A 144,179-nucleotide genomic window follows, 5' to 3' on the forward strand; every position below is an offset into this window, starting at 1 on the left:
ACCTTACCTAGCTATTTGAAATTTGAAGAGCTAGCTAGGTACCTACCTATATCTAAACTGCTATACATGATACTCAGATTTATCATTTCCTTCTTATTGCATTTCTTCCCAAGTAAGGCTTGCTGCTTGCCGTGCTTGGATTCATCACATAAAAGGTGTACATAATAAATAAATAACTGTACAATGTCTACTGGGGATTTTTTTCTTGTGACCCCATGGTCAGGAAGATGTGCCAGGTGCGCGGGAATTTATTTTGTCATTTTAACGACCTGTGCGGTGTGCCGTACTATGCTGGTAAAAAAATGAGCCGTGCGCTGTACTTTAGAAAGCTAAAATAGTTTTACTATTTTAGTCGACAATATATGCGAGTATATTGACTACGCGAGTCGAACTGACAATAATAAAATGTAAGACATGCCCGAGAACTCCGGGTTACTTCTGACTCTTCCGCTTGTCCGCCTTGTTGGATACGGAACGTACGGTAATTGTAAACTGCGGCTATTATACATACAAAATGTAAACAGACGGTGTTCAGTGTTGCCATATGTCTTTGGAGAAAATTTCTTCTAAAATAATGTTCTAGATTTCTCATTCACCAAATTTCCGTATCAAGAAAAATCATATACTATTATTGAAAGATAATTAAAGGCATACTGTACTGAGTAATGTGAGTATTACGTCTGTTCCTCCACAAACTGCTCGTGCGCGGCAGCGCGACCTAGAATTGATGGCCGGGATTGCGCGAAGAGAATCAATTTTCATTACATTGCGCCAACTGTGCACAGCAATAGCTTAAAAAAAATGAAAATGCGCGGGAAAATTCACCGAAAACATACATCATCCTGAGTGTGGTTGTTACCAACATAGTGCCTTCTTTTTATGTTACCTACTTAACTGTCTTTCATAGTGCCTGTCTTCAAAGTTCAAAATATTTTGTACATTTTACAATAATTGCCTGTTAGCCAAAATTTATTCAAATACTGAAATAGTAATAATATATAATATAGGCCAGTAGTTTTGTGTCCAGATTTTACTGTCTGATAGTCTGACTCTGATTTAGCCTATTATATAGTTGATAACTTTTTAGTTCTTGCAAATGATTCTCTTAGGTCCCTGTGTTGCCTGTGATTCATCAAAAATGTGTCTTTGTTATCTTGGACCTGGAGTACCATAAGGTTGAAGGTTTGAACATAAAATGGGCATTGAACATAGAAGTATCATATGTTACTCTCAGAGTAGAGTAGTGCATTTTGTCGACTCAGCATCATTAATTCATCAGAGTGAGAGTAGTGCCAACTTAACATCATCAGTCTCTCACAGTCTCACTCACCTAGTGAGTTGGAGAAATACTGGACTTGAGGAACACTTCCTTGTTCCAGCACAATCCTAAAACTTGTGTCATTCAATATAATCATCTTTCAGTTTGGATTTACATTGTTAAAAAAAAACAATTGTTCCAAAATGCTTCATGATCATTCAAAAGTGTTTTATTAAAAATCCTAATATATCCTGCAATATATTCTACTATTTGATGGCTGCTAGTCTTGCTGCAACTTAAATTTAGTGTCTTGTCTTCTTGAATTCTCAAGAGACTCAAAAAATAATTCTCAAAAATTTTTACAAAATTATCACTGATGATTGAGGATTGTTTCATAGTTGGATTTATTCCCATGGTTTGAAATTTAAATGTGATTTACCTTAATTTTATTGCAAATTCATCTATTTTTAATGTGTGTTTTGTTTGTTATTTTTTTCCTCCTCTAAGTCAAACTCAATTTATTGATTAGTTATCAGATCTCACCTTATTACTGCTCTCAAAATGCCTAAGAACAAAAAAGTTGAATCTGGCTCTGATTCAGATTCTGGACCTGAGGATGTAAGTATATTATCTTTTACACAACTCTATGTTTTTATTTAAAATATTTTTCTAATAACTTAAATTGTATATTTATTTTTGAGAAATAAATTGTAATGCATATATAAAATGGATGTTGGAAAATTTGCCTTTGAATTAAGCTGATTTCAATAGGGAAAGAGCTTGGCTAGAGGCCAGTAGAGGGAGATCAGTAACAAAATGTAAATAAACATATTGAATATAGATTTTAGAATATCCAACAAGCTAAATTATCATCACAATTCTTTGAAAGCTCATTTATTAGCACTTTAAACTTAATGATGCTTATTAGGAGGAAATTTTTGAGTTTTTGTTGCTGGATATGCTTATGTTAGATCCAAAGAATTATTTTTGTCATGTAGATTTCCTCATCAAAATTTCATTCACAAGCACATCTTTTTGACAATCAGATGTTTTATTGCTCAGCTTATTTCTTCAGATAAAATTTTCTGTTAATATATTCTTATTCTCACAGCGCAATCCTGCAAAGAAGTCCAAATCTGAGGCTGATGGAGGTAGCAAGAAAGGTGGGCGCAGCAATTCCCCCAAGCGCAATGAAAGCGGTGACCCCTACTGGGACCTAGGAATGCGCAAGCGTGTCACAGTCAGAGAGTTCAAAGGCAGCACCTTTGTAGACATCAGGGAGTACTATGAGAAGGATGGCAAAAATCTTCCTGGCAAGAAAGGTTAGTAGCTGATTCTGCTCAATGATCCCAAATTGGTTTTATTCATGATGGTTAAAATATCTTGTATTTTTTTTAAGAAATAAAACATTAAATTGTTAAGGATTCTTTGTAATCATAATATTATTTAAAATTTATCCTTAAAGAAGTTCCTAAACTTGATGTTGTCAGCTGAAGAATTTACTAAACTAAATCAGAAGAATTTAAGATAAAATAAAGAACAAAATGGAACACAATTTTCCATACTTTTCCATTGAGAATGTGTTAATAAAATGTACTTTACAAACCTTAGGTCTCAATGTGCCAGGATTAGTGTGTTGATGTGATTAATATTCGCAGGCATCTCATTGAAGGCTGGAGACTGGGGGCTCCTCAAGGATCTCATCGAGGATATTGATGACGCTCTCCGTCAGCACTGAGTCAACTATATCTTTCATTTCTTTTCATCTGTGATGTATTACATTGAAAATTGGCTTTATTTTCATATATGACAAAGGATTTTTTTGATGTCTTGGACTACGAATTGTGTAGATCTACAAATTTGTTGTTTGTAACTGTACTTGTAGGTAGCTTGGGGTTATTCTTTCCCTTAGGTTTTTGCTACACGTAATTCGTAGATGCGGGAGAGTCATCTGGTACTACCAAATTTTCTTGTTGTGATTTGTTCGATGGAAAGTTTGGGTGAAAATTGTTGGAGTGTTTATTTTTATCTTTAGTTAAAGTATGAATGTCAGTTGCTGGCATTAGTATTTAGTATTCACATCTGCTGCCACTTGATGATTTAGAATAAATCTAATAATCTAATAAAGGTTGAAGTCATCTGAAGTCATTTTATTATGGTCTTTGAAGGAAAATGTATGCAGCCTGTCAGAAGGGTACGTCTCTGATCGCACTCGAGGCTATCTATGTATGCTCGATATCGAATGGTTCAAGCTCTATGTCGTTGTAACGAGAACATTTAAAATTAGGGTTCAATTAAATTTGAAGAGGAATATTTTGGTGAACCGCTTTTGCATGAACTACGTATTATTATTGTTACTTCTTTGTGGTTGTTTGCTGTTTTGCCTCGGTTTTGGTTCAGGTTCAGCAACACAACTTTATACGTAGTACAATCAATAGTATGTCACTAAAACTGGAAAGCCGAGGCTCGACATTAGTCATTTATGTAGTTGAGTATCTCTTTTTATATTGTGAAGCCTCGAAAAAGTATTACACAATGAACAACAATGGGACTGATTTAATCGTGTTAGCCCTTTGGATGCACTTTGTTAATGTAAAGTTAAATTTCATTGATTGTACAAGTTAATAATCAATAAATTTGTGGAAAGATAAAGGGTCCTCCTGCTGCCAAGATTATTTTAAATTGCTTCGCTAAAATTGCAGAGACTATTTTTGGCGTTAATTTGGTTCTAATTGCTGTGTAAATAAATATTAAAGTGTGAACGGACTAATTTGGGTAAAAAATGACTTGGACGCCACGAGTTCTCTCTGAAGGAAAAGGATTACGGTGTACAATATTTTTTAGCTGCCTTGAGTATATTTGGAGACTTAGTTCTTCGGCCTTTGAAATAATTGAGGATCTGCACTTGAAAGAAAGTGAAGTCTATATAGCGATTAATTACCATTTCGAAGGGGGAAAAAATTATGCATTATTGGCATTGGCTATTTAAATGGGCGTAATGAACTACGTCGAGATCGGCTTATTCGTTATTAAGTTTGGCTCATGAGAGTAAGAAGATGATCGGAATGGTTGAGATGTGTTAATTAGTTTCACATTATTCTCTCTGTTAAGAAGGGAAGACGGAGCGCTCTACACTACGTAACAATCATTAGCAATAATTTGACGAATGAAGATGGAGAAAAATGAAGACAAGTTGTGTTGCGACTTTGGTGTCTGCGAAGCACTAATGGAAGTAATTGAGCAGCCTCAGGATCTGTGTGGAGCAAACACAAATTATGCTGAAGGTGCTAAGAAATTAGAGATCGTGCAGAATACGTGATATATGTCAAAGTGGAGCTAATAATTTATGCTGGCTTTCACTGAGGCCGTTCGTATTGACGTGATAAAGAAACTGAGAAGGTACTGACTTTGTAAAGTATTATTGGTTAGTTTCGATGTCATTTGTATGAATTATCAATAAGTTATTGGTTCGGCATTTATTGCCGACTTTGTGTAGCCTGCTGAAGTTCAGCGTGACCGTGGACTAAGAAGTCCTAAACAACTCGACATGAGGTCATAAGGTAAGGTACCAGCTCTTGGAATCGGAGGAAAAAGTTCCGTTGTATAAAAGAATCTTGACAGAAGGAAGCAGGTTTTCGGTGCCTAAAAAGTAAAGCCATGTGAGGCAACGCGAACGTCGGGTTTCGGATTGGGAGCTATCCTTTTTTGTCCTGTTTATTATTAATTTGGCTACATGAGGTACAACAAACGTTTACATGTTTGAGAACTACGCAAAGTGTTTGTCAGAATCTATATTCTTGTGGGAATCGAAAGCATGTAAGTTGACTTAGTTTGTCTTCAGAGCAGGTCTTACAAATGCCCTTCAACATTTCGTACACAAACCTGGAGCAAAAGGAGGGAATTATATAGAGGTAACATACAGGAAGAAGCATTACGAGCTCAGATACTCTGATAGAATTGCCGTATCTACCCTTAGCGGCTGCATATACTGAAATGGCCATGTATGAAGCATCGCCGCTGGTGATGAGATGTGTTGGAAATATACGTCTATAAGTATAACTACTATGTAGACAAACATCAAATGTTTTGAATGGTGACAATCAAGTTGGGGGGGGGGTAGCTCCTTTTGCAACCGAAAGATTAATGAAGGCTGGGGTAGTATGCTACCTGGGAGAAGTTTTTTTTCGTGAATTGGCCTGCATGACGCTGTTATAAGTGTCATGTGTAATCCAATATTATTTCAAGATCACATTCAACTTTCAAGATTACTGTTGTCTGCCATCCACTATTCAAAAGCGACGTAAGGCTTTTTTTTTGGCATAATTACATTTTGGTTTATTCCTCTTATAGTTCATTATCTTCAGCTTTCCTATGAACATTTCTTGAAAGGGGGTCAAAGTGAAAACTCATCTCCCTTGTCTACTGAAAGTTACTTGGTTAAGATGAGGCGCGTACCCACTGAAAAAGCAGGCGGGTCCGCCAAATTGTCGATTCAGTTCAACGAGCCTTGCATCTGGCAAGGACCAGTCCAATCCAAATTTGTTGTCTGTTCGCATTAAAAATTGAAAAAAATAGCTTTACAAATTTTAAATTTATATACGAACACAAAATTAGTTTACTAAAAAAAGCAGAAGTTAATATGACGGAACAGTACCAAAATATTAAAAGTGTTCGATCCTTCAAACGAATTGCCTATCATTGTTCTTATGCAAGGGTGTTTATTGACAGTCGCCTGTTTCGCATTGACAGATTTTGATGTGAAATTATTCTTCACCTTGGCACAGGCATGATGTTTTAATTATGTCGGGGAACAACTTGACACCGGAGGAAGAGCTGGTACGTTTATAATTGCTCATTGCAAGTTTTAAATCATGATGGACCGACGGAGATTTCTTTCTCATTTGATGGTTGTATAGTCAGGTCTCTTCAAAATTATTAGGTTGGTAGGTAGTTCAAACTTCAATCTTATCACATTTTGATGCATTATCATATGTATATTATAAGGAAGACTGAATTTGATTGTGTTCAATTTGGCTCTAATACTCGTTTGCAAAGAAACATTATTTTGAAGTTTATGTATGAGTTTATGAAGTCATTAGCCTATTATGTTATTGAAGTTTGATTGATCAAGCTGTTGACTCAACACTCAAGAGTCAAGACTCCTAGACGTGAATGAATGCAAGTTATGCAACATTGCTTGAACTCGGCACAAAAAATGCATGTATAAGAAAATTAATGATTGTTAATGCTTTAGTTCATGTTAATTGTCAATTAAGAACCTAAGTCCAAAACTGGAAAATTGTGCAAAAGCATTTGTACCTAGGTATTCAAACTTTCAGTGAATGAAACATGAATGCATTTGATTTGATGCCTGATTGATGGGGGACAATTTTGAATTTTACCCATTCTTATTGCCCTTTGGGCCTTTTCCAAATTCTTCAGGAAAAACTAGGGGAAGTACCTAGAACATATTAATGATGATATTTGCCCACACTTTTGAGAAGTGCTCATGAAAGAATTATTTTAGCTATGATTTTTAAAAAATTCTGTTAAGTATTCCTAATGGAATACGGTACCTAATTCTTTGATGCAAATTTATACAATTTTTTATTTATATCCATAAATTTAATTTTTCAAACTATTAATATAGTATATACTAGGCTTAATATAGTAACTCTTTTTTGCCATAAAGGCCAAAAATTTATAGTTAGAATCAATAGTAGTAAAATATAATGAAGACAAAAAATCCATCTAAATTTTTATTACTTTTGTAGCTAGCCAAAACAATCTGAAATATAAGGCATAATTTTCTAAAACTAAAAGTCACAGGTGAAAGAGAGCTTTTCATGGGTGAATCTTGAAATTGTGGATAAAATATTATTTTATCTCATTTCTAAAACCCTAGTCATGGCAGCAGGGTAAGAATTTTCCTACTTATGAATGAAATTTTTCACCTTGAAAGTGACAAACTTTTCATACATTTAGAATCTTGCAGCCATATGCTTGGTAGTATAGTTCATTTATTTTTGCATCCAGTTTTTAAGTACAAACTAGTTAGAGTATATGACTGTATGCAATTTGTCCATGTTTCTAACCCATGTCTGATAATGTTACCAATCCTGTCTGGCTATTGACTGACTTCTATAAACATTTATGTATATATATACACAGTATACTACCTAATCCATATTTTAATGATTTAATGTCCACAAAAACAGAGCCAAAAGATGCTCTGTGATTTTTCTCTTTTGTATGTCCATAAAGTGTTACACTTATAGTGTGGGAGTGCGTGATGTTGCATATGCGGCCTTGGGCAGAATAGAAATAATATACTCATATACTGAGCTTACATTCAAACATGACGTGTATCAACTTTCATCCATGTTAACTTTGCTGATTGTTTGAAAATGCTCTTTATATAAGTTATAGGGGTATATAAATGTATATAATGTACATATGATATAGCCATTAGGGATTAATTATCCTGGAACTTGTTCATATTTTTGATCATTCTTATTATTATTTAGCAATTGATTTTATTGAAGTTTGAGTTGAGATTTGGGCCATTTGGCACATAAGAACATGTATGTTGCATGAAGTAGATATTCAGTCAGTTCATGTTTTTTCAATTAAAGTAAATAATGTACATACCTATCATAAATCCTGGTTTGCTGCTGAGTAGCAGTGAATTTTTTTTACTCATTGAGACTACAAATCTATTTCATTTGGTTGAGCCTTGAAGCATATTTGCTTTGTATCTGTTAGATGTAGATTCAATAAATATTATTGTTACCTGAATATCAATTTTTTATTTTGACAGGTGAGTACGAGATTGTCATGGCCCTAATGAGATATCTTTTTATGGCTGGGGTAAGTTGACTTAACATTAATTATGATAAGCTTTCATATTAACTAAGGATTAGATGGCAATTTATTCGTTCCATGTTTTTAATTTAGTTTGAAATTGCCCTACAAAGTACAAGCTCCATGAAAGTTTAAATAAGAATAAATGGTTTAACCCATGTTGGATGACATAAATACAACTTTCTCTACATTTGAAACGGAAAAACATTTTATGCAATTTTAAAGCTGCTACAATTTGAAGTCGTGTTGCTGCCAATGAAGAAATGCATAGCATATAAAATATATATATGGTATACTTTATAGCTACGCTTTGCTGCTGCAGTAAGGAATTGCTAAGAGACAAACTGAAGCTGTGCACCTCTTGCTGCTGTGCACCTCTTGCTGCTGTGCACCACTTGTTGCTGTGCACCTCTTGCTGCTGTGCACCTCTTGCTGCTGTGCACCATCGTTGATGAGCTCTTGCATCGAGTCAAGCTGCGCACAACATTGCATGGCACTCAGTAAATTGAGTGTATCGTTATTTACTCAATAAATTGTCCAAATAACGATGCACTTTTTCCCCCTTACGTGGGTCATCCTGACTTGGTTTGGCCTATCATAAGGACGTATTAATCTTATCACGCTGAAAGTGTTACTATTTGGATCACACGCCCCATTCATTTTTAACGCATTTTCTCATTTATGGAAAAAATGCACTATTGTGCTCGCCATGTCTGTCCGTCCGTCTGTCTGTCTGTCCGTGACTTCAGTTTTCGTCGACGAGAAAATGCGCTCTCTGTCACTCACTGCGGTGAGTACTGAGTTATATTTTTTTAGTTTTGGCTCAATGCGACGTATTCGTACCCTGAAGACTGCCACGAAAGACATTGATTAATATGGGCATGAAAGGCATTGATTACTTCCGCTAATATTAAAAATGAGTGCACTTAATTACATCGGTGCAGTGCAATCAGTTTTGCAGTGATTACTTTACAAGAAAAGATTGGGCGTTACTACGATATTCACGCCAGCGCGGTACACTTTCCCTCGCTGTCTGAACTCGATTGCTCTCTATATTGTAGAAAGTTCGTGATTTATTGCGTGCGTGACGCTAGCGTTACACGAAATTTAATTCATTCTTTAGCTTAACCAGGTTATAGTAATTAAAGCTCAGGAGTGTGAATAGTTTGCGTAGAATTTCTCTTCTTCGTCGTCGTTAAAACTGAAATAAAATGGCGTTTTCTACATATTTTCTCTCGCAATAATATTGATTCGCTCTACGCTACTGTTTTCTTTGTTTGCGTGGTAGTTTGGAGCTTTTTAACTATCAAACTATTATTTATAGGTATTGAATGGTACGCGACGTAAATTCAGCTATGATGTTTACTTCTCTTTGTCCAACTCAATTTGTGTTTTAAAATTACGTGCGGTTATTCATAAACATCATTGTTCTACTGAACGCGCCGCCAATCCAGTTTCAATTTTATAGCTTCCAAAGTCAAATGGGCTTTTGGTTCTTCAATAAATAATTTATTCATTTTTATTAAAATTGCGCCAAATTCATCTTTATCCCCAACAAACTGAATAACTTCACAAAATAATTCATTCATCGCCTTAGTAATGGTCGTTGTATTGTTCTTTTACGTCATTTGACAGCCAGAGAAATGAGTGAGATTTTCTGCAAATTGCGAAGCACATTTACCCTAGCGTGGGTCACCCTGACCCAGTTTGGCCGGACAAAATAGCCTTTCAGGGCTACGCACAAGTGTCGTTATTTGAACCATATGATACATTAATTTTCTGTACCATGCTGACGGAAAAAGTGTCACTATTTGAACCATAAGATACGTTAATTTTTTTAGTGTTTTCTGCACCATGCTGACGGAACAAGTGTCACTATTTGAACCATAAGATACGTTAATTTTTTTAGTGTTTTCTGCAGCATGCTGACAGCTGGCGATGCCTACAAGCTTGACCCGCACATAGACNGAGTACTGAGTTATATTTTTTTAGTGTTTTCTGCACCATGCTGACCGAACAAGTGTCACTATTTGAACCATAAGATACGTTAATTTTTTTAGTGTTTTCTGCACCATGCTGACGGAACAAGTGTCACTATTTGAACCATAAGATACGTTAATTTTTTTAGTGTTTTCTGCAGCATGCTGACAGCTGGCGATGCCTACAAGCTTGACCCGCACATAGACGTAGCATTCGTACGTTACGATGAAGTGAATACATAGCGTGGCCATTGTCTGGCATCCGTTAGTGGCGTGAGAGACGGCGCTTATATGTTGTGAGACCTGTTCTCATGTGTAACGCATTCTGGTGCCGCATACATGGTGGTGGTGGTGGTGGCTTTTTGGTGAGTGGATGTTGGTGATGGTGAGGGGTGTTGGTAATGGTGAATGAATGTTGGTGGGAAAGGGTGTTGGGGGTTTTTGTGGTGTGAGGTGTTGGGTTTTTTTTTGGTGTGAGGTGTTGGGGGTTTTTGTGGTGTGAGGTGTTGAGGCTTTTGTGGTGTGAGGTGTTGGTGGTGATGTGTGGGTGTTGGTGGTGGTGTGTGAGTGTTGTTGGTGGTGAATGGGTGTTGGTGGTGAATGGGGGTGTTGGCGGTGATGTGTTGGTGATTGTGGGGTGTGTGAGGTGTTGATGGTTGTGTGTGGGATGTTGGTGGTGGTGGTGTATGGGGTATTGATGAGTGGTGTGGGTGTGGGGTGTTGGTGGTGGTTTGTGGGGTGTTGGTGAGTGAGTTGGTAGTTGTTCATATGTTAACTCAGAATATCACAGATAAACTGTTCCAGGCACAGTATTAGCGTTGTTCCTAAATATTAGTTTCTAATGTGCCAGTAAGTGTTAAAAATTGGCACGCCGTACGTTGTCGCTAATATTATATGACCTTTATATATAATACTGGTAGCGTGGATCATTTATAATTGCATACTAAAGAAAACGTGTATTTGATTTGCATCCATGCTACCATGAACTTGTCGTAGGCTGTTCATTAGCTTTTGTCTCCCAGCATTGCTTCATAAATTTGCTACAGTTATCAAAAAGACTGAAGAATAGAATAAGAGTTGAAATTTGCTTCATCGGAAGTTACAATGATTAGTCTTTTTAATTAGTGATTTAAATCTGCATCTGCCTATCCTTGAGGAATGCATGCAACTCAGCGTATGGATCGTACTCCTATAAGAAACGGTGTCTAACTGCAGGTCTCAGTTGTGGGAGTAAGTTATTGTGCAGGTAGGATTCCTTACTTTAAGTTATTATGTAGGTAGGATTCCTTACATTAATTTATTATGTAGGTAGGATTCCTTACGTTAAGTTATTATGTAGGTAGGATTCCTAACATTTATTTATTATGCAAGTAGGATTCCTTACATTAAGTTATTATGCAGGTAGGATTCCTTACATTAAGTTATTATGTAGGTAGAATTCCTTACGCTAAGTTATTATGTAGGTAGGATTCCTTACATTTCCCTTCTCTGTCTCTCTCGTGCGGGCGGCCGACGTCCCGTGTAAGCGACCTCTTGTTCGAGTGTCTTCGTTTCTGTTGCTTTTCACCTGTCCCTCCTTGTCACTTCGTCTCTTTGAGATGCTAACGCTGCTTCTTTCGAGCCAGCTTCAGCGCGCTGGACAATTGAGACCTTCCGCCCCTTGTGGGTGATGAATGATTTTTGATTTAAGAAACTTGCTATAATTGAGACCTTCTACCTCTGGTGATGTTCATTTTGACTTTCGGTACCAGATAACTAATTAGCTGAAGCGCTAGTAAACATGTATCGACTAAACTAACTAACTCCTATTAGAAAACGTTAAAAGAACATGGGGTTACTTAAAGAACATGGGGGTCCTTGATGTTTGACTGCGTTGGCTGACGCCCATACTTATATCTAGGCACTGTTAGGATGGTGGAAGTTGATAGCAATATTGTTTGTAGATGTCGTGTTGTGATCACGATTCTCTGAATAAATACAAAACAACTAATTTTGTACAGAAATACTTCATATATCATCTGAAGTTTATTCCAAAAATATATAAATAACGTATTAATTCAGCGATCATTCAATTTAAATTTCTTTTAGGTAAATTATGTCTACTTGCACGCGGTCATCTTTAGTTCATTTAATTCTACGTTCAGCTTGACAAAAATCGTATGGAGGCGTGAAAACAAATTAATTACGAATTAATAATTCGTGGCTCGAATGGCTGTTGTGCGACCAGATTAGTTGCTTCAATATTAGTACAATAACTAAGCTACATTTTTATCATTTTTTTATTATTGAAATTATGAATACCAGATTAGATGCGTTCCATTGTAGCGTTGTAAGAATTATCTGGAGTAAAAGAGTTCCGTTATAGCTTTTGAATATTAGTTATTGGGGAAAGAAGTTCCGTTATTTGTCCCAGTGCTTGTGTAAGTTCTTGCGTCTGAGTTTTTGGACATGCTGACGAAAAGGTTGCAATTTGTTACGAAATTTGCGTGAAGTAAGCCAGGGTTGAGGTCAGCACATGACAACAGCTGTCAGTGTAGCGGCACATTACTGGTGGTAAGTTAACCACGTTGTTAGCGGTGTTTAGTTAACCACGTTATTAGCGGTGGTTAGTTTAACCACACCAGACAGCGCTCCCGCTCTCAGCCTCATGCTCGTCCAGTTCAGTTAACGACGCGAGGCGGTCACTTGGTTTGAAAAAGACACGCGTTTTACGTCATCTGTAATGAACTCTTGACTTATAGTGTGCGTTGGCCGAGTGATCATCGTCTGCGTGTTGTGTAATGAGGGAAATTCATGTCATCATGAACATTTTCATCTTCATACGCAGGCATGTTAGGTTAGTGAATTACCACGCGGACATAATTTTGAAGAATTTTTACCCTGTTCCGATGTTTGTAATAATGATATATTATAGTTATTAACCTTCTTCAAATTTGAATATAAGTATTATCCTTCATATTGTAAAATTAACCTTCGCTTAGTTGTATCTAAAGTGATCTTTTTCCAACACCGGCTATATTCTATATAGGTTCGAAATATTTTGTATGTCTCTTTTTCCTTCAGGTAATTTTTCGACAGTATCTGAGCTTACGTACCGTGTGTTGAGGTATATTGACACCCGTATATATTAGTTATGCATAAATACCCGTCGAGATAAATATAATAAACAACTGAACTACATTTCTACACGCGTTGTTGACGGGGTTAGGAAAAGTACGCTCTGAATCATTGACTACAAAAATTGTTAACGTGTTCATCAAGCTGTATTGGCAGTCGAGTCAACATTTACCACCTATTAAACAGTCGAGTTTACTCCCTGCAGGCTCGAGTGCACCTGCCGAGAATCGCGCTCTATAAATCACAGGTGTAATCTTAACGGATGTTCATAGAACGCTGCATGCCGGCATCATTAATTTTTGTATTGAGATAAATATGCCCTCTACAGGACTGTTGTGTCTTGAGCAGCGCGCTCCTATTGTAGGCTGTTGTGTCTAGAGCACCGCCTACTATTGTAGGGCTGTTGTGTCTAGAGCACCGCCTACTATTGTAGGGCTGTTGTGTCTAGAGCACCGCCTACTATTGTAGGGCTGTTGTGTCTAGAGCACCGCCTACTATTGTAGGGCTGTTGTGTCTAGAGCACCGCCTACTATTGTAGGGCTGTTGTGTCTAGAGCACCGCCTGCTATTGTAGGCTGTTGTGTCTAGAGCACCGCCTGCTATTGTAGGCTGTTGTGTCTAGAGCACCGCCTGCTATTGTAGGCTGTTGTGTCTAGAGCACCGCCTGCTATTGCAGGCTGTTGTGTCTAGAGCACCGCGTATCATGATTTTATTTCTGCAAACACGCTTTTTGTTCAATGTTTTACTGTCAGTATCCAATAAAATGTATTGTATTGATTATTGCTTCTATGTTTTATTATGTGATCGCTTCACCCATCAAGTGATTTTTTGCGAAGAAACGTCGGTTCCGATGTTTATGCTCTCAACTGAAGATATAGAATAGACGCTATTTAATGATATTGCATTTATAAAGCAAAAGAGACACAATTAGTTATTTTTTCTCCTCATTTTGAAAGTTGAGAAATACCTATTTAGTACCTGAATTGAAAGATATCATTCACTTCCCTACCCATGGAAACCGTATAAAATTTTCAATTATTTTCTTGCGGTTATCCAGGCCGTCTGTTGTTTGAGTATTTCTCATGAACAGTTACATTGCTATGCTATTATTCCCAGACAATTAAGTTGTTTCTTCTCAATCGTGCATCACCGGTGAGCAGATGTGCGTTCGACTCTCTGATAATGCACAAGACGATCTGGCTTGAAAGACATGACGTTAACCGTTCGACTCTCAGGTAATGCACAAGACGATCTGGCTTGAAAGACGCGACGTTAACGTGAGAACTCACGTCACAGACCATGGCCTTTGTAACGTTCTCCGCACTCTTGGATATCTTAACTTATATGCTTCTAATCACCTTCATAAGGGGTTTTCAGTTTGAAAGTCAATATTTGGTTTCACTTGAAAATGATGTTCGACGTTTAAGAAAATTTGTATTGTGCATAATTCTCTTCAAATAGGCGTCAATTCGATAAAAAAATTCAGTAATTGATATTTGTTTTTCCGCTAGTTTCTATTTAATCATTTGTATAGTCTTTTTGTGCGCTTCCCTGTGCATCAAATGCAAATTTTAAAGAGGTCCGCCCTGTTAAATTGTTTCTAGTTACCTGACGCGAGCGGCAACGACCTTTTGGCTGCGTGCAGCTGTTATCTCTGCCCTCTCATTGCCGTGTGCGGCGTCGTGGCGGTAGGTTGTTGCTGGTCCTGCTCCGCACTCTTGCTCTCAAACCCGGCTACGTTAATCCTTTGAAGTGTTGGTCGTTGAAGAAATACGTGTTTTTTCCGCGGCCTCGAGAGTCTTGCAAGATTGTCCATGTAAACAAAGAAGGAACGATGTTTGCTATTAGTTCTTGCGACTAAAGAAGATGGTCCAGAAAACGTGTATTCTTTAAAATGTTAACTGGAATTAACAGTTCGCATTGTCTCGGTTGCCCTATTGGATGATAGTGTGTTCGTCAGCGCTGTATTATGAGATTAATTTATGATACATGCCGACACTTGATAGGCTTTTCACAGAATTTAAATACTGTCATTTGCATGGTCTTGTTATAGAAAATATTTCTTTACTTGTCCTCTGGGTATTTGGTTTCAAGGCTCCTGATACCGAGCTGATCTCGAAATTTGGTTGATCTGGTATCGGGCTTAAAGAGTGTACAATTTTCCTACAATTTTGTTTTAGTTGTGAGTATCTTAGGATTATGTGTTTTATTTATTTTTAACTAAATAAGTGAACTGAGTTAGAGCCTTGTTTTTGTTATATCTCGGCTTTCATTTAATTTATTCATCCATGCGAGGGCGTCGGTAACAATTTATCGTGCGACGATACCGTTTATGTGCCGATTGTGTACCGTATAAAGAACCCGACGAATTACCGTGTTATGGTACCGACTGTTCACTGCACCACGGTACCGAGTTTAGATCGCACGTTTATAACGTTAGTGTCCCTAACATTTTTACCGATTGCTTACTACGCGATGACGTTCTCAACGATCCGCTGAATTATAATACCTGATCGTGTACCGTGCGAAGCCTGTACCTGTACCAGTAGAGAACCGCAGTTTGTTGGTGCCAAAAACACGTACACGCTGCATGCTCGATCATCTTACAATCATCGTCTTTAAATGATCGTTAATTCTCGCTACACGTCTACATATCGTTTCTTTGTGTAATTCGGTGGAAGATTTTCTCTAATGCAAATTTGATTGAAGACCAGAGCATGCTTTTGATTAATAATCTTTTTATATTTTTTTAACCAAATTTATTACTGGCGCCGGGAGTAATAAATTATTATTAAATTTTATTGCTTTATTAAAAATTTATTGCTGGCGCCGGGAGATAAAAAAGCAGGTTAGCAAATTAAATTTTAATGAAATGCGACGTTCCATATATACAATATTTTATTAACGAACAGGTGAAGGGTTTGCAACACTTGAAATTGAACTTTTGGAAATGAGAGTAGTACAAATCAAGGGTATTTCGGATAGAGTTTGAAATAAAAGCTTACAATTAATTTGAAAATAATTTCAGCATCTGGGCGAATCCTGTAGTTTGGAGGTTGATAGCTGGAGACTCGGTCTTCATAATGAGAGCCTCAGCTATCATCAGTCTCGATGGGTCGGGGCACCGCATAACTATGCTGGTGCAGGCCTCCAATGTCGCTCGGGTGATGGTCTCATTGTGAGCCTCCCGCATGTGGTTCTTAGGTCCTCCATATTGTAGGTGGCATGTGAGTCGATTAAGTCTACAATGTTATATGTTACATGAAAATTTATAACCATTAGTTTCTTGAAGCAGACCAGATTTTTTACAGGGATTATTATTCATGACAAGGTTTTAATTTTCATATTTTTGTAGTTTATTTTTTATTAATTTTTTTTTTATTATCAGAAGTCTTATTTTCTTTATTCGCTTTCGTTTCTCAACAACATTTCGTTCTCGAGCTAATTTCTTTCGTTGACACCAGTCATTCGGTTTGTTAGTATGCACATTATGTGTATTGACACTCTATGCATATTTGTGGTTGTTCATTTATAATATGGATATAATAAAAGGCGTAAAACGTTTAAAAATGGATTCTTATAAGAGGAATACCGTGTCTTCAGTGCCGAAGAATAGCTATAAGTCGTTATTAGGCCTTCTAGGCCGACTATAATAAAGCCTCTACTACCGAGATTTTTTGCCTGACTCGCATGATTGCCTAGGAGGAAGAGCCTCAGGTTCGCTTCCGACGCGCATTAGTCTCGTGAGCGACTTATGAACGTGCTTTATTTTCCGCTTCTGCTGGAACGGAGTTCGTGTTCAGTGTGTACAAGCGTAACATTAACATCCCTGCAGCCACAGCAACTACTCTTTAAAGCTTTTTCTGTGATGCCAGTCACCGTTACCATACAGAGTGCGCGGTCAGAGGAGAGCAGCGTCTGAGTGCCTCGAAGTGTTTCTTCTTCTCTTACCTCGAGCTTTAGTAATGACTTGTATAGTTCTTGTGATATCCATCCCCGTTACTATTCAGAGAAGAGCGTGTATGAGCAGGATGGCTTTGGTAGCTTGGTCGCGTACGGTATGCGTGTGTGTAATGCGCGGTGACACTGAACTTCGACATGCAATGCGACTACTATATATGTCGCATGTTTTTTACGCCATGCCGGAAATTATAGTATCCTTTTTTACGAAAAAACTGTAGAGAAAGATATATTTTATAAAGTTAGACTACATGAGCTTTTTTTCCTCTACGGATTGGCATGTTATAAATCACTTCGATGATATTTTCAAAGCAGTGTTATTCTTCGTGACATTCACACTAAGAATCCCGTGGTGCTTAACCATCTTGCCATTTATTACTTCATGTTAGAAAGCCAGAGTACATAATTTTTTAAGCTACTAGTATATAATCGTTCCTGTCGTCCTTCCCTCTCAGATCATTTTAACTCACTGAACTTGCCTACGGGTCGATGAATATCACTGCTTTTGTTCCGTTTGTTCATTCGGTGGACAGTTGTTGAAATTATAGTGTTGTTCCAGCCGTGTAAACGCAACCCGTTGTTGGCTGTAACAGTGTCGACCAGAAGTGTTGGGGGGCGAACGCTCAGTGCAGGCGTAATGCGGCAAACGGTATCCTTAATACGGAGCCTAGCTATGTGATCACTCTTCTATGTGTACTGACACTCTAGTGTGACATACAACGATATCAATTATTGTCTTGGATGAATAATTATTTGCTTGTTGTATTCGTTGTGTTAAGTCTGTGCAAGTATTTGCTGTTATTATTCAATATCTTGACAACTTTTATCGCTGCCTGATTCGTTAGTTAGCAGTTGAAGGCTGAGTCGTTATCGGTTAAAGCTAGTCAAGTCAAGACCTCCGGTGTATCCAACAGTTATCCTTCAGTTTATCCTACAGTTTATCCTCAAGACTCGTGTGGATTTAAGATTTTCTCCTTCAGTATATTTCCCGTGAATCTTCGACAGCTTAAGATTGTTGAGATATTTTCCGTTAGTGGTATTCACTAGAAAAATTTTCTGTATTTTTGACTTAGCTTCATGTTCATTGGTTTGTCAATCCTATCACCGACCAGTTGATTACACTCAACACTTGTTTGATGAATCCATTACACTGAATACAAATTTTCTACAATGATGTCGTAAAGATGTACCTAATTTTATTTATAGTTGTTCAGAATAGAAATGAATTTTTGAGCTTTCAGTTCTTGATGGATTTCGATAGGGTTGTAAGTCTTGGCAAGCTCGACCACGCACAAAATTTTAACTGCCATTTTTCTGAATTGCACATTACAAGTCTGTTGATATTTTTTACAGTGCAGCGACTCGCATAAAGTCTCGCGTCATCGTTATGCTCAGATTGTGAATTTCTGCTTATAATGCAGCGGCTACATTTCGGCATCGTTGGTGATGTCAAATAAGTGGATGTGTGGCGAGAGCGGCAATAGTTAACGTATGACCGCTGTCTCGGGCAGATCTGTTGGGTTATACTAAGTGATATTTGCACCAGTCTTTCCACGCGGTGTGCACATTTTTAGCAATAATATATTTGCTTTTATGCACGTCAATATGTTTTTTACTTCGAATGATGGTGGTTTGGTTTTGGGGTAGAATTATTGCTTGGAATTTTTTTATTTAAAAGGTCTCGTGAACTTTGCTTCATTAATTTCTTCTCGATTTTGAAATTTGACTGTTTTCTGTTGTTGGATTGCAAGATACACGAGGTAATAAACATTGCATTTTCTGCTTGATAATTCGTCTCCTGATCAGAACAAATAATTATAGGCATTGCATCTCACATTTGATGCCTTGTTGAACAAATCTTGAATTATTCTTTGTATTAGTACTTAAGCTTGTGCTCTGCACTAGCTAAGGTCTCGACACGCGTGAAAGTTTTTTTTTATTTGTGTGTGTGTGAGTATTTGTGTGTTTGTGTGTAGAGAACGTGGCTGCTGCTAAACAATCCTCGAGAAAATCAATCAATATAATTGAGATTTTATTAGTTCCCCCATGCAATGCCCAGTCATAATTGGCAGGAGTTTGCGATATGGTTGATTTGGCGCTCGTGACGCAGATAGATCCGCTAGATGCGGTCACGCCGAAGGTCGCATGGGTATTGCAGATCTCAGGATTACTATTGCTTAAGCCCCGGCTACCAAAAACACTTTCCCTTGACACCGTCTCGCCCTCGCTGTATCACCGGGCCATTTATTGGTGTTGGTTATGTTTATATCCACAGTTGTTGGTAAATCGTGACGTCTTGGTTTCTACCATCGCATGAGTTTTGCCTTTTTTAATCGGGCAATTAATGATTTTTAGCAGCGCCCTCTCTCAAAAAAAAGAACGGTAGAGTGCATTCGTATCACATTTGAAAATCTGCGCCCATTTTTTAGTACGAACTATTTACGCCGCCATGTTGTTCTGATGTGCGACTGATTTGCGCATTATAGCTCGGCCTTAGGAAAGCGTTGATTTATTCTTTTTAGATGAAGGCGAGGCTAGGGAATCGTATCGTGATGACTTCACACACCTAAGATTGCATCCAAAAATTTAAATAGCTTCATAATCCTTAATTTCCTCGCGACTTTGATCGAAATCGCTAAAATTTTTAAAATAAGAAATTCCTTTGAATTTGTAAAATTTCAAAAGTCTTTTTTGGACGGTGACTTTTGTACTGGTCATTACGGGTTGAATGAGGCTTCATGTTAACTAATTATTAAAAGCATTTTTCCAGGAAATGCCTGAAATTGCGTAATTTATAGAAGCAGAGTTGATTTATGTAGTAAGTGATTGTTGATGTAATTATAATATCTGCTTAACACGCATATCTGCATCGACTGGCCTCAGTCTATTTGTCATGTTGTGACTTACGGTAAATGCTTCTAAAACTGAATTTTTTTCTTCCTCTTCTCAAGGGCCTAACACGAATAGAAATTGTTAGATAGGAGCATAATTTCGCAAGTATTTTTGATCATATTTCACCCGATCACTGTCTTTGTGAAGCATCGTTGGTGAAAGTTGGTGTTACGTCACCAAGAAATGATCGCTATTGTTCCTTTGACTGCGTTGTGCGCACCAAACACAAGGGGGGGGCGAGCGCCCCCACACTGCGCGCTGCACTCCTCTAACAAAATTTAGAGCCGAGAGCGGCTCTGGATTAAGTAACGCCTAGGACTCAGGGAGCATAGTCCAACAGCTTCCCTATATATATATGTCCGCTTTTCGGTCTACATTCCGGTCCCCGAATCAGACAGCTACCAGGGCCTGGTACTTATTCTGCCAACTCTTGCCCTACTCTCAGGAGACTGTAAAGTCGATCGGACAGATCGAAGGTTCTTCGACTAGTCGTATGTCCGCTTTTCGGTCTACATTCCGGTCCCAGAATCAGACAGCTACAAGCGTCTGGTCCTTATTCTGCCAACTCTTGCCCTTCTCTCAGGAGACTATAAGTCGGCCAGGAGGTTAATTCTGACTAGTCGCTGACTGCGATCAGTTGGCCAACTGAGCCAGAATAACTCTTAAGCGAACATATAGCAACTCTGGGGCGGAGGCTGAAGCATACTCCGAATTTTGTTAGGGTCGAGAAATAGTTGAGATTTGTCCAAATAGCGATGCACTTATTCTAGCTCTTAAGTGGGTCATCCTGATCCAGTTTGGCAGTGCAAAAAGGCGTATCGTTGCTACGTGCGGAAAGTGTGTTGGAAAACGCGACCCATTCATTTTTCTGTGTGAATTTGAACAATGTGATCCATTCATTTTTAATTCATCAGTGTGAATTTGGACGATGTGACCCATTCATTTTTAATTCATTAGTTTGAATGTGGACAACGTTACCCGTTTATTTTTAATTCATCCGTGTGAATTTGGTCAACGTGACCCATTCATTTTTAATTCATCAGTGTGAATTTGGACAACGTGACCCATTCATTTTTAATTCATTAGTGTGAATTTGGACAACGTGACCCATTCATTTTTAATTCATTAGTGTGAATTTGGACAACGTGACCCATTAATTTTTGAGAGTGTGCTGCGCCGTATGTCTGGGACCACGCTATTGGTATCAGCAATGATGAGTTTTTGATGAAAATCGCATATTTTTGGTTTAAAATTTCGATCAATAACACTAGGTAATGCATGTCTCGATCGTTTGAAAATGGAGTGCAATGAATCGAATGCGAGTGGAATGAAGGTAAAAATTAGATACAATTAAACAAAGAGCCATAAGTATGATCTTAAAGGAGGATGCAATAACGTGTGTTGCCAAGTGAAATTTTTGAGTAATAATTTCAATTAGTTATTTGAAAAGATTCAGTGAAGCTACAAACCGGCGATCAAATAATGAATTACCGAAAAATTCGTTAGATATTTGTACAAATATTCCACATTACATTCTGAGTGTCTCTGTTAATTGGTTATTAGCATTGGGTATAGAAATATTGGTGAGATGTTTCTGTATCGCTGAGACTTGTTGCAGTTGTCGCGTGATGTGTCATTGCGGGCATTAGAGAGTTCGCTATCGGGAAGGTTCAGTTCGCTCTACTTTTGTGGGACGCAAGCGCCGCGAGTCAAATAATAACATTACGGTGCTGGTGCCTCCGGGTCTGACGCTGGTGCCATCGAGACTGTGACTAGTGAGCGTATATGATTTCGTGGTTATTTATCTATTTCAGTATCAGCAAGTCGGTAATAATTATGGAAATAATTTGTACATTTCGTGACTATTTATCTATTTCAATATCAGCAATACCAGGTAATTATAGAAATAATTTGTACATGCTGCTATTTCATATTGCAATTGAAAGTAACTATCCTTATTTTTTTATTTATTGCACTTCTCGTAGATTGTTTTAGTATGCATCACGCAGAAAATTCAAAAGTGAGTAGGAGATAAAGCTGTATCGAGCTGTTCACTGCTTTTCTGATACTTCTTTCCCTCGTGAAATTATACAATGAGTTGCAATTACAATGCCTCCTTCATAAAACCATTACGAATTCTCCGTATACTCACGAATCTCCAGGAATGTGCTTCAAGGGATGACTTGATTTGCCAGCAAGAGTGTATATATTTTATTTTCTATTCACTTATTTGGGAGAATTTAATTTGCGATGAGAAATCCTGTTAAATGTATTAACTATTAACCAATCGCAACGAACTTACAGAATGAAATAGTATCTTTGACATTATCTTCACCGTTATACGTACTGAATTTAGTGAATTTCACTGCACACTACAAGTGAATTTCACCATATTTACTATCTTAATCATAAAATTCGCTTGATTTCAAAGCAAATGAATTATGGTGCAAGTCACCGCTTTCATCTGTAGCCGACACACCTCTCATTCTTCTCATTAAAAGTCTCTTGTAGTCGATGCTGTTCCGGAACCCATCACTCAATTGTGTCTAATCATCCTTAAAGACAAGAGCTATTACCTCGGATGACGATTGTGCTCCCAAGATATCCTTCTGGTCCTTCAACTTAATCCGGTATTGCAGCGGTGATTGTCGCTTTCAAACTTGGGTTCGTTTAAATATTGAAAGCTTTGAATTCGTTACAGGTTCCAATGTTTTAAAAATCTTGGGGAAATTCTTCGTGGAATAAATTCACACTTGTTATGTTGTTGGTTATTCGCTTGAGTTTAATTCGGCATTGACAGCTTTGTATTGTAAGCTTTCATTTTTAATCTCAATTTACGAGTGCCGTATTGTTTCGGTTGTAAATTATTGAAATTCCTCGCCTTAGAAAATTAAATTCACCGCAGCTAAAGCCTTTAACTGTCGATTTCTCTCCTTTAATTCACAGCCACTTTTAAAGTTCTTGCCTTAGATGCGCACCGTAAAATTTAAAGTGCATTTTTTATGTACAGCTACTCTGATTCACCGCGAAATTTCTCATTTAACAAGAGAAAGGCTGTGTGAATTATCATCAACACTATAATTCATGGCCAATTTTGTTTGGTGGTGCGCTCGCTGTAATTTATTCTGGTCTAGCTGCGTCACGTGTGGAACGTTGCCGTCTTAGTTAGGTTATATGTGATTGCTTTTTTTTTGCGACGTTAGAATCAGTTTATTTATTATGTTGATATTCCTACCTGGCTTATTATTATGTTAGTTATTTTATTTATTATATTCCTTCCTCTACTTCCTCCTTCCTAGTTCGGTTGTATGTAATTGCTATTTTTTTGGGGACGTTAGAATCAGTTTATTTATTATGTTGATATTCCTCCCTGGCTTATTATTATGTTAGTTAGTTTATTTATTATGTTCATTCCTCTACTTCCTCCTTCCTAGTTCGGTTATATGTAATTGCTATTTTTTTTGGGACGCGAGAAGCAGTTTATTATTATGTTGATATTTCTACCTGGCTTATTATTATGTTAGTTAGTTTGTTTATTATGTTCCTTCCTATACTTTAATTTAGTCGTTGACGATGTGACCACACTATTCGGTTACATTGACTTTATCGCAATTCGTCAGGTAAACTATATTTCCCGATCTTTCCTCCTTTAAAGTTCTTAAACAGACGTATCATTAATCGAAATGTTTTATCACTGGTTGTTTATCTATGGCGAGTTACCGCAATTCTTCGTATGTCGTTGCAGCTGGAGACATGCTTTGGTTTTTAGCCTCTATGGAGCGTGGGAAAACAATCTGTTCAAGATACCTTCTCTTTCTGTGAGTGTTGTTTTTAGACAAGCTTGTTCTCTTTTTTTCTTTCTTGCCTTCTCCCCTTCTTTTTCTGTTCTTACATGAAATGTGTTGGAAAATAATAACTCTACACATGAAATGTGTTGTTGGAAAATAATAACTTTACTGAAATATTTGAAATTTTCAGAGTTATTTGGTGAAATCACCAGGAGGTGTTTTCAGTAATTCTGCTTGTGTGGCTCCAATCTGAGTGATGTGATTATGAATAGAAATTTATTAATTTATTGTCATGGTAAATGAGTTGTTTACTGCTTGACTATTCATCAAAATTATTTTGCGATACGGTGAAACAACCGACGGAAAATGTCATCTGAACTGCCTTCTAGGAAAGCTTGTTCAGTGGTTGCTGCGAGTGTAGCGGTTGATACCTCAGTAGTTGGCAGTAACAAAGTGACATATGAAAATCTCGACTGGCATTCTGGCTCTCAGTTCAATCATTTTCAGGTGTCCAATGATTGTAACCACCGAAGTTCTGTACAGTTTTGTGATAAAGACGAGGCTCGGCAACAAAGATGCGGCTACGAGAACAACCGTGTATCACTGTTATCCGATATGGACGTCTCTAAATGTTTTCATGATTGTGTCATTATGAAGAATACTATCTGCGCTCATCAAAATCTCTATAGTGCTGAAACAGGATCAGACACAGGCTACCGTAATCTCCGAGCCCGTAGAACGTTATTTAGGGATTCGCTTGAAAATGTCGAAAATCGTGTAAAATCTACTGAAGTGTTCTCGTCCTGCTGCCCTGAGATCGAAATCACAATTCCAAACAACGTCGCTAGTACGCCTCAGATGCGTGGGGATTCCCGATTCGGGAACCTAATCAGTATCAATTCGATAAAAGATAGTAATACTGAATTCGGAGGTGGATTTTTTGAACCATCATCATACGGATCGCATAAATCGATCGGCGAAAAGCCGCTAGCGTGTTGCTGCTCAAGATTTAGTGGATTTCCGAAATCTAGAACACCTCAAACAGGTTTTCGTGAGGAAAAAATCGCGGCTTATGCGTCGATGCTTGTAGTAGCAAACGGCACCAAAGCTGAAAAAATTCGGCACCATTGCACCTCGCCCTGTTCTGAACCGTGCAATCAAGATTTTAATAACCTTGCTAAACTCCATCTTACGCTCCAAAACAATCAAGCGCCCGACGCTAAAATAAAAGTTGTTCAAGTTGTGTTAAAGAAAGAGAACGACGAATCTCGTGTCACTCACATGGGTATTGCTCCCCAGACCAATCATGAAACTTATAACACTACCAGTATTTCATCAACGCAAACAAAAGACAGAGTAGATTACCTCAACAAAACTAGTAGATTGGATAAGAGCCTCGGTATTTGCAAAGCTCACGGTAACTTGTGCGGTTTTGTGACTTCTTCCTACGTCAGTAACAATGCTTGCATCAGCTCGTCAGATGAATCTGATTCATCATCATCAATGGACGTCGGCGAGACTTCGTCCTCCTTGATGAACAAGCCTTCGATAAACTTGGACTGCGGAGGAAACCAAGGCTTCTTTCATAGCAAAAACCCCTGTTGGTCGCCCACTCAGTCAGCTTCTTCAGGCTTCACTATTTCGTTGCCAAGTCGATGCGATAGCGGAGTTTCGCTCGTGTCGACCTCGGACTCTAATAACGCTGCTTCCCTGGACGAGTCTAGCGACGCTAGTAGCAGTAGCAGCAGCTCCAACTTCGAAGAACAGTCCATGGTGAGCATGGCAGTTGATGACTTGATATACTCGGCCTTTGAGAAGAGCAACAGAAGCCGAAAAGAACGACCCCCATCGGCTGGGAACAACTTCGTGGTGACCATTAATGGTCGATCCACTGACACGGCCGTGACATCTCCACACCATTTGCGAAATCGGATGCGTGATTCCGCAAAATGTTCCGGCGGAAGAAATTACCCAATGGTGGATGATGATTCTGTTATGGTTGAAAATGTCCGCCAAACAATGCAAGTGCAGTCGCCTACGAAAATTTCGTGTAGCACTTCTAGAAAACATGACAATGTGAACTGCCGTATTAATTATCGCGTGAGTAAAAACGGGAGTTTTAGAAAGACCGATGGAGTAAACCGAACCTCCGGAACTTCTTGCACTTTAAGACGCAAGTCGGCCATAAAAAGATCAATTCGACCTATCAATGTTAACTATCGAAACTCTTCTCTAAAGGATACAACTAAGAACACAGCCACTACCAGCCGCCACAATAGCCGCGGTGAAGCCCCGCAGTTGTTGTCTCTACCTCAAATGAATAGACAAGAAAATCACAGTCATTTATGTGAAGATAGAAATTGCTTCGTTGAGCCTGAAGGTCCTGCAATGGTTCAAGTTAATATTCTTGTCGACCAAGGGCCCGGAATTAGTTCTTCGACCGTGAGACCATCTGATTCATGTCACAATCAAAACGATTTTTCGAACCCTTCATCTGCTGTCACTTGTCAAACTTCTCACGTTCGCTCATCTCAATCTCCGTCCAGATATGGCTGCCCAAAATACGTTCAACCTCCTCAAAATTTTCTCAATTTCATGACCGATGACCAGAAAGAAATTTCTGCTTTTAGACCGAATATCCGGACTGCTAAGGTCACGCGAGTATTCCTTAATGAAGATCACAAGCCTGTAAATACCGAGGAGAAATTATCTGTCAATCACGTTCCAGAGCCTAATATTGACGAAATAAGTAAATTAGTAACTCCTGTCGACGAAATTAAATCTACAGAAACCGGTGAAGTTCCAATAAAAACCTTAAATGTTAACAAATCGCTTGCTGTTAGGCCTCCTTGTGGCCGGAGGAAAAAGATAAACCGTCGACCCACGTGTTGCGTTTCAAACTCTACTCTTGAAGAAGCTAAAGCTCTCGTTAGTGACGACCGTTGGACACCGAGCGAAATTTTAGCCGAAACAAGTGTTGGAGGAACCTGCGATGTGATCGACGAGGTCGACTCTTCTGAAGAACTAATAGTGCAAAATGAATCTTTGCCTGTGAATCAGTTGTATCCTATGCAAGAGGTAATGCTTGAAAATGACTCGGGCATTAAGTTGCACGCAGAGAAATCTCTTTCTGATCCAATTACAGAATTTTGGTATGAAAGTTCTTGCGGCTTACCTTCATCGATTGATAACGTTGATGATGGCCCAGTGTGCTCAGTTGGTACTACATCAAGTTTACTAGAAAAATCAGACTGTAATTCTGCCCGTATCCAAAACATAGATGCCCGGCAAATGCTAGTGGAGTCACAGGACAAAATAGGAACGTCGAGAAAAATTGACGCAATAGTTGCGCGAGTTAGTGAGTGCAGTGAAATTCAAAATAAAGACAAAGAAAGTAGCAGAGACATGAGCAGTTACGGAGACGAAGAGAGTAACAGAGAGGAAGAAAATAAAGAAGAGTGTAACAGAGACGAAAAAAGTAACAAAAATGAAGCAAACAACAAAAATGAACTTAGTAACAAAGATGAAGCAAACTGCAAAAATGAGCCAAATAACAAAGATGAAGCAAATATCAAAGATGAAGCAAGTAACAGAGATGAAGCAAGTAACAAAGATGAAGCAAGTAACAAAGATGAAGCAAGCAACAAAGATGAAGCAGGTAACAAGGATGAAGAAAGTAACAAAGATGAAGCAAGCAACAAAGATGAAGCAGGTAACAAGGATGAAGCAAGTAACACAGATGAAGTAAGTAACCCAGATAAAGCAAGCAACAAAGATGAAGCAAGCAAAAAAGATGAAGCAAGCAACAAAGATGAAGCAAACGACAAAGATGAAGCAAGCAACAAAGATGAAGCAAGCAACAAAGTTGAAGCAAGCAACAAAGTTGAAGCAAGCAACAAAGATGAAGCAAGCAACAAAGATGAAGCAAACGACAAAGATGAAGCAAGTAACAAAGATGAAGCAAGTAACAAAGATGAAACAAGCAATAAAGACGAATTAAGTAATAAAGACGAAGAAAGTATGAAATTTGAAGATAGTATCAAAGACTTAAAAATTAACGCAATCGAAGAAATTGACGCAGCCAGCAAAATTTACGAAAACCATGGACGTGAAAAAGGCAATGAAAGTAATGAAAGAACCGAACTTGAATTAATCGAATGCTTGAACAAAAACGATTGCAGCAGAAAATCAGATGTGTTAGGTGAACATGTTACGCGTCGGGAGGATAGTGAATATGAACCCGTTTCGTGCGTGCAAAAACCACTCGAAAACATCAAACCAGGAATCCATGGAGAAAGCAACAAACGTCTTCAAAAGGATATGAAAATTGTTGACATTAAATGCATAAATCTTTTTCCTGCACGGCCATCAGTTTTGGTTGCCATCGATGACGTTCGTGACAGACGTGTTACCCTCAAGAGGAGCGACCATGTCAAGGGATATCGTCTCGCACGGGGCAGCTGGATCATTGCGGTGAGTACAACGGATTTGGTTTAATATTCTGGTATTTATACACGTGCCGTTAATGATAATGAATTCGATTAAAAATTTTTCGCTATTGCGGCGAATACAACGGCTTAGGTTTGATATTCTGGTATGTATACACGTGCCATTAATGATAATGCATTCGATTAAAAAATTTTCGTTATTGCGGTGAGTACAACGGCTTTGGTTTAATATTCTGGTATGTATACACGTGAAATTACTGATATGAGAATGTATTCGATAAAAATTTTTTAGTGGAATCGAACAATTTTTGGGCTGATGTTGGTAGATCAAGAGCCAGGTTTCAGGAAATAATTTTTATATATTAACTTCTACGTTTCGAATGCAACAACCTTCTTTTTAGCGCATTTTCTCTTTTATGGAAGAAGGCGCTATTATGCTCGTCATGTCCGTCTGTCTGTCTGTCTGTCTGTCCGTCTGTCTGTCCGTGACTTCACGTTTTCGTGTCCGCGTCGTGACTTCTCGTGTCCGTGTCAATCACTGCAGTGAGTACTGATCTCGAGTTATATTTTTTCTGCTATTGCACACATCGGATACAAGTGCACTGGATACAAATATCATGCATACTGATATCCTAAGTACTAATATCGTAGGTGTTAGTATCAAATTTAATAATTTCATACTTCGGATACTATTGCACAAAGATAACACAATTATGAAGGAAGTTAACGGAGTAAATTGATAACATCAGGTTGTTCCTTTCGACATAGATTTTAAGAATAATAAAATATTAATTTGCTAAGTTTTTAGTCATTTAGTTGCCACTTTATGCTGAGGTTTTGGCAGGTCCCTGGATCCTGAACTTATTCATTGAAGTTCATAAGACGGCACTATTCTGTAAATTCTGTAAACAATCAAACTGCGATGTGTCACAAATCCTCTTACTCTGTTAATTAAAATGAAACATCTTTACACCTAAAGTGAATCTATATTGAATAATTTTTTATTACAATGATTTAGTGTTTCAGTTTCAAATTATACTAATACAGGGACATCTAATTCTGTTGAAGTATAAACTAAAGCTAGACTAATAATGCCTAAGTTCAGCGTCGTTGGTATCACACAGTTTAAAGTAATTATGCCTCAAACAATTTTCTCTGGGATCCGTTGAGTCCTGTTTTCTTTCTCAGTCCATCCGTTGATCCCCAACTGAACTATTTCAGCGACCTTATTCGTTAACTCACGATTTGGCTCATGGATTCATATGAAAACTATTGGGCAATTAGGATAATGGCGAATAATATAATTTTATTTCAAGTGTTTATTTATATACAAGATATTTATATATATATATATATATGTGCGATTGATGACCAGAGAATTCGTTGGTTTATATTATCAGGGAGTGGAACTTTTCTTCAGATGACGGTAGATAAAAAGGCAAGTTTCAGAAAGTAGTTTTTCTTTATTAACGACGTTTCGAATCTGTCTCTTATACACATCTAGATGTGTATAAGAGACAGACTCATGATAGCTGAGGCCCTCATCATTAAGGATAGGACCCCAGCCATCAACCTTCAAACTACTGGATTTGTCAGAACCTTGAGACTGTTTTCGGAGTAATTTTCGGTGCTTTGATTCTAAATTATTTTGTGATTTTGTAATTATTCCTAACAATTTTGATTTTTGAGTAGTATCCTATTTACTTGACTTTGTACTTATGTCGACGCTAATTTCATCACTCAATGCGCCTTTTAACTTGATAATGAATGATAGAAACATTCGAAACGTCGTTAACGAAATAAAAATGTCCATCGGTAACCTGATTTTCGATTTGCCAGTTCAAACTAAAAATATTGTTCGATATATTGAAAAAACTAATAAGAAAATTGCAAATAAAACAAATTCTCTGGTCTTCAATATATATATATATATATATATGATGTAGTTTGTGTTTACGGCCACTGATGGCAATAATGGAGGAGAATTGTAACAGTTCCATAATTATGACATTTTTTTGACTGAAGGACAATTTGTAGAATTTTGTAATCTTCATGAATATTGTTGGAATGAATGCTGATCATTCCTTAACATGTTGCATACTTAGCACAGTGGCGTCTCTTTAATCGATTATCTCAACATTTGCAAATATATCCATCAGTAAAGTATGGAAAATGTGAGTATTCTCAATAGTTATTCAATTTTTACCAATAGGTTGTTTCAAACAACTGCTGTATTATCTGATGAAATGGGAATTTATCAAAGACCAACATCTTTCTAAAATAATCGGATTTCTTTATTGATGTTCAGTCCTTTCTTCATGTTTGCACAACTGCGTGCTCATTGAAAATCTTCACAATTGAACAATACCAACATTCAAAGTCCCGACTTAGCTTCTATCATACATTTTATTAAGCATCTTGTAATATAAAACCCTTGCCATATTTTCATCGAGGATCTGCCTTCGATTGCATCAGAACATGACAAGCTTTTTTGCCACTTTAGGGCTCTTAGAAATTCGATGACTAGTTCGGTTCGTGGCTCCGTTCACTAAATTATTGTTATTGCGCCCACAAGTATCCCGTTGTATTTAATTGATGACTTCATAAATCTGCATATCGCCAAAGCTATTACCGTTTCATTGCTCTACGACTACGTGGTCTACAATAAATAATGTTGTGCTGGGCCCATACTTTCAAAAAAGTTAAGAGATCGTAAGTTCATCAGCCAATCATTGACGGCCTTTCAAGCAAAATCCACCAACCATAGACAAGAAAATAGAGCGTAAGTACTTACGTTCACTTAGCGAGTTTTGAAAGTATGGCCCCTGGTCTAAATTTTGACGAGGATAATGATTAAGATGATTAGCTTGTGCCTGACAAGATGATAATTAGCTTGTTCTTGACATTAAGAAATTAAGCTTATGGCTGACATAATGATGATCAGCTTGTGCCTAACACTAGAAAAATGTGCTTATTCCTGACATTACAAAATTAAGCTTGTGGCTGACATTAAGATGATCAAATTATTCCTGGCATTAAGCTGATCAAAGTATGCCTGGCATTAAGATAATAAAGTTGTGCTGGAGGCGCAAGATCTCGTCAGGGCTCTAAGTGTTGGCTAAGGCAAGTAATGAAAGCTTATAGTAACGGAGATCGCGCAGGAAGGCTGGACGTCTTTTGCCTCGGGTGAAACAGAGCTTCGTTTCCTGCTTTATTATCAGCTTTATTATGTCAGTCGATTAGCGGTAAGTTAATTTATTTGAAATAAAGATGTCTTATTACGTCATGTTTTCGAAGATAAATTGAATCAAAAATATTTTCTGCTTTTTTTCAGCTTTATTATCTCAGTCGATTAGCGGTAAGTTCATTTATTTGGAATAAAAATGTCTTATTACCGCATGATTTTCAAAGATAAATTGAATCAAAAATGTTTCTTTATCATCAGCTTTATTATGTCAGTCGAAATAAGCGGTACGTTTATTTATTTGAAATGAAGATGTCTTATTACGTCATGATTTTCGAAGATAAATTTAATCAAAAATGTTTTTTGCTTTATTTTCAGCTTTATTATGTCAGTCGATTAGCGGTAAGTTTATTTATTTGGAATAAAGATGTCGTATTACCGCATAGTTTTCAAAGATAAATTGAATAAAAAATATTTCTAACGACGATTTATACTGGATTTTTCTTTTCAATTGAAGATGCATTATTGCCGCATGATTTTTCGAAAATAGATTTAATTCAAGATTTTTTAAAACGAGGGCATTCCCAACCGTTTTCTCGAAAATTTAAAAAACTTATGGCAGTTTTGAATTAATTCGCTTTATTTGTAAAAAATCAATTCTTAGGGTTGTACGAAAAATATACGTATGATATTGCGTAATGATTTGTAGGCTCTCTGAAAAATACCTCGTTGAGAAGTACCAGACTACAGGAAAATGTAAAAAAATATAACTCAGTACTCACTGCAGTGAGTGACAGAGAGCGCATTTTCTCGTCGACGAAAACTTGAAGTCACGGACGGACAGACGGACGGACAGACGGACGGACAGACAGACGGACATGACGAGCACAATAGGGCATTTTTTACGTAAATGACTCAGTACTCACTGCAGTGAGTGACAGAGAGCGCATTTTCTCGTCGACGAAAACTTGAAGTCACGGACGGACAGACGGACGGACGGACAGACAGACGGACGGACGAACAGACAGACAGACAGACGGACGGACGGACATGGCGAGCACAATAGTGCATTTTTTCCATAAATGAGAACATGCGCTAAAAAGGTTTCTATTTTTTTCTGGTACGAGAACCGGCTTCACTTCTTACGCCACGTTATGCGTATATTTGATGTCCTACTTTAACCTGTTTACACATCGTGGCCTACTTGCTGCTAGTTATGCTCTCGCATTGCCTGTTAAGCTCTCGCATTGCCATGTTACGGTGTGGCAGGATTATATGTACTTACTGTCACTCAGGATACTATATAAGGCATCAGCCCGCTGGGTGTTAGCGACCACTAATCGCCTCGACAAACCTTCTAAAAAGTATTTTTCTCATAAATAATTTACGTTGTTCTCATAATTCGCTTTCATCTTTGGTTGCTTCTGTTGTTCTCACCGCAATGTCATTAGACCCCGTTTGCTTTCTGGTCGTAGGTGAGAATGGCTAGTCGCTGGCTCAATATGTAGTGCCATAGACAAAAAAATCCGCGGTGTTCTAGATTTTTATCAAACAACTAGGAACGCTCAATTGTGATCTTTCGTTACTATATAAACAGGTTTTTCTATTAGAGCCATCGGCGGTATAGCTGCTTCTTGGTCATGGAGTAAATGCGCCGTTTTTTTACCTCTAACTTGACTGACAAGTCAGATCTGATGATTTAGCCAGTTCTGAAAATCGGTCAAGTTTCTATAGTGCCGCCACTGAGCGTAAGGTGATTGTTGTTGCAGCGTTCGTCTGAACAAAAAAACTACAACTTGAAAACTGCTCTATTCTTGCTTGGTCGATCACTGAGCTCTCTCTTGATCTCGATGTTCTTTGGAATCAGATTAGTTTTGTTCTTCTTACTAAAATCAAGAGAGCTTGAAATGCTGCTTCCGTTTGTGCATTCTATTTCTGTATGAATGGAGGTCGTCTTGAATTGCGGTAGAAACTTCATCTTTGTTTACTTCCCACACTAATGTTTTTCACATGAATTTGTCTAAGAAATTTAGACTCCCGCGTGTTTATTTTTTTTCATATTGCATTGGTTATAGTCTTCGAATTTCCTGTATAATTTCAGTTGGATTTGGAAACTAGACGTGACTGCTCTACCTGTTCTTTGAGCGTGTGCAGTGCAAAGTGGATCCACATTATTAATTATTATAATTATTTAAACTATTATTTTAAACTCAGCCAGCATACCGAGCCTGCACCGAAATTCTTGCGATGAAAGTAGCGGTTAAACTTTCCAGGCGTCGCTCGCAATGAAAAGATTCCATGCACGCTCATGAAAGTTTTTTTCTGATGGATTTTCAGGTTCACCTTGTCGCCAGTTGCAAACACAACATTTATTGAGGCTATCCAATCATCCCAGGCGTTGCCTCAGAATGATGATGTAAATTGACAAGTCTTTAGTGTTCTCAAAATGCTGAACAGGAATGAATCCATATCGTCGGGAATGAAAAGGAGTCTACGGTATTTTTCGTAATAATACAAAATTCATGATACTGTATTGAAAAATTCATTATACAAAATTCTTTATGATACTGTATTTGTCACGCATTCCTGCGTGTTAACCTAATTTGCAAGATACTGAAAAATTTTGATTACACTGAGGTTGACGTTTTCGTAGTGGAAAATTTAGGTAATTGAAATTTGTTGGTCTTTATCCCGGTATGTTGCATCGTTTTATACCATGTGCTACCTTACTTTTTTTATCTTGTTGTCGTGTTTATGGTCTATTGTTTTGCGGCTAATTGCTATTTTTTGTGTTCACGCGTTTTTTTTTGTGATCAAAAGAAATTTTGTTCACTTGCATATTGTCCCTAATTATACTTAATCTTAATTAATTATATTGCGCTCACTCACGTATTGCGCTCACTCACATATAGCGCTCACTCACATATAGCGCACGCTCACATATTGCGCTCACTAACATATTGCGCTCACTCACATATTGCGCTCACTCATATATTGCGCTCACTAACATATTCCGCTCACTCACATATTGCGCTCACTAACATATTGCGCTCACTATCATATTGCGCTCACTATCATATTGCGCTCACTATCATATTGCGCTCACTATCATATTAATATTGCGCTCACTAACATATTGTGCTCACTCAAATATTGCGCTCATTCTCATATCGCGCCCACTATCATATTGCGCTCACTAGCACATTGCGCTCACTAGCACATTGCGCTCACTATCATATTGCGCTCACTCACACATTGCGCCCACTATCATATTGCGCTCACTATCATATTGCGCTCACTATCATATTGCGCTCACTAGCACATTGCGCTCACTAGCACATTGCGCTCACTATCATATTGCGCTCACTAACATATTGCGCTCACTAACGTATTGCGCTCACTATCATATTGCGCTCACTAACATATTGCGCCCACTAACACATTGCTCTCACTAACGCATTGCGCTCACTAACATATTGCGCTCACTATCATATTGCGCTCACTCACATTGCGCTCACACACTCGATGGTGAGCGGAAAGACGGCCTGTCATCCATCGCTGGGTCAACAAATAACTTCGCCCTTGCCTGTTGCGTAGCCGCGCTGTCCTGGCCTGTGAGTTCACGCGTGCACACTCTTGTATTGCCGCGTATATAATGCAGTTAATGCTGCAATTTACATACTATATCTTCAAATGTATGGGCAAATTGGTGGTTTTATTAATGCGTACATTAATTAACTATAACGTGTTTTCATTATTCCTCCTTCAAATATATGGGTAAATTGGTGGTCTTAGTATTAATTAACTATACATTAATTAACTATAACGCGGTTTCATTATTCCATGTCATTAATATTTTATTTTAGCATCAAGTGATTGTTTTAGTATTTCATATGTTAATTAACTATAACGTGTTTTTATTATTTCATTTCATTATTGAGTGATGGTGGTGGAAGATGATGGCAACGGGTGCGCTAGCATAGTCACAGTTAGAGAAATAGTTGAGACTTGGTCCGAATAACTATGCATTGTTGGTCTTTTTGTGGGTAATTCTGAGTCAGTTTGGCCCGGCAAAAGAGCGTAGCAGTGCTACGTCCGCTCCCTGCTCTCGCTGTGGATAAGAAAGTATGTCGCATATTTGGACAATATGAACCGTTAATTTTCAGGAGTACATAAAAGATGCGAGCGTGAAAGCGCGTGTCGTGACCGCCGCGTGTATGCCGCTGGGGGGCGACATGCCAGTTTCGCCTCCAGGGAAACCTTGTTGCTCTTCAAATGTGCTTTCATTCACAACTTTCCGCATGTATACCGAGAATTAGTTCGACTTTTATATTTCTCGCGCCGGACAAATTTCAGTAAATGCTCATGACATTGCTATATAATATTGGTACGCCGAACGGAACAGACTACTTTTGAATGTGTTTTAATTATTTAATATGATTCATTTCAAGTATTTTAGTTTAATTTCATTTAATTTCATTTAGTCAAGTTGTAAATATTGATAGGACTTTGCCCTGCAATGTGAAATATTCTCTATTCGTATTTGCATTTATTCATCGATAATTGCTTCTTACATCATGAGAATCAACAGATACTTTCGAAAATACAAGGAAATGATAAACTTTCGGTAGTTAATCCATTCCAAATTTCCAGTATAATGCTAGAGATCGCCTCAGTGTTCGCCAGGCTCTCGTTGGGTGCGGTGCGCGTAGCTCCGGCGTGACCGTCATCACTGGCGATCGACGTGCGTGCGAGTGAGACGAACGTTCGATAACTTTCCTCCATTGATCGATCGTGATTCATTTCTGTTAATTTGATGGCTTATCTATATTTTAAATTGGATTTTTGAATAGAGTTTATTATCTAGCAATTTTTGTGATCTCCAGGAGTAATTTAATCGTGGTCTGAGTTATTTAAATTATAAATAACAATAAATGAATAAAAATTTTCGTAAATTTTGATGTAAGAAGCTAACAATAAAAACAGGCTCTACGGAAGACTTATTTGCGATTTTGTTGATAGCTAAAACAGAACTTCCATTTTTTTCGCTGGAAATTTCAGAAAATTTGTGGCTCAACTATTGCTTATCCGTCTTTGCTAATCCCATACCATCGTCTTGCGGCCCTGCAATAAGACCCCATAATTCCGCTCCATTTCTCTTGGTGAATGCGGTCACGATGAGCTGGAGCTGTCCTCCATTATTGACATGCCCTTCTTTATTATACAGGGTGAACCAGAATTAACTGACCCTTTTAATTTGTTAATAAATAAAAAACTAAGAACGTTATGAAGTTGAAACTTGTTTCATTTAAAAGATAAAAGAAGAACATTTTTATGGTAATATTGTATCCTAGTTAAAATATTGTATCCTATTACAATATTTTATTATTGTATTAGTTAAAATATTGTATGTAATATTGTATCCTAGTTAGTTATTGTATCCTAAAAACTAGGATACGATATTACCATAAAAATGTTCTTTTAAATAAAACAAGTTTCAACTTCGTAACATTCTTAGTTTTTTATTTATTAACAAATTAAATGGGTCAGTTAATTGTGGTTCACCCTGTATTACCGCCGCGTCATCCAATCTTCCTTGAATAGCTCGATCCAGTATTGAGTTCGTCTCTCAATCGGTCATGAAATACGCAATTTAGACCTCAGTCTTGTATAGCTTCATACAGTTTACACACATCCAACATTAAAGTCCCGTTCTGTATTTCACAATCCAAATGAATAGCTCGATCCAGTATTGAGTTCGTCTCTCGATCGGTCATGAAGTACGCAATTTAGACGTCAGTCTTGTATAGCTTCATACACAGTTTACACACATCCAACATTAAAGTCCCGTACTGTATTTCACAATCGGAAATTTCTTAGGTTTGTTGTAGTGATAATTTAACCCTATCGTGATTGACGGGATTTCTCGGTCCCAAGCCATTAGGTACGAATAGCATTGACGACGGTGAATGATTCCGAGACGAAAGGGTTAACTTGTTCGGCAACACTTCAGTTCATAATGATTTAATGTTTGAACTTTTAGAATAATCACTCAGCCACATTCTGGCCCGCGAAGAACTTTCGTTCTTACACAGGATATTTAAAGTGTGTGGCATTTGCTACGTAATTCGTAAGGTAAAATAGCAGGACTAATAAAGTCTCAAAATATAGGCTCGTATAGACAAACCCTAACTTTCTTCAGCTATTTGTTTTCTCGGTGCTCCTGTGACGAGCGCCTGACACGCTCTTGCCATCACGCTATGTCATTCAACTAGATTCGATGTCTGTGAAGAATTAAGGACCTGTTCCCTTTGGGGTCGTAAAAAACTCATTTATACCTTATGAATATGACAGGATCTGTAGATTTTGGTCTTCCAAAAATTGATGTCATAACTCTCTACCAACTTTATAATTTTTTGCATAGGCTCATTTCTTTCATTTCTACTTCTTTTTGTATGGGCCCTCGTTTTTCTAAGCTCACAAATTAGTGGACTCATCGTCCATCATTGTAATTTAATAACGCACTGAAGCGTCTTCACTAAATTAAATTAAACCGCCCACTAATTGCTCAATTTATACAAATTTAATAATTCAATGTAATTTCATGAATACAGATAAGTTTGTTTTGTATTGGAAGCCTGTCAGTACACTAATCAAAGACCACAATGAATTATAATTATTTACAGCCACAATTTATTGTTTAAACTGTCAAATTCAAGGCGTGGACAATGCTTCATCTGTCTTTACATTTTCTTTTAATTAAATTCTTTTGAATTCGTACATTCATTCGACAGTCCGTATACTTTTTAATTTGTATTCCTATAAAGATTCCTATATTGTCAGATATGTGAACCGGTGACAAATTATCACTCTTTCTCAACCTCAGGACCAACGATTTTCAGGTTATAATTACGAGAAAGTTTTCAGTGCTCAATGTTAATTTTGTGATGCTTGGTGCATCGTAAGTGTTTATGAGTGTTGTGTACGCCGGTCGATGCGTATAAGTAGGCGTCGTACTCTTGAGGCTATAACAATTCATTGATTTCATCATCATAAAGTGCATGATAACATAGAGGCAGCTAAAGGCTGCCATGCTCTGGTGTGGTTGCATCGAAAGGATCGCACAGGTGAGAGAACTAGCGGTAATTTACGAAGAGTTTAGTGTCGAAAATAAAGGTGCTTTATTTGTGGTGAAATCTGATGTGTATTCAAGTTCGCTTCTTCTGAAATGAAATGTGATTAGCACGAAATCATAATCAATTCACTTTATTCACGATTTTATTTTTTGTGTTTCTAACATAAAGCCTGTTTTCGTTCTGATATTGTTAGGACAAATATGTTTGAATTGAATAATAATCATTTAATATCTAACAATATGTTACATGTTGAATAATTACGAAATTTTTACGATACACGTAGTTGACAAGTGACTCTGGATGTCTTGAAGACATGATGCTTGATAATAGGCACGAAAGATTGTAACGAGGCCAAGCGATATAAGGCCAAGAGAAGAAAAGAAGTTAATATGTACCAGTTCAGTGATTAGGCGGCGGGACTGGTTTTTTGATTTTAGAAAACCTGCGCGGATGATGTCTGACCGAGAACCACTTTGTCGTGGCGTAAAGAACGGCGTTTGCATGGCTGAACGAAAACTTGGTTGTGCCGAACAAGACGACCGGCGTAAAACTAACGTCTTGAAAGCCCCGTCTGACTTATTTTTGGCGCCGTGTTATATGACAGTAACAATACAGTGTAAATTTGCTGCGTTACTCGTATTGATTTTCAGGGTCTTGCTCCTAGAGGTTTATGGTCGAGATTGTAAGTGGAATGATGATGAAGTTGGGAACACATCTAACTTCTTTGATATTTTGACCGGTTCTTCGTTAAACAAATGGACGGGACTGATGTATTTTCTGTATGGGTGTCTCGTGCTGTGAATTGCATGGACTGTCTAGGCGATCAACTTAATTTCAATCTATTGAGTCGGTTATAATCTTACAATATTACATTAGTCCTTCTCATTGCTTATTTAGTCAGATGCGTGTTACGATCTATCGGCCGATAAATGGCAGCTATCAATCGTGCACTATTATTTCTAAGCAGTAAATTAATTTCTGAAGAAATACCAAATGTGAAAGTTGGAACAATCTCTTGCCAGAATTGATTTGTCAGTTATTCGCATATGTGGCTTCTTGTGAGGTACCTGGCGTGGCTGGCCGAGCGGATGGCCGACAAAGGGTCGGAAGTGCGGCAGGTGGCGGACGGATAATCGTGTCCGCAGTAGCGGATTATTTGCGTCCGTCCATCGTGGGGCTCCGGAAGCCGCCCCCGACACGCGGGTCTGGCTCGGCGTCGTGAGAAAACATCGAGGGTTCTTCCTCTGCTCGAGTAAAAATATTTTCAGTACTTATTGTTCATGTGGATAAATCGTTCGACTGCTTACAATCAAGGAAAATTTACCTTACAATGCCAGGAAAATTTACCTTATTTTCATTAAAAATGCTACGAAGACCATTTTCATCATCAGTTAAGAAATTTAATAATATAATTATAATCGAGAGAGTATAATTATAAAATCGTGATCTTTACAACTTTGACTGGCCAGTGAAAATGAGGCGACGTAATTACCTATCAATTAACAATTCATGATAATAATAATTTTAGGTTGCGTCGTAGAATTTACTTGTCTAAAAATTTTCCAGCGGCCTTAGGTGAAGGCTGCGAGACATATGAGATGCATTTGCGAAAGGATGGGTCTTGGAATTTCTGTTCCCTATTCTGACAGTTAAAATCATATTGTGGATGAGAGCATCGTGCGCTTCGTCTCTGAGGCATACATTGGTAACGGCTTCAAGTGGCAAAATACTTTTGCCGGGGCTATCTCCAGATAGACACCAAATTACTACTTCCGACTATTTATTTCAAAAATTCGCGAAAAATGAGATTTGGGAGATTTGTAGAGAAATGATTAATTTAGCATTGGTTGATACCTTTCATTTCGTTTTTATTAACGCCCTACCAAAGGTAGCTTCTCTTTCTTCCCCTGTAGAAACGAGCATTATTCAAACCATACGACCGTTTCCGGTGAAATTTTATAATCGCTTGTGGGTACAGGATTTTAGCACTGACCTGTGTGAAGGAACTGCTGGATGAGGTGGGTGCGCAAGTAGATTCCTATAAAACGGGGTTTCCCGTCCCGGTGTTTCGTTGATCCGATGAAGAAGTTACGCAGCGTTATAAGGTCGTACACTAACGTGCAATACGCAAAAGCCGTCGTAAACCAGAGATGACCGCATCTGCGAGCATCCGAATTTCCTCATGTCACGCATGTTAATTACGATGAACAAAAGACGGGAGGGTGAAGCGCAATAGTCTCTCATTTTTCAGTATTTGAGAAACAAACAGTTTACTAGTCATTTGTCCTTGCATCTAATGACACACATACGTACTTTCTATGCCATTTAAGAGCCACTAATTCTGGTCAGGATTTCTGGTACTAATTGGGTAATAGATAATTGGAATAATCTCCGATAACGGCTGTAGCCGCTCGTCGCAGCACCAATTTGAATATGAACACGAGCGTGACCAGAAAGCAGCTCGACAACAGCTGCTCCGGCTCAAGCCTCTACAAAGACTTCCCGTTTTGTGTATAATTTGTGTATTCCGTTAATGCGGCTCCGTTGTAGCACGTATCAACAGCTGCTACATCTCATGACATGCACTCTATAGCACCGTTGGCCCGATACGTCGTATATAAGTCGTTATGGTGTGTAATGTTTGTCCGGTACTTTACTTGAGCATGTGCATGTATGTTTATGATCGTGCTTAAGATTATTATTATATCATGATTCATATCAGCGCATGATATCATGCACTCTAAAGCACCGTTGGCCCGATACGTCGTATACAAGTCGTTATGGTGTGTAATGTTTGTCCGGTACTTTACTCGAGCGTGTGCATGTATGTTTATGATCGTGCTTAAGATTATTATTATATCATGATTCATATCAGTGCATGATATCATGCACTCTAAAGCACCGTTGGCCCGATACTTCGTATAAGTCGTTATGTTGTGTAATGTTAATCCAGTACTCTACTCGAGCGTGTGCATGTAGTATGTTTATGATCGTGTTTGAGATTATTATTATATCATGATTATATAACGTATCGAATTATTATTATACGGCAATGCTGTGCAAGATTAGTGCGTTGTTAGTGTCTAAGTGTGGCTCTAATTGAAGGGCTATCACTCGTACAATTGTATATCACTCATACAATTCAGTATTGTCCACATACAGTCTTTATGTTAGGGTTAGCATCAGTGTTCGTTATTTGTGATGAAAGTTTTCAGACGAGCAGATGAATGACGTTTCAAATAATGGTATTGGAACAAATCACACCGATTAAGAATTTAAAAGCAAAGAAAACAGTCATAATATTAATTTTTTCATTCTTAAGACATGGTGAATATTTTGGCTGTTTTCTTTGCTTTTAAATTCCTGATAAACTTGCGATTTAAGCAATCAAGTAATTTTAATACTCACTCAGATTAATTTCGTATAGATAAAAACATACGCCATTATATTCTTCTTACTGAAATCTTTGATTTCCATGAACTCTTCTTCGCTGTATAGTTGCCATCCGAACTGCTGTGCGTCGACACCGCTTTCTGGGAAGTTCTATTTTTACGTCGCGTGTTTACTGCTAACGAAGCCTACCTTCATTCACCACCTCAACACACTTCAGAGGCTATCGCCATTCATCGCTTCTCGGTACCGTGTTGCTTTTGCTCGAAATTGAACGATGTTATTCTAATTGGTTATCGTGACATGTGGTTTCATTGATAAATTGCCTTCAAATATGTTGTCTGCACTAGACATCGTATTTTCTGGCCTCTGGAGAATTTGAGTGCATATTTATTCACTAATTTAGGTTAGGTACGTTTTTTTACATTTTACTGTACTGTGCGAGAGCTAATGCCATCCAATCTAGTGAGTGAGTTGAGTGGCTACACCAACTGAATATTCCAGAATTTTCAACTATTCATCGCAGAGTTTACCTCAATATGTTTTGCGGAACACTTAGTCTTACGTCGCTAAGTTACTTCAATATGTTTTGCGGAACACTTAGTCTTACGTCGCTAAGTTACCTCAGTATGTTTTGCGGAACACTTAGTCTTACGTCGCTAAGTTACTTCAATATGTTTTGCGGAACATTTAGTCTTACGTCGCTAAGTTACTTCAATATGTTTTGCGGAACACTTAGTCTTACGTCGCTGGTCCTCGCACGCAAACGACGAGTGTGAGAGCAACATACGGTCTTTCGTAACGTTCGGATGACGTATGTTCGGCTCGGTTATCGCAACGCTCATAACAGATGGCGGCGGCTCGTCTCTCCGCTGGGAAATCTCGCTCTTCTCTCTTGAGGCTTGCGCTGTTAATATATACTGTCACAGCAACTGTTATTTTTGCTTAATTTGTTACTTTACCTAACAGCAACTGTTACTTTTATTAGAAACAGACAACTACTGTTACTTTTATTAAAAAGGACAACAACGTTACCGCGAGCAGCTTTCGTCGTAAGTTATCTTTGTAGGTACGTGTTTGAAGTTCTACAAAATATCTTTACATTGCACCCGAGTCATCGGTAAATATATCTAACGCAACGCGTTGAATTTGTCCTGTGTCGCTATTCCTATCATAATTAACAACTTTCCAATTACTTCAAAACTATGTTAGCTTTTGCGTGGAAGCAATCATTGTTCCTTCAGTCGCAATGAGACGCCGGGGTTGCGGCATGCTTGAAGCGATAGCTCTCAACCACGATACGCGGAAGGGAACTCGAACCGGTTCAATTATCCCGACTTGCAGCACCACTTTCATATTTAGTTCAGCCGATCACCTTATAGGGTTTTATGAGCACCGATTGGCGATGTGCACATGTTGGCTGCTGAAATTACTGATGCCTATACTTGAACGAATCACTTATACGCGTCCATGCTCGAATGAATCACTTATACGCGTCCATTCTCGAACGACTCACTTATCCGCGTCCATGCTCGAGCGAATCATTTATCTGCGTCCATGCTCGAGCGAATCACTTATATATACGCGTCCATGCTCGAGCGGATCACTTATCTGCGTCCATGCTCAAGCGAATCACTTATCCGCGTCCATGCTAAAGCGAATCACTTATACGCGTCCATGCTCAAACGAATCACTTATCCGCGTCCATGCTCGAATGAATCACTTATACGCGTCCAGCATGAACAAATCACTTATCTGCGTGACGCTCAAGCGAATCACTTATCCACGCCCATGCTCGAATGAATCACTTATACGCTTCCATGCTCGAATGAATCACTTATACGCGTCCATGCTCGAGCGAATTACTTATCTGCGTCCATGCTGGAGCGAATCACTTATCCGCGTCCATGCTGGAGCGAATCACTTATACGCGTCCATGCTCGAGCGAATTACTTATCTGCGTCCATGCTGGAGCGAATCACTTATCCGCGTCCATGCTGGAGCGAATCACTTATACGCGTCCATGCTGGAGCGAATCACTTATCCGCGTCCATGCTCGAGCGAATCACTTATCCGCGTCCATGCTCGAGCGAATCACTTATCCGCGTCCATGCTCGAGCGAATCATTTATCCGCGTCCATGCTCGAATGAATCACTTATCCGCGTCCATGCTCGAGCGAATCACTTATACGCGTCCATGCTCGAGCGAATCACTTATACGCGTCCATGCTCAAGCGAATCACTCATCCGTGTTTTTGCTTAAGCGAATCACTCATCCGCGAATCACTTATCCACACCCATGCTCAAGCCAATCACTTATCTGTTCAAATTGCGGAAGCGTTCAGCTTAGTTTGCTTGAAACATGTTAAAGCTGGAAAACCATTCGTCTTCAAGTTATGGTTTATTTCTAGCCTTATTTCAAATTAATTCAACTGCGTATTTTACTGCGCATACCCAACGAAAAATATTGTGAAAAAGATCGTTGACGGACCGCAGTGAATAGATTAACCTACTTTGTAACCAACTTGTGATCAAGCGTGATAACGTTTAAAACTAAACAATGTCGTGATGGTATATGATTGTATTTGCTGCGCCGTGAGTGTTATTTTTCGAATGTTCGTGCGCATAACAAAGGCGGTACCCAGTGAAATTTTACAGACGCGGCAGCTTCTGATTTAGATTACCGGAAGCTGGGGCGACTCTAAATTTTGTTAGGGTATAAGGGGTAGGGGCAGTAACGGCAACCGCCAAACAGCATCCTGATCTGCGGAAGCGAATGTCGAAGGCCTAATCCCATAGGGATTAACCATCACTAATTATTTATTTCCATGTAATCGTTGGTATAAGTATCTTATTTTGGTTAATAATTCACTCTACAGATTTTCGTGGATGCAAGGAAATTGTGTTTTTCAATTCGTGTAGAATTGAATGACGCAACATCATTAAATAATTAGTAACAATAATAACAATAATTAACAAACAATAATTAGTAAGTAATAACATTTCTTGCGCTGGAAATGTTGATCAATTGTCTTTACTTTGAATTCTACCTACAAAAATATCGGAAATTGATTATCTACATAGTATATACTTTTCATAATCGAAATCATTTCTTTATTGTTGTTTAGCGAAAGTTATGAATTATCATGACCGTAGATATTTGTGATCTTCTTACATTAATATCGAGATCAATGTTAGTGAAAATTATTGTTAGTGTTTATATTTAACTTGGTCATGTGTTGATGTAAAGTTTTCTTTGCAGGTGAGTGGGCGTGGCGAAGACCTGTACAAGACTGAGGTAAATCTCTTGATTATGTGTGGCTCAACTATGGTACTTAGCAAGTAATTTGAACCATATTTTAAGACGCTATTTTATGAATATTTCTTAAATAAGATTTATCTTTATCACTTTTCTAGATAAACCAGTTTTATGCATTTCTTTTTAAACGAGCTTTATTACTTTTTTAGATGAACTCCCTTTGTTTTACTATAATTACAAATGTAAAATATGATCTTCATAGCCTATAATTTAAAGTTCCGGATTAGTTTAATTAGTCATCGTTATTAGATTAGCTTAATTTGAATTAGCCCTCAATTACTCGTAATTAATTTTGAAGGCAGGACGTTTGGGTGTAAATAAAATTATTTATTAAAAGAAATTATTTATTCTTCCATGGTGCCGAAGCGAATAAATAAATGCTCTTCATAAATCCATCAGCTAATTACAATGCGAGATTTAAACTAAACTCACCAATCACAGAATCAGAACACGGATTTAATAATTGTTATGTTCATTAATACATAATATATAAATAAATCAACTAATTACAATGCGGGATTTAAACTAAACTCGCCAATAACAGAATCAGAACACGGATTTAATAATTATTAATCATGTTCATTATTATATAATATATAAATAAATCAGCTAATTGCAATTAATGCGGGATTTAAACTAAAATTCACCGTTTAAACTAAAACTCACCGTAAAACTCAAAACACTGATCTAATAATTGATTATTATGTTCATAAATATATAATATATAAATAAATCAGCCTATTGCAATGCCGGATTTAAACTAAACTTACCAATCACAGAATCAGAACAGGGATTTAATAATTATTTATTATGTTAATTATTATTATTAATTATTAACCCGGCGGAGAATGTATTGCGTCATGCCACATCAGCCTGTGAGTCACGCTGCCTAAAGGGAGAGCTGCTGGTCGCTGTCCACTGCACGCGTTCACTCAGAAATATTGAGACATTTTGTCCAAATAGCGATGCAGTTCTTGCCATTGTGTGCGCCTGCCTGACCCAGTTTTGTCTGGGAAAAGGACGTATCAGTGTGTTACAGGCAGAGTGTGTGACTATTTGGATAATGAGACTCCTTAATTTTTGTCAGTGGTACAAAGGCCCCTCTTCCGGTACCCCACATAACCCCCCCCCCTCGAACTGCATATCTATAGGTACATTGTTTATTTTCCTATTATTACGTGGTTTCAATGTAAAAAAAAAGTAACTAATGTCAAACGACTCTGATCTTCATGCAGTAATGCCGTTTGAGCATTTTACTTCACTTGTACAGGTGACATCCCAAATGAAATTCGAAAAATGTGAGGCTATACTTGCTACTACAATGAAGTAGTGATATTTCACAATCAAAGCGGTCAATAGGTATCTCAATAATATTTGTCTCTAATTAAAGGAAAATGAAGGCATATCTCTAAAAATATTTGTCTCTATTAACCAGAATTCTATGATGTTCAGTTTCCGATATCATGTATACGAACCACAGACACGGGATTTACCGTTAAAAATGACATCCATTTACGTTTTTTACTTTGGGGTTATTTTGAGCTTTCACTTCACCTTTGAAGTTATTTTATTAATTGCATATACTGTAAATGTTCATTAAAATCAAAGTACAAATATTACCATTTGTGAACCAGCAACGATCCAGCCTTTTTATGTTTGTATCTGTCTTTGACAAGGTACCGTAAGTTAGAACAAAAGCCTCACAAAGCTCTGCTTGCAAATTAGGTCCATTCTCTGCGTAAGAATTTGTTTATGCAGTCGATTGCTTGCATTTCGTAACTGTATATTATTAACCGTATATTTACCGTATACGCCACGAGCGCGGATCTAAACCGCATATTATTAACCGTATTTATATTTCGTAACCGTATATTATTAACCGAATTTGTTTATGCGGTCGATTGCTTGCATTTCGTAACTGTATAGCCAACATTATTCGTCTCCTATAAGAGACGGTCTGCACGAATAGATACGAGTGCGCACAAATGATGTACATTTTTATTTGCCTTTTTTATTTTATTTTTATTTAAAGCATTTTTTATTCTCCTTGCCCGCAAATAAGCTTTACGTCACTGCTTAACAGCATATAATTATATGCAAATAAGTGCTGTTGCACTTGCATCCCAGGCTCGTCACGTGCTGCCATGTAACAATGTAACAAACAGATAATTTGTTGTCCATGTGCAACTGTAGCGTCTTGGTGAACTGAGATGCTGTCTCTATTATGCGTTATATGCTATCCTTATTAAGATAGTTTGCTAGCAATTTTATGTAATTTTGAGTAATTCAGTTGCTCGTGAGTTTATTAGAACTTGAAATTTTGTTATCCGAAATCAACCATAATTCAAAGCCTTACAATGCTTTCATATATTTATCCGATATTGAAATCTATTCGCCAGGTTCAAGGCTGGATTTCGAATACTTTATATTGTCTGGTGAAATGTACATAGCTTGATGCCTTCTATACAGTACCAGTAAACCGCTCAGCTAATTTCATACTTTGAACTAAACAATATTTATTTCATCTTCGTGAAAGGCGGATGTCAACTTGTTGATCTATCATCTATGAGCTTCTTTAAATGGTCAAAACTTCAGATCGGCATAATCTTATCATTTGCAATCGTGTCTTCATTGCAAAACCACACGAGTGTTATATGTATGCCCGACTTGATCTTGTGTAAGTTTCATTATACTTGTTATTGCTCATCTGGGTTAGGGTTATGTTTAGTATGTTCATGTCCATTGATCAGCGTGTTGACTTGAGACTGATTATTGTACGTCATTAAATTGTGATGATCAATCATTAAACTGTGATGATCAAGAATGTTTTCGCTGTATCTGGAGTGTGCGATCTTGCTGCTCACTTTGCTACACACTCCTTTGTTGTAGCTGAAGTATATTTTTTTTACTTTCGTGCCCAATTAATTTTAGAAAATAAGACATTATAAATAGACCAAATTCATCCGCTTTAGCACCAAGTGGTATAAGGTTCTCAGTTGTCATAATCGTGGTGTGTTTGTTGTTGCTGATGAAATTTGTAGAAATCATTGTTGCTGATGAAATTTGTAGAAATCATTGTTGCTGATGAAATTTGTAGAAATCATTGTTGCTGATGAAATTCGTAGAAATCATTGTTGCTGATGAAATTTGTAGAAATCATTGTTGCTGATGAAATTCGTTGAAATCATTGTTGCTGATGAAATTCGTTGAAATCATTGTTGCTGATGAAATTTGTACAAATCATTGTTGCTGATGAAATTTGTAGAAATCATTGTTGCTGCGAGCCCTCACGAGTGTCCCTTTGTTCCCCATGCTGCCCTCTGGACCGCCCTCACCAAATGCTCGTCTGCATCGTGAGCATCACTAAACTGCTACCACATGTTCACGTCCCACTAAACATGTTCATTTTTTATCATTTTCCATGTACGTTTTGACGTGTTTCGAATATATTATCCATCCGATCACCTCATATTTACATATCTTCTTTTTAATTTTCTTTGCTCATTGCATAATAATTACATATCTTCTTTCAAATTTTGTTATATTTGCTCATTGCGTAATTTTCTGGATCGGTGCATCTCTCCATGACATGACTGTTTACTGGCATGTTAAATTCTGTTAATTATTTCATTTGACATATTAACTGTCTACTTCCATTCTCTGAATTTGGTACTAGTTTTTCATGCGCTTCTCACTAATGTTCACGAATTTTTTTTTATCGACAATTCTTTCTCTGGTTGTTGAATTCAATGTTTTCTTGCTCATCTATCTGCTTTTTTTTCTTGATTCTAAATTTTCTAAATTTTGTTTGTAAATTTATCACCTCTGGTTGATGAAACAATCATCTGATCGTGCTGATTTCCATCCCTTCGGTACGCTATAAAACTCCGTAATTGTTATTTACTCAATTATATCCCCCTCGCTTTTTATCTTATCTTTCTTATTTTTTCCGCTTTATTTGCAAATTATCTCCTTCATTGCCTTGATTATTTCTACTTCTTTCATCCGATTGTTTACTTTTCTATGGTTTCTATCGTTGTTGATTTACCCTAAACACTGGTTCCTATCGTTTTGATTTACCCTAATCACTGGTTTCTCTCGTTGATTTCCCCTAAACACTAATTTCTGTCGTTGTTGATTTACCCTAAACACTTGTTGCTGTCGTTGTTGATTTACCCTAAACACTTGTTTCTATCGTTGTTGATTTACCCTAAACACTGGTTCGTATAATTTTTTATTTACCCTAAACACTTGTTGCTGTCGTTGTTGATTTACCCTAAACTCGTTGTTGATTTACCCTAAACACTGGTTCGTATAATTTTTTATTTACCCTAAACACTTGTTGCTGTCGTTGTTGATTTACCCTAAACACTTGTTCCTATCGTTTTGAATTACCCTAAACACTTGTTTCTGTCGTGGTTGATTTACCCTAAACACTTGTTTCTGTCGTTGTGCATTTACCCTAAACACTGGTTTCTGTCGTTGATTTACCCTAAACACACGCCGGTGGCGTCACTCTCACCCTCATCGTGGCGCTCGCTAAGCAGGCTCAAGAGACGTCCCGCGCGCGGCGACATCGAGTAAGTGTCAGCCTTTAGTTACTCGTAGCCCTCGTACCATCGAGTGTCAGCCTTTAGTTACTCGTAGCCCTCGTACCATCGAGTGTCAGCCTTTAGTTACTCGTAGCTCTCGTACCATCGAGTATCAGCCTTTAGTTACTCGTAGCTCTCGTACCATCGAGTATCAGCCTTTAGTTACTCGTAGCCCTCGTACCATCGAGTGTCAGCCTTTAATTACTCGTAGCTCTCCTACCATCGAGTGTCATCCTTTAATTACTCGTAGCCCTCGTACCATCGAGTGTCAGTCTTAAGTTACTCGTAGTCTGCAGCTACGTATTTCCATGCATATCACTGCTTCTGTGTGCAAGTTTTTAAGAAATACGCATAAAAGATTTCGCCTTTGTAGATTCCACAAAAGATTTACTAGCACCTGCTCCTATTGGACGTTGAATGCTGGATATTCGTAGAATGTATTTTTTTCCGTTGTTAGGTAGCCGTCTCGATGTATACTTTCTATTTGTATGTGATCGCCTTGCTTTGATCCATTTAAAGATATTTTCTTTTTTAACGCACACTCGTGTACCGTTTGACGTAGACATTCCTTGAACTATATTACTTCTTGAAGAGTTATCACTATATTATCTCTTCTGATTGCTGATACTTGTGTGTTGCCCTGAAATTATTGTCTTCTGTTATAATAAGAATCGATTATGATATTGGAGTGGCTTAAGAGCCACTCCATTTCCATTTGGTGACAAAAAAATTTTAATTCTCTTTACTTCTGTTTTATAATGTACAGTAGAAGACTAGATGTTTATTCATAAATTTTTTAATATTAAGTATTCTTGTGCGCGTTAATTGGACGAATAAAAATCTTTCGCAAGAAAAAATCTTAATGAAATATAGAAAACTTTGTGATGTTGATTCATTTTCAAGAACTATCAATGGACACTTAATATATATAACTAAAGCATATATTGTCATGGCACTAGACGACAATCCATGATAATGGAGACGGCTTGGTAATATTGAGAGGCCTTTCCTGCACAGATGCTACTTGTATGGCCGATATTGAGTTGGTATGAGAAGTGTAAGCCTAACTTGCGACCCTTGCTCTCTGGGAAGGAGGGTGAGAACGCGACTGCTGTATAGCTATAGCCTTCCTGAAGTCGAGTTGTGACGATAGCTGACGATTTCTAGACTTAACCTTACATACTCTTACATTCCCATCCATTTCATCCACATCCGTCTTCTTATTTAATCTATTGTGAGAGTAACTGTCTCAGAAGCTAATCTTCTAATGAAATTACGACTCAAAAATTCTTTCTCTAGATTTTTTCTCATATACGCCTATTTATTAAATTTGTACGAGCATTGCTCCGCAGTAATGCTCAATGTATTTCTTAGCATTTTTTATAGAAAAACCTATCATACCTAAAACTTATCGTACCTAAAACCTATCGTATCTAAAACCTATCATACCTTAAACCTATCATACCTAAAACTTGTACCTAAAACCTACCATACCTAAAACTTATCAAACCTAAAACTTATCATACCTAAAACTTATACCTAAAACTTATCATACCTAAAACTTATCATACCTAAAACCTATCATTCCAAAAACCTATCGTACCTGATAAGAATGGCAAGAGTCGGCAAGTCAGCTCAATTTATCCCGCTATTGTCGATGTCATGTATCGATCGCGCTGTAGAAACCATCGGTCGCCAGGGCTGCCGGACGACCGTTTGTGCTCTGCGACTCACTGAGCATTAAGATTGTTATACCCCTGATATTTATACAAATATTATACACCCGCGATTGATGATATACGAAAATAATGAACTATTAGAAATAATGAACTCGTTAACGAGAAAATAATGAACTCGTTAGAACTATTTCTCTGGAGAACATGAACATAATTCTCCTATTCTGCTAATTATCTTAATTTACTGTCTCTGTCTACTTTACAGTGACTTTAATTTACAGTATAAGCATATGTGAATGTTCTTATGTGCCGTATATATAACAATTAATAAGTTTTCATACAGCTAAGCGCGCTCGTATTATTACTCTTGAAATCCTCATACCGCAAATGCGGCAGCACATGGATGATTTTTCTTTATTGGAACTTATTATATAAACTGCGATGTTTTTGCTCTGTACGCATGGATGGTAGCTGTACTGAGTGGCTGTTGTTGAGGCCGTGCAGCGCCGGTATAGGCCTACTCTCTCCCCTCGCACGCGCCGCTTCCCTCACTTCCGCTACCTTTTCTATCTCCATCTCAACTTCTCTCACTCCATCTCAACTTCCCTCACTCCGTCTCAACTTCCCTCACTCCATCTCAACTTCCCTCACTCCATCTCAACTTCCTTCACTCCATCTCAACTTCCCTCACTCCATCTCAACTTCCCTCACTCCATCTCAACTTCCCTCAGCCATCCCTGTGCCAGCTAACTCAACTTCTCACGCAACGAATTTATACAACATTCTTACGCCAGCGGTAGGTCCATGTGGGAAGAAAATTATCTACTAATAAACTAGTCTCCTTGTTCGAACAAAGAAACGTTGCTGATGGTGTTCCTAGATCTACTTTATTATTTCATCGATAAATTTCGATCCCCCTGTAAACCATATATGTATACTCGGATACATATAAACTATTCATATCGTTGTAAATTTCATGTAAATTGTCTATAATTTTTCGGAACTTATTTCAATGGTACTGGACTGGACATCTTGGATTTTTTTAATAGGCGGACACAAAAATGTTCAGTGTGTGATCACTACCTCTTGCTCTCTGGCCATCTTGTTCTCATGTGTAATGGTAATAACACTATCGTCAATAGCACTACAGTTGCCACTGTGATTAACTCGCCATTTTCCACCAAAAATAATTTTATTTGTAAGAATAAAAGCACAAAAACCCCAAATCGTTTGAGGACGTATGAATGACGGTAGAAATTGTAAATCAGGCAATTCAGTATGTGAAAATAGCGAGCATTGACATGTATACTTGTTCTCTCGTAGTCTCAATCCCTTTCGTATTCTGGTACTCGAAAAATAGGTAGTAGCTCGAGACAATTTCTTCCACTGGAACTTCGGGTGCCATTTTGGCATTTTGGGTTCCGAACAAAGCAAAGAAGCGCTGAAAATGTTAGTCGAATTCATTGGATCTTTGGTTCGGTCATCTCACAAGATGGGAGGTGATGAGGAATGCTGATGGTCGTCACTCCCTCTTCCGGAGGTTGGGGTAGGAGGCTTCCTCGTGATGTCTTCGTCGCATCACAGCTGACGTCAGCACCGGATACCCGCTGGCCTGCCCGGCCTAAAACGGACGTGTTCTCAGCCACGCTCATTCATTGTACCTGCCGTGAATTGCGATGCAACGTTTTTATGGAAATAGAGGGACCATCGGCTCCTCGGAAAGGGACTAAACTATTTGAAACTTGGTTCCTCGGAAAGGAACTAAACTATCTTAAACTTGGCTTCTCGGAAAGAGACTTAACTATCTGAAACTTGTATCCTCGGAAAGGAACTTAACTATCTGAAACTTGGCTTCTCGGAAAGAGACTTAACTATCTGAAACTTGGCTTCTCGGAAAGAGACTTAACTATCTGAAATTTGTATCCTCGGAAAGAAACTTAACTACCTATCTGAAACTTGTCGGCTCCGCGGAAAGGGACTTAACTATCTGAAACTTATCGGCTCTTCGGAAAGGGACTAAACCATCTGAAACTTATCGGCTCTTCGGAAAGGGACTAAACCATCTGAAACTTATCGGCTCTTCTGTGAAGGACTTATCATTCTGAAAATTGTTGGCTCTTCGCAAGGGGTCTAAACGATCTGAAACCTTTCGGCTTTTCGGAAAGGAACTAAACCATCTGAAACTTATCGGCTCTTCAGAAAGGAACTAAACCATATGAAACTTATAGGCTACTCGGAAAGGGACTAAACCCTCGTAAACTTGGCTCCCAGCCGTCAGTAATAATTTTGTTCATGATCGTTCCTCAATTCAGTAACTATGGAATTGATGTGAAATATTTGTCTCGTTTATACGTTCAGTCGTGATATAATTGACATGATAATTGTAACATGGTATAAATTACATTTAACCTTACTTACATGCGTTATACTGTGTTTTATCTGAATTATGACTGTTGTAAAAATTGGAAAAATTGTGTTCTCTGGCCTCGAGATGGCAAAGAATTGACATACGTGGTTAACTGCGAGTATTTAACGAACTGCAATTGAGAGGACACTTATTCCATTATTGGCCTTTTCGCATTTCGATGAATTTTCATACAATTAGAAGTCAGCATGAATTATTTTCAGTTTATGTCTCGATTGATATGCAGTCAGGCAGTCTATCCAACATTTATTATTATCATGAATCGTGAATCTCGCGTCTCGACGTTATGTCGAAATCTGAGCTCATCCGCTGATGAGGTCAAGCATGATTTATGGTGTGTATGATGTCTTGTGATGAACGCTTCTCACTGCAGTTATTGTGTCGTGTCTGCGAAAGGTTATTGAGTCACCACCCACTACAGAACAAAGTAATCTTCTGAACAGCCTTTTATAGGCTGACGCGCGAGCACCAAAACTTTAATTTCTCTTAAAATTACATTTTTTAGCACAAAAGAACATAGTTATAGTATTTAATTTCTGGGCTGCCGGTAATTCTTATTGTGGTTACCGTGTGAATGAAGTAAATCTAGTTATGCCAATCACAAAACTTTAGATCTGGCTTAAGTTGCTGCCAGGTATATTATCAATGTTGGAAAGAGATAACAGGCCTAAAGATAACGAGTTTCCGAGTAAATAGCATATTCTACTTCAGCACACCAATCAGCCGACTCCCGATCTGGTGCCATACTTTCAAAATTCGCTAAGTGAACGTAAGTACTTACGCTTTATTTTCTGGTCTATGATTGGTGGATTTTGCTTGAAAGGCCGTCAATGATTGGCAGATGAACTTACGATCTATTAACTTTTTTTGAAAGTATTGGCCCTGCCTGCTGATGCCGGTAAGCGGCTGCTATACTCGTCGCCTCTCACTTCCGCCGCTTCTTCGTCACTTTTTCTTTTCTTGTGACTGGTCCCGCGCCCTAATCTGGTTGCTTCCGTTGTGCTTCTGATTCTTGTCTTGTTCGCATATATGCCTTTCATTTTTATTAATGTGATAGTTCGCGTAGTATATGAAAGTCAAGTAAATAGGACAATATATATATTGAGCATCTTTGTTCATGCTTATGACAATTTTTTAATCGGTTTGTAGTCTATATTTTCTATCTGTCTTTGCTCTCTGTTGCATATCATGCCTATCGTCCTATATATGTCTATTCATAACGAACAGGACGAATAACAACGGCGCATGCTGAGGGTGTGTGTGTGGTGCACATGTACAACTGAAGGACCACATGCTGAGTGTGTGTGTGTGGTGCACATGTACAACTGAAGGACCGCATGCTGAGGGTGTGTGTGTGGTGCACATGTACAACTGAAGGACCGCATGCTGAGGGTGTGTGTGTGGTGCACATGTACAACTGAAGGACCACATGATGTGTGGTGCCCACGTCCATCTAAGGGCCCGGAAGCGTCACCACTGTTACGTCATCGCTGCGTTGGTGGTACGACGTGCGCAACGTTTGCGTCAGCCTCGACGACGTAACCGAACCCGTTTATTGTGACGCGTACAGCGTTTAGCAGCGCTGTACCGCAATCGTAAGATCAATTTAATTGAAAGCAAATCAAATAAACTAAAATCAAATAAACTAAACTGATTAATTAAATTAACGAAAAACGAATGGTTCAAATGCTGGGTGTCTAATGATAAATGTAAATATTGCAGCTTTGTGCGGAAATTCAATGCCGTTCAGCGTCAGAATCTATGTGTGGTAAACATAGTTTTGTGCCCAGCGCTCACGCTACGGTCACCACGCTACATAACAAACACTTTGCTAGTGTAGCTTGGTGCTTCGTCGTAATAATCCGCCGCATTTTATACCGGCTAATAATTTATTTCTCGAAAATAAGATTGATCTTCAGACTCTGAGCCACTATTATGTATGAAATGGTGCTATACAATTTTAAACGATTTCAACCTCATTACTGAATGGTCTACTGGGGTTTTCATTCATTCCTGCTGAATCATTATGAAGCGTCCAATTTTCCAGGTTCCCCAATGAGTTTTCAGTTTTCACCATCAGTGCGTGTCTGACCGTCGTGTGTGGCGGTGTGTCGTGCGCTCTGGTCCCGTACGAAAGAGCCAGCTGCTGAAACCGCGCAGAGCGACTTTCGATTCACTGCATTGAAATCCTTGCTGTTCGTTCATAACTAATATTTGGTATATGCAAGCAATACATCGTGAATTGTCATCGCGTTGCGTACGCTTTCATTTCTCCTTAATGAATGCGTTACGGCTTGAGCTTGAATTATTAATGAAATCTTAGAAGACGTTTGTCTATCTACTGCTTTTTCTAATAACCTATGCCGCTGTACTATTTTTCAAAACCGTTTATTGTAATTTATATTTTGTTTTATATTTGTGTTGGCTTTGCTCACTCGTCGCTCATAAAAATTGAGAACTCTCCACTATTAGTGGAATCGTCATGATTTCGATGTCATATTTTACCTTATTATTTCCGTAGCCACTTCACTAAGTGAAAGTTGTTACTGTGATTCGATCGCCTGATGAATGAACCCACATAAATGGTTTAAAGTGAGTACTTTGTACTTAGTTTTTCCACACTCTCGCCTGTGTGCATGCAGTCGCGTATTTGTAGACGTAGTAAATAGATTAGTTAATTTCCTGCCTCATTAATGGAAAAATGCGCACGATACTGAATACGTTTTTGTTAATCCGATGCCACCAACCACGTCAATCCTTGTGTCATATTTTAATTCAAAGTTATTTGTAAGTTATTACGAAAACTGCGGTTGGGAACTTGCACGTTATGCGAGTCGCTGCTATGTCTAATTACACTTCCGGTGATAGTGTTCAGAGCGCTGCTACCTACCATCAACGATCCCGATTTTGTTGTTTCTGGTCCGCCATTTCACTAGAGCTCGTTTCTGCCTCGATTTACATCTCTGTAGCATCCCCAACACATGATATACAATTTAAATGTTACATTGTGTGCGTATCCGTTCTTGAATTTCCTCAATGGACGCCTCAAAAGTTTCCTGTTGGACGGAACTCGCCATAAATGTCCAGATGTGTCATAGAACCTGGCGACTTGATTTTCTATTATTGGGATGGACAAAATTGTCCGTTGTTTGTGTATCTAGTCGCCTACCTCTGTTCCAGTACCTTCAACTGGGGTGACTTCGGCCACACCTAAAACAGAAACAAATGGCAGCAAAACAAAAACATAAACATCGACCAAAGTCACCCCAGTCACTTTGGCCAACACTTGATTATTTTCTTTTGCTGCCATTTGTTTCAGTTTTAGGTGTGGCCGACGTCACCCCAGTTGACGGTAACGAACAGAGATACCTATCCTAACTCGTCCCTAAACCGGATTTGTCCACATTTTTCGAAAACTAGGTTCACTGCTCTGTCCCGATTCTTAGTCCCCAGATCTGTCCCATCTCAATACTTAGTTGTGAGCTTTTTCTTAACGCTGGGCTCCCAGCTCTGTTCCAAAAGCAGTTCGAGCTCTGTCTCTATGCCGGTCTTGTAGGTAAGCGGCTTGGAGCTCTCGTAGCATTCACCGACGCAAGTGCCATCGATCTGGTCGCGGTCGCGAGTGCGTAGGGCTTCTGTTGGGTCTTACTTTGTTGTCTTACTGTGCTTCTTGTTCTCGTGTATATATGCACTATAATCGTATGCTTGCCGCTTCGTGTCATTCTCATGCTTCTAGATTTCATTCGATACGCTCACTGCGTATTCTCTTAGGATAAGACTTTTCGAACCTATTTCCATGTTGTTCATTAATTACGTTTTGTTTCTTCGCATGCACTGTCTCCTTTCATTTTACTACTTACGTGTCTTTTACATTTTTACGCATCACCTCCACAGCAGATGTTGGCTTCGCTGTCAGTGCTGGTGTGGCTCCATCAGCGCTGTCGAAAGCGCACCTGACTTTCATTGAAGGCACTTCTCTAAACTCTCGCTTTTTACCGCTGCTAGTACAGCCATGTAAAACTTCGTGTTACCTACGGCACGCAATTAGTCGGCGCCAACGCGGTTAAAAGAACTATTTCCCGCTTAAAAACCATTGTCTTTCATAATTTTTTATCTTAAATATTAAGCCAGCCATTCCAAACCTTGACATTTTTAACCCCAGAATCAAATTAATCACAAATTTGCGGTTGTTATCAAAGTATTTCATTGTAAGAAGCAAAGCTAAAGTAATGAGTGGAAGTCAGCGTCGGTCTGCACATTATCTCGCCTCAAGCCTCGTCTTGTGATCGTTCGTTGTGGGACTGCCGCTCTTATCTACAAGCGCACATCCCGCGCTCTGCCGTACGCTGCATATTCTTAGCATTTCTCTACGCAGCTCCACACGAGCTCTCTTTCTCGTCACACGTGTGCACGTCAGCTATTATTGAGAACCTAAATGACGTTTAGCTCCACACGAGCTCTCTTTCTCGTCACACGTGTGCACGTCAGCTATTATTGAGAACCTGAATGACGTCGAGGACGACGCAAGATTCGTGGTATTGAGTCAGGTTCATTTGGAAAGTATGGAGATTTATTTCTTGTAGCTGTGTGTGATAAATTCGTCGCAGCCTTTAGTCTATTGGCTGTAGCTCAAGTTGCTAGGTATTCATACATACAATTTACATTGACGACTGCCCCTCTGTAGATGAGTGTTGATGCGTTCTGAAACTTACGTCAATCGCCCATATTATTGCTTGAAGACATGTGAGTGATCAAACGTCGTGAAAATGGACTGCATTTTAACGACATTTTAACGAATATCTTGATTTCGATCGTTAAAACTTATGTTGACGGCTACGATGTTGTTTTAACCGTGGCAATTTTGCAGCTGAGAACCTGGCAATATGTGTTTATTGCACATGACGTTGTCATGTGCAATAAACTCAACCAAAAGATGTTTCTACAGTGTATTCTCAAATAGTTATGCACCTGTAATAGACTGACATTCGATTATAGGGCCTCTTCTGGTGATGCTTCGAGTAAGTGATACAGGTTTTGAAGTAAGGTGAATAATGGTAAGAGGTAAACAATTCATTTGTTTCGCGAAGTAGATTATTTGATTGGTTTGTTTCTTACGACGAAGACAACCGCAAAGACGTGAGCGAAGTTGCAGCAATTAGAAGCTGACTGGGCGCAGCAGCTATTGTACGGGAGTGCCTCTGCTATGTGCATACAAAGCCTGCCTGTACTTGATGCCTTCCTTACACAGACTTAGGGCGCGTCATGCAGCTAATGCTAGAGTCCCTTTATTGAATATTTTATTCTTGACGTATATCTTTGCAGGAAGCAATTCGTACAAGTTGTCTTGCATATACTGAAACTTGATTTGTGGAAGAATGCATGGGCGAGACTGTCCAATATTGACTTTTCTTTCCATTATTTCAGATAATATTATAAATGGACTGTGTTAAGGGTCATGTTGCTTCGTTTTTTATGTTCCTATCTGTTAAGCATGGGCAAATAATATTGAGAAAGGATAAACGCGCTTTTTTAGAGTGAACCAATACCTTTAATTAATCCTTTAAGTTGTTTTAGAGTTGTTGCTGAAATTTCTTTTTAATAATGTTGCTCGCCTAAACGTATTTCCAAAGCTGCGAATTTACTTTCTTAAACGTTCCTACTTGTAAAACAATTTTATTTTTCGCGCAATTTTTTCTAATTTCCTATGTATTTATACTTCTACTGTTCGAAAAAGCGAGCGGCGTTATTTGCGTATCTAACGCCTATACGTATGTGCGTATAGGCGTACCTTACGTATGCTCTTGTCATCTATACAACGCTCTGATTCGTACGCTTGCCAACCCTAGCCTGACTAACTCAGGGGATAAGAATACCAGTGTGGCGCTTTTTTCCCCACTTGTCTTGGCGGAAATAGTTACTATCAAATGGATGACAAATAAATCAAATTAACTCGAAATATTACCGGACTAGTGAACTTTTGTATTTAACCCGCGCAAGGCTCTTTATTTTCAAGCCATTGCTTGAAATCTAAATTTCTGTTACGAACAGAGAGCAGTGCAGAAATCTCATAAACGGTGTTATCCATCTTGATTTCAGGATGAAAGATTATAAGTGTAATTTTCCTGCATTATTTCTGCATTGAATTGTAGAGGCTTCTTTGACTTTAGTGATATATAATCAAGTAACCTGTTACCTGTAGTATATGGTCCTGTTCCTATCCACAAGTAACCTGTAGTATGGTCCTATTTCAAGGTCCTATTCACATTCTATTCTGTTCACATATGCAAAACTGCTTTGTTGAGTTCTAGTAAATGTTGTAGTCAGCCCAGTCTGTCGGCCTTGACAAGTAGAACATTGGTAGACGGTAGTGTGGGTAGAGCTTGAGTGTGGCGGTAGTGGCATGGTTCTTCGCTGCACTGGCATGGGAAGGAGATCTATTGACCGGGTGAGTTTGTAAGCGCTTTATTTTGATCTTTAAATGGGGTAATTATCCCTCCTAACTGATATTTAATGGCTGAAATTGGTGAAAAATTCGTTTGACTTTTTTCCAAGAATATCTAGAACAATTATTATATATTAAATGGGGTAATTAGTCCTAACTGATATTTAATGGTTGAAATTGTAGAAAAGTTCGTTTGATTGTTTTCCAAGAATGTAAAGAACAATTATTAATTACTATGTTTTTCGTAGGCTCATCTTATTTTTTCCAATTATAATTTTTTATTGTATATTTTTGTATCATAATTTCTACTGCTCTCCAATGCATTCGACTACTTTTTACCTGCCTATGCTTGTCCTGATGTCACTTTTTTGACTAAGTGATTTTACACTGCAGGTTAGTTTGACCTTGTGAACTTGTGTAGCATTTTGGATCTCATCCTAAATGGTTCTGATGTGCTCCATAATTTTTATAATATTATAACTTTGAAGTCAAGACGCATTTAAAATTTTTCTTTATTAGCTCCAGTTCCACTGTCGGTGCTGTTGCTTTTTACAGTTATAAGTCTATTGGGTGATTGTGACGGTTCATTTGCTTTGCCAAAAATTAGTTCGAAATTTACAATTTGTAGATTAAATGCCCATTAGGTTATATACCCGTTATAATTTACTCGTACCCCCGCCAATACTTATGCAAATACATATACTTATTTCAATAAGTTTTGAGATTATGACATTGCCGATTTGTATTATTATCCAAGTCTTATAATTTACCAAGTTGTTTTTTTTTTTCGAAATCCTTTAACCAGGTACGTACCATTTAAAATTCATTATGCAGGTCCTAATATTGTGATTTAGATTTGTTAAACACAAAGGTTTTGCTTTGGCCATTGTGTTATAAAGGCGGCATTGCAGTCTTCTACGTGCTCTTGCTATAAGTTCTATACACTCTTGCTATAGGTTATAACTACTCTTGCTAAAAGTTCTATGTACTCTTGCTAAAAGTTCTATGTACTCTTGCTAAAAGTTCTATGTACTCTTGCTATAAGTTCGATGTATTCTTGCTATGAGTTTTATGTACTCTTGCTATAAGTTTTATGTACTCTTGCTATAAATTTTAAGTACTCTTGCTATAAGTTATAACTACTCTTATTCTAAATTCCATGTACTCTTGCTATAAGTGAAAACTACGCTTGCTATTTCTTCTAGATACTCTTGCTATTAATTCCATGTTCTCGTTATAAGTTATAACTACTCTTGCTATAAGTTGTAACTACTCTAACTATATCCTCTACGTACAATATGTGTTCAACTCTTGATGGTGGTGCAGGCGACCAAGGAGTTCCTGGAGCGCGCCAACTGCTTGCGGGTGAACGGCAGCGACTGCAGCAGCTCGAGTGGTCCGCTGACATGGAACACGGCCGTCAAGTTCCTCATGGCGCGCAAGTTTGACGTTCAGAGGTAATTTATCCTGCTAGTTATTTATCCTGCAAGTTATTTATCCTGCTATTAATTTATACTGCCAGTAATTCATACTGCTAGTAATTTATCCTGCAAGTAATTTATACTACTAGTATTTTATCCTGCAAGTAATTTATACTACTTGAAATTTATTCTGTAAGTAATTTATCCTGCAATTTATTAATCCTGCAATTAATTTATCCTGCAATTAATTTATCCTGCAATAAATTAATGCTGCTAGTAATTTATTATGCAAGTTATTTATCCTGCAATTTTCATCACTGGTAACGAACTGGAATCGTATTATCAAAAATTGTTTCGCATTCGTAAGCACGTCAGCCAATCACTGACGATTTTTCAAACTAAACTCGATAAATAAACTCGACGAAAAATATGTTGCTACTTTTATGGGTAGCGAATTATGACATTACGACCCAGGTAATGAATAAACATTGACTTCCCTCATCCTTGCACAAACTAATTGCTTATCATTGAATCAGCCCTTGTTTTTGTATGGGTAAAGTAGTGGACATTGTCCACTACTTTCCACTACCTCCCTGCCTACTACTGCACATTGTGCACATCTCTAACTGTGCTCATCATTTTTATGTCTACAGAAAAATGTACACTCGTGTTCAAATGAATTTACGCATTTCAACTCGTTCTTATTAATCAGGACGCAATATGGGATTACTGATGAGTAGACTTATTACATATTGGTTTTGTTTATGTTGAGGGATTTAGTAGATATGAATAACTTGTAATCCTGCATGAGCAGAGCGCTGCAGTTGTACCAGCAACACGAGATCACACGGCGGAAAGAAGGTCTATGTAATTTCGACATCACCGTCGAGCCGCTCCGATCTGAACTCGCCACCGGCAAATTTACCATCCTTGTGAGTTTACAATTAGTTAATCGCTTATTTTTATCTGCATCTTTTTTCATCTTTTTCAAACTTTTAAATATTTATTATTTACCTTCCCGAGATCTGCTATGAGAGCTTCGCATATCATCGTGACCAGTTGCAAGACAATTTAAATTTCAAGTTAATTTAAATCGCGATGTTACTATTGTAGCTTTTATCCGCAACACGCTCGTTGGAATAACCACTCAAACAAATTTTACACTGCAAATATCACGCTATTTATAAGGTCATCTTCCTTCACCAGTCAACTCAGTTACCTACTGCATGATCGTTCCACAGCACCGATGATTCAATGGATGGTTTTAAAACCATTGTAATTTTTGTCTTCATTTCTGTTTATCTCATTTCCTGGTCCTTTTCTGTCGAACTTAGCATTAACTTCACTAGGCTACTTTTAGTTCTTACAATTTCACTCCTGAAAATTGAGTAAATTTCCCTAAATTTTACAAATTAAAGCTCTACTTTTGCTTAACTGACAATTGAGAGTAAATTTTACTCAATTCTACAAAGTAGAGCTCCAGTTTTGCTTAACTGACAATTGAGTAAATTTTAATCAATTTTACAAAGTAGACCTCCAGTTTTGCTTAACTGACAATTAAGTAAATTTTAATCAATTTTACAAAGTAGAGCTCCAGTTTTGCTTAACTGACAATTAAGTAAATTTTAATCAATTTTACAAAGTAGACCTCCAGTTTTGCTTAACTGACAATTGAGTAAATGTTACTCAAATTTACAAATTAAAACTCCAGTTTTGCTCAAATTTCTACTAAAACAACGCATGTATTTAGACGTACGTCCTGACAATTGAGTAAATTTTGCTCAATTTTACAAATTAAAAATCTAGTTTTGTTTAAATTTCCACTAAAACAACGCATATAATTAGACGTATATTTAACGCAACGTTGATGTGTTCAGCGGTGTCGGGACGTGTCCACCGGGGCGGCTATCGCGCTGTTCTCAGCTCGCAAACACGACCCCCGCGTCAGCACCCACCAGACGACGCTGCAAGCGCTGGTGTGTCAGCTCGACGCTGCCCTCCAGTCCTCGGATACTCAGCGTCACGGGCTCATATTCATCTATGATATGACCGACTCCCTCTACAATAACTTCGACTATCAGCTCTCACAAAAAATACTCACCCTACTCAAGGTAATCAATTTTGGCTTTGTTCTTTATAGGTAACATACGTACAAGCCTAACTCACCCCTACTCAAGGTAATTAAATCCTTTTGCTTTGTTCTTTATAAGTATTATATACGTACACGCCTAGAAATTATTGAGGTTTTGTCCAAGTAGCGATGCACTTTTTCCTGTTCATCCTGAATCTGTTTTGCCCGGTAAAAGAGCGTATCAGTGCTGCATCCGCTCTCTGCTCGTAAAAAGTGTTTCACTGTTTGGACAATATGACCTATTTTTCTTTCTGTAGCCTATAGGTTGCCAATTAAAATAATTTCATTGTACTTGAGCCTGGAATTGAGATCTAAAGTTTATTAACTTTGTTGTACTTTTGTCTGGAGTTGAGGCCTAAAAATTTTAACTTTGTTGTACTTTTGTCTGAAATTGAGATCTAAAGTTTTAACATTGTTGCACTTTTGTCTGGAGTTGAGATCTAAAGCTTTTAACTCTTTTGTCTGAAGTTGAGATGTAAAGTTCTAAACATTGTTGCACTTTTGTCTGGATTTGAGATCTAAAGCTTTTAACTCTTTTGTCTGAAGTTGAGATGTAAAGTTCTAAACATTGTTGTACTTTTGTCTGGAGTTGAGATCTAAAGTTTTAAACTTTGTTGTACTTTTGTTTTGAGTTGAGATCTTAAGTTTTTAATGTACTTTCTTCTGGAGTTGAGATCTAAAGTTTTAACATTTGTTGTACTTTTGTCTTGAGTTGAGATCTAAAGTTTTTAATGTACTTTTGTCTGGAGTTGAAATTCAAAACGTGCGTGCAGGGCGCCTACCCCGCTCGCCTCAAGAAGGTTCTGATCGTGACGGCGCCGCTGTGGTTCAAGGCTCCCTTCAAGGTTCTGAGACTCTTCGTCAGAGAGAAGCTTAGGGACAGAGTTTACACGGTCACGCTTAGTGAGGTGAGGTTATCTTGTTCTAAAGTTATCTGCTTGATCTTTCATTTTGACTATCTTTCATTTGACGTTCAGACTTCATGTACGTAACTACGATGATTCATAAGTAAAAATAACTCGATGTTCATTATTCAAATTGTCGGTTTACACGGAGATTGTCGGTTCGTGACAGAGTTTACACGGTCACGCTAAGTGAGGTGAGGTTATCGTGTTTAGAAATTATCCATTTGATCTTTTAATTTGACTATCTTTCTGTAATTTAAAAAAATGCGACATTGTGGTTTATAAATAAAATAGATACAAGCGAGAAAAGATTGTACTCTAAATGAGGTTGATGATTATTGCACTGTTTCTTTAGGTTTTTGTCATTTATAACACTTCACTAGGTATTATAAAGGGACCATCATCGGACGAACGAACCACCGATATCTAGAACCAATAAAACAGTTTTTACTGGCAGAATATTATCAGTCTTGCCGTTTCAGTAATGTATACTTGTGCAGTATTAACTAATGTTCATTTCAGTTATATATAGTATTAATTAATCTGTAAAATAATGAAGAAATAATTAATGTTCAGGGCACCCTCAATTTTGATGTATAACGGCTTTCGTCTGTGGATTGTTGTTTCCATGTAATATCTACGGCATGAAAGTAACGTCGTTGTTCGCGTTCCAGCTGGCGGAACACATACCTAAAAAGTGTTTGCCCATTAACCTGGGCGGTGAGATGATCATCGACCACGAGACCTGGCTCTCCAAGTGCATCCCCGCCCTCACTGCCGCTTCTGGTGGGTGCAAAACTACGTCATTTCTGAGTCAAGAACTGCAAAACTGAGTCAATTAATATTTTTTACAAAATCTTCATTCCTTTGAGTTTTTTCAAAGGCGTTTGTATCTTTGTTTATGATCCATTGTATCCTAATTTCCGATCAAGAAAAGTAACAAAATACGGGTTGTTGTGATTTGTTGCTTTTTAGCAGTAGTTCCTTTAGGTCGCATTCTTTCTTCTAAGAGCTTTATAGTTAGTATAGTAAAGTTTCTGCACTTAATCTTTTAAAATCGTTTAAGAAAGTTTCCAACCTGCAGAGACTTGCAACGACTTGGGAAACCACGCGGTGCTGGCACAAAAAGACATGGAGCCTCCATTGGAGTCTTTTGGAGACCAACAAGACGAGCAGAAGGAGGCAGGGTCTCCCAAGAACTCCGAGCGCCGTGTCACATCATCTGCTCATGATCTCGTCAACGGCGGAGATGCTGTAAGCCTAAACTCCGTTTGAATTGGGCAAAACTTTTCTCGTTTTAGATTGGAGAATTCTCCGTGTTTCATATGTGTTATGTTTTGTTTGAAAACCTTTTGTTTTTTTAGTGCATTTTCTCATTTATGGAAAAAAGGCGCTATTGTGCTCGTCATGTCCGTCCATCAGTCTGTCTGTCTGTACGTCCGTGGCTTCACGTTTTCGTCGACGAGAAAATGCGCTCTCTGTCACTCACTGCAGTGAGTACTGAGTTATATATATATTTTTAATTCGAGCGTTCTGCTGTTGATTTTGGTTCGCATTACTGCACGCTCAAGTACCTACATCTGCTTGGGCCTTATTCACAATTTTCCTTATTACTTTTGTGTCAACGGTTTGTTCAATAGAAGGTTTTTTTTACAGACAAGTCCTGAATTTTCTGAAGACGAGGATTCTTCCAACGACGACTCTGAGTCAGAGCAGGAGCTACACGATGCTGAGGATGACCTCCAGACGCTGGACCACAGAGGCAGCGTTGGCTCCTCAGCCACAGCCTCTTCCTCTACTACCCTCGCTGCTGAGCCTAGTGAGGGTCTACAACTAGCAGACTTGGATTGAAATACAAACTTTTTGAAAAATGTTAAATGTATAAAAATACCTATAACACCTAAATTGTTGTCTAGGTTCGTAACCTTTCATGAAATGAAATTCTTTGTTGGATTTGAAATAAATAAGAAATACCATCGGGATCTCTGCAACGCTGTAATTATTGTTAAGCTGCGAATGATCTACGTAACGTTACGGTAATATATATTGAATTTGAGAGTGAATTGTTAAATACAGTACAAGCTGAATGAATTTCAAAATGAAGCTCGCGTTTTTGTTGATGAATACTTCAATTATAGTTTTAATGTTTGGTCGATCATAGGCATTTTCTAGTGAAAAGGGAAAGATCTAAGCGGTAGGTATTAGATTTGTTTTGTGTTTATTTTAATACCATTTTCTGAACGCAGGTGTGAGCTTAGAAGGCGTAGACACCACAGAAGACTCTGTCACCACTGCACAGAAGAGAGACGAAAACGCTGTAGTGAACGGTCTCAACGGCCACGTTCAGACTTCACGTACGTAACTACAATATTTTACAAGTGAAAATAACTAGATGTTCACTATTGTCGGTGGCCGTGATGAATTTATCGAGTTACTAAAAATCCATGTGTATAGCCATTCTAGAATTAAATTTTTATCCTCAGAAAGAACAACGATTTTTAATATCACTAACTATATAACAGAGCAATATTTTATTCGTATCTAAGTATTATATTTTGGGTTTGAAAATGTTCAAATTTGATAAAAAGTAGAAAAAAGTGTTACAATCAGTAACTATACAATAGATCAATATTTTATTCATATGTAAATATTAGTATTCGGGTTCTGAATTTTTGACCGAATTTGACGAAAATTGAAAAATTCTTAGCGGAGTCGCGTGGCTCTCCGTGCGCAGTGGAGCTGGCGTCGCTAGAGCCCTCCCTGCACACGGCTGACTGCTCGGGCTTCACGTTGGATCAGTTCGTGGAGCACCTCAAGCACAAGGCGAGACTCGGCCTTCACACCGACTACATGCAGATTAAGAACACGCCGCCTCCCGGAACATTCGATAATAGCAGGTGCTTAGTAACGTATAAATTATGCATTTGAAAGTGTGATCTTGCGGATTTTCAGCTGTGTTTTCAATTTGTAAAAGTATTGGTTTCAAAGGGTTTTAAAAATTGCCTTTTTTCACTATATGTATATTAAATTCATCAGTTTAAATAGTCAGATTATGTATACATGAAAACCAAATTTTGCCATGAAATAAATTTACATGCTTGACGTAATGGCCAGCCTTGTTAAAAAGTTCGTTCAGTTTTGCACTAAAGATCGTAATAAGACTTAAGAGGTCGTACATTTAAATGTTGAAAAAAATGACTCCAAGAGAGTAAAGAAATATCGTACTGGATTCATCTTTTTTTAACTCGAATGTCTTGTGGCAAGAAGGCGATCTTAAAAATTTCCTAATGCAAGTGAATTTTTACCTTCAGACGGCGCTGCAATCAATTGAAGAACAGGTACACAGATGTGCTGTGTTTGGACCACAGTCGGGTCATTCTCAGTGACACATCTGAAGAGAAACACAACGACTACATTAATGCCAACTTCGTTGATGGCTACAAACAGAAGAATGCTTTTATTTCTACTCAAGGTAGGATATTGTAATTTTTATATTTCTGGTACCCAACCCCGTTCATCCAGCAAAGCATAAGTTATTTCCGGCGATATTACTTTTCCCTTGAGCTTTGAGGAACTTGAAACATATAATGTGGTCTTAACTCTTACAATCACTACAAGTAGTGCCTAGGATAGTACATTTCTGTAAATGAGAACCCTGAGTTGCATTATGCGCACAGGCGTTCGACGACCCTTCAAAGAGTAGCGGTTATCAAGCCTATCAAACTGTGATTAAAGAGAACCAGCCGATCGCGGCAACAACAATATTCTCGTGTATAACGAAGCATTTTCATTCCCATCGTGCGCAACAGGACCTTTACCTCACACTTCACCCGACTTCTGGCGCATGATTTGGGAGCAATGTGTCGTGGTCGTGGTGATGACCACGCGGGTCGTGGAGCGAGGACGCACAAAATGCGGCCAGTATTGGCCTGAAATCGTGGGTAACACGATGCGCTTCCCTGCCTGCACGGTCACCAACATCGAAGTGCATCACGATAGCGACTACATCACAACTACCCTCAGAATTACAGACCTCAAGGTGTGCAAGTGTGAATTGTACTCCACGTGAACTCATGGCAAATGAATGTTTTTTTATAGTTCAGTGAGTAAAATCTTTCCTTGAAATATCTGAAATGTTTTTTTCTTGGTTTCAAACGGGTAAGGTTGAATGTGATTATTCAATTTTGAGGTTACTTTTAAACTTTCCACGATTAAAAGACAGTTTTATTCTGAATGTAATCAACGCTTAATTGTGTTACCATAGCAACAACACTCATTCAATGACTAAAAAACTTCCAGAATCTGTTACAGTAGATCACGGACGCGATAATTATCCTACAACTTTTTTTTTTTACTATTTTTTCTGCTTCCAGAGCGGCGAGTCTCGGCTTATCTCGCACTTCCAGTTCTCATCGTGGCCAGACTACGGAGTGCCCGAGTCTGCGGTGGCGATGCTCGACTTCTTGGTGCGCGTGCGGGAGGCTCAAGCGTCCAGGACTGAAGAACTTGGACCCATTTGGAGGGGCCACGAACTCGGCCCACCCATCGTTGTTCATTGCTCTGCTGGCATCGGCAGGACCGGTGGGTTAAGCACACTACTATTGCCCATTGTCCTATTGATGATTGATTTCCTATATTTATATATCACAATAATTGAATATATTCTTTTTGTCGGAAATTTTCATCAGCAAAAGTTATTTGTTATCAATTCGTGGACTCGGGTTATAGTCCAGTATAAGATTCAATTCTCGGCCATTTATTCCAACTAATTAAGTGCCGTGGTCCATAAATGGGGATTATGAGCTTTATCAAAAAACGTAATTAGTGCGTCCGGGCATTTCCAAAATTACCAGTAAGTTTTTGAAATTTCATATTCGGGACATAAATATTGTGTTTTCTAACTCCTTGAATGTAGGTAACAAGAAACAAAGAATAAAATAGACATTGTGGCACCTAATGGGTAATCTTTTATTCAGGTACTTTTTGTACGTTGGACATCTGCATCCGCCGCCTTGAAGACACAGGCGTGATCGATGTTCGTGGCACGGTTGAAAAGATCAGATCACAGCGCGCGTACAGCATCCAGATGCCTGATCAATACGTCTTCTGCCACCTTGCGTTACTGGAGTACGCCTTACTCACCGGCAAGATGCCTGACGCTGACCTCACCGGCTTCGAAGGAGATGCTTCAGACTCGGATTAGCTATGGCTGCCGGGGGCTTACGTCCATAATTATTTCTGAGTCCCTCCCTTTCTTCCCGTGTGATGACCGTCATTTACCAAGACAAGGAATCTTTAGAGAGAGAACCTTTACTCCTACGTATGACACTTGGTCTTCCTCATGATGACGCACATACAGGATATTAGAGTTAGGTTTCAAAACTACTCTCTTTTCATAGTTACACTAATTTTAGTTGGTGTCTGTCTCACAAGCAACACATAGTAGGCTTTAGAATTACTAGGAACAAGTGAAAGACTTTAAATTCGTGCTGTCCGCACGTCGAGCACACACTTGAACCATGTGTATTTCCATCACAAGATTTAAGTCACAAACTAGCGTTGATTTATTGGCCACACTACAAAGTTTTGATCAGTTGAATATTTCATGCGTATAAAGAAGTTATTAATTAAGCTGCATTGCGCGTATTTCTGCAGGAAAGTTCTTTTTGTGACTGAATAGTGTATTTTTGCAGGGTTTGAAAAAAGTGTTTCGTTGTTGTATTTAGATCTTGTTGTATCTAATTGTATTATCAACTTTATTGTATTGCCTTGAGCATGCGTGTGTGGTTCTGCGAGTTTATGTTCCAATTTATATAATAACAATGCATTTTCTGGTATTGACGTTTAATTTATTTTATTGCAATGAGAATGTGTTAAAGTAGATTCTTATAGAATGTGTTACTCGAACGCTGAAGTAGACCCCAATATTGAATCGGATATTATGAACTGAAAAATACTCGATACCACATGGCATTGGAAAGAAAAAGACGAGTGGTGTGTTGAGAAATTTTGGCCAAGTTCATATCCCCCGTGAAGTTATATCTCAAGTCGAGGTCTCTTACAGCTTCACAATAGTATTGAATATGTTAAATATCTTCCAAGTAACTCGATGTTCAGACGGACAATAAGGTTGACTAGGGTCAAGCCGACGTATATCCCTCTAATTATAGCGTGTGCATTTAGAGGCCTTTTTGTGTCGTGTCATTAAATCTTATGCCTCGAACCGCTTGTATATAAAGATATATATATATAGTTTTAGCCTCATAAAGCTTTCGTATTGTGTATTTTACTATAGTAGATATTTCTTGAATGAAACTGTGTGCGTCGATGTAAATAATGTGTTCTTATAATGTTCAAACTTAGCTATATCCTCCGAGAAAGTATTATGATCGTGCTGTAGTTGCCTGATAAAAGCAACTTGCGGGGCAAATACTGCTTCGTATTGTTGGATTTAATCAGGATTTTGAGTGTATGTTTAGGCGAGGTATTGCTTCACAAATATTCCTCCTAAATACTATCCTTACATCCTCCATGCGACGACATTGGAGGGAAATTATAAACAAGACATGGCAATATTTTCGTCATTACTATATTTATGCGCAATAATGATTAGGTGTTAAATGCGGTTGCTTGGAGTAGGTCAGAGTAATACTTTCAACATAGTGTCGAACCTTTCAACTTTACAACTGCAATCTTTTCTTTCGACTTGACTTTGGCATGACCTGAAAATTTGTCATCAGTTAAACCGACACTATATTTAATGTGAAAGGGAATGGAATCTGAAATAATTTACATGACCTATTTAATGATTGTTGTTATTTTAATAGCTTACAAATAGGGCCTCAAGCTAATTGCAATTTATTTGCGCTCTTCACGTTGATAGCAGAGTGAGCACTGCAGTTTTCGCAATCTACCCATCGATCATTTCAATTTATAGCCAGTCAATGTCCTTGTATATTGAACGTGCCTTGATAACTTTCAGTCTATCAAAAATACCTCTCATCACGCCGTAATTCAGTTTTGTTGGGTAGTGGGGAAGTGATGTCATAATGCAAACCAGTTTCTTCGTCTAAAATCTGTTTTGAAATGTATTGAAATTTTTCGAAATCCTTCCGGTCTAAAGTGTCGGCAAGTATGTAACGATTAGACCTTTAGAAATTGTGTCGCGCCTTACAGTCTCCCGTCCGATGCATGGCGCAGTCGCAAGATTTCTTGTTCATAATAAGTAGAAAAGAAATATTTATTTCATACTTAACTATTAACCAGTTAGAACGAATCTCCTGTTATCCTACTCAGGCCCCGGGAAAATTTGCTGAACATATCATATTGTACTGGAATCGTGAAAGATGAAATTTTCCCGATTGTTACATTGACATTTTAAGATCGGTTGTGCTCTGCTCTTCTCACACCTTTTTTTTGTCTCTCGCCTTCTTCAGTTCAGCCTTACACTGCACACTATTCTGAAGTTTAATTTTCTCTATCAAGAATTTCGCGTGGAAATGTGCCGGTTTAAATCATGAGTCAGGTAAAAAATATACTTTAGTGTGGGAAATATGGATGTAAGGATGGCTTCAAACTCCTATGGAAGTCAACGTATTCACCTTATTAATTCTATTAAATATGGTGGTTTATTTCTTGGTCGTAAATTCCGTCTTCAAACAACCAATAAGAATATGTGCAGTAATTTTAAGGAAAATTCTTGTACAGTTTACTATCGTATTTATAGAACCTTGGAATTCTGATAGAACCATGAAAGCCTTACAGCATAAGCGTTTTCAGCTGTAGCTGCCTGCTGTATGACGCACGTTTCACCACATACTATCTTGTTTGAACGATACCTGCGACAGAATACCTTCGGATATTAGCTTAATATAAGGAACATCGTATTTTTGCAGTACCTCGTAGCGAAAAATCAAATGTAAACTAGGCCATATTGAGGTTTTGGGTTCAGGTCATGATTGGAAACTAATTAAAACTGTTATTCTCCTTTCCGTATAAATAATTTGGAAGAGCAATAAAATGTATTTCTCCGGTAATCATGACCGCAAACCGAATTTGTAATATTGATAAAATAGTTGCAACTTTACTAATTCAGCTTTCAGTTTGGATTTGGCAATTTGAACAGTGAAGGAAATAAGAACAGGTGAGCTTTCTGGAAATGACCTCCCCGAATTTATCACTGATAATATCGACGATCCTAATTATAATCATGGAGCTAATCAAACATACAAAGCCAACTGAATCTTTATTCATTCCATGGGCCTATTTCTTCAACGCCGACACTTCTATTCTATTCTAAATCTTGGGGTCTGACCTTCCTGAAGTATCAAGTCTTCTATAGTAACACGTGACTAAACACGTGAAGATCACGTTTAACAACTGTATTATATTACAATACAATTAGGACCTTCAGTCCTCACGTTTGGTCAACCTCATTGTTTTCTTACAAATATCAAAAAGGAATAGGCATCCAGTACTCATTTTCGCATCGTCGCGGATTCTATGGTTTTATGCTATAACTTTTCAATTTGAATGACTCGGTTTCCTTGCCACTGAGACAAATACAGCACGTTCAGCACTCTACCAAAGATCGTTCACTCTTCATTTTGTACATACTAGTCATACGTTGCAACAAATTGTAATTAAGCTGAATCTGCCATTATACCATTCTAATGGAAACATTATTTGCAAAATGTAAAGAAATATTCTCTATCCACGTTACACTTATTCCTGCAACGATGGTTTCGAGTATTAAGAAGCATATAAAATCACATTTTACTTACATCACGTAAATTTAAAGCCTGCCAACCTTCATCCATCTTCGTGGTCGTCATTTTGGACACGGTGCCGTTGTAATGCTTGCGTCAGCTGCTCGTAAGGTTGTTGCGATTTTGCATAATTGTACCGGCAATACGACCTGCAACAATTTGACGTTTTCATTTATCACTTTCGAATTTTCGAATACGCCTGTGAAATACATGCATTAAAATACACTGTCAGTTTCTACCCTGCGACAGTTTTCAACACGAAGACCGCATGATTTACGAATTAGCAAATTTAATGTGTATTATACCATTTATGTTTCTACACCTTCCAGCAAAAATATTCCTTCGATAAAAAAATGCGGTAATATTAATACATACGAACTAATAATATTAATAATAATAGTATTTCACCGAAACTCTATTGATATTAAATGTGCTATTTTTCCGTGGAAATTCGCTGGAAATTTTACAAAAATGTATAAAAAAAATCACATTAATTCATAATCGTGCATCAGAGCCATAGCGAGTCAAGTAAAATAGTTCAAAATGAAATCTAGTAAAATTAATAATTCAGATTACAAGCATCTAAGGATCGACAAGGAGCTAAAATTTTCTAGGCATATTGAAACGCAAGTTAATATATCCAATAAACTGCTTGGGTTGATCAAACGCTCCAACGAGTACCTAGATATGGAAATGATCAAGCTGTTGTTCACCTCTGTCGTGCGCCCAAACCTAGAGTTTGGAACCGTCGTGTGGTCACCGAGACTTGAAAAGGACAAAAAATTTAGTTGAGAGTGTTCAAAGACGTGCAACAATGATAATTCCGGGCTTAAAGGGCAAGTCTTATGAAGAAAGATTGAAAATTAAGAAGCTTCCCAGTCTCCGTTATCGTCGCATGCGTGGGGACCTCATTGAAGTATACAAGTATACTCATGGTTTGTACAAGGTCCCAGAAGGATTACTAGAATTTGAAACAAGAACCAACAAAAGGGGCCACAGCTATAAACTAAAAAACTGCGGTTCAACTTATCCACGCGACAACATTTCTTCTAGCTTCGAGTCACTGACATGTGGAACAGCCTTCCTGAAGATATTGTTGACGCTCCGAGTATGAACGCGTTCAAGAACAGACTGGACAAGGCCATGCATGGGCATATGTTCAGTCTTAAAATGCCTCGTATCCTTCGGAACAACTGAAATCTAGAAGTGATGTTAAACCTCCCGTCCGTTGAAAAGATTTGATCTAAAGGCCAGTCTGGTCAAGAAAAGTACAAGAATCGGCGACAGGCCTATCCAGGCCTATTCTTCAATGCCGACGATACTATACAATACTAAGGAATATGTGCGGACTGACCAGTATCCCAACGTAAATGTATAAAAACATCACATTAATTCATTATAGTGCACCAGAGCCACAGCGAGTCAAGAAAAATAGTTCAAAATGAAATCAAGTAAAATAATAATTCAATAATAATAATAATAATAACCATCCAAGGAATATGTGCGGACTGACCAGTATGCCAACGTAACGACCGTAAAGACACCAATGCCGGCCCTGAACGCCTCCTTCATCTTGGAGGTGAAGAGGAAGTAATAATAATAATAACAAACATCCAAGAAATATGTGCGGACTGACCAGTATCCCAACGTAACGACCGCAAAGACGCCAATGCCGGCCCTGAACGCCTCCTTCATCTTGTAAAATAATAATTAAGATTACAAACATCTAAGTAATATACGTAGACTGACCAGTATCCCAACGTAACGACCGCAAAGACGCCAATGCCGGCCCTGAACGCCTCCTTCATCTTGGAGGTGAAGAGGAAGTAAGCCATCGTGCCCGCCAGACCGGCGCTCGTGCTCGCCAGGAACGTCGAGCGGTAGCAGGGAATGTCCGCCACCTTGCGCTCCCGGAAAATCTTTATCTGAAAGTCAATCAAGAGCGTTAGTCTCAGTGCGTAGGCGAAGCCAAGGATAAGATGGGAGCCGATCTGAAAGTCAATAAAGATCGTTCGTTTCAGTGTGTAAAAAAAGCTAAGGGTATAATGAGAGCCAGGGATATGACGAGAGTGATGAAAGCAAATGATTTTATCAGGGCGAAGGATATGACGAGAGCCAAGGATCCGATGAGACCAGGGATATGATGAGAGCCAAGGTCCTAATGAGAGCCAGGGATTTGATGAGAGCCAAGGATTTGATGAGAGCCAAGGATATGATGAGAGCCAGGGATGTGATGAGAGCCAAGGTCTTGATGAGAGCCAAGGATTTGATGAGAGCCATGGATATGATGTGGTTATTGCTTCATCATTTCTGATAAATTCTCGCTACTTTAAAACTGCGATAAGCTGCTTTGGTATGCACTTGCAAATGTTCACAACACCTCAGGATGAACCAACAGAAAATGCAAGTGATTCTTATGAAAATGTTAATTGACTAATGCCGCAAAATTTCTCGAGTAGTTTGAATATTGAATGTTCAGGAGATGCCATTTATTCACAATTAAATCTATACGAGAAAAACTGCACGACTGCTATAACGTCTCGTCCAACTCGTACAACTTACAATGGGGCTACTGTCGCTACTGCCACGTTCTCTCTCCTCCTCCGCCATAGCTGAATTGGCCGCCTACACAATTAATTAAATATTTCTGAAAATCTAGGAAGACTAGCACAGAATATTAGAACAAATTAGTATCTCTGATGCTCTTATGAAATTAACACGAATACCAGAAATTCATTAATGAAAAAAATATAAGATCAATTCTTCAGAATCCTGACAAATCGTATTAGTGAAGAAAACTGCAACTTCAAAAATTCAAGGTTCAAACAAACATTTAAGTCATAAAAATCTTTCAACACATCACGTTAGTCAATCGCTCCTCTTTAGTAGCAATTTTGTGACGAAATATGACTTTATAATAAGCTAATAATAAAGATTTTGTGGTGCATTCAAGCTTCGTAATGTAAGCATTAAGACTCGAGTCTGTCTTCTCAACAAGTCGGCCATTATTACACGCTGATTATATCGCATCAAAACTGACTTTTTCTTGACCAGCGACATTTGGAACTAATCAATAATTTTCTATTAAAAGAGTAGTAGATAAAACGGAAAAAGGACAAGATAATAAATTATAGTTTTATGAAAGGCCACGGTTCTAAACGTGTGTGAACACTAGTATACTTTTTTGCGATCATTTTAACAAGACTCCGGGCCCCTAGGGTCGTCAGGCCCTGAAGTCGTTCGTTACTCGCACGACCCCCGTCGGGAAATTACCAACGATTACCAAGTAATTAGGTAATCAACTATTGCCTCATGAGCCTTATGATGAGTTCGGGACTTCCTAGCCCACGGTCACGCTGATGCGCCGCCTTTGTCGTCCTCCATCTCTGAATCGTCGCTAGGCAGGTCACCCCGCCCTCGGGCAGGTCAACTATTACCAAGTGACTAGGTAATTAACAATTACCAAGTTACCAATGATTTAATAATCTGGAAATGACTTATAGTTGCGCATATTTTAAAAGATTTAATTGGGAATTGTTTTCTGCACTAAGCATCGCTCGGGGAGCAACACTGCGTTTCCAGTTCCATAACAAGGACATTAAATCAGTTGCACACTCAATACATTTACTCGCTAAATCAAAATATACTTCTATAAACTTTCACGAATAAATCATTAGATAAATAATGCAGTTCAAAGCAGCAGCAGCACTTTAATGATAGATGCACATTAACTGGAACTCTTAACATTAGCAAATTATTTTGCAAATCTACAGGAATATTGGCAGCTAATGTGTTAAGTTGAAGAAAAATTACGTACAATATTGAAATAAAGTAGATTTAGCCATCCACTAAATTAGACATGTTTGGAATGAAGTTTTAAAATGAAATGATTTCATAGATACATAGCAGAGAATTGTCCAAGATTGACACGAATGAGCAATAAATACGAGTTTGAAAGAGTAGAAGCCCAATAAAAAAATCACAAAATTAGAAAGATAAAAATAGTAAAAACAAAGTTTTTCATTCTAAAAATTTCGTAAACGACCATCAACGCTGTCCGAAATGGACGACTTCTTGCAAACTTTATTACAAACTCAAGCAAAATAAAGAGTACGTGTGCAATGCAGGAACGGTAACATTGTCCGTGAATCCAGCAACACACTTTCAAACATAGATTTATATCCAAAATCATTGCGCAGATATTTACGTTCAGAAACATAATAATATCTGTAAAAAACTCAACGCAATTACTCATAAACTGCGACAATGTATACCAAAATTGTTAGCCGCTTGCACCACTTAGGCGAGAATTGAGGCATGTATAGCAACCTCATAAGTTTAAACTCAACTGAATTTCGGTTAGCAAGTATGAATGATAAAAAGCTAAGCAAGCATTTATTATAGTTATGTATTATTAGAAAAAATTAAACCGAGCATATAACATAAAAATTTAACCTGAGCAACTGGGGAGTGGATACTGGGAAAAAACTATTATAAACATTTTGAAGGAATGCTGAGATTGTAGCTCAAATACCGAATTAAATAACGGTAGGTGGTCTACCAAACTAATCAAAATTGCATAGCGGCAAAATAACGTGACAATAAATTTTAATCATAAGTAAAAATTTCAAAATATTTTCTTGTAGATTAAAATACTATTAGTATTATTTATGAGCCAACTTTAACTGGATAGAAATATATGAGCAACGCGTGTCCAAATAAAGTCATCATAAAATGGAAGATTATAGAATAATTTTCATTCACTAACCATGTGATGCATACAGGAACAATAAGCTACCATTTCCCTAACAAACAACTACAATGAAAATACCGAACCAAGTGAATTAATCACGCACAACTACCACAAATATGGTTGCTCTCGAAACAATTCCAAAATAAAGACATCAGCAGAGGAAACGCGTGAAAAAATGATATTAACTCGCATACAAACTTTTGCAATTTGCTCACAAGGATCCCACTAATTTAACGTAAAATATAATAAACGTTACATCGGTTATTAGGAAAGTAAAATGTAAAGCAATTGTGCGTTGCAAGGCAAAAGAATTTCAGACGCTGGAAGCGAGTGCACCTCAAAATATAAAGGTATGACATAGATTAATGCGGAAGTCTACATTAGATTTCAATATATTAGATTACTTCTTTACTTGGTAACAACGAACACATTCAATACAACACCCTTACAAGCTCAACAATTTGTTAGTATGGGAATGATCATTGATAGATGTAATAGATGCTTAATGTCTCCATTTGAAGAAAACTTAACAAATGAGGAAGTTTATGCAACAACCGACAGATACTCTCAAACCTAAACCTAACTATGAACCATATTAAATAAATGTTTCCAACGGATAGAAATATGAGATTCATCCGAGATTCAGGGTAAAATGTTAAGTAAACTCTTCATACTCAACTATTTTAATACTGATAACATAACTTCAGATATTTAGAATACTATGAATTTTTAGGAACACCTGTTAAATTTACCCTCTGTTATGAGAGATACCATGAAAGCTCAGAACAAACATGCGATCGAAGAGCAGGTTTTTAAACCTCGATATTTGCAATCTGTTTGATTTATGCATCATCATTATATGCTTGGAAGATCAAAATCCTACATCAATATAATAAATACGGTACTGCGTTTTACCTGCACAACCGGCACGATAACATACGATCTGGGTACAAAATGTACAGATCCCATTGCTAAATTTCCCACAAAAAACTCCCAACGGTTATCAAGGTAGAGACGCTGAATATTAGTTAGTTTAATACTCGAAAGAACAAGCATAAGATGATCAATGATTAAGACAAAGCGCCATTGGAGGAATTTTAAAGTTACTTTCACATTAGTTCGAGGTTGCCAAATAAGCTGGGCAAATTGATTCATACGGCGCAGAGTCTTGTACAAACAAGGTTTCAGACACGTAATTTACCAAGTTCAAGGAATAATCCTTACACGGTCATTCACCTTCACTTCGAGAGAGAAAAAAAGAATATATTTTGGGTATTTTTTACAAGCGCCGCAAAAATTGCTGTGAATCTAACGAACATTGTAGGCAATCTATAAAAAATGCCGTCACTGCAATATATATTAAACTGCACATTACGTTATAAGAAGCTTAGATGTCGGTCGTGCATAGAAAAATTACCGTATATTTGACGGTTAATTATTAGGACCGTTCAAAAATAAGGTCGCAGAAAATAGAGCTCTTTTTGTGCCTTTGCATACTTAGTAATAGGACTCGTTACTCAATTGGCATCGTTTTAATACGGGCAATACCCGAGGCAATATTTTGTAAAGCTTTAGACCCGAGACGGTGCCTTATGATCTCAATAGTTTCTGATGATCAGACATCGCGTCAATATTATAGCGTCAAATGGCGAGTACAGAAATAACTCTTAACTTGAATTATTGTTTTAACGAAACCTTAATATTATTCCATTAGAGATTCTTCAGCATGTTAAAAGGGCCTGCCGACAAAAGGAGGCTCAGGAACAACTTATATTATGCAGGAAAAAATGTTAGAAAAATATGATACTTGAGGCGAATGAACTCAAGTCTCAGAACAGTTGCAAAGAACCGTTACAAAAATATATCACTTCAAACGAGATGGTAAAGGACAAATGCAAATTTAGGCAATATTCCGATGAAGCACCTTATGAATCCTGAGAAAAAGTAGGAAAATGTAATGCTTTTCAGAGCCACATTAAGTGACCACATAATACTTGTTATTCCATGATTCAGAACTATCACTAATGCTCGTCAATAGCGATGGTTCAGCGAGCAACATCACGAAATACTTGAACAAAGATACATTCCCTATATATATCAACGCAAAGATTTGATGTGTAATAAATACTCCTTCGAAGACAACCGTTACAAATAGCGTAGTACATTGAGAAGATTTAATAATACCCAGCAATGGCGTCTCTTCCATGAAAATATTGCAGTTAGTTAACGGTAGTCCGTTGCCAAGAGCAAGCAGCACCTACCTACCTTGAACACATGTAAATACTTTTATTCTAACGGTTAGATTACATTTATTATCATGAGTAGGCTATTTCATTCAGAATGAAGAGAAAATAACTTTAGGAGAAAATTAATACTTACACATAAGCAGAAACACGATAGTCATACGAACATCAAATAGCTCTCGGACATGACGCAGATCTACAACATCCAGGCAGTGCAGGTAATAGTAACGGTGCTCAACTCGATACTTTCAGTTACATTATCAGTTACATTTAATTCTAGTTACATCATCAGAGCAGGAAGCTTCAACTCATTACATATAGCAAGTTCTTAGGAGGCTTGTGTATCCTCGGTTAGGTTTAATTACCAACTCGTATTGCTATCAAGTCCACAAATAGACTGATCTTGGAGACATAAGATGGCCAAAAAAAGCTGGCATCTCAATAGGGAATTTCGGTACATCTTGCAGGAGCAACAAACACTACAACCACCAAATGACTAACGCATTTTTAAAATAAAAACTCAAGTTATTATGAAGGTTAGGAAATTGTCGCACATAGTATGAAGAAAAAATTTACAAGCCTGAGATAAGAAGAAGAGAACTTACGATATGTAATTGACTTAGTTTGAGGGCATCATCAATAGGTAGAACGCTTTATTGTCCATAAAACCCAAAAATGGAACTGACTACATTTCAGAAAATACAGTAATCACATCTCTGACATTGCCCTCATTATTTTTATTTGATCTGCATTTCCATCACAGCAAGAAAAATCGAATATACGATTGTGAAACAACTTGATTTTTACTCCAGAAAAATATTGAGGTAGCTTAGTGCTAAGGATTACTGATCTTCATATGGAGTTATAAGTAGAGAAAAGTAATTGGAATGTGGACACACGAATCAATCAATATTTTGAATACCAATTTTGATCTCCTTCACGTAAGTAATAGTCATGATCACTTCCTGTTCAAGTGATGTCAGGTGCGAGAGTTGAATATGCTAACAAAGTGCTTAATTGAGGTTAGTAAACTTCTAGCTGCTTTTAATGAGGGTAATAGGAGTTATAGATATTTGTTTTAGGAGTTAACGAGTTTTTAGTTATTTTAATCCTTTTGGCAACCCATCACAACAAGCAGCACAAACTAAAGTCAACAAATCCTGAAGCTAATAAAACAAAACCCAATGAAAATTTCCTATCTTTGGTGCAGGTAAAATGTAAGTAGAACGCCGAAGAAGACGACAGCACGACACATACAAAAAAATTTAGTAAACTAAGGATTCACGCATTATGTTTCAAAACTACGTTAACAAGAGGATTTCATTAGTGTTCATTAGTTTGGTTAAAAAACGAACAGTGCTAAGGAAGCTAATTTCATGTGAACTCTCTCCAGGCCAGGAGATATTGAAATATGAGCTATGGCACTTTAAAATTTGTTCTTATATCGCGACATGAATGTCGGACATAGTTTTCGAAAATATTCACAAACTGAATTAATTGTGCAAATCTCAACACGAGACATTAAAAGCTAATCTTTAGCAAGTTGCACATGTCTCGGGTACTCTGCTAAACGGAATGCATGAGTTAGAGAGCAGGTCAGAATGTTCATTGTGTTGCATAGATACTAGACAAATCTCTGAAAACTATTGCTATTTGGATTGGTACCAGCCAGTACCACTGCAAACCACCAAGCGTGGCTGTACAACAAAACCATCAACGTCATCCAACCAGTACTCCCTCAATCAACATTAACAGCACAACCCTTAAAACAGCCAGTAACATCCCCACACAAACGCTACCATCGTACCACGCACCGATAGTGTTCAACGGCTGGCCTCCTGCTAACAACGGCTGGCTTTATTCACTCCTAACGGCAAGAAAAAAATTGAAACTTCGGTATCACTTCTGAGACCAACAAGACTGACGCTGACAGCTAAGTTCAGGTCGTTGATTCTTCCAAAAAGTTACAAATGCAGAATAATCAAAAGCCTATTTCAACTACTGCCATCTCTTCCAAGATGATGTATCCCTAATAGCGCCAACAACCCGCCAACCCTCAATGCTAAAGGCCTTAGGAGAGACCCTGATGCGATGAAGCGTTGGCTCCATACTCAGAAAAATAGAGTTTTGGCCAAATAGCGATGCACTTGTTGCCCTTGCATAGGGCATCCAGACCCAGTTTTGCTCATCAAAAGGGCGTGTGAGTGCTACAGAGAGAAAGTATGTCACTATTTGGACAACACAACCCATTCATTAACCAGAATACAGCGGCGGCTCGAGCAGTGACGCCAGAGCCAGGCGTGGGGCATCAACAATTACACTCGCTTCACGCTGCGGTGGAATAGCACTCAAGACCGAACTCACTATCAGGATCAAAATAAACCAGGAAAAATGCTTACTGGTAGTATGCTACATACTAAGTCAAATTAGCAACGCGTATTGGAATGCCTCACTATCTTGATCACTGGCTCTATTGTTTGAGGTTTTCAATTTCATCAACAAAGCTGATCAGACATCAAGCCTATAATATGGAATCCGCGCTCCAGTTACCAACATAAAACACCATCAATGGGTGGAAAGAAACCAACATTCTTTTGAACGCACAAAAAAAATACATTTTTGGCTGATTTCAAAAATCATTCTCCCTAGAAAAGTTTTCACATCGAGACTGAAGTTACCGCATGAAAATAACTTGAAATGTGTTTCAACACGTCTCCCTTGACCTGCTTTGCAATCAATACTAAATGAGAACAACTTGTTATTGCCAATACTAATCGGTCAACTTAAAACTTATGAAAAAGTGAATTACCGGTACTTCAGATGGCAAATGAATTCATTAATTTCGTAGCACAAAAATGTCTAAGTCATAAAGATGTTCACTCACACGTCAGGAGCTGACCTACTCGAGCAATAAATAATCTAGTATCCTTTCTCAGCTGCCGTTAAAGAAGACATTATTTGGCGTGACAATGATAGACAAGCGGCAGGCTGCCCGTTACACAAGTTTTTAAGACATAAAGACGCGTTGTCCCATTATAAAACTGATCGAAATTACTAAAACTTGAGCCACTCATTTACAGTTTGGTCAATTAACTGAATGAATATAAGAGACAACAAATGTTCAATTAACTGAATGAATATAAGAGACAACAAATGTTCAATTAACTGAATGAATATAAGAGACAACAAATGTTCAATTAACAGAATGAATATAAGAGACAACAAACGGCTAGAACAATCAATCCACCAAAGAAATGGAGATCACTTTCCATGAGCTTTGTTCAGTTAATACTGCTGGGGAAGTGTCTGTGGGGGCACTCCCGGCTGCTGGCCTCCCGCGAAATCTTGCTGCTGCTGCTGCTGTTGCTTCATTGCTTGGAAGAAGCTCGTCTCCTTGTACAGGAACCAAATGTTGCTCGCAAACAGGAACAGATTCAGGAACCCAAGGATCTGGAAATTAAATTCATTGTTATACAAAAAGTATTAAATATCATATATTGACTTATTCAAGCATTAAAATAATAACTATTAAATATTATAAATATATATTGAATTCATCGCAATACCTTTTTAGTCTTCACAACTAATTGTGATGCTACAGGGTGACATACTAAAGAAATTGTTGGTTTTATGCTTTAAAAGTGTTTTCAAAACAATTGTCACCATTTTTTAACAAATTTTTTCATCAAGACTCAGGCCATAATCAAAATTTCATGGAGATTCAGGCTGTAAGTCAGCTTCCATAGACATTTCAAAATGCAATGCATTTCGGCAGGCCATTCAAAATGTAGAGTCGTTGTCTCATCTTTGTGTTGTCTTTGTTCGTTCAATCTTTAATGTCCATATAATTTCCAAGCATCTCATTTTTTGCTTGCAATTAATAGGGTGAAAATATTCAATGAAATAAACTAGAAGAAGAAACTTATTATAAAGCAGACTTCCACTGAATAAAAAATTGTAAAAAAAAACATGCATCAGAGCATGAAACACATGAAGCAGGCATGCAAATTATGTATGAACTATTCATCAGAGGAAATTTACATAATAAATTTATTGTTTATACTTCTTTTTCTACAGAACTTCTTTAATACAGTTTGCATATTGATTTCAGAGAATTTTTTCAAATAATAAAATAAATTTATATTATAAAAACTGCAAAATGAAGCCAACATAAATTTCAAAGGCACTTAATGCCAATTATAATTCATGAATTAAATTAATCCAAGTCTGATCCATGAATAACTTCAAATCAAAGCTGAAAATAAAGTTACTGGCACTCAACACTGACAATAGAGACATCAAGTTTGCCATATGCTGGAGAGCTGTGACTGAAACACTTGTCCTCAGGGCAGAGGTGCGGGTTCTCCATGACCAGAGTGTCAAAGCTGGTGGCATGTTTCAGCATCGAAAGACTGTTGGCCCAGGCGCTGCTGCTGGCAAGGTACAACACTGCAAACAGTGCGTGCATACCACAGTCCTGTGAATATATGGAAATTTTGTAAACTCAACATTTTATAAAAGTATGCAAAAGGTTTATAGCATTTATGATTGAAACACTAAACTTTGCGCCTTGCATAAGTGAATGATGTACTCACAATGACCGGGAGAAGAGGATTTGCAGCATACATGGGGCTAAAGATGGTGTAGAGGATAAGGGCAGCAATAACATAGAGCCAAGCCAGCACACCAACAGCCACGAAGAACTGAGCATCAGAGGAAGCGTCGCCGCTCACCAGAATGTTTTGTTCTACTCCACACACTTTCTGCCTCATGTGCAGGTGATCCAACCTGATAATTCAAGATCAAATATTGTATTGCTAAAGCTTACACAGTTAAACCTTGTGTAATACATGAAGATCAGAAACAAAAATTAAGTATAATTATTTATGAATGACGGGCATATTAATACACGTTATATCAATCAAAATAAAGCATTTTAAGCTTGCAATAAATTCTACATTACGAAAGTCTCACCTGAAGTCATATTGAACCACTCCCGTGATCATGGAGTCTGTCAGTCCACTACATTTCACAACAAAGGAGAAACTGGCAGCATAGCTTGTGGTGGTTGCAAATGCACAGATGGTGAAGAGCTGAAACAATTAATTTCAATAATTTTACGCTATTCAATAATTTTACGCTATCCAATAATTTCATGCTATTCAATAATTTTATGCTATTTACGCTATTTTACAGTAACAAAACAAAGAGGTTCAAAATTTTCCTAGCAAATTTGATTGAAAAATGTATAAATTTTCTTATACGTTCATATAAAATTATGCAAATCAAATTGTGTCACTATTCCCTTGAAATGTAATAGAACACATATACTTGAAAAAATTGAGGGGTTAAATTATCTGTCAATAAACATTTTTTTACAATAAAATTCAATGTCAGCAATTACGTGGAACATGCTCATCAAAATTCACTTTATAAGACATTATAATTGAAAAATTATTTTCATCAGTAAAACTTGGCTAAAAGTAAATATATACAAGTGACACCAATAAACTAAACATAAATTCTAACCAAACTTCAAGAGGTGAGGAAAATCTCTTTTAGAGAAACAGTTTGTTAAAATGGGAGAATAAGAACCACATTGTGTAATCTATGAATTAAATTATTGATACTAGATAAATTCTATCCATGCAAATACAAATTGTCAGAAATTTGGGATTTTGTTCCAGTCAACCTAAGACACCAGTCCATAATATGTCACCTAACATGTATACAAACATTCTATCTTTATTAATGCTAAATAATTCCACTCACAAACTGCAGAATTTTCATGAAGCCACGCGGTTCCTTCACTACCTGCCAGTTCATGTTGGCCACCAATTGCTGCACAGCATAAAAAAGCATTAGAACAACATTTAAATTCATATGTATCAAATGATGAAGGTGTTAAAAACTACCAACACATCATTCTATAATGATATTTGTTGCAAGTCTCTATAAACTGAGGCCATTCAAAACTTGAGTGATCAATGAATTTGTCACTAATTAGCCACCAACTTATTAATAACAGTTTAAATTTCGCAACAGAAAGTCCACCAAAAAATTCAAGACACAACAACATCAGAAAGAATGTTCATCAGAAAGCTCCATGTATGAAAGCTTACCTGATAGATAAAAAATTGTGCAAGATAGGAAAAATATTGAAAATGGTTTTTCTTCAAGGTACAATACATTATATTTTAAAATCGTTTTCTAGATAGTAGTTTTAGGTTATCATATTAGGTTGAATTGAAATAGCCTAAGTAGGATTGCAAAAAAAATTTATAAAGTAATCAAGTTGAGTCCCAAAAATGCTATTGTCTTTCAATTTCATTTCATTTAATTTTAACCTTACTAAGATGACAGAAGCCTTCTTTTACATTTTTACCAACTTTCTCACCTTCAGTGTATTTAAACTTGTAGAGGATATTAAATATTTAATGTTTCTAATGCAACTGCAACCAAGCAAACAGAAGAACATCAAATCCAGTGATGTAACATAAAATTGTGAAGTCCAATAGAATTGCAAAGAAATTGATCAAACAGCAAATTAAAACTAAATGCAAAGAATATCATCAGAAATATAAGGGATAGTAAAGTTGAAGATGACAGACCAGAAAAACCTGCATGTTTAATGAGGTTGGAGGCGGCTGTTCCATGTAAACAGGAGGAGGCTTGCAAGAGAAAACATGAACATTTCTTTAAACATCAAATTCTTTATCAATATTTAATGCTACAATGAAGTATTAACTAGGGGAAATGTGAATATTTCTTAAAACACAAAACTGTTTATCAATACTCAATATGTTATATTGAGCTAAAACATTTAAAGACCTAGAAGCTAATTGAACATACTATGAAAAGTATTAAAAAGCTCATAAATTGTATGATGGTTACAATATACTCATGCTTGTACATTTATACAGCATCATACTCATGCTTGTACATTTATACAGCATCACTGATACATCTCACCAACAGCCAATTCTGCTAGGCAAAATATCACAATTCAAAAACTATAATAAGCTCTTGAAAGAAAACTTCAAGATATTTCAGCAATGTCTATATACATGGCATTTTAGATAAGAAAATCAAAAATTAAAATATATGTCTTGAAAAAATAAGAATTAAGTGAAATACAAAGCTTAATTAGTGCAAAAATTCAAACCAAAAAAATTTTTAATAAAAAAATTACCAATTAAATATTCTGCGCACAAATTAAAAAAAAATTAAATTAGAAAATAGAGATTGAAATTAGGTTTACATAGCTACTTCATTAGAAAATAAGAGATACCAATTGTAAATATTCTGCGAGCAAATTAAAAATAAATTAAATTAGAAAATAGAGATTGAAATTACATTTACAGAGCTACTATTTATTTACTGTGAGTGTCACATGAGTAGGGTCATTGGGGAAGAAACATTCAACACAGGGGCTATGATTCAACACAGGGGCTATGATTTAACACAGGGGCTGTGATTCAACACAAGGGCTATGATTCAACACAAGGGCTATGATTCAACACAGGGGCTATGATTCAACACAGGGGCTATGATTCAACACAAGGGCTATGATTCAACACAAGGGCTATGATTCAACACAAGGGCTATGATTCAACACAGGGGCTGATTCATCACAAGGGTTTATAATATAGAATGCATTAGAAAATATTAAAATGTATTAGAAAAAATTAGAACACATAAGTCTTAAGAACACATTAAAAAGCACAAAAAAGCATTAAAACTCATCAAAGCGCACTAGTCCCACTATATTGCATTAGAATGTAATAGATGCTACATAACTCATTCGTGCGCGCTAGAACACAAAACAACTCATTAGAACGCAGTAGAATGCACCGAAATGCATTAAAACGCACTAGATCGCAATACTACGCACTAGAACGCAATACTACGCACTAGATCGCAATACTACGCACTAGAACGCAATACTACGCACTAGATCGCAATACTACGCACTAGAACGCAATACTACGCACTAGATCGCAATACTACGCACTAGAACGCAATACTACGCACTAGATCGCAATACTACGCACTAGAACGCAATACTACGCACTAGATCGCAATACTACGCACTAGAACGCAATACTACGCACTAGATCGCAATACTACGCACTAGAACGCAATACTACGCACTAGATCGCAATACTACGCACTAGAACGCAATACTACGCACTAGATCGCAATACTACGCACTAGAACGCAATACTACGCACTAGATCGCAATACTACGCACTAGAACGCAATACTACGCACTAGATCGCAATACTACGCACTAGAACGCAATACTACGCACTAGATCGCAATACTACGCACTAGAACGCAATACTACGCACTAGATCGCAATACTACGCACTAGAACGCAATACTACGCACTAGATCGCAATACTACGCACTAGAACGCAATACTACGCACTAGATCGCAATACTACGCACTAGAACGCAATACTACGCACTAGATCGCAATACTACGCACTAGAACGCAATACTACGCACTAGATCGCAATACTACGCACTAGAACGCAATACTACGCACTAGATCGCAATACTACGCACTAGAACGCATTAGTACGCACTAGTACGCACTAGAACGCATTAGTACGCACTAGAACGCATTACTACGCACTAGAACGCAATACTACGCACTAGATCGCAATACTACGCACTAGATCGCAATACTACGCACTAGAACGCAATACTACGCACTAGATCGCAATACTACGCACTAGATCGCAATACTACGCACTAGAACGCATTAGTACGCACTAGAACGCATTACTACGCACTAGAACGCATTGGTACGCACTAGAACGCATTAGAATTAGAGTGCACGTTGAAGCACATACAAGGTTTATCAGCAGCAGCAGCAAACACGCCGGACGCGAACATTGGCTGGGAGTGTATATACCAATTACATTTAATTTAGCTCAATTTACCGCACGTGGTACGACAGTCCAAGGGCTCAATGTCTTGTGTACACAGCACAATCCAAGGAAAACAGCACAATCCTGGGTTTGGTTATTGATCAGTTATAAATTAGAATTGTACCTACAATTCCATATGAACCCCAAGCAATCTAGAATTGGGATCAAACTTTAAGAATTATTCAAAGGATCAAAGTATTAGGTTTTCTATAGTAACACGTGACTACATACGTGAAGATCACGTTTAATAACTGTATAATATTACAATACGATTAAGACCTTCAGTCCTTACGTTTGGTCAACCTCATTGTTTTCTTACAAATATCAAAAAGATATAGGCATCTACTACTCATTTTCGCATCCTCGGGAATTCTATGGTTTTATGCTATAACTTTTCAATTTGAATGACTCGGTTTCCTTGCCACTGAGACAAATACAGCACGTTCAGCACTCTACCAAAGATCGTTCACTCTTCATTTTGTACATACTAGTCATACGTCGNTCTAAACACGAGACATTAAAAGCTAATCTTTAGCAAGTTGCACATGTCTCGGGTACTCTGCTAAACGGAATGCATGAGTTAGAGAGCAGGTCAGAATGTTCATTGTGTTGCATAGATACTAGACAAATCTCTGAAAACTATTGCTATTTGGATTGGTACCAGCCAGTACCACTGCAAACCACCAAGCGTGGCTGTACAACAAAACCATCAACGTCATCCAACCAGTACTACTCCCCCAATCAACATTAACAGCACAACCCTTAAAACAGCCAGTAACATCCCCACACAAACGCTGACCGAGCTGGTATCGAGCCACGCACCGATAGTCTTCAACGGCTGGCCTCCTTCACCCCTAGCAACAACGACTGGCTTTCTTCACTCCTAACTACAAGACACAAATTCAAACCATCACTTCCGAGACCAACAAGACTGATGCTGGCACAGCTAAGTTCAGTTTGTTGATTCTTCCAAACTGTTATAAATGCAGAATAATCAGAAGCCTATTTCAACTGCTGCCATCTCTTCCAAGATGATGTGTCCCTAATAGCGCCAACAACCCGCCATCCCTCAATGCTAAAAGCTTTAGTAGAGACCCTGATGCGATCAAGCATTGGCTCCACACTCAGAAAAAGAGTTTTGCCCAAATAGCGTGCACTTGTTGCCTTTGCGTTCCAAACCCAGATTTGTTCGTCAAAAATGACGTAACAGTGCTACGCACAAAAATGCTTGCTGTTAGTATGCTTCATAGTAAATCAAAATAGCAAAGCTATTTTCTTTAACAAAGAAAAGCTATTTTCTTTAACAAAGCTGATCAGACCTGAAGCCTAGAATATGGAATCCGTGCTCCAGTTACCCAACATAAAACACTATCAATGGTTGGGAAGAAGCCAAAATTCTTTTGAACACACAAAAAAATTTGTTTTGGCAGATTTCAAAAACTATTCTCCCTAGAAAAGTTTTCATAACAGAGACTGAAGTTCCCACATGAAAATAACTTGAAATGTGTTTCAACACGTCTCCCTTGACCTGCTTTGCAATAAATACTAAATGAGAACAACTTGTTATTGCCAATACTAATCGGTCGACTTCAAACTTCTGAAAAAGTGAATTGCCTCAGATGGCAAATAAATTCATGATTCCGTAGCACAAAAATGTTGACGCCTTAAAGATGTTCACTCACACGTCAGGGGCTGACCTACTCAAGCAATAAATAATCTGGTATCCTTTCTCAGCTGCCGTTAAAGAAAACTACATAAAAACACATTTGGCGTGACAATGATAGACAAGCGGCAGGCTGCCATTACACAACAAGTTACAAGACATAAAGACACGTTGTCCCATGATAAAACTGATCGAAATTAACAAAACTTCAGCCACTCATTTGCTGTTTGTTCAATTAACTGAATGAATATAAGAGACAACAAATGTTCAATTAACTGAATGAATATAAGAGACAACAAATGTTCAATTAATAGAATGAATATAAGAGACAACAGACGGATAGAACAATCAATCCACCAAAGAAATGGAGATCACTTTCCATGAGTTTTGTTCAGTTAATACTGCTGGGGAAGTGTCTGTGGGGGCACTCCCGGCTGCTGGCCTGCTGCGAAATCTTGCTGCTGCTGCTGCTGTTGCTTCATTGCTTGGAAGAAGCTCGTCTCCTTGTACAGGAACCAAATGTTGCTCGCAAACAGGAACAGACATGGAGTCTGTCAGTCCACTACATTTCACAACAAAGGAGAAACTGGCAGCATAGCTTGTGGTGGTTGCAAATGCACAGATGGTGAAGAGCTGAAGCAATAAATTTCAATAATTTTACACTATTCAATAATTTCATGCTATTTACACTATTTTCCAGTAACAAAACAAAGAGGTTCAAAATTTTCTCAGCAAATTTGATTGAAAACAATGTCTAAATTTTCTTCTATGTTCATATGAAATTATGCAAATCAAATTGTCACCATTCCCATGAAATGTAATAGAACACATATACTTGAAAAATTTTGGAGTTAAATTATCTGTTAATAAACATTTTTGTAAAATAAAATGTTTTTTGTAATGTAAATTTTAATAATAAAATGTCAGCAATTACTTAGAACATGATTATCAAAATTCACTTTATAAGGCATTATAATTGAAAAATTATTTTTATCAGTAAAACTTGACCAAAAATAAAAATATACTTGTGACACAAATAAAATAAACAGAAATTTTATTCAAACTTCAGGAGGTGAGGAAAATCTTCTTTATAGAAACAGTTTGTTTAAATGGGAGAATAAGAACCACATTGTGTAATCAATGAATACAAATTCTTAATTATAAATTCTCTTTATTGCAATCATTCTATTTCTAGTTAATCATAAAAGATGGATAAATTCTATCCATGCTAATACAAATTGTCTGAAATTTGTGATTTTGTTCCAGTCATCCTAAGACACCAGTCCATAATAATATGTCACCTAACATGTATACCAACATTATATCTTTAATCTTTATTAATGCTAAATAATTCCACTCACAAACTGCAGAATTTTCATGAAGCCACGCGGTTCCTTCACTACTTGCCAGTTCATGTTGGCCACCAATTGCTGCACAGCATGACAAAGGCATTAGAACAACATTTACATTCATATGCATCAAAATATGATGGTGTTAAGAACAACCAATAAATCATGACAAAAGCATTAGAACAATATTTAAAATCACATGTATTAAAAGATAGTGTTAAGAACAACTAGCATATCATCCTATAATGATATTTGTTGGAGTTTTTAGAAACTGAAGCCAATTAAAACTTGAGTGTTCAATTAATTTGTTGCTAAATAGCCACCAATTTCTTTCAACCATTTCAGCTTTACCGCAAAAAGTCCACAGAAAAATTCAAGACACAATTACATCACAAAGAATGTTTATCAGAAAGCTGCATGTCCTTACCTGATAGATAAAAAATTGTGCAAGATAGAAAAATTATTGAAATTTGTATTTCTTCAAGGTTCAATACATCACATAGTAAAATCATTTCCTAGTTAGTGGTTTTGGGTTAACATGTTAGCCAGAGTAAGATTGCAAATAAAACTCAATAAAGAAATTAAGTCGAGTCCCAAAAAAGCAAACTTCTTTCAATCTCATTTGATTTAATTTTAACCTTGCTAAGATGACAGAAGCCTTTTTTTATATTTTTACCAACTTGCTCACCTCAAGTGTATTTTAAACTTATAGATAATATTAAATATTTAATGTTTCTAATGCAACTGCAACCAAACAAACAGAAGAACATCAAAGCCAGTGATGTGAGAAAATTATGAAGACCTATGAGAATTGCAGAACAATTGATCAAACAGTACAGTAATTATAAATTAAATGCAAAAAATATCATTATAATCATCAATGGACAGTAAAGTTGAAGATGACAGACCAGAAAAACCTGCATGTTTAATGAGGTTGGAGGCGGCTGTTCCATGTAAACGGGGGGAGGCTTGCAAGAGAAAACACAAACATTTCTTTAAACATCAAATCCTTTATCTATACTTAATGTTACAATGAAGTACTAACTGAAAAGATTTGAATGTTTCTTAAAGCATTAAACAGTTTATCAATATTCAATGATATAATGAACTGGAGAAAATGTGAATGTTACTTAAAATATTGAATTCTTGATTGAGACTTAAAGCTTTATTGAGCTAAAACATTTAAAGACCTAGAAGCTAATTGAAAATATTATGAAAAGTATTAGAAATATCATAATTTGTTTGATGGCCACAATATGCTCATGCTTGTACATTTATACAGCATCACTGGTACATCTCACCAACACCAACAGCAAATTCTGCTTGGCAAAATATCACAGTTCAAAAATCCATAAGCTCTTGAAAGTAAACTTTAAGATATTTTAGCATTGTCTATATACATGGCATTACAGATAGAAGAATCACAGATGAAAATATATATCTAGAAAGAATAAGAACCAGGAGATATCCAAAGCTAAATGCAAAAAAGCTCAAACCAAAAAAAAAAAAAGGTTTATAGAAAAATATGAGTTACCAATTAAATATTCTGTGTGCAAATTGAAAAAATTAAATTAAATTAGAAAATTTAGATTGAAATTAAGTATACAGAGCTACTATTTTATTTACTGTGAGTGTCACATGAGTAGGGTTATTGGGAAAGAAATGTTCCACACAAGGGCTATGGTTCAACACAAGAGCTGTGGTTCAACACAAGGGCTGTGGTTCAAAACCCTGGGCTACGATTCAACACAACAAGGGCTGTGATTCAACACAAGAGCTACGATTCAACACAAGAGCTATCATTCAACATAAGGGCCATAATTCAACACAAGAGCCAGGGGGCATAATTCAACACAAGGGCTATGATTCAATACCATAACATTACAAAGTTTCAAATTTTGGTATCAACTGCATCAAAATTTGTGATCAACCATACAATACTTTACATTCCCAATTCGAGAATCAGAGTACTTTTATTTTTCAATGTTGTAATAAAAAATTGATGCAAGATTTTTGTTCAGAACAGCCAACTAAACAGGTTTTATTTCATAAATTTAAATTATTTGCTGAAAGATTACATGACAGCATCATTAATGTCAATTTCATGCTAAAATACAGCAACACAAAATAATACTAGCTTAAATATACATATACATAAATGTATACCCAATTGCTAGGTTGCATGATAACTTAATCTTATGATACGGTACATAAGCTCTTCAAGTTTATTTTCAAATGAATTAATATATATCCACTACATTCTTTTGAAATGTATTGTACAACAAACACCAACCTGCATGTCATATTGCATTGGCATCGGCTGCTATAAGACAAAAATGTGGTTAATATAATAATAATATATAGTCCCACGTTCCCATTAACTAATATATGACAGTGAACTAAAATTACAACAGAATTTTTTTTTCTTTAGAACAATGATCACTCAACAGAACTCTTACTTTTCACCACCAGGCACCAAATAAATGAGGAAATACACCCAAGGCCAATAAGAAAATCCATGATGTAAGTAAATTGGTAAATAGATAGGATATTCAATCAATTACATCTCAACAACTTATTATGAACAAGCACATAAGGCAACAACATTGCAAGTTAAATAATTAATGTAATAGTGGCACAAGAATAACAATTTAAGCATGACTTCTAACTTTTCTAAAGTCACAACAGATTTAGTATTTACCAATAAAATTCACCTTCACACAAGGTATATTACAGACTCAACAAATTATAACACATCATTACACAACACTACAACATTTAACCTAACATAAAACAACACATTATAACACAAGATAACTAAGCACATTTTAACACAACATAATACATTGTAGCAACATAACACAATACATAAAAACATAACACAACAGATTATAATACAACATAACAATTTACAACACATTGTAGCACAACATAATACATAACACAAGATAATAGAACAGAGCACATTATAACACAATATAATGTAATAGAAGACATCATAAGAGGACAAAATAAATTATAACACTTAGCAAGTTAGCACATAGCACAACAGAACATAATATAATATCACATTATGTTGTGCTATAAAGTGTTGCATTATGTTGAGTAATGATTTGTTTTGTTCTGCTATGTTGGGCTATAATGTTATGTTAGACTGTGTTGTGTAGTGACATGTTGTATTACAATGCATTATGGCTCATTTTAGGTGTTGAATTCTGTTATGCTGTTATGTCATGATGAGTGGCATAATATTATCATATATGGTGTTACTACGTGTTTTCTTATAATGTGTTGTGTTGTTATTTTGTTTTATAATGTGTTATATTATCTATAACATAACATTACATAACACAACATAATCTAACCTCACATTATAAACATATTATTATGCAACTCAACACATTCTAACACAAAGTAACACTCCAACACAAAGTAATGTATTATTTATAATGAAATGCAATACATAATGATGCAACAAAACGCACAGCATTAGAATGCATTCAAACATATTAAAACACATTGAAAAACATTAAAATGCATCTAACGATTGGAACTCATTAGAACCAATTATAAAATATGAGAAAATATTAGAACTAACTAGGACTAGAATGCATTAGAACACATTAAAATGCACTATAAACAATAAACAATATTAAATACTGCTCAGCAAGTTTTGCAATTCAATCACAGAAAGGGAAAAAATATCTCACAGATGCTTTGGCAATAAGGAAAACAGCATCGTGGCTAGCCAAATGCTAGTAGGGAAAAGTCCTACTTTTTTACTAAAATATCATGGCTCTAATATATTAAAGTAGGTTCAAAATCTCATGGCTCTATTGTAATGTATTTTTGTTCGATTGAAAAAATTGTGGTTCACAAACGTGTCATTTCACAAAATTTTCAGCATCTGTGGTTCAGTACCACATTTCCAGCACAATATCCTGCATGATGAGTAAACCCAAAACATTTCTTCAGTGATTACATATTTATTTGCAGTAATGTCAAGACTGCACAAGGTGCTGGAGGCACTGTAGTGAACTCATCTAAGCCTCTAAGGCAGGGGTCTCCAAACTTTTCAATGTGCGGGCCACATTATATATTTCCCATATATACGCGGGCCAAAGTAATAAATAATCAGTGCCAGTAATTTTATTTACTCAAATATTAAAGTTTAAACATAGAAATATTAGAACGCATCTTTTTGGAAAATATCAGGGTAAACTAAATAGATGCCTGTCATGGTGCCTGTTGAATGATGCTGTTGTTTTGACTTCAAAAATGCATTAAAATCCAGTTCCAGATTAGATAAGCCAATCGTAAGAATTGATTTCAAGTGATCATCGGACATAGTTGCTCGACATTTAGATTTCACCCACTCCATTTTGGGAAATGTTTGTTCATACAAGTATGTTGAACCAAAAATGGAACCAAAACTACAAGCAAACATTATCAAAATTGAAAACTGATCTGGCTGTCAAATTGAGTTGGAAGATTTTCAGCATTGCAGTCAAATGGATTATGAAGGAGCTGTGCTCCCTGAAACTGAAGCAGCGAAGCCCCACTTGGCCTCCATCCCCACAATATACAGTTATACACAACTGATTGCCAGTGATTGGTTGTAAGGCACAACACATACCATATACCAGTATTAGTATCTGTATGTCACACTATCGAGAGAGAGGAAAACTGACTCGGGCTGAGCGCCACCAGTCAGCAGGCCCCAGCTTTGAATAATTATGCGATGCAATTCATAAAATAATTATTTATCCATTTCACGATTTCGTCCGGCAGGCTGGATGAAATTGAGGCGGCCGGGATGTGACCCGCAGGTCATAGTTTGGAGACCCCTGCTCTAAGGCAGTGTGGAATTCTAGAGGGATAATAAATTAACCAGTACACATAGCATATTGGAAAGCAGGACCTGAAAGCTTGGAAAGGCCAGGAACTTTACACTTTCAGTCCATTATTTACATATCCTATCCCTTTCCAGAATTCCATTTGTGATTGGTTTGTTAGCCTATTTTAGCCACTTTCAGCTTTCCAGCTTTGATTGGATAATGGAATTGTAATATTATCTGCTTTCTAGCTGTGATTGGTTGATGGAAATGCTTTCAAGCTGTGATTGGCTGATGGGGATGCTTTCAAGCTGTGATTGGTTGTGCCCATAAGCCCCGCCCGGCCGCCCCCAAGTATGGTATATGTACTACAGTACTGGTTAACTAAATACTTAACTGAAACTTGATCATTACAAACAAAAGGCCTGGAAATTTTTTTAAAAACCCATTAAATATAAGACAAATAAAAAATATCTATCAAACACGAGATATCCAAATAATTCTATTACAAACCTAATGTACTATACAATTGAAACATTTTGTCCACTTTTGATCCTCTTTATCATTTATAGTCAGTCTCCTGGTAGGCTGGCAGAGCACTGTATCCAAGGAAAGCTTTTCACCTTGGGTGGAAAGCTTTTTTATAAGTGAACTTCCATTCTTAGAATTCCAGCCTGCTCTAAGGTATCCTGCTCCTTTTCCAGGGTGTGTGGTATTTTGAAAATGGAATGGTCATTTAGAAGGCATTAAGAATCTCAAGCAAGACAGTTACTGTCTCACTTGAATGAGGCTGCAAAGCACAATCCACAATTTGGTACTTTTGGTTGCGATGCAATTGTCTCCTGCAATAACTAGGGTGTTTATGATACACTCATTAGAATTGGATTTTTAGGTAAGAATTTTGATAAAAATTGTGTTTGCAATATATCTTGAAGGCTGCTGGTAATGAAGCAATGCATCTTGAAGACCACCAGCAACACATTATGGGTACTGTCAGCATCAGGCATCAGCGTTTCAGCAATGTTTTAGCTAGGTCTACAAATGCAAAAATTGGTGATACATTTTTCAATCTCTGAAGCCTGGAACTGGAATTAACAGGAAGCTTCTGCCCAATTTTTCACTTTCTAACCCTAATTGAAGTTTGAGATGGCTGATGGAAAAATTTCATTAAAAAACCTAATATAACTTAATCAGAGTTAATCTAAATAAAATTAGCTACTGAGCTTTTCCTAATAAATTAGATTGGATTAGTTTCAGAAATAGCAGGCAGGTCAAAAAGCAGACATGTTCCATGCAGACGATGCCTGGTTGCAGTGGTTGGCTGCTTGAGCCATCAGTCATTGAGGTTCTGGAGCCATTCCAATTTCCAAGAGCACAACTAATAATAATTTTTTCAAATTCCGATTTCCAAAGGGCAAGCTCCCAGGTTCTTTTATATTCAAGCATTTCTTTTAAAAAGAGGATTTCAAAGAGAAATGTGTTGGCAAGATCTTCTGAAGACACAAATTTTGATGCTTATGAAGCTATGTGTTGCATAAAATCTTCCTTTTTTTTACCTGCTCTCTGCACTCAGACCCCAGTAATTTGGTCTGTCCTTACTTATGTCTTGTAGCCTTGTAGCCGTATCGCTGTCATTTTCTGTTCTCGTCGCATGCAATTTTCCATGATCCATCTAAATTTTTAGGCTATAATTGCAGGTACAAAATTTGTTAGGTTGTAGGACTAAAAAATTCCGAGCACAAGCAGCTAAAATGAACTCATTTACCATAATGAGTTAACTCGTTGCCATTGTGTGCCTAAAGTCACAAAAATCATAAATGTATTTAATCAAAAAATTTCCACCAAAGCCTCCCTAAGCTAAAGCCCCTCATGTCATAATAATATTGTCATTCCCAGGGTTACTGGCTTATTGCTACACTTACTCAATAGTCAATAGCCTACTCACTTGAGCGGAATCCATTTCTTATTTATATTCGGTATAATCCAAAGATCAACAAGCGATGGTTGTACTCCTTTCTTAGCTGCTTAGATTAAAGCTCACAAAAATGTTCTTTCGAATTGACAACTAACTAAGGCCAACCTACAGCACACTACAACCTTGAACCAACGATGATCAGTAGCCGAATGCCGAGGCGTATTTGCCGCACCTGTGACATCGAGAGTGAATTCAGTGAGCGTGACGTCATTTTAACTTTTTCTTCGGTTTCATCTCAAGCTGAGTTAAATTAGGAAATATCGATTAAATTTTGGACTTTGGAAATTGACTTCAAACTAGACTGAAAGTACCAGGAAAAAAATGACATGCATGTACAATTCGAATAATAATGAATACAAAAAATTAAACAGCATTCAAGAAGACTGGACAAAAACGCGGCCTGTCTCACGGCCGCGCCTCAAGAAATTCATTGTACATGGAATATCTTCCAAAGTACTGAACCGATTTCAATGAAACTTGGTATATAGATTCCTGACCACCTAAAGGTGATGTTGGTATATAGATTCCTGACCACCTGAAGGTGATGTCTAGCCCGTGTGAATTTTCGCGATTTCGCCCGCGTTCTCGATTTATACGGTTATCTTAATGTTTTTAGGGTTTTTTCTAGTTTTTTTTGTGTTTTTACGCATCGTACATAGAATTTCTTCCAAACTACTGAACCGATTTCAATGAAACTTGGTATATAGATTCCTGAACACCTAAAGGTGATGTCTAGCCGTGTGAATTACGCGATTTCGCCCGCGTTCTCGATTTATACGGCAATCTTAGTGTTTTTATGGGTTTTTCATGGAACTTTTCCTTACTGGACCTAACCTGCGAGGTTTTCGTTGATTGGCTAGGTTTTTTCTATGTTTGGAGTCCGGCGGCCGGAAAAAACTAGCCAATCAACGAAAACCTCGCAGGTTAGGTCCAGTTGGGAACAGGTTCCATTAAAAACACAAAAAACCTAGAAAAAAAAACATAAAAACACTAAGATTGCCGTATAAATCGAGAACACGGGCGAAATCGCGAAATTCCCCCGGGCTAGACATCACCTTCAGGTGGTCAGGAATCTATATACCAAGTTTCATTGAAATCGGTTCAGTACTTTGGAAGATATTCCATGTACAATGAATTTCTTGAGGTAGGGCCGTGAGACAGGCCGCGTTTCTGTCCAGGAGGTTTCAAGAAGTCAGCCGGATACACAGTACTTCAAAATGTATAAAAAACACAAACTTTGATTCTAACCAGATAGGTTAACTTAAAAGCAACTAGAAAATTCTCTTTTTTTAATATTCTTCAGTTAAAAATTGCAAACCCGAGAGAAAAATAAAATCCTACCTGTGACGTTCATGCGTCGAATTCATCCAATTTAGATCAATGAGTACAAAGGCTACTAACACAAGTAATCGTAATAGCGGTGTCAGCGTTGATTACTAGGTCATTAGATCTGTTGCCGACTCCGAAACAGCATAGAATTTGGTCGGCTTGACGCAGATCTTGAAAACTTATCTCATTGATCCAATTTCGAATTTTGCCGACCTTAACCTCCCAGCCAAATCGCCGATATTGAGCAGAACTGTCGTAGGTAGCTGGAATCGAACCCGCAACTCACTGCTTCAATCTTGGGACTCTGAACTGTAACCAGTGAGCAACCGTTCACAAGGGATTAAAGATATCAGTCATAAAAAATAGAATCCGTATTTATTCAAAAAAATATTCCTTGAAACATCTAGCAGCTTTTCTTGTATTACAATATTTCAACCAAATAGTATCTAAACGAAGTTCTAGTAAATGACATTTTCATTTACAACTCCTTGCAGCTGAGGGCAAGCTAGAAAACCGGCCCAGAGGCGCTATGTTTATCTCTATATAAACATAAATACACATCACATGATTACTTTGATACAAGAAATAAACGAAAGATAACACCACTCTTACAGTAGGCCAAAAATAGTTCGAATTTGCTATCAAATCTATTATCTTGAAACGTAGTCAAGAAAGAAAACTGATTAGTCGTTATATGAAAGACTTGACTAACATTTAAGTAGATAGGTAGTAGTATCACATGGAACTCTTGGGCTATATATATATATATATATATACTGAAGCAAGGACTCGCAAGATATTGAAAAAAAATGTCTTTGACCAAAAAAGCAGCGATTTATCATTGTTTTAGAGAATAAGTTACGATTATAAATACCACTATAAGGCACGGAGCGTAATAATTTTTCAGCAAACCAAAGGCGTTTCAATTGAATGAAAAGGTCGGGGAGCAATCAACGACGTCAGGGTGCAATCAACGGCATCAGGGTGCAATCAACAGCGTCAGGGTGCAATCAACAGCGTGGGTTAGCAATCAACGGCATCAGGGTGCAATCAACAGCGTCAGGGCGCAATCAACGGCATCAGGGCGCAATCAACGGCGTCAGGGTACAATCAACAGCATCAGGGTGCAATCAACAGCGTCAGGGTACAATCAACGGCATCAGGGTGCAATCAACAGCGTCAGGGCGCAATCAACGGCATCAGGGCGCAATCAACGGCGTCAGGGTGCAATCAACAGCATCAGAGTGCAATCATCCATAATATCAAGATGCTGCGGCTGTTGATAATAACCTGGTACAATCAACTTTACAACAGGCAATGTGGTATTTGCTTAATAGCCAAAATAATAAAGCAATGAAAATAATTACTCTGATTCATTCACAGCCCTCACGAGGTACTCTGGTGTTGTAGAGTACAAAATTATCAACAGGCTGAACACATAAGAAAATATAATTATTTTAGAGCTGAAACTGCTGAGTGAAAGAAAAAAAAGCACATTAACCAAACAATGGCAACAAACACTAAACAGAAATAAAAGTATCTGTTTTTGGCAGGGAATTTTGACATACTCGTGATATGCAATAGTACAAAACTTAGAATTTTTTTTTTTCTCTTTGTTTATTGATCCTTCACACCATACTTAATATGGAGGTAATAACCTAGATATATTTATAAGAAAATATTTCTAGAAAAATTCAATCAAATAAAAAAATAACATGGAGAAAATGAAATAATTCACAAATATTGATGAGCTCAAGAACTCAATAAAATGTTACTGAAAAATCCCCTTAGGAATGGAAAACCTCCTTTACAAATGGGAGGTCATTTTCAAACTTTCTTAGTACAAATATTGCAAACATTTGAAACAAGCAGAACATTCAACAACAGAAATTAAACAGTTGATAGGTTATTATGTTATTATTTAAAAAGGAATTATTCCCAAGTATTTATCAGTTACTTGGCATTTTCTTTGCTATCAAACTCTTACTTAGTTATTCTCAGTTTTTACTTCAGATGAATAACTTTTTGATTGTTGAACACCCTTAGTAAAAAATGTATTTACTGGGGATTTGTATGCATTTGCTATCTCAAAAATAAAAATTAATCATAACACTACAACATATTTTGCTGCTGTTTGAACAACATCAAATGTCTCACATTTACCTAAATATATTTTCCTTTAGTGATATTATATGGCAAAAGCTAGTCAAGTGATTCATCATTCAACATTTCATAGAATAGTAAAAAATAAACTGTTTCTAATGGCTTAGAAGAGCAAGTAATTAAAGATGAAGCATGGTACATGAAAATATGAAAAAGAAGGATGTAATGCAACTGAAAACAAATGAGTTATCAATAACATAGTTATTGGAGATGTTAAGATAGTTCAAGAATCTGACAACTGTAAAAGTGAATATTGAAGCTCTATAATCTATTTTTAACATCAATCATTGAGGGCACCATCCAGAAAAGCCAAGGCATCAATAAGCTCTATGCAGGACATAACATCTCGGCCTGAGATGGTCTTGCGGTTTGCTTTCATGGTGTGATGGTGAGCTGACTCAGCAACTACCTCCACAAAAAGCTCCTGCACATAAAACAATGTCATTAAGATTTTAGAGTACAGAGGAAAAATTCATCATTGGAAAGCTTCAAAATAAAACACAGATAATATGGGATGTCAATCCAAGAACGTATTTCATACATGTTGAAATGCTGATTAGTTTTTGGAATAAAAATTAAAGGAAAACTTCTAGAAATCATTATATTCATTCACCTAGAGCTAAACACGTTCAAAGTACACCACAGCATCTATACATTAATATAATAAATATTCACAGCACGTTTTGCCTCACTCAGGAAAAGAGAAAAATTATCTCACAGTTGCTTTGGCAATGAGGAAAACAGCATCTTGGCTGGCCAGATGAAGGTCAGGATCAGCTTTCATGATTTTCTTTACTCGGGCCAGAGGAAATTTGAGACCCAAATTGCTCTCATCATTGACTTCTGCCACATCTTCATCAGCAATTGGTTCTTGTTCAAGAGCCACATCAAGTGACTCTCTCTCTTCTGCAGCCTCAGTAGCCTCTGCATCTCTAGCCGTGTCTAAATCCATACCAGCATCACTGGAACTAGAATGGCTGTTATCACCTTCTAGAGATTCCATTGCAAAATAAAATTAGTAATCTGCAAAATAAAATAGATCACCTTACACATGACCATATATAATAATACAATAATCAATAATAAAATTGAGCATTATGATTCACATGTCTTTTGATGATCTCCAGATGAAATATAAGAATTTTAGGTGACCATTGTCATTGATCTAAAATAAAATTATTTAAATTCCTAATTTTGGTTTGACAGAGGTCCTGTCTCATGGCACTGCGCTCCCCCCCCCCCCCCCTTTCCCCCAAGGCCAAAACCAATAAGTACTGCCAATCCTATAATTGTAGCTTTTGCAAGTATGTGCACAAACCAGCTGCAGATCAAAACACAGCAACCCAACTGGCAGACAGGCAGTTTTCTCTTCAGCGCAGCAAAGGCATTTAGTTTTAAAAGTTCCAGTCCACCCAACTACCTGGTAGAGTGGTAGTTTTATTTGACTGATGTATGTTTGAAAAAGAACAAAAAAATTGAATTGCGATGACACCATCTTGTTTTTTGAGAAATTTCTATCATCTACTTCCTTTAGTTCCTTAGCTGAGATTTGCAAAAAGTACCACTTTGTCCTAAAACAAACTTTGATATTGTATGGGGCTGTTAATGAATGATAATAAGAAATCAAAATTACACTTTTTAGAGCATGCTCTTCAAATTTCAAAGCTCTGCAGCTAGTTGCACAGTATTAACAATAACAGTAATGGTGAAAGTTGCAAAAAGACAAGTCTAATGCAGCAGTAACGCCTGTGTCAGGCTGTGTGAATGGCAGCCGCAATGGCACATTGGCACTGGCATTTATGATGCAGTACCTACTAGCCTACTAATACATATTTTATTAATTTATTATTGTTGTTCATTATTATATTATAATTATTATCATTATCTCATCATTTACTTCTCACAATCTCATTTATCTTTCTGATTCTTTCATTTTCCTATATCTATAATTTAGGCCTACCTATCATTTGCAGCTTGGCCTATCATTTAGCTACCAAAACCAATCATTTATTTATTATTTACCCATCATTTGTCTATCATAGTATAAAAATTATGAACACATGACACATCAATTGTCAATAAACCCATCTGCATCCTTCATGTAATGATGTATCATTCATTGATCATTCATTTCTCATTAAGGTATTTATCATCAATCATCCTAGACCTAGGTCTAGGTAGGTACCTAGCTATTTCAGCCTATTTGTCATTCTTTATACTGTTTATACATATATCATTTAGCTAGCTAATTATTATTTATTTAGCAAGCTGGAAACTGGAATTTATTCTGTTCAATTCTTCCCTTTGGTGCTTTTATACCATTCAGATAATATCTATAAGACTTATAATTATCTATCAGTATCAGTCACAGTCACACCCATTTCTATTATTTTCCCCACCCTCCTGCAGTCAAAGTCTCAAAAAAATATATTTTTTTATTAGAGTAGGATAGGCTACCTAGCCTGGTAGAGTGGCAGTGGCAGCCTGCAACAAGAGCTTCCTAAATCCTAATGGTGGTAAATTCTTTGAAATTGGCTCAAAGGAAATCTAGAAATGATAGTGTTTTCCGAAAATAGTGTAAAAAAATTATCAATTTTTCTTGGGACGTAGTAGCTAACTGAATAAAGGAAAAAATGTGTAATTCTTTATATTTTTTCTCTTTTCAGATATATAATTTTCATTACGGTTGAAGAAAAAAATTTTGTGCTCCTTGCTAACCTTATCACCAATCATATCAATAATTGCGCCATGCTAGTCAATAGTAGTCATTATTCATTATCATATCATCATTCATTAATCATTATCATACCTATCATCATTCATCAACAACATCCAAGTTGTTATGGCAAATAACAGTAGGTAGTGAGTGGGCTTGAATTGGACTGTGCGGACGATTAGAATACAAGCAACTTCGGTTGATTTTTGACGGGTTAAGACTTGATATGGGTGAAGAAGAACCCAGGTTTGGGCCGCTGTTGCTTCTTCTTCTTCTTTTCGGGATGTCCACGCAGGGTAGACTTAAAGCCACAGGACAACCGCAAGGATGACCATTGGGCCTGAGAGCTTGTGTAGTTTTGGACCTCTTGGCATGAAGGTCAGACCACTTATTTTTGCTTTTGAAAAGTCAGTGGACGCAATGGCTGAGCGTGACAGCAAGCAAAAGAAAAGCAACACAGGGCATTAAAAATATCAAAAAGCAAAGGCCCTTCCTCATCAGAATTCGGCCCAGCATTTGGCCGCAAAATTAGGTGGACTAGTATAGGTACAATAACTTAGATCATACATCTCTCACACTTCTTAAGTTTTTAGGTCATACACCTACAGTTAGTTCATTTAGCCTACCTGACATTAAACTGGTCAAAGGTATTGATGTAACAATTTTACATAGCAATTTGTCAATGCATAACAGAGCCAAACAAGTTTTGATATTGAAAACAAAAGCAATGGTTATATTCAAATACAAAACTATACAGGAGTTCTACCTAATTGGTTTGGGACATGTAACATAAACTTAACACATTTGCAGTATGTGATTGATTCTAAAAGATGACAACATATTAATAATAACAAAAAATAATAATAAGTACAGATGACAAGTTACACAATGATGTAGCCAAGGTTTCAATAGAATAATTCAGCCTTAATAGAAAATGATAAAAATGTTTAAATACAACGCAAGAATTTTAACTACCTAACCTTGGCTGGCTCACAAACCTACTCCTACCTACTGCCTCTTCTCATGAAGAGAAGAGGGGGGGAGGGGAGAGAAAGCCAGCCGGGTTCTTGACGCTAGAAGGACCCTTCACTAAATATACTCGTGGTATATATAGTAGTCCAAGATCAAGTAATATGTGATTTATAGGCGATTATTTACCGGTTAACTTTACGGAATCAAGGGCGATAGACACTAGAGATGTTTACTCGATGAACGCAGCTGACTCTCTCTCGGGCCGCTGTTGCAAATTTGCGATTTCTTGTTTGCAAATTTCGCGGGTTCTCGACTGCTCGTTATCCCTACATATCCTAAAACGCAGAAATCCAACGGCGTCTGGTTTAGAAAGAATTTGCAATAGTGAGCTGCATTCGCAATTAATTATTCTGGTAGACAAGTTATGATTTAACCAGAATACACGAGATCTTTTATTTAGAGCTAGAAAAATATCAGTGAAGACAGTCCTTTATTATATGACAACATAACCAAGTTCACACCGCAATCTCCGTTCATAAAGCAACAGTTTAAATTATTTTGGGCATGGAGACTGATGATGGTGTATAAATGGAAACTAAACAGCGTATTTGCTTACACAGGTGGAGTACATTTTTATGTAAAAACACATTTAATTCCCTGTAGTAGATCCAGCTACAATAAGGACGCAGACTTTTATTTTTCGACAAATTAAGATGCAATTTAGAGAGCTTGCCTCTTGCCATGCATCTCAAGTTCCGCACAATTCGGATCGAAGCTGCCGGTAGTTACTTTCCTCTCGTTACTGTTGTCACGGAATTGCATCGTTGCTCGGTCACTCTCCTTGTGACCACTTCACAGTTAAGCATTTCGCTGCTTCGTCCCCTCCTTGTGATTGATGATAGTAGGAGACTCGAGGGCTCTGTCATGCTTCCAACCTCGGCACGCCTCGCTGTTCCTCAGCCTCTGATATCTACGAGATGGCGATACAGTTTCGTAAAGCCAGCTTCATTTTACTGTAGAAAAGTCCTCTTCGACTTTTTCTACCTAGCGATAACAATTTTCACCGAGAACAGAATTTGCGCAATTTCTTGTATTCTATACAGAATACATCTCTACGGACAGTTTCTTTGAAAAGAATGTTGAATTAAATTCTCCGTAGTTTTATGTTTTTCTGACTGAAAAGGAGTTGAAACTTTGGAAATAAGGAAGCCAACACCCTGGCTGTTGCATTCTACCTCTCCATATTAGCAGGAGGGAAGCGTCAACGAAAAACTTAAAAAATATCGTTTCATCAGTTCAGTGTGAGATAAAAACGTCCCACTACAACAAATCAAGCTACAGTTTGCAACAAATCGATGTTAGGTCAAACCAACCACTGTTGCCAACGATAGCTGTTGTTGTAGTTGTAATTGCCCATCCTGGTAGGATGGGCAATTGCGACTAGGGAGGGGGGGTGATAGGTCAGTTTTTCCGGGCACTTGGTGCCACTGGTAGTTCTACGACCATCACTGGCTCGCTGACCCGTCAGAACCATTTTATTGCATTACACAACACCCTGGACAAGCCAGGTACTCATTTATCAACCAGAGTTGGATGAATGGCTGAGTTGACCATGAGCTGAGCTTCCCGGTAGAACTTGTCCTCAGTGGGACTCGAACCCGGGAGCTGGGTGCGAGAGACAGAGACTCTCACCACCACAACGATAGCTCACTTTGCGAGGCTCTAAGCTAAGGCATCATAGAGCAGATAGAAAAATGAGCATAACTTTTAAAAGGTAGGATATAAAATAATGTACTGCATGTAGAAAATGTATTGATACAATATAACTTCAACTCAGAGAAAACTTAAAAAATATCTTCGAAACATCGTTATCAATCACATCAACATTAATGATCGACAGCAAATAGGTAGGCGTAGCTTATATATATCAAATTATATGTGATTTTCCATGAACAAATGGCAAAATTTCAATTGAGTCATTAACAGATGAATCATCAATGAAATAAGGCAATTTATTGAGGGTAAGGTTATTAATATTATTTACATTTTTTTTATAGTTGGGGTTAAGACTTGTGGCGACAAATGCGCCCACCAGCCTGATCTCTGTCAGACTATTATTTAGATGAGAAAAAAATAAAATCAACTTGAAATTCCCGAGTCGAGTTAATTATTACACAAGCTAATATAGTACGTCGTTTAAAATGAATAGAAGAGGCATTGAAAGTGCTATACAAAAGAAGATATAAAAACTGGCCACTGGAATGAACATGCGTACATAATGAGTGACACTCAGTCACTGGCTTGAAAGTAATGGAAATAATTGAATATAATTGATATTTAAAATGTCGCTAAGTATTCATTTTCAGATGGTTAGTTGCTGCAAAATATTTATAGTATTTCATCAACAATAAAATGAAAAACGACAAGTTACACAAGTTGAATACAGGTACGCGTAAAATGTAGAAACGAATACTATGAATTTTTCTCATAAAGGAGCGTTTTTTCTACTGTTACTGCACGCAAAATTTCCGAAACGCTTAATAACTCAATAATATAAAATTATTGAGTTATTTTAAGTTATTTTGAGTTATTTTTAATTATTAATATAAAATAATTCAAGTTCCCGGACACGGGCTAAGGAGAAATCCCGACCAAGTCAACATCGTACAACAGAAGATGATTCTTGTAATGGGTATATTTTTATAATACGTCTCATAATATTTATGTGTATTTAGAATTCGTCCATCGCACACTTATAAAGTTTTCAGCTGAATGGAAAGGTGGATTTGAACCCAACAACGAAGCGAAGATAAATAATGTAACTTCCTGAAACTTTTGCATTGTTATCCCTTCATCATGAAATGGTGCCAAATTTCCTTCAGGTAGAGGCATCAAGAAAGCTCAAGAGGCCTTTTGAAGTATGGAGAAATATCTATATTGAAGAAATGTTTTTCTCCCATCACATTCAAATTAATTACTAATATTTTATGTTATTGTTGTCTCTGGTGACGTAATACAGCAGTACAGCTCGTACAGCAATAGCAGTACAGCTCGTACAGCAACAGCAGTACAGCTCGTACAGCAATAGCAGTACAGCAATAGCAGTACAGCTCGTACAGCAATAGCAGTACAGCTCGTACAGCAATAGCAGTACAGCTAAGCCCGTACAGCAATAGCAGTACAGCTCGTACAGCAATAGCAGTACAGCTCGTACAGCAATAGCAGTACAAGCATGGGACTGACCACGACGGAGGCAATGTCATTTTACAACAAATTACTCAATTTGTAATTACAAATTACTCATCAAGTACTTGCTGCTGCTTCACAAAAAATTTTGGTCGAGTCGTTCCGAAACTTAGTGATATTACTTATTTTCAACAGCATTCCTGTCCACATTATTTCTTCGCTTCGGTTCAGTCATTGGTTTAATGCAACAAATAACATTCATAGATAGCCAGCTATAAAGTATGCAAATACAAGTCTGTACGATTTTTACACATTGCACAAAAAAGGGAACAGTTCTACCGTTAGCCACTTTAACCTTTCATTTCATACACTGTCTTCTACCGCTATATACATTCACCTAAAATTTGTACGTAAAAATTAGAGTCCCTGAGCGCCTAATCTTAGGCAAAACTATACAAAGTCTGTAGTACAGGCGGATAGGTGTACACAAAACATAAACAGAAAAACTTATTACTACAATATAAACGCAAAAAGAATAATTTTTCAATATTCAACAACAAGGCAGTAGATCCCTTGATTAGTTATTCTAGAGAATTTAACAGTTCAATCTTTTCGTTTATGGTAATTCATTATCCAGCAGATGTGTTCTTTTTTTCTGGTGAACAAGTAACTTTAGGTAATTTTCATATATTCAGCACTTATTTAAATGGTTCATTTTTCAACAAACATTAAACATCCATAAGGATGAAATTGAATTTCGTAAAGAGACAGATTAACGATTAATTAACTAACGACAATATCATTTAAAGACGCTTTTCCCGTAAATTATAAATAAAACTTCATTTTTCTCAAAACTAGTTTACGGGAAAGTTTGAGGTTTTATTTGTCAAAATAAAACTTCAAAGTTTCTCTTGGAATTAAAGTTCAGTTTCATGGAGATTGTAAGGCGACGCGTGCTGCGAGAAGTTGGCACTCCGGAGCTCCGGCTGCGGAGGAACCGTTGCCGCCATAATAGCGTTCCGGTTTAAATTGAGATTGTGATGATAGTGTCGTCTGAAATGCTGCTGGCCAAGCTGTTCAGGAGGCGTTGATGATAAGGAAGCTTGTAGTTGATGATGGTTGTTGTGGTGGTTATGGCGGTGGTGAGGTTGTACAAACCTTGGTTGTGCGTTAGAAAGACATTGTGTTCCTTGCTGCGTCATCAGCTCTTCGTCGTCGCACGAGTCAACGTCTCCTGAGATAACCAAGAGAAATATTAGGACAAAGTCTGACAAAACTTACACTCAGGGAAATTAGTGTGTATTTTTAGCGTATTTTCTCATTTATGGAAAAAAAGGCGCTATTGTGCTCGTCATGTCCGTCCGTCTGTCAATGTCAGTCCGTGACTTCACGTTTTCGTCGACGAGAAAATGCGCTCTCTGTCACTCACTGCAGTGAGTACTGAGTTATATTTTTTTATAAAATCAATTCTTTTTATTTGAGTGAATTTTTCTGCCTTTGTGTGGGTCAGCGTGACCCAGTTTTGCCCGTGCCAGGGTGCGTATCAGTACTAGGTGCAGAAAGTACCTATGTCACTATTAGGACAATATAACCAATTAATTTGTTTGACTGTACAGGTCAGGAAGTAATAAGCACCTCATCCATTCAGATACCAAATACTCTACCACCGCAGCCAAACACGATCATCCACAACAACATCCTAAAACATCCTTTAACGTCCTTTGTAAAGAAGTCATGTAATTAAGGTTGACGAACATTGCACAAAGAGATGATGAACATTGCACAGTGAATAATAATATATGAATTTAATTACAGATCCCAATCATCACTTCTATCATTATTGATGATCGGAAATTAATGCCGATTGAATATATCAGAGACAGGGAAAAATCAGGCTTAAACCTTTTTTTCGGATTTTGGTAAAAAAACCCAACATCCGAGGTAGGCAAGGTTAAAATATTCCTGGAATCAAACTGACAAGATTAAGCTCGTGAAACAGTTTACGAAATACGATTTATTTAAATTTATTTTCCAACAATTTCAGAGAACTTACCGTCACTTGAATTGGTAGAGGTCAGGAAGTGGTCATTCCTGACAGTCTTTTTAGCTTTTGGTCTTCGGTAGTACTTGAACTCTCTCGGCAGAGTGTAGGATCTCGGTAAGGATATCTGGCTATCGAGATCGGACGACGCTCGTGCCGACTTATAAATAACTTTCTCGCGGTCTTTGTTATCGAGAAACTTGTCGGGAGTCTTACAGTTTCTTCTGGTAGTCGATCTTTTGGAGTGACTGGAATTACTAACATCGTCAGATGGTAAATGGTAATTATTCCCATACTTCCATCGTGGATCCTGGTACTCATAGTAGATACGCGAGTTTTCAAGGTAGTGTGGGGCAAGTAAAATTTCGGGAGTTTGTGATCGATTTTGACGTGGCACTGACCTCAGGACACGGCTTGTGGTTTCATCCACGAAATATGGGCACCTAATGGGCTCAGGTTGAACCCACGGCTGTTTTTTCTCCTTAGGAATAGGCTGAGGTAAAGTGCCGGACTCTGATATATCATTAAGGTGCGGCCTTGTCAATTTCCCACACCGAATTTCTTCTTCGATTTGATGTAGCTCAGCAATTTGTTGTTGCTTCTTCTCCTGTAATTTTTGCTGAATGTTGACGCGTGATCCAACGCTTCCTTCGTGGTCACTGGACGCTAAAGAAACAGGCTGCTTCCAAAAAGGTGCAACACGCGCATTTTTAGCCACGACGTTATTGGGAAGATTCATGGACACCATAACAGATGGCGGCTGAGGCACGAAGCTCGTTGGTTTCTTCTTCTTACGCTTAATTGCTGGGTTGAATCGACAATTAAATACTCCTGGAACCTGGAGTGTGTCTTGATGCATGTACTGCAGCCTGGACCTGTAGCTGAAAGGACGTTGGGTTGTGTTGTTAATTTTGGTGGTGCGATGGTCAGAAGCAATGGTGCTGTTGTCGCTGGCCGAGAGTTCGTTAAGGTAGTATGGGAACGGCATGCGATGTGACTTGTCCATGCACTGATCCATACGACAACCTGGACAGAGGTAAAAATATTTTACTTAATACCCAGGTAATGATTCGCGAGAGGCATACCGATGTAATAATTGTGTCACGTGATCATCTATACGCCACTCAAAATTACCGAATAATTCTTGTATAATTCGGCGATTCGATGGCCGCTCAGCTCTGAACCATTGATAATTTTTATTATGGTGAGTTATAATAACATATGTAGAATACTAATGAAATTCAGTTCACAGCCTGGGTACTTTACTGACATTTTTAAATAAGACGCATGTCTTGCTAATTAAAATATTAAAAGTGGAGGTTAAAACATTGAATGAACACTAATAATAAAAAGAAAAACCGATACTATATTCAACATTCTGAAAGCAATGGTTCATAAATAAATATTTACACAGTGATGAAGCCAGTCACATGAGTTTAATAATATTCTAATTTGTTCAAGTCACACCTGTGCAGTGATACACGGCTGTTGTAGCAGACGCGCCGTAGTTTTGTTGTAGTTTGCGTACGTGAAAATGTCTGTAGTATAGCAGCATGAAGAGCATCCCGAGCGCGAACGAGAGGAAAGCCACCGCAGTGACAGAGTCTTGATACCAGGGCCGTACACGCAGCCCCCCTAGCCACACGGACACAAGTAACGTGTTCTCCAGTAGCATGGTCAGGTAAAAAGCTGTCATCTTGCGACGGGAATTCACTTCTTGCAGGTTAATGTAGCAAAAGATGTAGCAGAATGCTATGAGCATAGAAAGACCAATTTTCTTGAGTATTGGCATTTTTTCCCCATGGAAGACATTTCTAGGAGATATTAGCCACAGAAACATGGTCACCCAATGCAGGCTGATTACGAGCAACACCCAAAAGCCATAGACAGTCGCGTAGACAGTGAGGGACAGACAGCGTGATGTGACAGTGCCGAGTCTCCAGGCAAGTTGACAGATAACTCCAAGCCACGTCAACACCAGACGATGCACGTTATGGCTTCTAACGTTCTTGTTGAACGATGCCAACGCCCAACACACGCTGAACAGCGACAACGCTGTCGATACGATGTTGAGATCTGTCATTTCGGAAGCCGAAGGCTTTTGCCAGATAAGGAAAAGTTGGAGAAGGAGCATCGGTGCCGCTTGGCAGAAGCCATGCAACATTCTCAGCACGCATAGATCACGTACTTCGTGCTTCACGTGCCGCAAGTCTACGGGCAGGAACAACAAGAAATATCGGACCAACACGCCTCCGAGGAACAGGTGCTGGAGCGCTAGCAGCCACGAGCTCAGACGCTTGCCGCGTCTTGAGGAGTCCAGATGCCATGTCAACGAACATACCTGATGTAAAATATAAATTATTGGCCGTTTATTTAAATTATTGCCAGTTTCTTTACCCCCAGGAAAAAGTTGTTGAGATTCCCGCCAATATTAAAAAAATAACTTAGTTTGGCATGTTTGTTATGAGTAATGTCACCTCAGAAATTAGCGACACTCGAGCTTTTCCAGGTGGAATGTGAACGAGTATTCTTGTTCCAGATAAATAAAAGGCAACGTATGTTTGAACTTCTGTGAGGGGGTTAGAAGAAACTTATAAATTGACTGTAAAATTTTTAGTTAAATTATTAATACTCATTCAAAAATAGGACAGATGCTCTTGTGGTATGAATATAAATTTACACTTATACCACATTATATTCTACAGACATTTATTAATTATTTCTTAATCTGAAATTCGGCGTATATTCAGATTTAATGCGTATTTTTTTATGAACGAACAGCAATGATAGGTATTTTATGGCAGAGACGATCACATTGACAATCATTGCCAAAATTTCTATTATTAACACGATGCGATTGAAAATAAGGGAGAAAATTCCAAATATGAGCGCGATTTGATTGAAAATAATCTATTTTGAATTTTTACAACAGGTGCAGAATCTGAGATCAGTTGACAGAGACAATTAAGTAGACTAAGGATAAATTCTGTAAATAAATAATGTAATAATAGTAATTAATAATAAGTAATAATACCGTAATGTCCGTCATACCTGGCACAATAATAAGGACCCTAGAACGCAGGCCAGGGAGGCATAAAATGAGTAGATTAAGAATAAATTATTTTAAGAAATAATATAATAATACTAATTAATATTAAGTAATAACACTGTTCGTCATACCTGGCACAATAATAAAGACCCCAGGACGCAGGCCAGCGATGCGTAAAACCATTGTGGTGCTCGGTTGTCGTAGAGAGTGTAGACCGTGACGCAATCGAAGACAACATCACAGAAGTATGATGCCAGGGAGATGATGTTGAACAGCACATCACACAGAGGCAGGAACTCTGAAGCCATCACCTCCTGTTCCTACTTGCACTTTTCCTACCTCTCCTCGCGTCAGGGTAAGGAAATATTCGGTAAGAGCAAAGAATCTTGTGCAGACGAATGATAATATGAATCAGTTACTACGAATAAGGGTGATACCACTAACCATAATATTAAATGATTAGGCATAAGGGTCGAACAAATAACCATAGGAACGAGGTATGAGATTCAAACGAATCATAATATTAGTAAATTATTAGGAATAAGGATCAAAGAAACCATAAAAGGAATACGTGTGAATGAGGGTTACCGTATACGAAACATAATATTATTGAACGAGTTTAAATAAGGGTAGTAGGAACTATAACGAAAATGAGTACCTATGAATGAGAATCATACGAACCATATAACATTAGTAAAGGAGATAGAATTGTGGCTTAAACTAACCAGAAAAATATGATATACTACGAATGAAGGTGATATAAAACATGAAATCTTCACGTAAAAAAATTCTAATGAAATGATTTTTCGAAAAACTGATGAATAAAAATCCGTAGGTAACGTTTCACAGTAACGTAACATATGCGTTACATAAACGAGTTTGTGCAATAATAAATATTCTACTTAGCGTACGGAAATCTCTATCCTGTAGATTGACGAAAGTCCAGCGCTTATAGACAATGACATATTTAGTTTTCTTTGTTAACTTACAAAACTATGAGCAAAACTATTTCATAAAATCTAATATTTCTACACACTTAGAATCCTGCGGTCATTTTTGGAAGTTGCAATCACACTTACGGTCACCATTACTGATCGAACTAATAACACCTTTTTGCCGCTAGTCCTGGTGCCTTGAATTGTTTTAAACATCCTCGATCTAAATAAAGTTCTTTGTAACTCTCGACGAGTCGGTTCCAGTAATGTCATATCTGAGACTATACCCTAACAAAATTTAGAGTCGCCCCAGCTTCTGGTAATCCAAATCAGAAGCTGCCGCGTCTGTAAATTTTCACTGGGTAACTTCTCCTGTGATGATTGATTTTGAAACTCGTATTTACGAGTAAAACGTATGTTTTACGGGCATATAGCTAGGACAACTTAAGTTCTTAGTACGTTATTCAAAGAATGTACTTCACGAAGCTGGCACACACGGCAACTTCAACGCTGCTCTGGTAATGAGCCCAATTGGATAATGCGGTAGCAATGCATAGTACTGATATTAGACATGAAACTCGATGCAAAGAATTAATTTACTTGAAAATTAAAGGTTTTCATATCCATTCGAGAACTGCAAATAAATTTTAAATTATATTTAAAGTTCAATGTACTAAATCAAGATTTTTCATCGCGAAATAAACTCTTCACACTTGACGATCAAATTATACTAAAATGGACTAATACATCACGCACTGACACATAGATTGTACTCGAAAAAAGTGAAACAAGGCTTTTTCAATCTCATACACTAAAGTTTCGAACAAATTCCTGAGCAGCGCTTTCGCGGCAGCAGGCTGAGCACTGTGAGCAGGGCACCCCTTTACCCCCCTTATTTCTGCCTCCAAAGTAAAGACGTTTCATTTATGATCAAACTGACAATCAAATGCACGATGAAACTGAGGAACGTTGCAAAAAAAACGAGTATAAATCTTAAAACCAAATATCGATACAAAGTAGATTTAACAAAATATGCAACGGAGGAGAAGATTGAATTCATGAAATCTTAACGAACGAAATGAAAAGAAATGTTAACTAAGCGCGCGTGGACGCGTCTAGTTAGGAACCGAGGATCAGCACACATCCATCATCACAGGCATGCTTCAGGAACGTCAAAAATCAACTAATTCTACGTGCTAACCAAAACTACAGCTCAGAGTAACTATTAAGCCTTCACTTTTGTATAATGTTCATGCTAAAAGTAAAATCGAATCTATCATTCTAGTAGAAACCGAAGAATACCACGATATATTACATGAACTTGCGTGCTGTTGTTTTGTATTTAGAACCCGAATTCAATGTAGTTGATCTATCACAAGTAGGGTTTTCATCGATGATCAATCTAATTGATCCATTACAAGTAGAGTTTTCATAGATTATAACAAAATAAAAAACTTACCCGCTTTCAAGTTGGCTCACAGCGGTCCTTCATGTTGTAAAGCGCTTCTCAGAATCACTACACCTCACAGACACACTGCTCGACAGGCACTGACCGCCATGTTGTCTTTGAACTTGCAGAGCGTAGCTTCGTCTACTGAACTCAACATGCTGCTTGCTCCTGTAACTCAACATGATCGCGGGGTTTTCTAAAATAATCCCATCCGTTTTCAAAATTCCTTAGATTTTTTAGACTTTGAAATTATCATGCAACACGCAAGAAACTCGAGCTCAGTGCTTATATAAAGCCCTTTTACGATGAAGGAATGTTAGGAATTTCGTGGTTAGAAGAGTGAGCCTTCGCCCAGCGGGGTGCCCTCTCTGCCGAAGCGTAGGATTCTAAGAAAATAATAGATTTTTGGGGGGTAACTTTAAACATTGAAAACTGAACTATGCACCTAGTCCTAGAGCGTGTAGCTCAGCAAAATATTGCAAATTAGTTGGAAAGATGTCTCGTCTTTCTCGATCCTGAATTGAAACTAAACACTCGTACTTTTCAAGTTAAGCCTTGAGACTAATAACTTGGAATTGAATATCCCTTATATAACTGGAAAATAAGATGATAATAATACGATAGTAAATCATTGCGTTGTTGGTATATTCGTCGTAGAAATATTCACACTTCATAATAAAATCATACGAACTACGCTTTGTGAAAGAAAATACTTTTATTATACGCATACAAAGGCGAAGCTTCATGCATGATGCTCGAATGACGCGCAGAGAAACAGGTTTTATTTACGCCTATTCCACAATTGAACCTTGTTCTTGATAGATATTAGGCCCAATACGCAATCATACAATGAACTAATGTTCTTCAAGAATGTTTGTACTAATCATAGAATGTACTAATCATATTAAACAAATTAATTTCTTTATTAAACAGAGTTCTAGCATATACATATACTATGCCAAGTACAAACTACGTGACCATAACACCCAACTGGAGGTAGACGAGTAAGCAAGCGACTGAGATTAATATGCCATAATACACTAATAAAGTTTGTGATACAAGCAATGGCGTTACTGTAAGGCAGATTATTGATTACAATGTCATATTGCGCACTAGTTTTAAGCATACGAGAAACTACAGGCTGCAGAAGATAGGCATCACATAAGATAAAAATATTATCCAGTAATTATAAGGCAAACTTAATTTTATAGTCTATAACTCCTGTATTCGGGAATTCTTTTAAGATACAAGCGATTTTTATTGTAGAGCAATATAAATTGCACATCCGTAATTGTTTATTATAGCGCCTACGAGCGCCTAGAAGGAGAATAAAGAGGCTGTATAGCTAGGGATCTGACAGCCAGTCTAGGCCACGAATAAACATTAATAAGGAAATAACTAATAATAAATTGACTTTTCGACTTCCACTGCCTCGAATGAGTGAGCAAAATTCTTCGAAATCTACGAACATGAATAATAATTTAATACGTATCCATTGGAAAACATCTCAAAAACGTAGAAATGCAGGTACAGTATACATATCACCTAACAGTTAACACTGCCTACATAATGTTGAGAACGACAGGGACGTCTAGCATTTCCTAAAGCATGTGTACAGCTAAACTATAAGGCATAGGAACCTAAAGCCCGCGAATTTTATTTGAATATACTTTTATTATACTGTCTTCCATGATTAATGATCGCAGGTACAGATTCCCATTTTATAGAAAGATGCAGTAGTAGTCATAAATTACTGGCATCATTCATAACAAAAAAAAACATAGCACTAGAAATTAAAAGATTCATTGCCAGGCAGCGAAGAATCTCAAAACTGGCAACTAAGAAGACCGTGAGGACGAAGAAGAGGGCAAGAGGCACGGACAGAAGTGAAGAGGCACGTGAGAAAGAAGAAGGGACAGAAGTGAAAAGGCACGTGAGAAAGAAGAAGGGAAGTGAAGAGGCACGTGAGAAAGAAGAAGGGACAGCAGTGAAGAGGCAAGTGAGAACGAAGAAGGGACAGCAGTGAAGAGGCACGTGAGAAAGAAGAAGGGACAGCAGTGAAGAGGCACGTGAGAAAGAAGAAGGGGCAGAGAGCAGAAAAATACTTAAGTCACTCGTACCATGGATACGTTAGCACGAGAGTATGTACGCATCAGCAGCAAGCAGCCAACTCAATACATATGCAGCTGAGCTCTACGCTAAACTGAGGCATGCATCTCATAACGGCATGAGAACGTATACCCAGAAAGCTTACTACACATCACGCTTACTAAACTTGACAAAAAAATATATACATAATATCTAACAACCGATGCATTCAGCAGGAGTTTTACGTTCTGTATAGAAAGTCCAAGCACTGAACTGAGAAGTCAATTACGCATAGCCAGTGCAACCTAAAAAATATCGATCGTTTGTCTTTACCAGCTCTAATATTAAAGTAAGATGCGAATAACTAAGCAAGTGCGTAATGTAAACATTTTTACCTTTAAATAATTATTTCACTATCAGTGTATCATTTTCATTATATTCTAATTAAGTCTCGCATGCAGCAATGATAAAACTAATTAGCGAACATCAATACATCATTGCAATACCCTTACCAACAGCCATTTATTCTCATTTATCACCAACAAACCAGAAGAAATTTGAAAGAAATTAAAAGAAATACCTATACTCGTGTCTCTGGAATGTCTTCTAACAAAATGCATCGTACAAGAACGACACAGACCTACAATCAGAATGACTATCGGCACTTAAGACGCTTCGCGCAAAATAGTCAGTTTAAGGAAAATATAGTTATTGAGAAGCACAATAAAACATAACAAGCGTAGGATAGGAAACTATAGCAATACGCCACGTAATAATCACAGCCATACTTACCTAACATGGACGCGCGATAGATAGCTAAGTCGTAAACCTAGAGCATATTTCGTTTAATTTCCTACTAGTTAAAATAAATGATTCGATCCATATAAGCTAATAAGTCAGACCAGAAGCATATTCAATATCATCGTTGTCATGCGTAAAGACAGAAAATTTTAATAAAAACACATAACTAATTTGTGGAATGATGTTTAACGCAACATGAAAACTATGTTGCCATGCAACATAGTCAGAGGGAAGCTAACGAAAAATTGTTGCCACTTTTAACATGAATATGATTCAAATTATGCATACAATTTTGCAGTACCTCCTAATGAGTAATAACAAATCTAACGATAACAAAGTTCATAAGTAGTCTTTTGTCGTTCTCCTCATCGAGGAAGAGGTATGATGCCCCAGCAGCGACGATGAACAGTTTGTTGAAGTCAATCTAATGCGCACCGTGAACACGTTATTTAAGGTGAAATTCAAGTGATTAGTATTCAAACGGGTACAATTGAAGTGGGTGTAATTGCAGTGAGTGTAATTCGAATGTGTGCAATTCAATCGTCTGTAATTCGAGCGGGCCTAATTAATGTATTCGTAAATTTAGTGTTTGTAGATCAAGTGGGTGTAATTTAAATAGATATGATTCGAATACGTTCAGTCTTTGTAATTCTATCGGATATAATTCAAGTGAGCGTAGTTCAAGTGGATGCCATGCGCTTGGGCACGTCAGTACGGTCCCTGCCTGTGCGTGTCGAGGAAAAGCTCGAGCATGAGCGCGCTGAGTGACTGCACGGCATGCACGACGAGAGCGAGCACGATGCTCACCGACAGCTGCACGTACTTTACAGGCACGATCTCGTGCTGCAGCGCCACGACGCCCTCTCTTTCATCTTTATTGTGTTGCTTTTCACCAGCAGGAGTTTTCTGCTCCAAGGGAGTCTCGCTACTGGTAAGCGCGTCTGTTTCCTGTTCGTGACATGCCTCGCTACAGACCGTGACGTCTGTTTCTTCTTCATCAGTTGATTTACAAATGGAACCTTTGGTTTCATGTTCCAGTGATGTATTGTCCGTGTAAGTGCCATCGGCCGTTTCATGTCTGCTATCCGTAGGGGTTTCGTTTTCTTGTTTGCACTGTGATGTAAAACCAGGAGTGGCATCTGTTTCTTCTTTCGCTGAGGTTTCTACCTGAGCGAAGACTTCCGTATCTTTAGTGTCAACTTTTTGGGCATCAACAACAGATGACATTTCCTGTGTAGATACAGAATCACCACTAGCATTACCAACTGCATTTTTATGGATCGTCATATCGCCATCTGATGAAACACTGTGTAGCTCGAGTGTCGTATTCTCCCTAGAAGTAACGCCTTCAACCACAGCCGGAAAACCTGATACTACGCTCAATATTGCGGGAGGATTACTAGGCACTTCAGAAGTTGCATGTACAGCAGATGTGGTAGCAGCGACTTCGTTAACACCAGACGAGGTGCAAGCAGTACTCGTAGACGAATTATGAGGAAAATGATGGTCTATGTCAGGCGACGACGCGGTGCATGATCGAGTAAGTAACGAACGAGACGTTGAGCACACACTATTACTACAAGAGCTTCCAACAGTAGAAGACACTGGACAAGGCTCGGCAGAGGAGGGAATTACGGGACAAATACATTTGCGTGAAGTAGGCACAACTGAAGCAACGCTTTGGGCAAAACTAAAATTCTGACTGCAGGAAAGGACGGCCTCGCAGGAAGATGATCGAAATTCTGAATTACGATTGCTTGCAAGGGATTCATCTACCAGAGCCTCATTTGCTGGTGCATTCAGATCACTTATCGAGTTAGAAAATTCCGCAGATATTGAAAATTTTTCATCCTGGCTAGCATCAGAAGTATTAACCTTAATAGAGTTCAATTTCTGGGGTTCTGGATGACTAAGTATTTTAGTTGGCTCATACGCTAACTTTGCTTTGCAGGGTGGTAGCGTATGGAAGTTCTCTGTTTCTAAACAAGGCTGATACTCCGAAGAGAAAGAACAGGAACGAGACGATGTAGAGGGCAAATTTTGAGACTGTGAAAGAAATTCAGGGAGGCTTTGTGAACTCCGTATTGCAGTAGCGTTTGTATCGCTATATAAAACGCTATCAAGGCTTGTATCCGGGCCAGCACATCTAAGAGTAAAATTCCGCACAAATTCTCCATCCTTAATTGAATCCAAGGACAGATTAGGATGAGAGATCTCCACATCTGAAGGAACATTTGCCCCTGAGGCATCAGAGCAGCGTTTCTGATTCTCATTCAAATGCTTATCTTCCTCAGAGCATTTTGAATTATTAGAAAGAAGGATATCTTTCTCGGAATTTTCAACACTTCTAGGGCTTTCGGAAGACACTTTGTCACTAGACATAAATGAAGTATCAAAATGACGATTTTTTACCAAAACACTATTAACTTTATTCATGAGTATCACGAGAGAATCGCAGTTGCCCTCCTGGCATAACAACTGAATTAATTCAACTAAAATGTTAAGTGGAATGCGTTCTATCCTCGGGGAGTTCCTATCCAGTCTCTCCTTCAACTCCTCTGCACCCATTCCATTCGTTGACAAACACTTCAGCAGTTTCAATAACTTCAGGAAAAATTCTTCAGAGCAAAATTCGTCCATGATTGTATTTTCCTTTCTTTCTCTGAGCTGCTTCAAAATATTTGATCCAGTGAAGTCATCAGAATCAAGTTCTTTCAAAAGATAAGGGTCAGCGGTAACGGACGAAGTTCTTGTTAGCGGGTTCAGCGTTTGTCTGGCATCATCGATACAACTCATCTCGTTTAATGCAGATCTCGGTAAATCCACGTCACTTTTCGAGAGAACCTCACTCAAGTCAAGTGCAGTAAGAGAGGAAGACTTACTTTGCAGAACGTTTTTATTAGCTTGACTGACAAGATAATGTGCAACGGAAGCTTGGGTCTCTTCACTAGCTAATGAGCATCCCACTCGCATGAGATTCGTTAAGACATCTTCTCTGATGTTCACATCAAAATCAACGTTTCCGATCGTCTCTTTATTCTTCCCTAGAAATATCAAGAGTTCAGCCAAACTTTCTATAGCTGCCTTATCTTTTACATTTGGATGGCCAGATTCAGTCACTTCTTTATCTGACTCATGAAGCGTCCGTTTATCGGTGACTGCAGTAGTCCCGGATTCAAAAGAAAACTCAAGAAAACAATTGCCGCTAAAAATTGTCTGATCCGGATTCGTTGAGTCCACTGTTGTAAAAGACTCAGCCAAGTCAAGATGAGAAGCTTCTGCTTCACATAATATGGGTGAAGACGACGTGGTGGCAACGTATGCGTCGCCCAGGGGCTCGGTGACACTCAAATCTGGGAAGGCTGACAAGCGAACTCCCGAACCAACATTGCAAGGAGTGAAATCATTCCTCTGCGAAGGCATTACAAGGTTAAAATCTAGAGGAAAATCTCCAGTCACTCCTGAATCCAACTTGCACTGGTCAAACTTTTCTCGACTGCACCCAAGAACAGTAGGAGAAACCACGCCATCAAGAGGCTGAAGATAGGGACGAATGCTAGAACAAACACAGCTGTCTGCCCTTCGGCTGTCAACCAGAGAAGATTCGAGTAGCAAGTCAGGCACGGGGCCTGAAGCCATCATGTCTTGCGCGGACAACTGAGCCTCTTGCAAAGATTTCGAGTCCATAAGAGTATCCTTACACCCAAAAGGGCATTGAGTTTCACACTGAGGACTTGCAGGAGCTACAGAAACATAATTTGAGATAACACTAGGAAGGTTTTCAGAAGGCAGGGAGACTAAGACATCTTTAGTAAGATTGCAAATTATTGGCGAATTAAAATAGCAAGATTGTGTATTCTTTTGATCCTCCAAGCCAAGCGCCGCTTCAGGTGGACAGAATATTGGGCATGACACATCTTCCGTACCAAGATTATCGCTCAGACAAGATTTGGAATCACTAATGACCAGATCTTCTTCAGTACGGCATTCTTCTCCAGGTTCACACGCCTCTGACGCCAGAAGACTGTCTAAATCGCTTGGAGTCTCTGCAGATACAGCAAATGGGTTGCGTGGCAAGCGCAAAACGGATTTCATCTTCTTGTGGCTTATCTTTGTGGAAAGTGAGAGAAAAGAGTTTCTCATGACATCACTAAACGAAGCATTTTCGTTTGTTTGGACGCCAGAAAAACCTGGTTCTTCAGAATTGGCTACGAGTGTGGTTGTGACAGCAGGGTGGGTGCATGAGGTTTGAACTACGGTTCCAAGAGGCCGAATAACTTCAACTGCAACAAAAGGATCTCGAATGACAGTCCCTTGGTTGGGACCAGGTAGAAGGGGCGACCTAACATAATCAACGGAAGGACCTACAGAAGTGTTTAGATCCCCACTCGCTCCTGACGCAGCTGCCCACAGGCGCCGGCCTCAGGAAACTACATCCCCAACAACATCGTCGACGACGATGACTTGACGCGAGTCTCTATCACCGTTTTGGGGAATGAGGGCACGTCCAAGAGACTCATCCGAAATTGATCGTGATGCTAACCCTCCACCATTGGACTCGATGGAATTACATGCTTCATGGATGCTGGTGATAGATAATGTTTCCAAGTCTATGAATATCTCAGGGCTGTTCAAGGACACTCTCCTAAATTCGGGCACAAGTGTCAGCATGAATATGGCAAATGTTGAGGCACAGATCCACTCTGAAGCGGTGCTGATGACGTGGTAAGTCCAGCCACCGTTGCTGGGATACCACTTTCTGGGGTCTACACCTGTAACATTAGAAACAGTCATTGCAAGTAGTAACATTAATATATTCTTGTGACAAGAAACATTTTTTGGAGGTAGATATTTGTGAAGTCTATTAGACCTAGAATTATTTGTAAGAGCACTGTCACAATTATGAAGGAAGTTTTATGAACATCTGAACATACTTGCTCGTGAATGTCAGCTACTCCCTGTATATGTTTAGGTTAGTAGTTAGTCCTATAGGTATTAAATATTTTTAAAAAATATGTTCTACAAAAATATAAGTTCATTCAATAAGTATGTGACCTAGTTCTCCATGATAAATAAGAAAATTGACATTTAGTTCAGATTCTATCATCAAAATTAGGGATTAGGATAGAAATTCTATCATCACAATTGCAAAATGCCTCCTCTAATTAATAATTTGGAATGAATCAATGATATAAGTAAAAAAAAGCATCACAGAAAGAGAATCTGCTGCACAAACTTGTTTGGAAAGGTAAGTAAATTAATTCTTGGAATTTCAGGAGTGAAGAAAGTCAGGAGAAGATATCATTTCTCAAAGGCTATAAAAAAAACATATAGGTATTTATGCAAATTGACAATGCCAACATTTTCAATATGGTATAAATAAAAAATTATCAATAAATAAATCCCATTGACCTGTGATGCTAAAGAATCTCCTGCATATAAGATCCTCAAACCAGGAGTTGTTGATTGATCCTCGCACAATAAACTGCCATTAATAATGTTAACTGATGTACAGATATGATACTAAACTTGACAACATAAATACCAGGAATGTTCTCGTGTATCATTCAAATTATCCTCATTTTTCAACCTATTGTAGGACATTTCTTATGAATTTTATGCATGGAAATTGTACATAAGTACCAGTTCTTTATGAAGAAGTAACAAGTTCCAGATATGCACAAATAATAATAATACATTAAAGAAAGTCATATCAAATTCAAGATATTGAATGAAAGCAAGAAATACGGTAGTTTGTCATAGGTTAACAATGACAAGTTGGGGGAAAAATTAGAAATATATATTTAATTTCAACTGACCATCAAACAGAGAGTGTGCTATGCCAGCACACACACAACCCAGAACGAAGAAACTTGCAGACATGATACCAAGCCCAAGACGCAAGTGAGCCACTCCCATGCTGTTCAGCAGAGGATGAGTTTCATAGGAACACACAGCCTGCAAAAATGTATTATTCATGAAATATGTTTATTAAGAATATACTTTTATGCTCAGAAATAAAAAAATTCAAATATGTATTTCACAAATTAAGTTTGAAATAATTGCCATTATTTTCATGAATAAATAAAAGAATTCAATATTTTCCAGGAAGCCATCAATATCACTGCTGACCTGAAGCCAAAGATACAGTGTACCACCGCCAAAAGCCATGATAGCTCCCACTAAATGCACACTGATAACATTTGTCTCTTGAAAGTTAGCTGACAGAGACATGCCCAGGGCAGAGATGTATCCAAAAAATGCTGCAGCCCTGTTAGCTCTGAGAATGTTTGACTGAGTTGAATGTGTTTGGTAGAGTTCAGCTATCTGTCGATAGCGCACATACACTGTCAGCCCCACTGCAAACGTGAAGAAAACAGACAAAAGACGAAGTAATGTAGTACAGTTGAAAGCTCAAATTTTAACATCAAATAAATTGGGCAAACAAATACATCCAAACATATTAAATGATGAAGCATTACTGGAACAGTTATAATTTTTATTGCCAATGACCAAAAGAGGGATTGATTAGAAATAAAAGTTATGATAGTAAAGATATTCTTAATAAATTATTTCCTAAATCTTATAAATTTGTGCTTTATTAACAAAGTTACTTACCCACCTGTGGAGTAATGAAAGTATCCTATTAAATCCCTTAGAGGAATTACAAATCAATAAAATGAGCTTGTAGACCATGAAAGCTAAACTTTATTAATGGTTTATGATTACATAGGTATTGCAACAAGACCAGCAAATAAAAAAATCCTGTTATTCACCATGATGCTGAAGGCTCCAATTAACCACTATGAACACAAGCCCATTTTTTAGCTTCTCCCATTGGTAAAAATTGTACTTCCCAGGAGTAAATTGCTCAAGTTCTAATACTATGTTAGGCATACCCAAGCAAGCGCCCATGTTGACAGCTTGTCCAAAAATACAGCTCTCTGGAGAGTAGGTTCCAGTGTCACTGATGTAAGGGAAGTCAGGCTCTGTGTGCCCCAGCAATACTGATATGCAATACCTGTGAAATGTATGTGAAATGTATTAAAACACAGATTATAAATTAATAAATTTATGATCATCATTTATAAATGAATCATAAAATTATACAACAAACAAATAGAAAGGCATTCATTATGTGCTTGAAGACAATGCACTTGACAGCTGTGGCAACTGGCAACTGGCAATTATACATTGGCATTTGTAAAAGATTTATTCAACATTAATGGATAATGCAATGCAACCAAGCTCAGGTTTCAAGTCATTCAATGCTTAAAAAATATTAAAAATTCTATTTTCCACATAGATTTCAATTTTATTAACATTAAGAATCTTCAAAGCATCTTACATTCTTACTTATCATATATCATAATATATGTGTTAAATAAAAAAAATTTGCCTATATATGTCACTTAAAAATTAAAAACTACTTTCAGAACTAATTGGTCAACTAGGACCTATCAAATGTATGGTTAACAAAATCTCTTTACATTGATTGCTAATAGTAATTGAAATAACTAGGTAGATATGTGTTTATGCTAGGACTATCACTAATAATATCATAGGGTAAACGCGGTATATACCGACATCGTAGGTAATTCCGTCACTTCTCTAGTTTTTCCTTTATATTAAGCTTTGTTTTAGTTCCATGCGTTCATTGATGGTTGAAATGGTGACGTCATACATTTGCGTGTCGAAATACTGCAAAAACACTAGGTCTTGGCCATCTAGAAGGCAACAGAACTTACGTAACGCATACGTTTTTTTTTATAGTTTTTCATTTCTCGATGCGTCCTTAAAGTGTCGGAATATACCGCGTTTACCCTATCATAAAAATTGTATCCCCATATTTTGATGCTTTGTGTTTGTTACATGTCAATTTGTCAAATGAGAATTTCCAAATAAAATGAGAAAAATCAAGTCACATGAATTTCACCATGCTTCAATCTATATTTTAAATAAAAAATCCAACCAATCCAAAATATATCTACCAGGTACTGGGTCTGACCGTCTGGAGACGGCCTGGCTACCAATCCACAATATTAAGCAAAATTTTCAACAAATAAAAAAAATCTGTAATTTTTCTTTATTATAGGCTAAGTGAAGAAGAGACTATAGAAATAGATTTAGTCAAGATTGTCCACGAGCAAGGGCGTTTTTTACGTTTTGCCTTGCTTCTGGAATGGGTGGCATACAAGTACAAACCAATTTGCCCGTTTTATGTTTCAATCATGACCATATTGATAAGTAACTGTGCACATGAATGACATGATTCACCTCCTGTTTTGAGTTTTCATTTGTCAAGACTCAAGATTATGCTTGACTTGAGTTAATCAATAATTATATTGTCAATTATTGTGTAATAGAGAATGTCAATGAAAAGTAGACAATAAGGAGTTTCAGTGGAGTTTGGATCTAATTTTTTAGTTCTAAATTCATCTTTATTTTATCATAAATTCTTAATCAAGCCATTATCAAAGCTTCTAAACTAAAGTTCTAAGTTAAATTTGACTCTTCGAGCTACCTACTTACGTGATCAAGAACGTTGCAGGGAAGATAAAAAATACAGATAATGGCAAAAAATGAAGCCACGTTTGCGAACTCATTTTGTTGAATGTCTTCAAAAACTTTCAGTGATAATTAATGAAAAATTCTGAGAGCAATGTTCTCGTAGTCTCGTACCGCGGTGCTTGTTTACCCAAGAATATTAGTGCCTAACGATGGTGCCGGCATAACGGACAACAGTGGCTGACGAAGTTTTTCGTTATTATTAGGCTGACTCATTGTTCATTAAGATTTCAAATGTAAATTGTAAAAATTAATTCAAAAAATCTCACATTGTAATTATAGCAATTTGCTTAGAATTTACTGCGAAATTTTATATCTGCGACACAAATTTGGAAAAATGCCGACTCTACATATACATGCGTTGTCAAGTTACAACGCAAGTTAACTATTAATAGCGGTTTCAGCTGAGTTCTGGACGAACTCGCAACTCACTGCTACAATTCTGCTGTGCTTAATTAACCGCCCTGCCTCCTTGCCGATTCTGACCAGAAACTGGCGCACAGAGCTGGAATCGAAACCGCACCTCTCTGCTCCAATCTTGGTACTCGGAAGTTTAACCACTGGCCACCTTGCCAATAAATGCTAGGTGTGAGGTGTTCATTTGGAAGGAGGACAAGCAAAATTCTCATTTTTTATTTATTACTGCTTAGTATTTATTGTATTGCATAGTGAGATGATAGAAATCTTAAATATTTTTACTCAGTTAAACCTCGACTCAGGAGCAAGATTGGAGCAGAGAGGTGCGGGTTCGATCCCAGCTCTGTGCGACAGTTTCTGGTCGGAATCGGCAAGGAGGTCGGGCGGTGAGGCCAGCCGGTTAAGCAAAGCAAAAATGTAAGTAGTGAGTTGCGAGTTCGAGCCCGCAACAAGCTGTGGATGTTCTGCGATGTTAAGAATTGGCAACAAGCCTTCGACCCAACAAACGCTGAAACCACTTAATTCTTATTATTATTATCATTATTATTATACATAAGCGCATCTCTATCAAATTCCTCATGATCCCCTTACCCCCTTCATATCTGATCATTTTCCGTCTGGTAATCCTGTCAACCGTTTCATCTATCAACGGCAATGGGAGGGAATTTTAGAAGAAGCGTCACATCGATCGCGCCATACACGCGCTGCATACATTGCGCCATACACGCGCTGCATACATCGCGCCATGCACGCGCTGCATACATTGCGCCATACACGCGCTGCATACATCGCGCCATACACGCGCTGCATACATCGCGCCATACACGTGCTGCATACATCGCGCCATACACGCGCTGCATAGCGCTGCATACATCACGCCATACATGCGCTGCATACATCGCGCCATACATGCGCTGCATACATCGCGCAATTATTTCATAATTTTATTAGGCATTTGATTTTATGGACTTCGACTTACTGATAAGAAAACCAGTTTCTACGACCAGAAAAATCAATAGGCCATATTGTGCAAATAGTGACACACTTTGTTGACCGCAGCACGAGCAGAGAGCACTGATTTTGACCTACTTTGTTTGGCCAAACTGGGTCAGGATGACTCATGCAAAAGCAAAACATGCATCGTAATTAAATCGAGAAAGAGCCAATTTTTTTTAGTGTATTCATAGGATGAAATCAAATATATCAAGCTGCAGTATTTATTTCATATTTTAACAGTAATGGATCGAAGCAGAAATAAGCAATGCGTCCGTTTATTCATAATTAATTTTTGTGCGAACAAATATTAGTTTCAATCTGTGCTGCCGCTTGTATTAATAAACTAAAATTAATTCAGGTGACTCTGAAAATTCGTCAATTATTTGTTCTGATAAATATGATATGCGATTATTTCACAGCTGAAATGCTGGAGCAAATAAATTAAAATACAAAATAATTTGTTTTTAATATAGAAGAATTCAGCTGGATTATTTAAGGAATTTATTATTCAGAGGCGAAGTAGGAAAGCGGCGGTGAGGGGAGACTAACATCTCCCTTATTTTCCGTCACTGAATCGTTGGCGCTCCGAGTATGAGCGCCTTCAAAAACAGACTAGACGAAGCTATGCAGGAGCATATGTTCAGTCTTAAAATGCCTAGCAAATTACGGACCAGGCAATAAGTCAAGCAGCTATCTCAATCAATCGTCAGTTATGGAAAGATCAGGTTCCAAAGGCCGGATCTCTTGTGAATCAAGTCACGAAAAGTTCAAGAATCGGAAACAGGCCATGGGCCTATTTCTTCAGTGCAGACACTTCTATTTTATAAGAGCACGACGCACTGAACTCGTCCGGTAATCTCGGGTCGTTCAATAATTGTCCGTAACCCTTCGGTTGTCACGCAACAATTCGTAACATCATTTCACAGAAGCTGTAAAGAATTTTACCGAACATATTTCTCCCGTGTACATAAGGTTGGGACCTTTTTATGTAGTAGCAGAATTGATTACAAAATTCATTTTGAACTAAATTATGCCCTATATGGTTCAGCAATTTTGTATGTTATCATTTACTTATGTCATGATCATTTTACTGCTTGTTAACCTTGGCTATTTTCTCTGTATTGTGTATAATTTCGAATAACCTTAATTTTATGTTCAAATTGTTCATTCTTTATTTTCAGAAACCGTTACAATCCACAACGAGTTTTCATTCTGAACAATCCCCCGAACAAAGGGCCATATTCTTTATAGAAGCCGTGACTATAGAATCCGTGAATCCTACTTAGCTAATTCGTTAGTAATACGAATCCCTGACCTCGACTATCTGTTGAGGTATTCATATGTTTTTTGGTTGTATTACTTAGGCAAATATATGAATGACCATCAATGCTTGAAAAGTTCTCATCTTCTCCTCATGATTCTTAGTCTACTCACACTAATATAGAATGTACGTATGACGTACTTGGGCATACAGTAGCTCATGTTCTTCCATTCATTATAACCTGTGCCGTTAACATCACACGTCACTTTTGCCAACCAGAAACAATTCAGAACAATCGATCATTCATTTTTAGTCAAGGAAAAATTTTCGGTTTTTGGATTGTTTCCGACATCGCCTTTCATTCAAGTGGATAGAATACTTCAATTTTATCACAGAAAATTTTGTATCGTAGCTCATGCAAGAGCAAACAATACATTCCTTCCCAAAATACGATAACAATCATTTTTCTTCCGTACGTTCGTAAACGATTCATTCGTTTCCCTAGACTGGCAATAATACGTTTTTATAGTCTAGCAGTTGTCGTACAGCGCGCAGTTCAGCAGCCAAGTCTAGCAGTTGTCGTACAGCACGCAGTTCAGCAACCAGGTCTAGCAGTTGTCGTACAGCACGCAGTTCAGCAACCAGGTCTAGCAGTTGTCGTACAGCATGCAGTTCAGCAGCAAAGCCTAGCAGTTGTCGTACAGCGTGCAGTTCAGCATCCAGGTCTAGCAGTTGTCGTACAGCACGCAGTTCAGCAGCCAAGTCTAGCAGTTGTCGTACAGCCCGCAGTTCAGCAGCCAGGTCTAGCAGTTGTCGTACAGCACGCAGTTCAGCAGCCAAGTCTAGCAGTTGTCGTACAGCGCACAGTTCAGTAGCCAGGTCTTGTGTACGAAGGTATCTGTGTAGACGTGTTGTGCGTTACACGCGCTCGACGCTACGTGCTGCCTTGAGTATACGCCGCGCAGCATCCAGACGTACGGTAGACCCACCGCCCCATTCACCAGGTATGGCCCGCCCGAGGAGCCTGGGCCCATGCCCATCTCTGAAGGGGTAAACACGGCAGTTAAAATTAATTTGAAGTTTATTTCCATTTTAATTTCAAGGTCAGTTGATAATTTAGATAGTTCTACATACGGATAAACTTTGAAAATACTTTACTTATACTACTGTTCATTCAGATGCGATTGGAAAAATTATTTAACTGCTCATTGTAGGGACCCACCAGCCTGCTGGGCACAGAACTGCCCCGGCGCTGGCGTAACCCCACAGGACGAAGACTGCAGACTGCGGCATGTTGGGGAGTAGGAGGCCTGTGCCACTTGCCATCCCCCGGGGGGCGTCACTTCATTCCTCAGACGGAACACCTGGGGAATAATGTTGATAATGAGGTGAGATGATACTATGATGAATATGATCAACACATAATACCTTGCGATGCAATCGTCATAATAATATCATGCATTGTACTCGATATAATTATAGTAATTTCCCATATTGTTCACGTCATTGTTTTTCGAAAATATCATTAGAATATCAGTTAAAATATATAAGCTAGGATCACCGAGCACTGGGCGTGAAGCCGACATCCACAGCTAGGTAAACTGAGCCATATTGGTTCAACTTTGGTATATTTCCATATTATTATACTGGGAAAAATTATCCATATTGGTATCTTTTATTGGCAGTGACATTGAATGGAGAAAAACATTCATGTAATTAATAATTTTATGTTTTCATCAGGCTCTTGGATTTTACTGCGTAAATTTTCATTTTCAAATACCTAAATCCATCATTCACGATGCATCCAGAGTTGGTTTTAGCCCAGGTGTCGTAGAAGGAGAGAGGAAGCGAGTTGAAAATTATATTCATGAAATTGAGCATTTTTAGCGCATTTTCCCATTTATGGAAAAAGGCGCTATTGTGCTCGTCATGTCCACCCGTCTGTCCGTCCGTTCGTCCGTCTGTCCGTGACTTCACGTTTTCGACGATTTTGAGAAAATGCGCTCTCTGTCACTCACTGCAGTGAGTACCGAGTTATATTTTTATATTATCTGCCTAGAGAAATGTTTTTTAGTATATTAAAGTATATCCACGTAATTGATTATTTTTTGTATTATCTGCCTCGAGAAACTTTCAGCGCAAATTAAAGTTTTCAAGGTCCAAATTATTTACTCACGACCCCTCCAGTGTCAGTGTTCGCCAGAGTGTCGGGTGGGAGGCACGCGTGCGGGAAGCGCTCCCCCGACAGAGTGCGGATCTTGACCACCGCTAAGTCGTTCTGGCGGGAGTCGTCGGGACGATACTGAGGGTGCACGTGGATCTGGGACACCTGCGCACTCAAGGAAATAAGTGAAATTTTGTCTCAATGGGGAAAAAGAAGGGATGTGACTCATCGTCACGTCGTTCTGGCGGGAGTCGTCGGGGCGATACTGAGGGTGCACGTGGATCTGGGACACCTGCGCACTCAAGGAAATAAGTGGAATTTTGTCTCAATAGGGAAAAAGAAGGGATGTGACTCATTTTTTGATAATGAGGGAATATTTATCCAAATAGCTAGGCTCCTTTGACCTTGTGCGCGTCATTCTGGCCTAATGTGGTTCGGCAAAAGTGAGTTACAGTGTTGAAAGTGCATCATGATTTTACAATTTTACTCAATTATTTTTATTTGATTCATGAGTGTGAGGTGTGAGTCGTGATAATTGTTATTTCCTACATTGGCTAAATTTATGGGTTAGAGGAATATATTTTTTTGAAAACTACTATTTAACATTTTTCTTTATTAAGAATACTTTATCGTTTGTCAAAGTGGCCATGATTAAAAATCACAGAATTCATGAGGTGTGGAGGCGCTGCAACGGCGCGTTTCAATTCATTATAAAAATTTTACCAAAGTTTTTTTTTTTATAACGGTTAAGTAGTCTCCTGTCGCGTAGCAGACTAACCTGCACAGTCACGTAGCAGACTGATCTGCACTGTACGCTGTCGCATAGCAGACTAACCTGTACAGTCTGCTGTCAAGTAGCAGACTAACCTGCACAGTCTGCTGTCACGTAGCAGACTAACCTGCGCAGTCTGCTGTCACGTAGCAGACTAACCTGCGCAGTCTGCTGTCAAGTAGTAGACTAACCTGCGCAGTCTGCTGTCGCGTAGCAGACTAACCTGCATGCTGTTGCGTAGCAGACTAACCTGCACAGTCTGCTGTTGCGTAGCAAACTAACCTGCACAGTCTGCTGTCACGTAGCAGACTAACCTGTACAGTCTGCAGAGTCTGTTTGTTCTGTAGAGTCACTCTGCGTTGTGATGGATTCACCGCCTGGCGCGACGTCGCTGAACTATAAAATTAATATGAATTAATTACAAAAGCGAGCATAATTGAGGGAAATTAATTTTATAATAAAAATATCGAGATTCTTGAAAAATATTCGTGAAATTTTGAAGAAAGTTTTTTTTCAAACACATAAGGCATGAAGCGTACAAAAACTCATGCATTATGGCTTGCCGAACGTGAATAACCTCGGGCCGGATTATCAAAAATCTCGCTAAGTACACTTAACTTTATTTACTTAGGCAGAAGAAGTTACGTCTAGCGAACGCACATCAAATTTCGGTATCATCAAAATTTCCGGCTTCTTAATGGTTTCATAATCTATAATGGTATCTTCAAAACTATGTGGCGAGTTTAAATTCTGATTCCGACGACCTCGAGCATCAGTTTAATATTGTTTCGCAGTTTAGAACTGTAATTAAGGATATAACACGCTTATGCACATAAGTAATACTAACCAATGCTTCTTTTAGAAAGCAAATCACTAAATTCATAACAAATTGTAAATAAGGGAGAACTAGAGAAAAATTATTATTAGTGGCGTATTTTCACCCTGCAAGCCTTGAATATGACTTTGTCGGGCTGAGGACAATAATGCACAAATGTACGACTAAACTAATGCCTTAAACCAATTATATAACATTTTATTACTAAAATTATTGTCTATATATCTTGAGAGCAGTTCCACGAGTGTTTAAATATTAGACAATAGTATAGTAATCGTGGCAGTTAGAATCGAGCTCTATAAAAATTTTTATTTGAACTAACATAGTCCTTTTAGGATTATAATTTGAACAATCGTGAAACTCAAGAATTTGAAGATTACCATTCGCCTCTAATCTATGAAGCGAATATGAAACAAATTTGTGTTTGACATAAACACGACTCAAATTTAGTCACTAATAGCACGACCACATTCAATTGTTAAGATGCCAATAAATATACATTATTATACACTGTGTTGTTAGTTAAGCAATGATTTCCAAGCGCTACAATAACTCGAAAGTTATTTGTAACTCCAATGTACTTACGGAATTCCGAGCTGGTGCAAAGTTATGTACTACTACTTTAACGTAGCTTGGCGCGTAAGTGTTTTGATAACACCACCGTTAGGAGTTACGTGTACTTAGCTATACTTACGCAATACGTAAGTTGCTGCGTGCTTTAGCGGTGTTTTAACAATTCCCCTGAACCCAATCACCCACCTGGTGACTCAATCACCCACCTGGTGATTGAATCACCCACTTGGTGATTAAATCACCCATCTGCTGACCCATTCACCCACTTGGTGACTCAACCACCTGTTGTCTCAATCACCCACCTGGTGACACAATCATCCACTTGGTGACCCAATCACCCACGTGGTGACTCAATCACCCACTTAGTTACACAATCACCCACTTGATGACTCAATCACCCACTTAGTAACCCAATCACCAACCTGGTGGCACAATCACCCACCTGGTGACACAATCACCCACCTGGTGACACAATCACCCACCTGGTAACCCAATAAACCACCTGGTGACTCAATCACCCACTTGGTGACTCAATCACCCACCTGGTGACTCAATCACCCACCTGGTGACTCAATCACCCACTTGGTGACTCAATCGCCCACCTGGTGGCCCAACAACCCACCTGGTGACACAACCACCCACCTGGTGACACAACCACCCACCTGGTGACACAACCACCCACCTGGTGACACAACCACCCACCTGGTGACACAACCACCTACCTAGTGACACAATCACCCACCTAGCGACTCAATCACCCACTTAGTGACTCAATCACCCACTTAGTTACCCAATCACCCACTTAGTTACCCAATCACCCACTTAGTGACTCAATCACCCTCATGATGACTCAATCACCGCACCTGGTGACACAATGTGCAGCTGTGACGAGTGTATTAGAAGTAACCATGGTTGCAGTGCACAGAACTCGGTTGTCAGAGGACAGTAAATGTCGCAACCACGGCCAGGTTTGGTTGACGGCCGCGCCACCGCTGCCTGAGGGAAGTTCTCCGCAACCTGCAGGGCGAGATTGAGTAAATGAATAAAAATTAATAAAATAATATCGGAATAATTGACAAATATTGCGACCCTGGAACTCTGAATAGCACATAGAGCAACATAAACATATATAAATAATGATAAAGAATTTCAAAATTTCTAAGAATACTTAAAATAATACGTAAAATTCAGTGTATGGAAGATTTTTTACACCAAATTCAATTAAAAGGGTTTCAGATAGATGACTTTGGCATGTGACAGTTGTCCTTATTTGTTTCAAAAGGCGGTTACATTAGGCAGAGCATGCAGTTAATGGGAAGAGCAAACTGTACTGGAGTGCACACTAGGCAAAAATATACACATTACAGGGTGAGAGAGAGAGAGAGAAAATGAGTGCGCTGAAGTAAAGTTGGTTAAGTAAAGAATAAGTTAAGGTTAAGGTTGGTTAAGTAAATTGGTTAAGTAAAGAATAAGTTGAGGTTAAGGTTGGTTAAGTAAATTGGTTAAGTAAAGAATAAGTTGAGGTTAAGGTTGGTTAAGTAAATTGGTTAAGTAAAGAATAAGTTAAGGTTAAGGTTGGTTAAGTAAATTGGTTAAGTAAAGAATAAGTGGCTTAGGTTAAGTAAAGTGGCAATTGGTTAAGTAAAGAATAAGTGGCTAAGGGGGAAATGTGGACTGGATGGGAAAGAAAATGAATTGTCTGAAAGAATAAAATTAAGAGGCCTGGAGAAAACCATAGTTATTTCGTAAATTAGGAACCGATAAAAATTCACAAGTCAGAAGTAAAGACAACGACAGTGCTGGGGACGACTTCTTAATCACTTTATCTTGTCACGGTCGTGAAAAGGTTTCAGTTCATACAGAGCACCGAGTTCACAATATATTCAGCAAAACAGATCTGTACAATTGCGTTGTGCCCCTGTAGTCCTTACCAGCGCGTAGCAAAAACATGAATGAATGAATCCCGGATGTTTGAATAACCTAAAGTAAGGAAAGCTTTAAATGAAAATGGAAAAATTGTTGCTAAGAAATATTAATAATTGTATACTATTCCCTAACAACAGACCTGCATAGTAGCAGGAGGTGAGGAGGGTGGGGAGGAGGGGGGAGCCCTCGTAGGTGGGGGACCATTGTCCCCCCTGTACACACCTGTACACTCCTGCACCCACCCCCCCGCCCCCCACCTGGTGTGCTGACAGGGAGGACTGCAATAAAACGGTTATAAAATTCATGAAGTTTTTGTTCTAAAATAATATAGTAAATTAAGTAATCCAGGTTATATTAATAGTTTTTTATCAAAATGTATGTGTGTGTATGTATATGTATGTATGTATTTATTTTTTTTTCAAGCAGGTTTCATTGAAGACCAGAGAATTTGTTTTATTCGCAATTTTCTTATTAGTTTTTTCAATATATCGAACAATATTTTTAGTTTGAACTGGCAAATCGAAAATCAGGTTACCGATGGACATTTTTATTTCGTTAACGACGTTTCGAATGTTTCTATCATTCATTATCAAGTTAAAAGGCGCATTGAGTGATGAAATTAGCGTCGACATAAGTACAAAATCAAGTAAATAGGATACTACTCAAAAATCAAAATTGTTAGGAATAANAGCTGAGGCCCTCATCATTAAGGATAGGACCCCAGCCATCAACCTTCAAACTACTGGATTTGTCAGAACCTTGAGACTGTTTTCGGAGTGATTTTCGGTGCTTTGATTCTAAATTATTTTGTGATTTTGTAATTATTCCTAACAATTTTGATTTTTGAGTAGTATCCTATTTACTTGACTTTGTTTATGTCGACGCTAATTTCATCACTCAATGCGCCTTTTAACTTGATAATGAATGATAGAAACATTCGAAACGTCGTTAACGAAATAAAAATGTCCATCGGTAACCTGATTTTCGATTTGCCAGTTCAAACTAAAAATATTGTTCGATATATTGAAAAAACTAATAAGAAAATTGCGAATAAAACAAATTCTCTGGTCTTCAATGAAACCTGCTTGAAAGAAAAAATTCTGCCAACCTATACTAAGTATGTATTTATATGCATATGTGATCGTATATTTAATTTTTTAATTCTATGTAGAGCTTTTTTTTCCTCGAGCCATCGAAGTAACCATTTTTCTTTAGTAAATAAATAAAAATCTTTATATTCTTGAACTAGACATGACAAGAACAAGTATGAATTTGGTTCACATTCATTCTCATATACGACTCAATAAAATACCTAAAATCCATTTTAAAACCTAAAATCCTTAAAAAAACAAATAAACAAAAAGTGCACAGCAATCAATACTCAGATGGCGCGCTATGAACAATTTTTCTGACCAAGTCACTGACTGCTCCTGTATACTTGAGCGTTAGCTGATATGGCCTCCGTCTTGTGTAGCAGTGCAAAGTGAATGCAAACATTATAAAGTTAAGAAAATTATTGATATAATAAAGCAGTGATGAAACTTTGGTTTAAATTAATAAACTTCTCCAGTGAAATGACGTTGCTTACGTGTTGGTGTCATATTAGCAACGTTAAATCAACGTTATGTCAACGTTAAATCAACAATATTTAAACGCTAAATTTACGTTATTCAAACGTAAAATCAACGTTATTTAAACGTTATTTCATCGCTAAATTTACGTTATTTCAACGCTCAATTTTCGCTATTTAAACGGTAAATAAACATTATTTCAACGTTGAATTGACGTAAAATCAACGTTATTTCAGCGTTAAATCGACCTCATTTCAATGTCATTTCAACGTTAAATCAGCGTTATTTCAACGATAAATCAGCGTTATTTCAACGTTAAATCAACGCTATTTCAACGTCAGGTTGCCAGTGGCATGCGTCACTCACGACAGAAGTAGACGCGCCGTCTGCTCCTCTGCACTGTACGATGATTTCTGTCAAGACGGGCACACGGCCTTCTCTGTCACACCTGCTGGGGTTGACAGAAGACTGTCAAGTCAGATATCTGTCAAATTGCGGCTTAAATAAAATATAAATCATCCGTTTATAATTCAAATTCTACACAATAATATAACTTATCAATTGATGCTAGCACGTGCAGGTCGCAGTGCGCCCGGGTGGTCAATCAGTCATCTGACGCCAGAGTTGCCAATCAGTCACCTGACACCAGAGTTGCCAATCAGTCACCTGACGCCAGAGTTGCCAATCAGTCACCTGACGCCAGAGTTGCCAATCAGTCACCTGACTAGTGTTGCCAATCAGTCACCTGATGGCAGGGTTGCCAATCAGACACCTGACGCCAGAGTTGCCAATCAGTCACCTGACGCCAGAGTTGCCAATCAGTCACCTGACGCCAGTGTCGCCAATCAGTCACCTGACGCCAGAGTTGCCAATCAGTCACTTGACGCCAGTGTCGCCAATCAGTCACCTGATGCCAGAGTTGCCAATCAGTCACCTGACTAGTGTTGCCAATCAGTCACCTGACTAGTGTTGCCAATCAGTCACCTGACGCTAGAGTTGCCAATCAGTCACCTGATGCCAGAGTTGCCAATCAGTCACCTGACGCCAGAGTTGCCAATCAGTCACGTGACGCCAGTGTTGCCAATCAGTCACCTGACTAGTGTTGCCAATCAGTCACCTGATGCCAGAGTTGCCAGTGCCGCAGAATATTGGCTGGACTGTCACGCTGGAGGCCAAAGGAAGCGCGCAAGATTCGCTCGAGCCTGCAAATACGTACGTGCATTTATACGTTAATTAATATGTTAATTAATACGTTGATTGGTACGTTACTTGATATGTTAATTGATTCGGTAATTGATTCGGTAATTGATTCGGTAATTGATTCGTTAACTGATTCGTTAACTGATACGTTATTGATTCGTTAACTGGGACGTTAATTGATAAGTTAATTGATTCGTTAATTGATACCTTTATTGATACGTTAATTGATACGTTAATTGATTTGTTAATTGAAACGTTAATTGATACGTTAATTGATTTGTTAATTGATTTGTTAATTGATACGTTAATTGATTTGTTAATTGATTTGTTAATTGATACGTTAATTGATACGTTAATTGATACGTTAATTGATACGTTAATTGATTTGTTAATTGATACGTTAATTGAAACGTTAATTGATTCATTAATTGTTACGCAAATTGATATATTATTGATTCGTTAATTGACACGTTACTTGATACGCTAATTGATTTGTTAATTGATGCGTTAATCGATTCGTTGAATAATTCGTCAATTGATACGTTAATTGATACGTTAATTGCTACTTTAATTGAAGCGTTAACTGATCCATTAACAGGTACCTAAGTCAATTGGTGCGTTAATTGATACGGTTATCAACACGTGAATCAGTCGCGTAACTAGTGGCCTGGCAGGCCGCTAGTTACGGTGCTGGGTGCTATATATATGACGGATGACCACTGGTTACGGTGCTGGGTGCTATATATATGACGGGTGACCACTAGTTACGGTGCTGGGCGCTATATATATGACGTGTGACCACTAGTTACGGTGCTGGGCGCTATATATATGACGTGTGACCACTAGTTACAGTGCTGGGCGCTATATATATGACGGGTGACCACTAGTTATGGTGCTGGACGCTATATATATGACGTGTGACCACTAGTTACGATGCTGGGCACTATATATATGACGGGTGACCACTAGTTACGGTGCTGGGTGCTATATATATGACGGGTGACCACTAGTTACGGTGCTGGGCGCTATATATATGACGTGTGACCACTAGTTACGGTGCATGGCGCTATATATACGACATGTGACCACTAGTTACCGATCAGGTCGCAGCTGAGGCCTTCGGGCAGACACTGGCCGTTAGGACAGCGACGGTTGCCGACCGGACAGCCGTCCGGTCCTGACACTGCAGCCTGTCAGCACGTGACAGCTGACATTACCAACAACTGGTATGGTTTCAATATCACAAGTCAAATTGTAATTTAGGCATTCACGGCTATATTATCTCTAAATTATATTTCAAAATCACTGAGAATAATTAAATATCTCGCGATAAATTATAAGTGAATAAATTCATCAAATAATAAATAGTTACCATTATTCATATAAACGCTTCAATTTATATATTTAATTAAGTTACAGAGCATTCATTTCCAGCGGTCAGTGGTACTTTCTTTTAACAGTAAATTTGCGGATTGAAGTCTAAATACACCAACAGGAGACTTGTATGTTGACTGGCACTTCTGTTTGTGGTGCTATTTACTACAAATAATAAAAAATATAACTCAGTCCTCACTGCAGTGAGTGACAAAGGGCGTAAAAATCAACGAATACGTGAAGTCACAGACAGACGGACGGACGGACATGACGAGCACAATAGCGCCTTTTTTCCATAAATGAGAAAATGCGCTGAAAAGCCTGTTTTCATTCTGCCAACAATAACAGTGAGGTGAACGATGGTGACATCCTTTCCTGTTGAGTTTCTGTTTGCAAAAAAATAATAGCAAAGACTGTATTAATTGCACCAACAGTAACAGTACCGGAGGAGGAAGACCATGACAGCCTCTCCTGTTGGGGTTCTGTTGGCAGAACCTGTTCAACAGAGCCTGGAGCGAGTCCCCAAGCTGTCCATCCACTCCATCTGTTAACAGAAAAATCCATTAACAGGTACAGAAAATGGATTTTTTTAACCATTATTTTTATTTTAAAATTTATCCATTAAGAGGTACAGAAAAATATTTAAATTCAAACAGAAGAACCGCTTGGAAACAGGTCCGGTATTTCACCGATGTTTGTAGTCTATACAATATTTATGTAATCTCTATGCTTATTTTTTATACTATTTTTCAAGTTTTATGTATACTTTCTACAGAATACCAAACAAGAATTAATGTTACTTGTTTTCTTGAATCGCAAATTCACTAAAAATTTAGAATCAAATAAAATTCCACAAGTATTCGCCATATCTTTATGGAAAATGCTGGTAACGTTTTTTTATAAACGTTGTTTTGTGGAATCAAGTAATTTTTGCGGGAATTTCTTCACTTTTACATTTTTGCTGAATGCCAGTGATAACATTAATGTAATGGTCGATCCTTACATTTCCAGCAAGGAACATCTCTAGTCAAAATATAAATAAATATATAATTATTGAAAACAATAAAGCTTAATTTAACAATATTGTTGCGTAACAATATAAAACTGATTTAACCCTGTTGGTAAAGAACATAATATATGCATAGTTTAGAAATATTGTCATAGATCACCGTGTTATAGCTACAAGCAGTCAATTTAAACAGCGCCTTGGTTTACACTCAAAAAATAATACTGTATGTATATATTTGATAGATTTTGTGTGCCTGAAACCTGAAGCGGCTAATATTCAAGAGCTGCTGGGGCACGTATCCTGAATACTAATTCTGTCGGGACTATGTATATTCCGGGAATTAAATGAACGTACGATAAGTTATTGAACAACTGGGAGATAGGCTGGATTACATAAAATAAATTCATAGTATAAAATAATAATAATATTTTAATAATATAAATAATATTTTACTAATGAACCAGCTTCAAAATTAGGGATTAAATATGACGGGATCGATGATTTGGGATTCGGGACAACGAGATTAGGGATTTCGAAATTCATTTTGATTATCCAGAATAACGTATATAATTATCCAGAATAGTGTAATTCTTTGATTACAAGAATTATCTTTGACGAGCAATGATGGGCTAACCTGCTTGTTGCGTATAAATTGAAAATTTGTGGTTTATACATTATGCCCTACGGTTATATTTTAATACACTTACTATATTACTAATTCTTGACATTTCAACCTGTACAACCTATAAATTTTAATAGACTTATTTACAGCGAAGAGGAATAAAATGATAAAATAAATATATTAATTGATGTGAACTTGTCGGATTCCTATTATATAAATAACTATTCAAATACTAATGAAAGTTCTCACCCATGAAGGTACCCAGGTACAGCAACGTCATAGTTACTACAATGTTAAGAAACATCGTGCGAGTCTTCAAAACTGATGACGTCGTCTGCACACTCTGCGCACCTACATACGTCCGCCTCACTTGAGCCCCAGGTAGGCACTGAGCAAAATATCCATCCGGGATGGACCGGGAACCGACCGCGACTAATTAGCAGTTATTTCTAAGCGATGAAGGTCGAGGTGTTAGGGCAATCCCTCCTCACCTCTTCTTGCCCTGGGGCCATACATTCAAAACTCACTAAGTGAACGTAAGTACTTACCTACGCTCTATTTTCTTGTCCGTGATTGGTGGATTTTGCTTGAAAGGCCGTCAATGATTGGCTGAAGAACTTACGATATCTTAACTTTTTTTGAAGGTATAGGCACAGGGCAGATCCCCCACCCACCCCGAGGACCTGGACTTCCCCCTCTCCCCGGGC

General features: G+C 37.8%; 8 protein-coding genes across 22 annotated transcripts; 2 read left to right on the plus strand and 6 right to left on the minus strand.

The window, feature by feature from the left end:
* Positions 1-1,748: 1,748 nt before the first annotated feature.
* LOC108680879 (RNA polymerase II transcriptional coactivator) lies at positions 1,749-3,397 on the plus strand. The gene is made up of 3 exons (XM_018169797.2): positions 1,749-1,876; positions 2,370-2,580; positions 2,917-3,397. The coding sequence occupies exons 1-3, from the start codon at positions 1,820-1,822 to the stop codon at positions 2,994-2,996; spliced, it is 348 nt and encodes a 115-aa protein (XP_018025286.1). The 5' UTR covers positions 1,749-1,819; the 3' UTR covers positions 2,997-3,397.
* Positions 3,398-5,951: 2,554 nt separating this feature from the next.
* LOC108680882 (tyrosine-protein phosphatase non-receptor type 9) lies at positions 5,952-73,919 on the plus strand. Of its 10 annotated transcripts, none has more exons than XM_047881095.1 (16): positions 5,952-6,094; positions 45,278-45,313; positions 49,882-49,914; positions 61,796-61,926; positions 62,705-62,822; positions 63,768-64,001; positions 64,795-64,929; positions 65,601-65,712; positions 66,011-66,180; positions 66,583-66,745; positions 67,173-67,280; positions 67,634-67,823; positions 68,238-68,398; positions 68,736-68,965; positions 69,300-69,507; positions 69,903-73,919. In XM_047881095.1, the coding sequence occupies exons 1-16, from the start codon at positions 6,059-6,061 to the stop codon at positions 70,127-70,129; spliced, it is 2,292 nt and encodes a 763-aa protein (XP_047737051.1). In that variant the 5' UTR covers positions 5,952-6,058; the 3' UTR covers positions 70,130-73,919. The 10 variants fall into 10 exon arrangements, with proteins under 10 accessions (XP_047737051.1, XP_047737053.1, XP_047737054.1 ...); XM_047881097.1 differs by having other exon boundaries at positions 67,637-67,823; XM_047881096.1 differs by lacking the exon at positions 5,952-6,094 and adding an exon at positions 38,368-38,616.
* On the minus strand, positions 72,442-76,467 carry LOC108680883 (cytochrome c oxidase assembly protein COX20, mitochondrial). Of its 4 annotated transcripts, none has more exons than XM_018169808.2 (4): positions 76,257-76,467; positions 75,503-75,619; positions 75,208-75,266; positions 72,442-73,843 (listed from the first exon to the last, which is right to left on the minus strand). In XM_018169808.2, exons 1-4 carry the CDS (start codon positions 76,302-76,304, stop codon positions 73,738-73,740), a joined length of 330 nt encoding a protein of 109 aa, XP_018025297.1. In that variant the 5' UTR covers positions 76,305-76,467; the 3' UTR covers positions 72,442-73,737. The 4 variants fall into 4 exon arrangements, with proteins under 4 accessions (XP_018025297.1, XP_018025296.1, XP_018025295.1 ...); XM_018169807.2 differs by lacking the exon at positions 75,208-75,266 and adding an exon at positions 75,331-75,389 and having other exon boundaries at positions 72,443-73,843; XM_018169806.2 differs by lacking the exon at positions 75,208-75,266 and adding an exon at positions 75,331-75,380 and having other exon boundaries at positions 72,443-73,843; positions 75,494-75,619.
* A 6,056-nt stretch (positions 76,468-82,523) lies between these two features.
* LOC108680885 (synaptophysin) lies at positions 82,524-99,620 on the minus strand. Its single transcript, XM_018169809.2, has 8 exons — positions 99,425-99,620; positions 94,938-94,967; positions 87,302-87,361; positions 86,463-86,531; positions 85,665-85,783; positions 85,286-85,478; positions 84,979-85,167; positions 82,524-84,140 (listed from the first exon to the last, which is right to left on the minus strand). The coding sequence occupies exons 1-8, from the start codon at positions 99,437-99,439 to the stop codon at positions 83,976-83,978; spliced, it is 840 nt and encodes a 279-aa protein (XP_018025298.1). The 5' UTR covers positions 99,440-99,620; the 3' UTR covers positions 82,524-83,975.
* A 1,542-nt stretch (positions 99,621-101,162) lies between these two features.
* LOC108680877 (DNA polymerase epsilon subunit 4) lies at positions 101,163-103,978 on the minus strand. Its single transcript, XM_018169794.2, has 2 exons — positions 103,665-103,978; positions 101,163-103,370 (listed from the first exon to the last, which is right to left on the minus strand). The coding sequence occupies exons 1-2, from the start codon at positions 103,947-103,949 to the stop codon at positions 103,227-103,229; spliced, it is 429 nt and encodes a 142-aa protein (XP_018025283.1). The 5' UTR covers positions 103,950-103,978; the 3' UTR covers positions 101,163-103,226.
* Positions 103,979-109,799: 5,821 nt separating this feature from the next.
* Positions 109,800-117,473, minus strand: LOC108680886. 2 transcript variants are annotated; one of them, XM_018169811.2, is made up of 5 exons: positions 117,305-117,473; positions 115,042-115,254; positions 113,329-114,202; positions 111,874-112,887; positions 109,800-111,054 (listed from the first exon to the last, which is right to left on the minus strand). In XM_018169811.2, the coding sequence occupies exons 2-5, from the start codon at positions 115,216-115,218 to the stop codon at positions 110,738-110,740; spliced, it is 2,382 nt and encodes a 793-aa protein (XP_018025300.1). In that variant the 5' UTR covers positions 115,219-115,254; positions 117,305-117,473; the 3' UTR covers positions 109,800-110,737. The 2 variants fall into 2 exon arrangements, with proteins under 2 accessions (XP_018025300.1, XP_047737050.1); XM_047881094.1 differs by lacking the exon at positions 117,305-117,473 and having other exon boundaries at positions 115,042-115,273.
* Positions 117,474-120,012: 2,539 nt separating this feature from the next.
* Positions 120,013-128,851, minus strand: LOC108680881 (DNA damage-regulated autophagy modulator protein 2). Its single transcript, XM_018169799.2, has 5 exons — positions 128,717-128,851; positions 127,084-127,205; positions 126,317-126,543; positions 126,004-126,142; positions 120,013-124,956 (listed from the first exon to the last, which is right to left on the minus strand). Exons 1-5 carry the CDS (start codon positions 128,788-128,790, stop codon positions 124,607-124,609), a joined length of 912 nt encoding a protein of 303 aa, XP_018025288.1. The 5' UTR covers positions 128,791-128,851; the 3' UTR covers positions 120,013-124,606.
* Positions 128,852-131,348: 2,497 nt separating this feature from the next.
* On the minus strand, positions 131,349-143,848 carry LOC108680875 (chymotrypsin-like protease CTRL-1). Of its 2 annotated transcripts, none has more exons than XM_018169793.2 (11): positions 143,722-143,848; positions 142,285-142,385; positions 141,564-141,657; positions 140,385-140,469; positions 139,634-139,715; positions 137,836-137,974; positions 136,634-136,787; positions 134,677-134,758; positions 133,603-133,755; positions 132,649-132,790; positions 131,349-132,468 (listed from the first exon to the last, which is right to left on the minus strand). In XM_018169793.2, the coding sequence occupies exons 1-11, from the start codon at positions 143,774-143,776 to the stop codon at positions 132,269-132,271; spliced, it is 1,287 nt and encodes a 428-aa protein (XP_018025282.1). In that variant the 5' UTR covers positions 143,777-143,848; the 3' UTR covers positions 131,349-132,268. The 2 variants fall into 2 exon arrangements, with proteins under 2 accessions (XP_018025282.1, XP_018025281.1); XM_018169792.2 differs by having other exon boundaries at positions 139,634-139,718.
* Between the last annotated feature and the right edge of the window lie 331 nt (positions 143,849-144,179).

This window comes from Hyalella azteca, unplaced genomic scaffold, assembly GCF_000764305.2.
Source record: "Hyalella azteca isolate HAZT.00-mixed unplaced genomic scaffold, Hazt_2.0.2 contig7049, whole genome shotgun sequence".
Lineage (NCBI taxonomy): Eukaryota > Metazoa > Arthropoda > Malacostraca > Amphipoda > Hyalellidae > Hyalella > Hyalella azteca.

Excerpts from the sequence above, each read along its gene's own strand:
- LOC108680879 (XM_018169797.2), top strand. The coding sequence starts at position 1,820 with ATGCCTAAGAACAAAAAAGTTGAATCTGGCTCTGATTCAGATTCTGGA. Across the intron at positions 1,877-2,369 it reads CAGATTCTGGACCTGAGGAT|CGCAATCCTGCAAAGAAGTC; the intron begins GTAAGTATATTA and ends TTATTCTCACAG. Across the intron at positions 2,581-2,916 it reads AAATCTTCCTGGCAAGAAAG|GCATCTCATTGAAGGCTGGA; the intron begins GTTAGTAGCTGA and ends TAATATTCGCAG.
- LOC108680882 (XM_047881095.1), top strand. The coding sequence starts at position 6,059 with ATGTCGGGGAACAACTTGACACCGGAGGAAGAGCTG. Across the intron at positions 6,095-45,277 it reads TGACACCGGAGGAAGAGCTG|GTGAGTGGGCGTGGCGAAGA; the intron begins GTACGTTTATAA and ends TTTTCTTTGCAG. Across the intron at positions 62,823-63,767 it reads CCGGCAAATTTACCATCCTT|CGGTGTCGGGACGTGTCCAC; the intron begins GTGAGTTTACAA and ends TGATGTGTTCAG.
- LOC108680883 (XM_018169808.2), bottom strand. The coding sequence starts at position 76,304 with ATGGCGGAGGAGGAGAGAGAACGTGGCAGTAGCGACAGTAGCCCCATT. Across the intron at positions 75,267-75,502 it reads ACTTCCTCTTCACCTCCAAG|ATGAAGGAGGCGTTCAGGGC; the intron begins ATGAAGGAGGCG and ends TTCACCTCCAAG. Across the intron at positions 73,844-75,207 it reads GTCGTTACGTTGGCATACTG|GTCGTATTGCCGGTACAATT; the intron begins GTCAGTCCGCAC and ends AAATTGTTGCAG.
- LOC108680885 (XM_018169809.2), bottom strand. Across the intron at positions 85,784-86,462 it reads TCATGAAAATTCTGCAGTTT|CTCTTCACCATCTGTGCATT; the intron begins GTGAGTGGAATT and ends TAATTGTTTCAG. Across the intron at positions 84,141-84,978 it reads GCAAACTTGATGTCTCTATT|ATCCTTGGGTTCCTGAATCT; the intron begins GTCAGTGTTGAG and ends TTTAATTTCCAG.
- LOC108680877 (XM_018169794.2), bottom strand. The coding sequence starts at position 103,949 with ATGGAATCTCTAGAAGGTGATAACAGCCATTCTAGTTCCAGTGATGCT. Across the intron at positions 103,371-103,664 it reads TCCTCATTGCCAAAGCAACT|GAGCTTTTTGTGGAGGTAGT; the intron begins GTGAGATAATTT and ends TTTTATGTGCAG.
- LOC108680886 (XM_018169811.2), bottom strand. The coding sequence starts at position 115,218 with ATGGCTTCAGAGTTCCTGCCTCTGTGTGATGTGCTGTTCAACATCATC. Across the intron at positions 114,203-115,041 it reads GGTCTTTATTATTGTGCCAG|GTATGTTCGTTGACATGGCA; the intron begins GTATGACGAACA and ends ATTTTACATCAG. Across the intron at positions 112,888-113,328 it reads AGCCGTGTATCACTGCACAG|GTTGTCGTATGGATCAGTGC; the intron begins GTGTGACTTGAA and ends ACCTCTGTCCAG.
- LOC108680881 (XM_018169799.2), bottom strand. The coding sequence starts at position 128,790 with ATGAGTTCGCAAACGTGGCTTCATTTTTTGCCATTATCTGTATTTTTT. Across the intron at positions 126,143-126,316 it reads CACTGTATCTTTGGCTTCAG|GCTGTGTGTTCCTATGAAAC; the intron begins GTCAGCAGTGAT and ends ACATTTTTGCAG. Across the intron at positions 124,957-126,003 it reads AGCACACTCTCTGTTTGATG|GTGTAGACCCCAGAAAGTGG; the intron begins GTCAGTTGAAAT and ends CTAATGTTACAG.
- LOC108680875 (XM_018169792.2), bottom strand. The coding sequence starts at position 143,776 with ATGTTTCTTAACATTGTAGTAACTATGACGTTGCTGTACCTGGGTACC. Across the intron at positions 142,386-143,721 it reads GTACCTGGGTACCTTCATGG|ATGGAGTGGATGGACAGCTT; the intron begins GTGAGAACTTTC and ends TTCTGTTAACAG. Across the intron at positions 134,759-136,633 it reads GCTGCACATTGTGTCACCAG|TTCAGCGACGTCGCGCCAGG; the intron begins GTGCGGTGATTG and ends TTAATTTTATAG.